Below are 116,131 nucleotides of genomic sequence, written 5' to 3' on the forward strand. Positions count from 1 at the left end.
ATTGGATATCAGAGAGACGTCACCAGCACAACCAGCACTACGACCAAGAATACAACTTTTCCAAAGCGGATCCTTTGTCTGTACCTCCCAGGGCATTTGAACTGATTCCAGAGGTCAACCCAAAACAATGCCGTCGGAGGAGAGGATGCCAGAGCGGTCTTCTAGTGAGGCTTTGGATGCGCGCACACCACCCACCCTTACCGAGTATATTACTCGCTAATGTCCAGGCCCAAGTTTACAAAGTCAACAAAATTAGGACAAGAGTTGCTTTCCAAAGAGATATCCGGGATTGTAACATACTCTGTTTCACATAGACATGGCTAGCTGGGGACATGCAGTCAGAGTCCAGACAGCCAACAGGATTTTCAGTGCATCGCGCGGACAGGAACAAACATCTCTCTGGTAAGAAGAATGGCAGGGGTGCATGTTTCATGATTAACGACTCATGGTGTAATTGTAACAACATACAAGAACTCAAGTTATTTTGATAACCTGACCAAGAATTCCTCACAATCAAATGCCCATCTCCTCGGTTATCGACACAGCCGTGTATATCCCCTCACAAACAGATACCAAGACGGCCATCAAGGAACTTCACTGGACTTTATGCAAACTGGAAACCATATATCCTGAGGTTGCATTTATTGTAGCTGGGGATTTTAACAAAGCTAATCTGAGTAAAAAGCAACCTAAATTTTATCAGCATATTGATTGCAGTACACGAGCGAGTAACACACTCGACCACTGCTACTCTAACTTCCGCGATGCATACAAGGCCCTCCACCGCCCTCCTTTTGGCAAATCTGACCATGACTCCATCTTGTTGCTTCCCTCCTATAGGCAGAAACTTAAACAGGAAGCACCCGTGCTTAAGTCTATCCAGCTCTGGTCTGACCAATCGGATTCCACGCTTCAAGATTGCTTCGATCACGTGGACTGGGATATGTTCCGGGTAGCCTCTGTGATAAGGTGCATCTCGGTGAGAGGTGTAGGAGTCAGGCGCAGGAGAGCAGGGATTTCTGAGAAGCGTGTTTAATATAGATATATGTATACATAGTCCACCAATACAAAATTGGCCCAGATGAATATCCAAACTACGCTCTCGAAGGAACGGAAACTCGTGTCAATACACGGAGGAACAACCACAATTCCGACACTACATACACATACGTAAATGCGAAAACAATAAACAGCATAGAATACCGAACGCAAATACCCACAAACTTAATCCTGCACGAATTAAGGCAGGTAACAGGTGCCCTATATACACACAGAAATAAAAGCAATTGAAACCAGGTGTGAAAAGGAACACAGACAAAACAACCAGAAAAGGAAAAAGGGATCGGTAGCCTATTAAACCGGCGACGCCGAGCGCCGCCCGAACAGGGAAAGGAGTTACCTTCGGTAGAAGTCGTGACAGCCTCAGACAATAACATTGACATATACGCTGTCTCGGTGAGCGAGTTTATAAGGAGGTGTATAGGAGATGTTGTACCCACTGTAACTATTAACACCTTCCCTAACCAGAAACCTGTGGATTTATGGCAGCATTTGCGCAAAACTGACAGCACGTACCACCGCATTTAATCATGGCAAGGTGACTGGAAACATGACCGAATACAAACAGTGTAGTTATTCCCTCCATAAGGCAATCAAACAAGCAAAGACTCAGTATAGAGACAAAGTGGAGTAACAATTTTGGTGACAAGCCAAATTTCTTCAGCCTCTTGAGGTTGAATAAGCAATGTTGCACCTTCTTCACCACGCTGTCTGTGTGGGTGGGCCAGTTTGTCTGTGATGTGTACGCCGAGGAACTTAAAACTTTCCACCTTCTCCACTACTGTCCCGTCGATGTGGATAAGGGGGTGCTCCCTCTGCTGTTTCCTGAAGTCCACGATCATCTCCTTTGTTTTGTTGACATTGAGTGTGAGGTTATTTCCCTGACACCACACTCTGAGGGCCCTCACCCCCTCCCTTTAGGCCGTCTCGTCGTTGTTGTTAATCAAGCCTGCCACTGTAGTGTCGTCTGCAAACTTGATGATTGAGTTGGAGGCATGCATGGCCATGCAGTCATGGGTGAATAGGGAGCACAGGAGAGGGCTGAGAACGCACCCTTGTGGGGCCCCAGTGTAGAGGATCAGTGGGGTGGAGATGTTGTTTCCTACCCTCACCACCTGGGGGATAGCCCATCAGTCAGGAAGCCCAGGACCCAGTTGCACAGGGCGGGGTCGAGACCCAGGGTCACAAATGACAGCTCCAATATTCTCATGACTCTTTCGAGTTTTCAGTTCCTTGTTCCATCACTAGCTCAAGTGAAGCAAAAGTACCACAGCTTGCTGGTGCTGGTTCTTCTTCTTCGATAATTTGGCAGTCCGCAAACAAACGTTACAGCTGCATGCCGCCACCTACCGTACGGGAGTGTGTTAATCACAGTTCACAGACTAAATTAATAAAGAACCAAACAGAATCACACTACTACACCGGCAGCTACTATTGGCAACAGTTCAACAGAGTATACTGAGAGTTCATCTGTTAGTCTTTGACATATCTCCATATCAAATTGAGGAATGTAAACGCCTGCTTCTGTATTACCACTATCGGTTGCTGGTTCCATACAACTTCCTGGTAAAAAGGCGGCTAATAGCCTACACAGATTTAAATTTGATTCAGGAGTAATAGCCTATGTATGCTGACAGACAACTAATTGAAATCAAACGTGTTAAAAATGTATTGCGATTCAATTGAGAGTTCTATTGTTGGCTACAACTACAATCATATGTTACAATTAAGATGACTATAATAAGAATGTATAGGACTGCTGGTTGCTATGCAGTTCAACTCGACCATCCAGCGGCAAGAAAAACAAACGAAATACAGAATAGTATCCAATGGTGAGAAATGTAACAGTACATCACCACAAGGTGGCAGCCTTGTATAAGGGACTGTTGACAACATTCACAGACAAGTGGACATTTTTGTCCTCAAGGTGTCGTGTACATTATGTATGGTAGATATGATTTTATGTCCAAGTCATAGTATTGCAGTCTGGTAGATTTCCAGTAAAAAATGTTTAGCAAATATACCCATTGGTTCAAGAAGTATTATAAATTGGGTGGTTCAAGATCTGAATGCTGATTGACTGACAGCCGTGGCATATCAGACATTATATACAACTAATGTAGCCTATGACAACAACTGTTTCACCTTATCAGAAGCAAACATGCTCTTACAGACCGTGGCTTTAATTGATAGGCAAAGTGAGCTAACCACAGCTTCCTCTATCAGTGGGATTGACCTGTGGTTTGACCTCAGTGATGGGCCCTTAAGTGACTAAGACTTTAGTATTGTGGGACTGGAATATGGTGTGGTGGTGTCACTATTCTCTCTCCCATTTTGTATTCATTTGATATCCCCCTGATAAATGATGTTGTTGAGTCGCTTCATTTGTCCGTCTAATGCACTGATAGCTGTTGTGTCCGCTTCTTCATCTACAAGACCTTCGGACTTACTCACGTTGACCTAAAAACAAACCACCCTCTAACGTTAACATGACTTTATTTTACGCTTGTACAGTTTTTCAGAGATGCTGGTGATGCAGTTTATCAGTATATGTGTAGATACATATCTAATAGTTAGTCTTCAAAATGCCATGTATGAAAGTGTAGTTTAATAATAAAGAGACAGAAGCTCTTTGGTTATTAAGAGTTTTTTTAAAGGTGCATTCAATACAGTGTTCTTCCATACTTCTACATATGAAGGCTCAAGCATATTTACACAACGTATATAGTACTTAAGAAAAAAACTAATACAAATAATCAGCTTTTTTATAGCAGCAAAATAAACTAAAATAATATTTACAACTTTCATGACAAGGTATATAGTACACTGCAAATACTCTGTTTTCCCCATTACTAAATCTAAAGTAACATCCATGATTAATTTCATTAACAGAAAAAAATACGTATATGCAACTCACATTGTCCTAAAATCAGATGATCTTATAAAAGGTATCTTTAACATAATGAGAGATGAATAATAGCATTTTCCAATCAAAAGCAACAACAGGGAAATTGATCTTAAGAACTAGGCCTATACGTATTCAAAGATATTTCTGTGTAAAAATATGTACAATTAAATGTTGGTAATGCAGCGCGACCTCAAGCTTTGAAAGTAAAGTGAATTGTAAACCAGATGATTGTGGAGACGTAGGAACAGGAAAAACTGAGGTGAGATTGAAATCTAACACGCACACACACACTCATTCGCACACACTCATGTGTTTCAAACACATTCCAGTCCTCTGATTACTGTAACATGCCTCTCTTGCATTTGTTACAACTGTAAATGTCTCTCTTTATTTGTATATCTTTAAATAAAGTGAAAGTGTCAATTTAACGAGAAAATATCTAAAAATAAATATCCACAGTTTAGATTTTTTTTTCTTTTGCAAGATTATTCTTTTTTTTCTTCAAACTTTGTATGTGCAAGTTCTGTGCAATGTCAGACCCTCTACCCATCACAAAACAACAAAGATTTTACATTCATTACTTTTTCATTGTCACCTGATGGAATCAAGGAAACTCCAACTCCCAGCAGGCCTTTCAATGTAGGCCACTATCTTAACATTCCAGAGTCAACGGCAAGAGGATCAGGAAAACTTTCATACACTTCCTTGTATCTTAGAAACACTCAAGTTGCACTTCAACTATTCAACAAGGTGTGGTTCTCTTAAAAACCAAACCAATACTATGCTTCTTTAGCTACGAGTACATGGTTGTTGTTTTTCTTTTTCATATAACTATGATACACATAGGCTACATCCACCCAGACAGTCTAAAAGTTCACCTGACCCCAATCTTAACACTTCCACCCTTGCTTACTGAGGCAGAAAACATTATTGCAACGATTGACAGATTTGTCAAAAAACTTGATGCTCCGTTTGTTTTCACTTCAAGTTTGGTATAAATCTCCTCGACACTGAAAAGATGTCAGCTTATTGTTTTTCAGTTTTACACTTATTAATAAAGGTTCAATTACACTTGCACAAATCTACCTCTATGGATTAACATGTATCCTAAACAAGAGACGACAGAGCGATGTACTCTAACTGTCTAATATAATAAACACGTAGTAGAAGGAAGCCATATCTCGTATACGGTAAGTATTCCTGTAGAAACACAGCCAACCTGGATAGTTTTTGGGTCGTCCCAGCTCTAGAGAGCCCTAAGAAGGCTCTGGTTAAACCTCCTGGGACCTGTCACAGCAGAGACACGTGGACCTGTAAAGCCATAACCAGCATATAAGCTCAACGCAACAGACACACCAGCTGGACATTTAACCTCAATGAGTATTACAGTGGAGCTCTACTTCCCCCACTTGCTTCCACCCTCAGCCCACCATGTCTTCTATACAAGAATGAAACTGAGCCCCCATTCCAGCTCATTGTATACAGTGCATTTGGAAAGTATTCTGACCCCTTGACTTTTTCTACATTTTGTTGTTACATTCATCAATCTACACACAATACCCAACAATGACAAAGCATTTTTGCAAATGTATAAACCCCCCCTGGAAATATCACGTTTACATAAGTATTCAGAACTTTTACTCAGTACTTTGTTGAAGCACCTTTGATAGCGATTACAGCCTCAAATCTTCTTGTGTATGACGCTACAAGCTTGGCACACCTGTATTTTGGGAGTTTCTCCCATTCTTCTCTACAGATCCTCTCAAGCTCTGTCAGGTTGGATTGGAAGCTTTGCTGCACAGCTATTTTCAGGTCTCTCCGGGGGTGTTCAATCGGGTTCAAGTCCGGGCTCTGGCTACTTAAGGACATTCAGAGACTTGTCCCAAAGCCACTCCTGCATTGTCTTGGCTGTGTGCTTAGGGTCGTTGTCCTGTTGGAAGGTGAACCTTCGCCCCAGTCTGAGGTCCTGAGCGCTCTGGAGCAGATTTTCATCAAGGATCTGGCTGTACTTTGCTCCGCTCATCTTTCCCTCGATCCTGACTATTCTCGCAGTCCCTGCCTCTAAAAAACATCCCCACAGCATAATGCTGCAACCATAATTCTTCACTGTAGGGATGGTGCCAGGCTTCTACCAGGCGTGAGATTTGGCATTCAGGCCAAAGAAGTCAATCTTGGTTTCATCAGACCAGAGAATCTTGTTTCTCATGGGCTGAGAATCCTTTAAGTGCCTTTTAGCAAACTCCAAGCAGGCTGTCATGTGCCTTTTAGTGAGGAGTGGCTTCCATCTGGCCACTCTACCATAAAGGCCTGATTGGTGGAGTGCTGCAGAGATGGTTGTCCTTCTGGAAGGTTCTCCCATCTCCACAGAGGAACTCTGTCAGAATGACCATAGGGTCACTGCCCTTCTCCCCCAATTGCTAAGTTTGGCTGGGCGACCAGCTCTGGGAAGAGTCTTGGTGGTTACAGACTCCTTCCATTTTAAGAGTGATGGAGGCCACTGTGTTCTTGGGGACCTTCAATGCTGCAGACATATTTTGGTACCCTTCCCCAGATAAGTGCCTCGACACAATCCTGTCTCGGAGCTCTACGGACAATTCGTTCAACCTAATGGCTTGGTTTTTGCTCTGACATGCACTGTCATCTGTAGGACCTTATATAGACAATTTGAAAGGCACACACTTATGTCCAATCAATTGAATTTACCACAGGTGGACTCCAATCAAGTTGTAGAAACATCTCAAGGATGATCAATGGAAACAGGATGCACCGGAGCTCAATTTTGAGTTTCATAGCAAAGGGTCTGAATACTTATGTAAATAATGTATTTCTGTTTTTTATTTTTAATACATTTTCAAAAATGTGTAAACCTGTTTTCAGCTTTGTCATTATGGGCTATTTTATTTAGATTGATAAGGAAAAAAATTCAATTGAATCAATTTTAGAATAAAGCTGTAATGTAACAAAATGTGGAAAAATTCAAGGGGTCTGAATACTTTCCTAATGCACTGTATGTAGGCCATGCAGAGCCAACATGGCGGGTTAGCATTTAGCTAGGGCTGCTTCCGAGCACAGCACAACTCGCCACATGGCCCAAACCATGCAGCAACCAGGTTTCTAAAATGTAAACAGACTACAAAAGTGAGAGGATATTACTCTTCTTTTAAGACCCATTACTTAATTTTCAATCAGTTAGAAACTGAAAATAGAAGACCTATGTGGTAGGAAAAGAACCAACTTCAATTCCTGCACAGTTTAAGTTCTGCCTAGGGGCTCCTCCCCCAACCCTCCATCTAACCGCACTCCCACATTTGACAAACATCTAGCTAGTTTTAGTAACATCCTCAAAAAAAGGACAACAGCTGAAATTGTGCAGCGAGTGACACAATCCATTAACATTGCTTTTGAAACAAGAAAAAGTAGTAGTAGTAAGGGAAATTAAGCGCAAAATCTGTTTCTTCTCACTGAGACAGAAAAGCGCTCCTCAGCTTCTCTCCTTTGTTTGGTATGCACTCCTTCGTAACTCCAACGCAGCACTGAGATTCTTTCTCTTGAGCATTTTCTTAAAGTGTTTCTGTTCTCCGTCAATGGTAATGCCCTTGAGGACGTGATCTCCGAAGGATTTATACTGAAAGGTGGAAAATAGGATCCTTAGTATAAATGACTAAAGAGGATAAAGATATCTATGTGTAGATATAGTGTAACTGGTCTTAGTATGTGACAACTTAGTATGTGCTAAAATAAAATAAATAAGAGAACTATTTACCAAACAATGCCTTCTTTCGCTCCTCACTTTGGAGATGCTCTCCTAAAGAAGAAATCTCCTCCTTATACCTGTGCCGTTTCCTCTTAAAGCCACTAAAAACCTTTAAAGTCCAAAAAGTAAAACATCAACCCTGTAAATTATACCGGGCCTGGCCACATTTGGTGATTACAATGTCCTTCTGCAATATCATGTCAAAAATATATATAGTAAAATAAACTAAATAAAATGTTCAATCAAAAGGAAGAGCAATTTTAAGTATTTTCAAATGATTCACTTACTAGAAGAATAAAATATCTCTTAAACTATTTTTGTCTTGACCCATGAATGGAAGTGCAAGAGTGAAGTGCATGTCTTTTCGAGAGAACCCAGTTCAGCGTGTGAACGACGGTCGGTCGCGTGTGTATCCATTGTCCCCTGATCTGTCCTATCCAGTCGGACCACCTTGATGGCGGCTCCTGGTGGCCCTGAGAGGGAGAGATGATTGTCCTCTCCTCGCCACACCACAGTCCTGAGACCGCGACACATATTAAAGTAAAAAAGTAAAAATGAAACTTTAAAACATCGTGGCCCATGTGTCTCAGAGAAAGAGCAGGTCGGTCAAGCCCATGCCATGCAGCACAGTCTTCCGTGGCAGAAAAGGGAATGTCAGTTTTTATTTATATTTTTTTGTTGATGTCGTTTGCATTGCTATGGTAACAGTAACCCCCTCCATCACAGAGTGGATTCACACTCCACTTTACACGTAGTGGTGGCGGCGCCTTTCTTGGTCAGTTTTAGAACACTGGGTTTCTCTGTGCCGCTGTTATCAGAGGAGGGCCCTGTTAAAGCTTTCTGCTCACCCTTGGCCTCCGCATCGCCGTGGCTCGGGTAGATGACCAGGAACCAGGCGGTGAGGAAACCCAGGAAGGAGCCGCCGGACGCCACCATAGGGATGACCCGCACGCTACCTGTGGCGTCCACCGCCGCGCCCAGTGCCGATGCCACTAGGATCTGGGAGATGTACACCTGGCATGACAGGATGGCACAGTCGATGCCGAAGCCCCGCTTGGAGTTCCCTGGGCTGTGGTGGATGTACTGGGAGAGGAGGAAAGGGGGGAAAGGAGGGAAGAGAGAGGGGAAAGGAGGGAAGAGATAGGAGGAAAGGGGGGAAGAGAGAGGGGAAAGGAGGGAAGAGAGAGGGGAAAGGGGGGAAGAGAGCAGGAGAGAAGAGACATGGTATCAAATAATTGCCAAGTTGTCATTGTAAAATACAAGTTTTTTTTAACTGACTGACTTGTACCTGGTTAAATAAATTATAAAACATTCTTCAGAGATTTGTATATAATGGAGCTATGATATTAACCTGTATAACCTGTTCCGGCATGTTCTGATGGAATCTGGCCTTTAAATGCTCTATTAGTCTTGGCATAGTGACATAAAGGTTTACGTTTCTGGATCTTTTTATGGCTTGACACCACAGCATACAGCCTGGAGGTTATCATAACAGTCAGCAGATGAAACATTACCACTGTCTGTTGGCATCTTCAAATCTGTCCTCTTGGATATGGGCCTGCAATAACGTCCTTCAGCAGATGTTACCTCTAATGTCTAGTGTATGTGATTTAAAGTGTATCTAATGAAACATCAACTACGTACCCTATGTATACTAAACATCTTGGAACATGTGGTTTTAAAAAATCTTGACGCCAAATGTTGTATGGATTGCTGCCAATGATTTAATTAACCTGATTTTAATTCACACTGTGTGAAAAGTGAATAGCATTTCTTCTGAACATCATCTGTTATATAATTGATCCAGTCTACTAACTAACCTGTTATCAGCATGTTACTAACTAACTAACCTGTTATAGTGTGTAACTAACTAAGTAACCTGTTATATCAGTGTGTTACTAACTAACCTGTTATAGCAGTGTGTTAGTAACTAACCTGTTATCAGTGTGTTACTAACTAACCTGTTATATCAGTGTGTTGCTAACTAACTAACCTGTTATATCAGTGTGTAACTAACTAGTTATATCAGTGTGCAACTAACTAACCTGTTATATCAGTGTGTAACTAACTAGTTATATCAGTGTGCAACTAACTAACCTGTTATATCAGTGTGTTACTAACTAACTAACCTGTTATATCAGTGTGTAACTAACTAACTAGTTATATCAGTGTGCAACTAACTAACTAGTTATATCAGTGTGCAACTAACTAACCTGTTATATCAGTGTGTAACTAACTAACCTGTTATATCAGTGTGTAACTAACTAACTAACCTGTTATATCAGTGTGTAATTAACTAACTAACCTGTTATATCAGAGTGTAATTAACCTGTTATATCAGTATGTTACTAACTAATTAACTAACCTGTTATATCAGTGTGTAACTAGCTAACCTGTTATCTCAGTGTGTTACTAACTAACTAACCTGTTATATCAGTGTGTAACTAACTAACTAGTTATATCAGTGTGCAACTAACTAACCTGTTATATCAGTGTGTAACTAACTAACCTGTTATATCAGTGTGTAACTAACTAACTAACCTGTTATATCAGTGTGTAATTAACTAACTAACCTGTTATATCAGAGTGTAATTAACCTGTTATATCAGTATGTTACTAACTAATTAACTAACCTGTTATATCAGTGTGTAACTAGCTAACCTGTTATCTCAGTGTGTTACTAACTAACTAACCTGTTATATCAGTGTGTAACTAACTAACTAGTTATATCAGTGTGCAACTAACTAACTAGTTATATCAGTGTGCAAATAACTAACCTGTTATATCAGTGTGTCACTAACTAACTAACCTGTTATCGCAGTGTGTTACTAACTAACTAACCTGTTATATCAGTGTGCAACTAACTAACCTGTTATATCAGTGTGTAACTAACTAACTAACTTGTTATATCAGAGTGTAATTAACCTGTTATATCAGTGTGTTACTAACTAATTAACTAACCTGTTATATCAGTGTTTAACTAGCTAACCTGTTAACTCAGTGTGTTACTAACTAACTAACCTGTTATATCAGTCTGTAACTAACTAGTTATATCAGTGTGCAACTAACTAACCTGTTATATCAGTGTGTCACTTTCATCTCATGGTATTGTCCCAGGAGTACTATCTAGTATAGATCCTTACCTCTTTCATCTCATGGTATTGTCCCAGTAGGGCATAAGGGCAGTAGGAGATGCTCATGGAGATGATGCCCATGCTGCTGATCATCACCATGGAGACATAGACGTTGGGGAAGATGGCCATGACGGCCGTACCGATGGAGAAGCCCAGCGTACCCAGGACGTAGATAACCTTGATGCTCAGGTCAAAGTTGTCCAGGTACTTCTGCAGTAAGGCTGAAATAATACAATATAATAGTTTATAAACAAGGGGAGGCCAAATCATTTTATAAAGCCCTTTTTACATCAGCAGGTGTCACAAAGTGCTTTAAAGATACTTAGCCTAAACCCACAAAGAGCAAGCAATGCAGATCAGAAGCACAGTGGCCAAGGCCTGAACCTACAAAGACACCTAGATTTCATATGGCCTCGTATAAAAGTTGGTTTAGTTACAAGAGAGGCGACTCCTGTAAGTCTTATCCACACTGTGGTTCAACTAGACGACATTCACCATGATTAAGTGACCAGTAATTAGTAAAGATTTCCTCTTGTGACTTACGCTGGGTGTTTAGGTGCTGGGTTGCTGTACAGTTCTTTGTGAATAGTCCAATTATAAAAAGCACTACAATTTATTTTGACTAATTGAGTGACTGTATCACTTGCACAGATCATCTCAGCTCACTGGCTTGTCATAGTCTAACCGTCCAGCATGCGAACAGAGCGACAGATAGCACATCGGCTGCAGACTGAGCACATTGTTTAGAAAGGACTTTATGGCTGCCTCAGAGCACACAGACCTGCACAAGCCTGTGTCTGGGCCCTGTGCGCTCAGCCTGGTCTCATAGACTAGACGCAACATAGTAAATGTTCATCCAAGACACTCAACATAGTATGATATGTTACGTTTGGTATGGTTACATAAGACAGATGGTTACTTAAAGGAAAAAAAAGTAGCGTGGGTGGGCGTATAACGCGAACGTCTAGCAACCCAAAGGTTGCAAGTTCGAATCTCATCACGGACAACTTTAGCATTTGCGCTAATTAGCTACTTTGCAACTACTTACCGTGTTTTAGCTAACCCTTCCCCTAACCTTAACCTTTCAACCTAACTCCTAAACTTAACCCTAACCCTAACCCTAGCCTAGCTAACGTTAACCAGCTAGCTAACGTTAGCCACCTAGCTCAAATTCCTAACATACTGTCGTTTTTGCAAATTTGTAACATATTGTACATTTTGCAAATTTGTAACGCTTACCATACGAAATGTAACATATCATAGTAAATGGAGTGTCTCAGATTTACATACAGAATAAAACGAAATGCTCTGAGACCAGGTTGGTGCACTCCTTCATTGGTCACTTAATTCATTTGTTAGTTTATTAGTTAGTTAGTTCATTCGTCCATCCTTCCATTCATCCATCCATTTATTCTACTCAATGACTGGTCAGTGACCTGAGCAGGAGGCAGCGGTCAAGGCATAGATGACCAGCCCCCAGCAGCCCATCTGAACTCCTTTGTGGTAGTTCTGCAGTTCCGTGGAGTTAGCGGCAGCCTGGAGAGAGGAGGGAAAACAACAGCTTTAGTTAGGGATAGAGAACGGGAGGCCGGTATCCCAGAGGTTAGAGAGAGGCGGGCCAGCAACCAGAGGGTATCCGGTTCAAATCCCAGGTCGGCAACAAAAATCTGGTGGGGAGTGAACTGGCAACCGGAGATTGAGTTTGTGTGATTAATAGTTTTTTATTTGCAGAAGACATCAAAAAAAGACATGTACATTTATGTCCAAATAAATACTTTGCCCACATAAATACAACAGGCTATATAATAACGTGGCATATTGGTCCTTGGCGTTCCAGTAGCCTTACCGTGGGGTTGCCGTGATAGATGACCTGGCCCATGAAGTCAGTGTAGAAGACTGCCTCAGCGATGATGGAGAACCAGGTGAGGAGATGACAGACACAGAGCCTCATCAGCTCTGGAGGCATCTTCAGCATGGACAGCCACAGCAGCCTGACCGTGGTCTCCGTCTCCCCCTCCTCACTCTCTGTGTCCCCGCTGGAGTTGGTGTTGCCTGACTGGTGTCGCGCTCTGGGGTTCTGCTGTCTCCTCTTCTGTCTCCGCTGCACCTCGTAGATGTCGTTCAAGCTGCGCGAGGGCTTGATGAGAAGCGCGGCGTTGGCTCGCCGGTAGCGGTAGCGGTGGGAGCCCACGCGGCCGTAGTAGGAGAAGGTGCAGGACGGCTGGCGGTAGAAGATGTGTCGGCGGTGCCGCATGGAAGCGTTTGTGCTGGCCGAGTTCTTCATGACCATGTGGGCATGCCCGTTGGCGCCCTGGCCCAAGCCGTTGGCATGCGCCCGGCCGTTTGGCGTCTTCTGCTCATTGAGCTGGTTGTTGAGAAGCGCCTCTTCCCCGTCGCGGTCCTGCTCCTGCAGGAACTGGGACAGCCGGCAGATCTTTTTGGAGGTTTTGAGGAGGTCCTGGCTGCCTGTGCTGCTGCTGCGGCGTGGTGGAGAACCGTGGTAGGACGACAGGCGGTCAGCAAAGATGGAGGGCTCGATGTGAAGCAGGGACAGAGCGTCGTGGTCCAGGTGATCCAGTGTGGCGTCGGCCATTTGCAGCACTGAGTCCGACTTGGACCTCACCATCTCTACATCCAGGAAGTCCATGTCCATGTCGTGCAATGAGCGCCCATCCTCTTCCCCATCACCATCCCTGTAGAACTCATAACGGTCGTAACGATCACAAGGGTCGTAGATGTCGTCCTCTCCGATGAGCTCCATGTGGGGGGTGTTGTGGCCATGAAGCTTCCCTGGGGAGCTGTTGTCCTTGTGGGCCGTGGAAGAAGCGGCGTCGGCCTCCTCGTCCAGCCGGTCCTGCTGGGGGCTGTACCGCTGCTCTTCAATGCTGAACAGATGCAGCGCCACAGAGATAGTGAACAAGATGGCGGCAAAGAAGAAGAGGATCTGCTCCTGGGACTTGAAGATTGAGCCCAGGAATGTGTGGGTCCAGTCCAGACCGCCTAGCGCGTAGCCCACTGCTCCCCCACAACCTGGCCCAGGCACACACATGCAAAATACACAAACACACAATTAGCATCTCTAATAACACAACATAGCATGGATCTCCGTTTCAGCTGAATTTCCTGTTTGAGAATATTCAATTTCTTAAAACTTTCACAGACATCACAGACAAAGGTATGGGCATGGAAACATCCTGAAATACAAGGTGAGTGCTACTAAGACAGTGTGCTGTACCAGAGGAGAAGGCGTGGATGTTGAGGGCCATGTCTTGTTCTTCAGTGTCTGCCACATCTAGTAGGTAGGCCCTTATGGGACCCTCTGTTGCGTCTGCACTGAAGTCCAGCACTACTACACCGAGCACCGTCAGAACAATCCCTATGGGCTGGTTATTTGGCACGTCGCCGACGGCAAGTCCTGGAACACAACCAGAGACAGAGTTAGTATCCTAGCTGGTACAACACCTTCAGAAAACCATAGGCCTAATTCACAGACAGAAAGTTCGCCACAGAGACCACCACATCCTGCCAATCCAGTATACATATTGATAAGCTATATCCATCCTAGTTACTTTGCAGCTCTGCAACTATGAGAACACAGCTGTATTGAAAGCAGTAACCCCCTCAACATTTCATGACTAGAACCAAGAAAATGTTTTCAAAATAGCTTCTGAACTTTTGAAAATGGTATGTTCGTTAACGGTAAAATATGGCAAGTTTTTTTTCTTAATTTCCTGAAAAGTTTCTGTTTTGTAAATAAGAGGTTTTCATCCAACAGCGACAATAGGATACCTCGTCAGGGTATACTATTTAAAGAGACTCCTACCCTGGTTGACTCCAATGCAGAGTTATCAGTACAAGCGACACGCGTGAATCTAATTGATCAAAATATCCTCTAAAAATAAACACTAGCCAGAAACGTTGTGCTTCACTGGTGTAAAACATCGTCCCTGTAATGTAAGTGTCTTTAGTGTCATTGCAAATCTGGCCTACTGTGAATTATTTCACTGGGAATCTAAACTCTTAGTTGTAAACTCCCATTTACTACTTCCATCATAACATTGAGCCCAGAGGAACTCCCCATTGCCAGGACACAACAACAAACAAGTCATTATTCCAACTTTCTCATTAAAGGGACAACGCTCTTTGGAAAATATTTAGCCAATTAACAACGACCACAGAGGAAGAGAAGTGTAAAAGTTGAAGGGAAAAAAGAGGTGTAGTACTGAAGTCTGTACTGTCTGAGTCTGTGTGTAGTCAGTCAGTGTGTATGTAGTAAGCAAAGACTTTCTTCCTGACAATGGAGTGGCTGACGGACCGACGAGCAGCGTGCTAGCGCTGGAGACAGGAAGCGGCTCCAGATAGGCAATGAAAGGTAAGAAAGGGGGCACAACAGGAAACGTTTCCCTGTGAACTGGTTCCTAGTCCTTTCCCATGTCACAGAGACTGACAGGGTTCACACACACCGTTCGGCCCAGCAGGTCAGCGTACACCGGAGTCTGTAGCCTATGACCCACAGCACTGAGACCTGAGCTGGGGGTGATGACGCACAAATAGCCGCTCTGGTAGGGCTATAGTGAGGGCACTTCTCCCTTCCACTACTACCAGACTCTTCAGTACTAATTGGTTGATTATCCTGAAGCCGGCAGCAAATCAACTCTACGGGATATCTATTGATCTTCCCCTCTGCTGTGCCTTTCAAGCACGGAGCAAACTGGAGCCCTTCTCTCCCCCTCTTCCGCCTGCACAGATAGTGGCACTTAGGATCACTTCCACTGATAATGACAATGAGGAGCCAGTAGGTTAATGTAGGACGTGAAACTCCTGATAGAAGTGGAACTTGATGTGTGTGTGTTGCATTAGAACACTTGACGTTATAGAAGCAGGCTCTCTTTTTACTCTGGTTTCTACTCAGGAGAACCACATTAGTGAGACACAGCCAGAGATCATTTTCAATTCAATATGCTTCATATCACAACTCACACTTCAGAAGACTGCTTATTAGGTGAGGCTAAAAGATTGACTGACTGGCTGACTGATTGACCGTCTGGCTGCCTGGCCGGCTGACTGGATGACATCATGGATAACAACAGAGGATGTCATTAGCCTATTCTGTGAACTCACTTTCCTGTCACACACACAGGCAACAAGGGTTTAAACTGCCAGATAGGACTTGACGGTTAATTTGAGATGGTTTTAGAAGGTATTGTATTGTATCTCAGTTGGTGTGTATGTGTGGGTGGGTGTGTGCCTGTCATGTTTTTCAACTCCCGAAGTCTATAGGGTTAGTGTGAATTCCTGTCCCGAATAGAGGATGTGGCTGTGTAGCGGGGTCTCAGATGACGTCGCGTCCTCTGCTCCAGCAGGTGACTTCCAGTGCTCCTGTAAAGTGAGGCCTTTCATCTCAAAAAAAATAAAAACATTTCAACACAATTGGGTAAAAACAGCAAATGCAGCTGAGGATGGTTGAATCTAATAACCTAACTTCTCTAAACTGGCAAGCTGCCCAACTGAATAGATTTGATCAATCATTTATGTTTTAACGATCAATTGGTTAAACTTTTGACCTTAACCTATAGTGACAATGTAACAATGTAGTAACAATGTCGGTTATTGAATTCCCGGTGGAGTACACAGCAGCTCTTTCTACAGGCCTAGTCTCACCTTTCTCCTGCCGCCCCCCAACTCCCAGTCTCACCTATGAGTGACCCGTTGAGGAAGAGTGCTACTCCAAACAACACCCCCACACACAGGGCCAGGATGAAAGGGCGTCGCCGGCCCCATTTCAGGGTGCAGCGATCGCTGGCTGAGCCAATCAGAGGTGTGAAGATCAGACCCAGAATGGGGCTCAGGAACCACGTCAGACTGTAATACTGTTCTGGAAGACCTGGAGATAGACAGGAAGGAAACAAGGGGTATAAGGTTATGGTTTATCATAATCATCATCATCCAAACAGGCAGCACTTTGGAACTGTGTGGAGCATAGATGCATATAGGATCACTGTTCTGGAGACGTGTAGTACACAGGATCAAAAGAATAGAACATGTACTTTACAGGCTAGTATCCCAGACTAAAACCACACCCGATGGAGATTCTCTACTGGACTGCACGTACACTATATTCACATGAAAGTATGTGGACACCCCTTCAAAATAGTGGATTTGGCTATTGCACCCACACCCGTTGCTGACAGGTGTATAAAATCGAGCACACAGCCATGCAATCTCCATAGACAAACATTGGCAGTAGAATGGCCTTACTGAAGAACTCAGTGACTTTCAACGTGGCACCGTCATAAGATGCCACCTTTCCAACAAGTCACTTCGTCAAATTTCTGCCCTACTAGAGCAGCCCCGGTCAACTGTAAGTGCTGTTATTGTGAAGTGGAAATGTCTAGGAGCAACAACGGCTCAGCCCCGAAGTGGTAGGCCACACAAGCTCACAGAACGGGACCGCCGAGTGCTTAAAGCACGTAGCACGTAAAAATCTGGCCTTGGTTGCAACACTAACTACCGAATTCCAAACTGCTTCTGGAAGCAAAGTCAGTACAAAAACTGTTTCTTCGGGAGCTTCATGAAATGGGTTTCCATCGCCGAGCAGCTGCACACAAGCTTAAGATCACCATGCACAATGCCAAGCGTAGGCTGGAGTGGTGAAAAGCTCGCCGCCATTGGACTCTGGAGCAGTGGAAAATGCGTTCTCTGGAGTGATGAATCACGCTTCACAATCTAGCAATCCGACGGATGAATCTGGGTTTGGCGGATGCCAGGAGAACGCTACCTGCCTCAATGCATAGTGCCAACAAACAGTTTGATGGAGGAGGGCTGTTTTTTCATGGTTCATGCTAGGCCCCTTAGTTCCAATTAAGGGAAATCTTAATGCTACAGCATACAATTCGATTCTGTGCTTCCAATTTTGTGGCAACAGTTTGGGGAAGGCCCTTTCATGTTTCAGCATGACAATGCCCCCATGCACAAAGCAAGGTCCATAAAGAAATTGTTTTTCAAGATGGTTGTGAAAGAACTTGACTGGCCTGCACTGAGCCCTGACCTCAACCCCATCTAACACCTTTGGGATGAATTGGAACTCAGACTGCGAGCCAGGCCTAATCGCCCAACATCAGTACCCAACCTCACTAATGCTCTTGTTGCTGAATGGAAGCAAGTTGCCACAGCAATGTTCCATCATCTAGTGCAGTGGTTCTCAATCCTGGTCCTGGGGACCCAAAGGGGTGCACATTTTTGTTTTTGCCCTAGCACTACACACCTGATTCAAATCAGCAAAGCCTTTTGATGAGTTGATCATTTTAATCAGCCGTGTAGTATTAGGGCAAAAACAAAAAACGTGCACCCCTTTGGGTTGCCAGGACCAGGATTGAGAACCAGTGATCTAGTGGAAAGCCTTCCCAGAAAAGTGGAGGCGGTTCTAGCAGCAAATGGGGGACCAACTCCATATTAATGGGATGTTCAACGAGTAGGTGCCCACATACCTTTGGTCATGTAGTGCATTTTTTAGTCCAGGACTAGGCTCAGTCTGTGTTGGGAAACAGGCCCTAGATGAACTTGTGACAGTGTGAACTGTTTGTGACCATATTGACCTAGACTAGGTGATCTAGGCTATGGTCTAGCCAGAAGAGAGAAGGAGAAACCCAAACAGGTGTAATATTTGGCACTGTGTGGACACACATGAGTGGGGACAACATCAGGCTGGTATAGCCTTACCTCAGACCAGGAAGGATTGAAGCAAGCTTGGCCTTTATACCCAGACTGATTTGATTCCCTTTTCTGAATTCCAATAGGCTCCAATAAGAAGCTAACAGTAAATAAAGCTATTTGGTACACAGTCCAGTGCAGCCCAGTTGTACTTGTAGTAATCCTGATCCTCTCTGTGTGGCTGGCTATGCTGGCAGACTTCCCTCCGGCTGGCTCTGACCAGCCCAGCCACAATACACCTTTCATTGTTAGGGGGGGAACAGTGTGTGTTTGTTTCCTGCTGCTCTGAGAGAGGTGACCTATATAGGAGAGAGGGCAGGCCTCTGACATGTGCCCACGTCTGGCTCTGGGAAGCAGCCAATACACAGTACAGTACTATACAGTAAACTGATAGAATCAGCTGAGCAGGGTTGTGAGAGAAACATGGCGGAATGAGATCAGCAGTTTTACATGAATGTGTGTGTGAAATAAGTGTTGTGTGTGTGTCTTCGATCACAGCAGTGTGTATACTTATGAACCCAGTCATTAGCCTTATATGGAGCTCAGGTCATGATAATAAATCCACACAAACATAGATACTGGTGAGAGGCTGTCTCTAGGTGAAATGAGGTAGAGGTCATATGATAATAAGGATCATCAGGGCTGTGAAGCTCTCATCCCTCGATTATACACGCATGTTAAATGCACATACACACAGGCACGCACACACAGTATAGGCCTAATGATAATATCACAATTGTAAAAGACAATAACATAATAATAAATTAATACAACCACAGGAAAATGATCAAATAAGGAAATAGGCTTTTTAACATTATCCTCAAGATACCTAAAAGGGATACTTCAGGATTTAGGAAATGAATCAGATGAACTCATGGATACCATCTTTATGTCTCTGCATCCAGTATTAAGGAAGTTAGAGGTAGTTCCACAAGCCAATGCTAACTTGTGTTTGCAGAACTAGCATGCTAGCAGTTATAATAGACTTCCAGTCATTGTACTAACGCTGGTTAACCAGTTGGATTTAGGGGGCGCTATTTACATTTTTTGATGAAAAACGTTCCCGCTTTAAACAAGATATTTTGTCGCGAAAAGATGCTCGACTATGCATATAATTGACAGCTTTGGAAAGAAGACACTCTGACATTTCCAAAACTGCAAAGATATTGTCTGTGAGTGCCACAGAACTGATGTTACAGGCGAAACCCAGATAAAAATCCAACCAGGAAGTGAAGCATTTTTTGACACCACCTCATGCCAATGACTCCTTATATGGCTATGAATGAGCTACGAATGAGCTTACGTTTTCCACGTTTTCCCCAAGGTGTCTACAGCATTGTGACGTCTTTTTAGGCATTTCCCTTGAAGAATGGCTGTAAGGGACCATATATGGCATGTGGTCACATGGTGTCTCCCGCAGAAAACCTTGCGTAAAATACTGAGGTAGCCATTTTTCCAATCGCTTCTTATGAGAAACCAACTGCCTCGACGGATATATTATCGAATATATTTGTTAAAAACACCTTGAGGATGGATCCTAAACAACGTTTGCCGTGTTTCTGACGATATTATGGAGAAAATTTTGAAAAATGTTTGGCGTTATAGTTGTAGCATTTTAGGGTCGATTTCTCAGCCAAGCATGATGAACAAACGGGAGCTATTTCGCCTACAAAAATAATATTTTTGGAAAAAAGGAACATTTGCTATCTAACTGGGAGTCTCCTGAGTGAAAGCATCTGAAGTTCTTCAAAGGTAAATGATTTAATTTGGTTGTGTCACGAATATTACCGAAGGTGACTCCCCTTCTTGTTCGGGTGGCGCTCGGCGGTCGTCGTCGCCGGTCTACTAGCTATCGCCGATCCGTTGTTCTGTGTTCCTTTGGTTTTGTCTGATTGGTATCACCTGTTTCTTGTTTGGTTGTTAGGGGAGGGTTATATATAGTTTGTTCAGCCCGCTTCTGTTTCGTGCGGGCTTGTTAGTCTGTTTGTTGTTTGAGTGTATTTTGTTTGTATTTGGGTTTCACGCTGTCCGTTTATATTTCTGATCATTTGTTTTTTCTACTTTTGGTTCATGTTATGTTTCCAGGACATTAAAGCGTGTTTTTTCCCACATCTTTTGCTCTCTGCGCCTGACTCCACACCTCCTCACTCATTTCCCGTAACAGGTTGCTTTTCTTATTTTTTTGTGAAAATGTTGCCTGCTGCCAGCAGAGCCTAGCATAGCATTATGCCATGATAAACTTACACAAATGCTTGTCTAGCGTTGGCTGTAACGCATATTTAGAAAATCTGAGATGACAGTGTTGTTAACAAAAGGCTAAGTTTGTGTTTGAATATATTTATTTCACTTAATTTGCGATTTTCATGAATAGGAAAAGTTTATAGGGGTATTTATGTCCGTTGCGTTATGCTAATGCATTTGAGGCTATGATTACGCTCCCGGATACGGGTTTGCTCGTCGCAAAAGGTTAAAAACTTCCTATCAAACTGCACGTAGAGACATACAAATGGTATCCATGAGTTCATCCGACTCTGGGGCAGTAGATAAAGGGCTTCATTGACAAAATCCTTATGTATCACTTTAAGATACCCAATATTACCCTCTCTTTTCACAACTAGCCCAGGGACTACAGATAAAAAGCTGGTGCAATGGCATTGTGTAAATGGTCCCTTACAAATAAACAAATCAAATACAAATACAGGGGATTACAGGTTATAGCTCCAAATGATTCCACACTTCGAAATTCCTCAAGTCCTGTCACCTCAGTCCAGAAACACAAACACATATTACGTAACCCCTAAACAGCACGTAGCTGGTGATTAAGGTTATGTAAAAGGGGAGGAGATTGGGGGCATCTTAAAAGGAGGTAAAGTCAGACTGATGGACACAACCCAAGAACCTGAGATCCACATTCAAATAACACACCGTCAGTAACACTGAATCTGAACGGACTAAACCTCAGCAAAGCCAATTATACCCAATAGACACTGTCATATGTATAGACACCTTTCAGACACCTTTCACCTTCAGTCTTGCAGGCATCTTTTTGCACAATTCACACACCCCTAGTCAGGCTATGCATGCCATACTCATAGTCAATTTCCTTCACATACTCTTTTCATTGGTCACACCATTGTAATTATCCAATAAAACAACAGGTAAATAAATGAAGACAGAAAAAAGCCTAGCCTCAGGCCATATTTCCATAGGAAACCAATGAACTGAATGGAGGGGCCATCCAGAGGTGTGTAGTGCACTGACTGTTGAGGGTGTAAGACATGAGATCAACACCCTCTATATATAGATGCTGATTAGGCTCAGGGGGGGGACCAGGGTGGAGGTTGTTGAGAGGAAGGACAGGGACAGGGAGCCTGGCCAGAGAATCAGTCCACAGGCTGGACGACACAGAGCCACGTTGCTCTTTAATCCTCCCATCGGTCTGGTCATAACAGAATTGAGGCGCGGGACAGGACAGGGATGGCACGAACGCATGCACACACACACACACACACTCTCTCTCATCTTCTCTGGGCTATTAAAGGCTAACTGTCATCTCACTGACTGACATTGGCCAAAGTATCCCTGTTACGTAGTGTGATTGCTGAATGACAAGGCAGCTTTGGTGATGTGGGCCAAATCATTAGTTACTGGCCAGGCACAGAATGGAGTCCTGGTGTATACAAATGGTAGTATGCTAGTAATATGCATGCAATAACATATGTTGATGGCCACGGCATGATTTTCATTCATCCATCATCTTATCCAAAAAATTGATATTTGGAAACATTTTGTCACACTGAATTATACCAGCTATCCATTCTTAGTTTAGGTTCCGCAAAACAATGTAAACAAAGTTAGACGAGGCCACGCCCCCTCGTCGTGTTAGACGAGGCCACGCCCCCTCATCGTGTAAGACGAGGCCACAACCCCTCATCATGCCCTCTCCACAGATAGGCTGTTTTGCAAGTGTGTATTCCTGTGCAGTGACCCATGTTTTGGGCACTGGAATGCTACAATAGCAGATGAACACTTTAGACAATAGGGTAGTTAAAGGTTCTGATCATTCTAATGACAGATGGATTGACTAGAGAGAAACAGTAAGAGTAGGGTGTTTTCACATTTGGACCCATTCAGCAAATTCTTGGAAGTGCGGTGCGCTTAATTTTTGGTGCAGTATGAACACTCCACAGGAACTTCGACCCCTCAAAAGAGCCCCCAAAGTGAACCGAACTGAGACCATCTCGAGAAGTGGTCGGAGTTCGGTTCGCTTGAATTCCAGGATCCGGTTCCCTTTTTTAGGGCAATGTGAAAACCATGCTACCCAGGTTCGCTTGACATTATTCCCGCACCATACTCTACTGCAACACCGTTCCCCCTGACATAACCTCTCACATTTGTGCCACAAGAGAGATGATGTGCAGGTTTGCATAAAAATAACTTTTTGGATGTTGATTAGCGATTGTCAAGGACACACAGAAATGACAAAATGTGTGATTTTACTTCAGATTATTTGTTTGCAACATCTGATCTATAGGCTAAGATAGCTTCATGAACTGTATATTCGATTGAAGGGTTTGAATAGTGTGAGAGGACAACCTATTTGTTGAGAAATCTATTCTAGCTCTTAAAGAGGCAGTAGCCTACATTGGGTGTACAATTTTCAATTAGAGCATTATTTAATCTTCAGTTATTCTTCTGCTATTTGTTCTGCTACCAATAATATTTGCATGTTAATAGAATATTCTGATTACAATTATTATGTCTAATATTTTAACAAAATGCAAGTAGGTATATCCAGCTGTCCAATAACAAGTTATGATGAAATGGCTTGTCCCAGAATGCATTGAATGTTAGAAAAAGATCTTGGTTCCTTTCTAAATATAGCAATGTGAATGGGTGAGGTGAACTGACAAAAGAGTTGAGTCTTCACTCAAAGGCAAGGGCCGTATGAATAAAAAGAGAAGGTATTTAGCTCTTTTTTTTTTTTACCCCAGAGTTCACTTTAAAGAGGACTGAGATTGGCCCTTCTGAAAGACTACGCAGAAAGAGAGAGAAAAAGAGAGAGATTGATAGAGAAAAGAGATTCCAGTTTCACACCTTGGCTCTGAATGTGCAGTATTAACATGAACCAGACCTGCAACAACGTCAGTTCTGCAAAGTACTCATGTTCTCTCACGACAAGGTCGTGAGGCTAAGTCGCAGGCAACCCTGTCCCAAAACCTCAGGGACAGGCTCGTAAAGGCTTTAACCTCACCATGGTGCAGGCCTGCCCTGTGCCACAGGCCCACAGAGGGAGAACCAGCTAGCCAAGTCTGTGCAAGGCTCAAGGCTAGGCAGTACTTTTCCATTCATCTGCCCTGCTTTGCTATGTGGGTTAGAGAGTCAGGCTGCAGGGTGCACTTACAAACGACAGTCACTCTATGGAGTGAACGGAGTGAAACGTTTCAAGTGTAAAAAAAAATAACTCTGACAATGTTTAATAGAAAATTACCAACGAATTGACAAAGGGGGCATTTATAATACAGTGCCTTGCAAAAGTATTCAGACCCCTTGGATTTCTTCACATTTTGTGTTACAAAGTGGGATTAAAATTAATTTAATTGTCATTGTTTTGTCAACAATCTACACAAAATACACAAAAAAATATAAATACAAATTAAATAACTAAAATATAGTCGTTGCATAAGTTTTCAGCTCCCTGGTGAATACATGTTAGAAACATCTTTGGCAGAGTCTTCTTGGGTAAGTCTCTAAAAGCTCACTTTTACACGCCTGGCAACTAGCAATATTTGCCCATTAGTCTGTCAAAATGTTGGGGGTCAAGGCTAAACAGCCATTTGCAAGTCTTGTCATAGATTTTAAAGCAGATTTAAGTCAAAACTGTAACTTGGCCACTCAGGAACATTCACTGTCTTCTTGGTATGAAACTCCAGTGTAGATTTGGCCTTGTATTGTAGGTTATTGTCCTGCTGAAAGATAAATTCCTCTCCCAGTGTCGTTTGTAAAGCAGACTGAAGCAGGATCTCCTCTGGGATTTTGCCTGTGCTTAACTCACCCCGTTTTTTTTATCCTGAAAAACTACCCAATATTTGCAGATGTCAAGCATACCAATACCATGATGCAGCCACCACCATGCTTGAAAATAAGGAGGAAGTTACTCAGTGATACATTTTGTTGGATTTGCCCGAAACATAACGCTTTGCATTTAGGCCAAAAGTTATATTCCTTTGCCTTGTTTTGTTGCAGTATTACTTTAATGACTTGTTGCATACAAGATGCATGTTTTGGAATATTCTGTATATTTGTATTATTCTACAATGTTTTGATCCAGCCTCAGTTCTCACAGCCATTGAACTCTGTAGCTGTTTTAAAATCACCAATGGCCTCATAGTAACATCCCTGACCAGTTTCCTTCCTGTCCTGCAGCTCAAGACGACTATATTTGATGTGTCTGGGTGGTTTAATACATAATCCACAGCATAATTATTAACTTGGCCATGCTTAACATATTCAATGTCTGATTTTTATTGTTACCCATATAACAAACACTGTCCTTCATGAGGCTTTTGAAAAGCTCATTGGTCTTTGTAGTTGAATCTGTGCTTGAAATACAATACTTGACTGAGGGACCTTACATATGTTGTATGTATGGGGGACAGAGGAAGGGTTAGTCCTACAAAAATCATGTCAACCCTATTATTTCAAACCCTAGTTATTACATTTTTATTCACCTTTAGAGAATGTATTTTTCTTCCACTTTGAAAGAGTATTTTGTTGACAGAAAATTACAATTAAATCCATTTGAATCCCACTTTGTAACACAATAAAACGTGAAGAAATCCATGGGGTCTGAGTACTTTTGCAAGGCACTGTATAAAGTGTTGCTTTGCCAGTGGGAACGAGTGACCCGTCTCACATTCTATTCTAAAAACTCTGGAACCAGGTTAAATCAATAAAATAGTAGACTTATACCAGCTCAGAACATAAATGGTATAACCTTGTTTAGAAAAACATCTCTCCGGTATGGAGATGTAACTGCTCAGTCCAACCAGCGTGGGAGGTGTGTGTGGGAGGTGTGAGAAGAGAAGACCCCAGTGGTTCCATGGTCTTATCAGTCCTAGAGTGTACACTAGACAGGATCACACAGTGACTGAAGCCCTGGTCACATTCTGGTTCACATGAACCTGATCATTGCTGATGGCCATGACCCGGGTGGCTTGGGAACCCAGAGCTCCACAGTGACCCAAACCCAACTACTTCCTGTTGCCTGTAGACTGTCTTCCTGTAGACATGTCCAAATGACCACTCAATGACCAATCAATGAGTCAACTTCTTCCTGCAGGTTTTTGTCGAGGTTACTCACAGGGCCCCAAAAAAGTGTTTTTGATCATTTATCTATCACTGGTTGTTCTGTTCGCGACCTGCAGTCTGTCAGACACACAAACACAAAATGTCGCAAACAGATTTAAATCTGTCGGTAAGCAGTTTGTTTCTTTGGGAAAGCGGCCGGGGTAATCATCCAAACAGGACGTCAGATTATAGTAAATAAAGACCCGTTTTTTTCTTCACCGGTTCAAAAATGGCGAACAATAGGCCCACTGAGAGCAAAGTGACTCGTGCCACTTCAGGAAATAGTTGTATTAGTGGTATAGCGAGATTGAGAAGAGGGGTTTACACCAGGTCAGAAAGAGCACTCACAAAACTAGTGAGTTGCAAAACTAAACAGAGGGAAGAGGAATAGACAGAGACAGAGAGAGAGCAAGAAAGAAAGAGGGAGAGAGAGCAAGCGGGAGAGAGAGCTAGAGAGAGACTGAAGACAACCCACAGTGGGTAATAACGACGTGGCAAGGGGGCAACTCATAATCAACGAGGTTGATTTATACACATCATTACCGTTTGACACACAATGGCTTCCCATGTGTAAGAGTGCAGATGTCTCATTAGTCTATTCTGTATACATATAGTCCTTGCTAGGGCTGTAACCAACAACAAAAACATCTTAGTCAACCGAGTCGTCTGTTCTTTTGACCAACCGATTGGTTGAAATGTTGAAACATGTATTTTCCATATATAGACACATCCTATGTTTGAGCTTGTCTGATGCATTAAGCACTGTGATTAAAAATGAAGACACTCAAATGACCAAAGAGGGAACCAGATATCAATATAGCCTAACCAGAAGAAAAAAACCTGTTCAACACCGCTCCTCCCGCTGGTCTTCACAGATTCTGACATTATGCTCCTGAGGTTGCTGGTAATAGGCTACACCAGCGGTCGGCAACCTTTTCCATTTGGAGTGCCAAGATCCGCGTGCCAGTTATGATTTTCATATGCACATTGTCGTGGAACAGCTTCATTTCATTTATGTAAAGTCATCATCTCAAAATCAATGTCATCGGGTTAATCAAAACTTTATCTAAATGAAAATTATGCAAATCTAAAAGTAACTTCTATTGCCATTGCCAATATGTAAACATAGCCTACATAAACCAACAAATAAAAACATTGTAGCCTGCATGTAGAAAATATCCTGACAATAATAAATATCCTATGAATCACATGGGCATCGCATGGCCTGTCTGCAAGAAACTTGTAACATTGTATAAAATATTCTGGGCCCTCAGAGTTTCCCACACCAGTGAGCTCCAGACAGACAGACACAGCTGTAGACAAGGGATAAGAGGTAAATCAGGTAGGTCTATTTTATGACGTTTCCACTGGATCAGAGCATGACATTTTTTCCCCCTTTCATGCTGAGTGGTTATTAGGGTTGCAAAGGGTCAGAAACCTTCCCAGATATTTTCCATGGGAAGTTAAGCCTGGGAATTTGGGATATTTAACATCAATTCATTAAAAAAGTTAGTTTATAACAGTGAACCTTTTTTGTGTGATACACATTGTAATTCTAGGTATTGTGGCATATTTTGGTTACACTATCCCCAATTCAATGGAATTGCATGCACAGTGCATTCTTCCATCACATGCACAGCTGATTCCCAAGATCTTACACACTAATGAGATGTTATTGAGCCCACACTACTATTCTGTCTCAGCCAAGGACTACATGCTTTCTGGTAAGTTTTGATTACAATACTGTGTGGGGTGAATATATTGTATATGACATACATGATTTTTTGTTAACTAGCAAATAGTATACAGCAAAGTGTGTTTAAATCATTTCTGACTTGTTAGCAAAAAATAACTAGCAGAAATTGTTAACATGTGGGTTTTAGCTTGCTTGAGCCTGCTAACTGAGGACTATTAATTCACCTGTTTCCATACATGTTTCATTTTAAAACATTTATCTTACAAAGGAGTAGTTTAATCTAACTTCTTAACTCGTTATCTGTACATGGAATTGTATGTTTTTGTTTTACTCATTTTTTTCTGATCTTTACAGGAAAATGCCACGGGAACGATTTGATGTGTAGAGACATTTCACTGCAGCTAAAGTAGAAGGAAAAGCTGTGTACATTTGCAAATACTGTGCCAAATCATATGTGAAGAATGCAACAAAGATGCAGAATCATCTGGCCAAGTGCATAAAGTTCCCTCAACGCTCACAACAAGCAACCTCTTGTCAGAGTCCCTCTACTTCTATTTAAGGTGAAAATGATGAATTAGACACCTTATCGATAGCAACAGCTCATGGTCCTCCTGGAATCAGTAGTTTTTTTTGACTCAATGGAGGAACGTAGTCAGAAATGCTGATGAATGTCTTGCTCAAGCTGTGTATACAACTGGTTCACCTCTGATGCTCACAGGCAATGTGTATTAGAAGAGATTTCTGAATGTTCTTCACCCAGCATACACCCCTCCAACCAGACATGCTTTATCTACTAATTTGCTGGATGCAGAGTTCAACAGAGTTCAAGTGAAGGTCAAGAAAATCATAGAGAAAGCAAACTGTATTGCAATCATCTCTGATGGGTGGTCAAATGTTCGTGGGCAAGGAATAATTAACTAGATAATCTACACCCCTCAACCAGTATTCTACAAGAGCACAGAAACAAGGTACACCAGACACAGCAGTCTCTACATTGCAGATGAGCTGAAGGCAGTAATCAATGACCTTTGACCACAGAAGGTATTTGCACTGGTGACAGACAATGCTGCGACCATGAAGGCTGCTTGGTCTAAAGTGGAGGAGTCCTACCCTCACATCACACCCATTGGCTGTGCTGCTCATGCATTGAATCGGCTCCTCAAGGACAACATGGCACTGAAAACAATGGATACACTCTACAAGATAGCCAAGGAAATGGTTAGGTATGTGAAGGGTCATAAAGTTATAGCAGCAATCTACCTCATCAAGCAAAGTGAGAAGAATAAGAGCACCACATTGAAGCTGCCCAGTAACACCCGTTGGGGTGGTGTTGTCAATCATGTTTGACAGTCTCCTGGAGGGGAAGGAGTCTCTCCAAGAAATGGGCATATCACAGTCTGCCGATATGGACAGCCCCACCAAGAGGATCCTCCTGGATGATGTATTTTGGGAGAGAGTGGTAAGCAGCCTGAAACTCCTGAAACCTATAGCAGTCGCCATTGCACGGATTGAGGGAGACAATGCCATCCTGTCTGATGTTCAGACTCTGCTTGTAGATGTAAGAGAAGGAATCCGTACTGCCCTGCACACTTCCCTGTTGCTCCAAAGAGAGGAAACTGCAGTTCAAAATGCATCAAAAAGCATGAAGACTTCTGGCTGAAGCCCAAACACGCCGCAGCGTACATGTTGGACCCCAAGAATGCTGGCAAGAGCATCCTGTCTGGTACAGAGATCAATGGTGTCATTACTACCGTGTCTCGTCACCTCCGCCTGGATGAGGGCAAGGTTCTTGGAAGTCTGGCGAAGTACACTTCCAAGCAAGGGCTTTGGGATGGTGATGCAATATGACAGTTGTGCCAACATATCTCATCAGCCACATGGTGGAAGGGACTTTGTGCATCTGAGGTTCTGTCCCCTGTTGCCTCCATCATCCTCCAAATCCCACCTAAAATCAGCCGCCTCAGCACACAACTGGTCCTTGTTTGGGAACACACACACACCAAAGCAACAGGCTGACCAATGTAAGGGTTGAAAAATTGGTGGCCATCCGGGCAAATTTTTGGCTTTTTGAGCCTAACAATGAGCGATCCTCATCAAGGTTGGAAAGTGACATTGAAGATGAGGCCTCAGAGTCTGATGCTCAAGAGCTGGACATTGAAGAGGTCCAAGGAGAAGACATGGAAGCTTTAGAGGAGACAACCAAAGCTTTAGTTTCTAGACTATAATTTTACAGATGTTGAAAACGTTTTAGGGAGATGCGATGGATCATTGTGATCATTCAATATTCCCTTTCTTTTGTTGTTCAGTGACATCATCCCATGTAAAGAGTCAACTCATTTAATTAAAGTTTAAATTCGTAACTAAATAGTTTGTTTTATTTCTATTGGAAGGATTTAATCATTTGCAATTATGTCTACTTGAGAAGGTAAAAGTTTTATGTTTCTGTCTCCATATGATGTGGTAAATATATCCAATGCAAAAAAACATCTACATTTAAACAGTATTAATATTAATTTGCATATATTTCCATTCATTCCCATATATTCCCAAGGCAAGTTTCCACCTCTGAATATTCCCCAAAATGCGCAACCCTAGTGGTTATCAAAAGGGAGAGAGCTGGAAAGACTTTTCAAATAGGCTACATTGAGGAACTATTGTCATTCTCAATGGATGTAAAAACAGACTTAGTTTACTTGCTGTTTGAGACTTAGAAAAAAAATGACTTTGAGGAGCTACACAGTGATGGTGAGTTAAGGCAATCAGAAATACTATCCGATCCCCAAATGTGCACATTTATAAGCCTACATTTGCACGCAGACCAGGTAGACTAGAGGCCTACCTCTATGCATAATCAGGTGTGTGTCCTTACTTAAGATTGTCTTTTGTTTGGAGCGCTCCTGTCAATGAATATATCGACAACGTGTAAATGGAATGAAATAAACCAAAACGTTTTTCTCACAAGTCAAATCAAAACACATGTCAATTCAAGTCACATGCGCCGAATACAACAGGTGTAGTAGACCTTACCGTGAAATGCTTACTTACAAGCATTTAACCAACAATGCAGTTCAAGAAATAGAGTTACGAAAATATTTACTAAATAAACTAAAGTAAAAAATGTAATAAAAAGTACTACAATAAAATAACAGGCTATATACAGGGGTACCAGTACCGACTCAATGTGTTGGGGGGAACAGGTTAGTCGAGGTCATGTGTACATGTAGGTAGGTGAGTGTAGCATAGGTAGCTCTGCAAACAAAGTGTCCACTCCTACAATGACAACTCTAATAATAATAATAATAATAATAATAATAATAATATATTGAATGCATTAACAGAAATGACCAAACATTCTAGATTAGAAATGATGGGAATGAACAGTAAATGTACCACTGGTGATACTGGTGTGCCATCCCTGCGGCCTCTGTAATGTTGAGTCCACTGAGACAGGCGTGAATCAGACAGGTGTCTCGTGTGCCATAAATCTTCATATATATGCCACTGCTTGACAAAAAAAAAATATTGGTCGACAAGCAGCCTATCGACCAAACAGTCGACCAGTCAACTAAATGGGGACAGCCGTAGTCCTTGCTATCCGGGATCCTTGGGACATCCATACCCCCCCATTGAAGTTGACATTTAAAATGGTCAAGGTACGGGTTATGGTAAGGGTTAAGCTTAGGGACCGTCGTGAGGTTCCGGATAGCACAAACCATACATAGCGGATCCCGGATAGCACTAACTAGTCCAGGCCTTACAGTGCGTTTAGTCAGTCTAGGTTATGGTTGCAACATTCCTAAAATCCCAGTTGGACAATTTCCTGTGTATTCCCTCCTGATTCCGGGAATCTTCCAAAAAGGTACAAATAAAAAAGTTATTGAAGTTATTAACTAGACTTTGGATGGTGTATCAATACGCCCAGTTACTACAAACATACAGGTGTCCATTCTAACTCAGTTGCCGGAGAGGAAGGAAACAGCTCAGGGATTTCACCATGAGGCCAATGGTGACTTTAAAACAGTTAGAGTTGAATGGCTGTGATGGAAGAAAACAACACCATTGTAGTAACTCCACAATACTAATCTAAATGACAGTGACAAGAAGGAAGCCTGTACAGAATAAAATACTCCAAAACATGCATCCTGTTTGCATTAAGGAACTAAAGTAAAACTGCAAAAAATGTGGCAATGACAAACTTTATTTCCTGAATAAATATGTTATGCGTTATGTTAGGGGCAAATTCAATACAACACATCACGGAGTACCACTCTTCATATTTTCAAGCATGGTGGTGGCTGCATCATGTTATAGGTATGCCCGTCATCGGCAAGGACTAAGTCGTTTTTTTTTAGGATAAACAGAAACTGAATAGAGCTAAGCACAGGCAAAATCCTAGAGGAAAACCTGGTTCAGTCCGCTTTCCAACAGACACTGGGAGACAAATTCCCCTTTCAGCAGGGCAATAACCTAAAACACAAGGTAAAATCTACACTGGAGTTGCTCACCAAGACGACATTGAAATGTTCCTGAGTGGCCTAGCTACAGTTTTGACTTAAATCAGCTTGAACATCTATGGCAAGTCTTGAAAATGGCTGTCTAGCAATGATCAACAACCAATTTGACAAAGATGGAAGAATTTGTAAAATAATAATGTGCAAATATTGTACAATCCAGGTGTGCAAAGCTCTTAGAGAAAGACTAATAACTGTAAATCGCTGCCAAAGGTGATTCTAGCATGTATTGACTCAGGGGATTAAATACTTATGTAATCAAGGTGTTATTTAATTATTATTATTATTATTTTTGACAAATGTTCAATCTTTTTCTTCCACTATAACATTTTAGTATTTGGTGTCGATCGTCGACAAGAAGTTACAATTAAATACATTTTAATCCCACCTTTTAATACAACAACATGGAAAAACATTGGAAAAAGTCAAGGGGTGTGAATATGTTCTGAAGGCACTGTTCCACAATGGAGTCATTAGACATAAGTGCTTTCATTGCATCTTGGGTAAGCAATGTGCCTGGTCAGTTTACCCTCCTCAACCCAGTAAAGTAACCATTAGGCTCCAGTCAATAATAATGACATTTACACCTGGCTGAGACACTTAGAGGTGATTTAACTATGGTTCATGTCTGGAAGTGGATGGAACATGAAGAAGAACAAAGGTTTTTATAACTTCTTCGAAGATGTTCTGAGGAATGGAGTGCTTAAGTGTCTAGAGGCTAGCACGTCTCGTGTCATAACACCTTATATAGAAATGCCATGGGCTGCGTTAGCTGTTCAGGTATGTACTGAAATGCACATTGAATGCACCCGGCAATCAAAACGAGTGTCAAGGCCTAAGCATGTACATATGCACGCTATGCACACACAAACAAATAAAACACACAAAACAAAAACACACACACACACACACACACACACACACACACACACACACACACACACAAAATGACTCACGCAGGCCAATCGAACTACCTATACATAACTTTAGGATCCCATGACTCAGCTTTCTGCCTGACTCATTTCTCCCTCCTTCCATTTCGCATAAAACAATGTCATCCGCTCCTCACCGCTCCCATCCAACCAATTTAACTTCAGGGCTTTCATGTGAAAATTTAACTGCCAAGAAACTGTGTTCCGGTCCTGATGGTTGGTGTGAAAAGTGAAAGCAGGTCAGGGAGTGTAGGAAAGAGGGAGAGGGGAGGGGAAGGGAAGGGCTTTGGGGTTAAGTGAAGTAGCCACAGGCTGCAGGCTGGATGATAGAGGAACCACAGGAAACAGGTGCTTTCTGGGGCTGTGCTGCTGCCAGACAGACTTGGTCAGGTGCATAACAGTGTGCCTGGCCTCAACATGGCGAGACTGGCCTCAGACTAGGTTTACAATACAAATCATTGGCCACGTCCCAAATGGCACCCTATTCCCTAGTAGGGCACTGTATAGGGTATAAGTTGTCATTTGGGATGTAACCATTAACAACTGCTAACAAAGCCCAAAAGAAAAACACCTCGACAACGAGCAATGTATAGCCTAGTTGGGATGGCAGTTTAAAATCCTTTGCAACAGGGACAGAGAGAAGGGTCGATCTTGGCTAGCAGATTAATGTTCTGGATGAAAAATGTTCATGATCATTTCACAACATTCACTGTGTCTCCAACAATAGGCACAGCTGCTCTGCAAGCAGTGGTCTCAGCCAATGAATAATTCAGTGATGCTCAACAAAGAAAAATATTGAGTGAAGATGTAGAAGATAGAGAAGCAGAGAGAGAGAAGCAGGCAGAGAGAGAGAGAAGCAGAGAGAGAGAAGCAGAGAGAGAGAAGCAGAGAGAGAGAGAGAGAGAAGCAGAGAGAGAGAGAGAGAGAGAGAGAGAGAAGCAGAGAGAGAGAGAGAGAAGCAGAGAGAGAGAGAAGCAGAGAGAGAGAAGCAGGCAGAGAGAGAAGCAGAGAGAGAGAAGCAGGCAGAGAGAGAGAGAAGCAGAGAGAGAGAAGCAGGCAGAGAGAGAGAGAAGCAGAGAGAAGCAGAGAGAGAGAAGCAGGCAGAGAGAGAGAAGCAGAGAGAGAGAGAGAGAGAGAGATGACAATTCTCTAGCAGAGTCCCTGAGAGGTGAGAGCGGTGGAAGAGAGGAGTGGCGGAGGGGGAGGAGAGTGGCCTACAGGGTCGTGGGATGTGAGTCATAGTGTTTGCTGCTTCCCAGCAGTGTGAGGGGAGGTGTGAGTGAGGAAACTATTTTATGAAAATGCCTTCTCATCCGAAAAGAGATGGGTTCCCACTACAACACAACATTTGATGGATGGTGGCAACAGAGCACTCGTTTCCCAGACTGCAGAGCGGTATGGAGCAGTGGTTAGAGCCACCGCTTCTGACAAACAATTAGAACGTTACCAACCTCAGCTTCCCCGAGGAGAGAAAACGTAACTTATGCCGTAGCTTAGCTAGATCACTATCAGCAACAGACAACTGCATATCCTGTCCTCCAAAAAAACTCTACAGAAAATGGAAGAATCTAATCAAACTGTATCAACTAAATTTGATTTGGTTAAGGAGTGAAACGGTGAAATATGACGACAGGAGGAGAAGACTGCTCCTGCCAATAAAGCCATCAGTGGCACATCTGCCTGCCTGGACTCAGCATTACATGATTTCATTACTTAGGACGGTTTAAAGTGCACCCCGTGATTAAGAGCTTTGTCAGGCTCCGCCGACTGAGCGGAGGATCTGACTCTCAATGAAGAGGACCAGAGTCAGACGGATAGAGCACCCACACGGCAGCTCGTTTGTTTGCCACGCTAAGTGTATGTGCATGTCTGTGTGTGTGTGTGTGTGTGTGTGTGAGTGTGTGAGAGAGAGAGAAATAAAGAGTGAGAGAGAAAAAGTAATATGGGGGGGTTGGGTTTATGATTTGCGTGGTAGAGAAACATTATGATGATCATTTGTGTTGGTGCAATCATTATGAAGACAAAGGAGATGTTCAGGATTCAGGACAGGTGGGTACTGCCCAGGATAGAATACAGCCAGAACAAGAGTTAGCTCCGCAGTACCGCAGTGCGTGCAGAAAACAAACACACACACAGCAGTCTGTTCCCTTTCTCAGGACACACATAGAACAGTAGTGCTGTCAAGGTCATTTGCTCTGTGCCAGCTAAGATGCAGTACGGTGTGTTAGCAGTGTGTGCGCCTAGGAGAGAGGGGGCAGTCCTCAGTTCTGATTGTTGGATTCTGAGCTGACTTCTAATATAACAGGATATTCTTTTTACGCGGCATCCACCCGGCTAATTTTCCACCTCCTGAAGGGGACAATTAAAACTGCATGAATCTCACACACACCCACCTGCTAGTCGGCAGTGTTACATAACACTGCAGTAGTCAGTAACCAGCCACCTAGTCCTGGGACAGTGCAGGATCATAGCGGTAGAGAGGATTCTACCTCCAACCACACAGCACAAAGACATGGGTGACTTTAACACAACGTCAGCTTATTAACATAGTTAAAACAAAAATCTGAAGATGTAAATAAAAATGATACATTTCCTATAGTAGTGTCTTTTTTTTTCTTCTTTTTTTTACAACTGGCAGTAAACCACAGCAGTAGCAACGTTCTGCGCCAACACAACAACCCTGCACAGAGCCATGATCGTCGAGACACTACACCTCATTACCCATTGTCTATTAAATCCCATTCAGACAATTTAGGATCCCAACGGGCTGAACCCAACGAGCTGTTCTCGACGGCCTCCTGGAACGAAATGGGTCACAGTGTGGGGGTTTCCTGCTTTTGTAGACACAGATGGTTCAAGGTTTGGAGAGAGATGACGATTGCTATACTGAAATAATACAAACCCAAAATGAATAGGTCTCTCTCTAGCCAAAGGGTCTGGGTTCACCCGGCACCGATTGTTTTGGGGAAACTGAAGAAAAGCCTCACAGACCACGAAACAATGCTAAACGCACTGGGGGATAAGCAGAGGGAGAAAAGGTTGATTGTAAAGAGCATGGTAATGTTTATGATATTAAAAACAAGAGGGCAACATGGACCATGTACCACATAACGGTTCCCATCCCTTGTTTCATTTCTACTTGGTCTGTTATAGTTAATCTATTTAACTTCTAGGAACAAGACGTAAGTATAGAGTCGAGCTCACATTAACGTGCATGCCCCACTCACCTGAGGCTGTGTCTTTTCAGCCATCTGTTTCCTGTGTTTGAAGGGTGAAAAATCCACGTCACTTAAATCTCGCTGGATTAATTACTTTAATTTTACTCGTGCAACTCCTTCATACTCTTGCTTGTGCCTGTCGTTTCTTGACATTAACGTTACGACTGTGGAAATGTTTGTAATCTGTCAAACACACCCTGGTAATGGCTGAAATGGGCTCAATGGAATACATTGTCTTTCTGTTGCATCTATAAGAACACTCCATCTGGTATTTAATGCATCATCTAGACACTTACATCACAAGAAAGAACTTTATTTTGATGGGTGTTCATTTTTTGTGGACATTAAAAGTTATAATTTAATACAGTTGAAATGTTTACAAATTAGATGCTCTGATATGAAAGCAACTTTCAAAAATGAACACTCAGAATATAGTATTATGTCTGATCTCACAAGCAATGTAAAGCCTGTTGATTTTTAATCTGAGAGTATCCTGCTATTGGCACACTTGTTGAATTATACAACAGAACGTAACAGTAATTAATTAATGAGGAAGTCTAGACAGAGCAGGTGAGTACAGGTAGACCATCATGTTATAGGTATGCTCATCATCAGCAAAGACTAAGTAGTTTTTTTTAGGATAAACAGAAACTGAATAGAGTTAAGCACAGGCAAAAGCCTAGAGGAAAACCTGGTTCAGTCTGCTTTCCAACAGACACTGGGAGACAAATTCCCCTTTCAGCAGGTCAATAACCTAAAACAAGGTCAAATCTACACTGGAGTTGCTTACCAAGACGACATTGAAATGTTCCTGAGTGGCCTAGACAGAGCAGGTGAGTACAGGTAGACCTAGACAGAGCAGGTGAGTACAGGTAGACCTAGACAGAGCAGGTGAGTACAGGTAGACCTAGACAGAGCAGGTGAGTACAGGTAGACCTAGACAGAGCAGGTGAGTACAGGTAGACCTAGACAGAGCAGGTGAGTACAGGTAGACCTAGACAGAGCAGGTGAGTACAGGTAGACCTAGACAGAGCAGGTGAGTACAGGTAGACCTAGACAGAGCAGGTGAGTACAGGTAGACCTAGACAGAGCAGGTGAGTACAGGTAGACCTAGACAGAGCAGGTGAGTACAGGTAGACCTAGACAGAGCAGGTGAGTACAGGTAGACCTAGACAGAGCAGGTGAGTACAGGTAGACCTAGACAGAGCAGGTAAGTATAGGTAGACCTAGATAGAGCAGGTAAGTATAGGTAGACCTAGATAGAGCAGGTGAGTACAGGTAGACCTAGACAGAGCAGGTGAGTACAGGTAGACCTAGACAGAGCAGGTGAGTACAGGTAGACCTAGACAGAGCAGGTGAGTACAGGTAGACCTAGACAGAGCAAGTTTTTCGTGGTTGCAGCCCTGTTCCAACCATTCATGTTGTAACGGTTCTCTTGTGGTGAAGGAGAGTCGGACCAAAATGCGGCGTGTAGATTGCGATCCATGTTCAATAAACAAACGTAAACCACGAATCAATACAAACACTACAAACCGTAACGAAAACCGAAACAGCCCTATCTGGTGCAAACACAGAGACAGGAACAAACACACAGTGAAACCCAGGCTACCTAAATATGGTTCCCAATCAGAGACAATGACTAACACCTGCCTCTGATTGAGAACCATATCAGGCCAGACATAGAAATAGACGAACTAGACATGTAACATAGAATGCCCACTCAGCTCACACCCTGACCAACCAAAACATAGAAATATACAAAGTAAACTATGGTCAGGGTGTGACACATGTTAATTTATTCATATATGCAAACTAACCCAGTGTATTTATGCAAATATTACACTTACAATTCTTTATTTTAACACAAACTATTAAAACTGTACCTGTTACCGTTAGAAAGTGTACGAGATTTTTTTCATTATTATTTGTAAACATTTGACGATACATTTAATACCTGAATTCCCACCAACATCCCTGAACTCCATTAATTATTTGTTTGTGCCCGTAAAATGTTGTGCACTATAATTCAATCAATATCTGATGGATAAAAAAAAAAAAAAAATTGGAGTATCTTTATCCATTGTACGACTATTGCATTTATTAGAAATGTTTTTAAAACCATTTAACAATTTTAATGACTGTTGCTACTCACATTGCCAATCATTAAAGCTATTATGAAAGACAGTGTATGTGTGTGTGTCTCAGCGCCATCTAATGTGTGAGATATGACGTACCCAAGACACAGTGATTGATGGCTGGGGGCTGGCAGCAGGCTGTGAGCTGCGTTGGAGCAGTCTCTCAAAGCCTCTATTAGTTAGCGCACACGCACACACACACACACATTAAAGAAAGGAGAACCACCCAGCTTAATATGAACTAAAGCAAGTGACAGAACTGATCTGAAGGTGATGAGATGAGTCTAGCACAAACCCTCCCTCGCTTTACCTGAGCTGCACAGAGAGAACAGCAGTTAGAGAAATGACACAATATCTCCTTGCTGTCTAACTAACTGGGAGAGGGAAAGGCAAGCAGACAAAAGGCCAACTATCTAGTCTACCCATAGATGCCATAGACACCATTACCTCATTTCATTTATCCACAGAGTACCCTAATGGAAAAGGATCTTAACCTTCTAGACACTGCATGTATTGACAGAGGGGGGCAGAGAGCTGGCAGTAATGGATTCCCTGAGGGGGCTGTATGTGGTGTGTGTGTGTGTGTGTGTGTATGTGGTGTGTGTGTGTGTGTGTGTGTGTGTGTGAGTGAGTGAGTGTGTGTAGCATAGCAGTATAGATTCCTGAGATCTATTGCCATTGCATGCTGTTTCTTTGGTCTGTGGCTACCATGACTTTGCTGAGATTGTACATTGGTACAGTGCCTTGCGAAAGTATTCGGCCCCCTTGAACTTTGCGACTTTTTGCCACATTTCATAGTTTTAAAGATATTAGACTGTATTTTTTTGTGAAGAATCAACAACAAGTGGGACACAATCATGAAGTGGAATGACATTTATTGGATATTTCAAACTTTTTTAACAAATCAAAAACTGAAAAATTGGGCGTGCAAAATTATTCAGCCCCTTTACTTTCAGTGCAGCAAACTCTCTCCAGAAGTTCAGTGAGGATCTCTGAATGATCCAATGTTGACCTAAATGACTAATGATGATAAATACAATCCACCTGTGTGCAAGTCTCCGTATAAATGCACCTGCACTGTGATAGTCTCAGAGGTCCGTTAAAAGTGCAGAGAGCATCATGAAGAACAAGGAACACACCAGGCAGGTCCGAGATACTGTTGTGAAGAAGTTTAAAGCCGGATTTGGATACAAAAAGATTTCCCAAGCTTTAAACATCCCAAGGAGCACTGTGCAAGCGATAATATTGAAATGGAAGGAGTATCAGACCACTGCAAATCTACCAAGACCTGGCCGTCCCTCTAAACGTCCCACTTTCAGCTCATACAAGGAGAAGACTGATCAGAGATGCAGCCAAGAGGCCCATGATCACTCTGTATGAACTGCAGAGATCTACAGCAGAGGTGGGAGACTCTGTCCATAGGACAACAATCAGTCGTATATTGCACAAATCTGGCCATTATGGAAGACTGGCAAGAAGAAAGCCATTTCTTAAAGATATCCATAAAAAGTGTCGTTTAAAGTTTGCCACAAGCCACCTGGGAGACACACCAAACATGTGGAAGAAGGTGCTCTGGTCAGATGAAACCAAAATTGAACTTTTTGGCAACAATGCAAAACATTATGTTTGGCGTAAAAGCAACACAGCTCATCACCCTGAACACACCATCCCCACTGTCAAACATGGTGGTGGCAGCATCATGGTTTGGGCCTGCTTTTCTTCAGCAGGGACAGGGAAGATGGTTAAAATTGATAGGAAGATGGATGGAGCCAAATACAGGACCATTCTGGAAGAAAACCTGATGGAGTCTGCAAAAGACCTGAGACTGGGACGGAGATTTGTCTTCCAACAAGACAATGATCCAAAACATAAAGCAAAATCTAAAATGGAATGGTTCAAAAATAAACATATCCAGGTGTTAGAATGGCCAAGTCAAAGTCCAGACCTGAATCCAATCGAGAATCTGTGGAAGGAACTGAAAACTGCTGTTCACAAATGCTCTCCATCCAACCTCACTGAGCTCAAGCTGTTTTGCAAGGAGGAATTGGAAAAAATGTCAGTCTCTTGATGTGCAAAACTGATAGAGACATACCCCAAGCGACTTACAGCTGTAATCGCAGCAAAAGGTGGCGCTACAAAGTATAAACTTAAGGGGGCTGAATAATTTTGCACGCCCAATTTTTCAGTTTTTGATTTGTTAAAAAAGTTTCAAATACCCATAAATAATATCATAAATGTCGTTCCACTTCATGATTGTGTCCCACTTGTTGTTGATTCTTCACAAAAAAATACAGTTTTATATCTTTATGTTTGAAGCCTGAAATGTGGCAAAAGGTCGCAAAGTTCAAGGGGGCCGAATACTTTCGCAAGGCACTGTATGTATGTATTGTTCAGCGAGATCATCTAAAAACATATTGGCCATCTAGGCTATACTACACTCACTGGTACAATGTCCAACCAGTGTTGTGGAAGCTACTCTGAAATCATAGTTTACCAAACACTTCACACTAGAAGAAATTATGTTTCTTGTCATATAAAAAATGTGAAATATCATAGATTACACATTGCAAGATCCCTCTGGGGTCAGGCGTTACTAGAAGCAAAAGCACAAGCATTCTGCTACACTCGCATTAACATCTGTTAACCATGTGTATGTGACCAATACAATTTGATTAAAATGTGTGATTTTGCCTATTAATAAAGACAAGGCTCATCTGATCCTGAAAAAGAAAGGAAATTGTCTATTTCACCCATATTTTTTAAATCTTTTTCCTAAAAAAGTAGTAAAGGGGGAGACCTAGTCAGTTGTCCAACTGAATGTATTCAACTGAAATGTGTCTTCTGCATTTTACCCAACCCCTCTGAATCAGAGAGGTGCGGGGGGCGGCCTTAATCAACATCCACGTCTTCGGTGCCCAGGGAAGAGGGGGTTAACTGCCTTGTTCAGGGGCAGAAAGACAGATTTTTACCTTGTCAGCTCGGGGATTTGATCCAGCAACCCTTTGGTTACTGGCCCAATGCTCTAACCACTAGGCTACCTGCCATAGAGTGTAGTTCCAGTAGTTAGATACACCACCACATGGCAAAAAAGTAATTAACTAGTGGAAACACTACCTAGATTTGAATTTACTTCAACTATGACCAAGCTACTGCAAAATGTAGTTTAATTACTAGTTGCACTACATGTAGTTCACTACTCCCCAACACTGTGTCCAACTCATTATTTTTCCTAGAATTCAATGTCCAACTAACTATGTCCTACGAACCTAATTCCAGTGGTGGAAAAAGTACCCAATTGTCATACTTGAGTAAAAGTGAAGATACCTTAATAGAAAATGACTCAAGTAAAAGTCACCCAGTAAAATTCTACTTGAGAAAAAGTATAAAAGTATTTGGTGTTAAACCAAATATACTTAAGTATCAAAAGTAAATGTAATTGCTAAAATATACTTAAGTATCAAAAGATGAATAATTTCAAATTCCTTATATTAAGCAAACCTGACGGCACCATTTTCTTGTTTTTTTATTTACGGATAGCCAGGGGCAAACGCCAACACTCAAATATCATTACAAATTAAGCATGTGTGTTCAGTGAGTCTGCCAGATCAGAGGTAGTAGGGATGACCAGGGATGTTCTCTTGATAAGTGTGAATTGGACCATTTTCCTGTCCTGCTGAGCATTCAAAATGTAATGAGTACTTTGGGTGTCAGGTAAAATGTATGGAGTAAAAAGTACATACTTTTCATCAGGAATGTAGTGAAGCAAAAGTAGTAAAAAATATAAATAGTAAAGTAGAGTACAGATACCCCAAAAAAAGTAAAAATCATTTTAAAGTACTTTACACCACTGCCTAATACTTTCCCAGAATACGATCTGCATGGTATGCAGGAATGTTGGATGGGGATTGTGGAAAGAAAACTGGTGGAAACTATATTGACATAGAACCACATCAACATAGCCTTGCAATTCCACAAATTCCAGCCTCATTAGAAACAGCACCTGTCCCCCCACCCCCCCTCCCATCATCAGCTGAGAGTTTGGGGTTTGTCAGTAACCTCACCCCCAAAAATTATTCTGCAGAGAAAAACAGGGGAGGGGGTGAAAGAAAAATGTGCCAGCTCACACATTCCCACCATACCTAGCAAACCTCCCAGTCTCCATCTCTTTGTTGTGATTCTTCTTATTCAGCATAGGGAGGTAAACACGGATGGAAACATAGAAGCCTCCTTGCTGCCATTGCAAATAGTTGGCATTTCTGGACAACATGCCATAGGGCAGGGATACCAGGGATTAGCCAATGGCGTGGTGTTATAACCGATCATACGATATGCCTACTGTTCATTCAAACCTGCGAGGTACTCATTTCACACTGGATGTGGAAAATATCACAGACACGCAAATGTGCGGTTTTTTGTTGTTGTTGGGGTATATCAAATATTCTGCCTCAATTGAAGTATACACAAGGTGACTTTTTGCATACTATGCAGCATGATGGTTGTATTAATAAATCACAAGTTCTGCTGCAGCTATTACGCAATAATAAAAACCTATAAATAGGCACGTTTGACTGTCCACAGAGTTCATGCTGGCAATCTAAAATGCCTGCTGTTTTATGGACTGCTCACACACTCACACCGACACCATTCCATGGCACTGCACTGAGGAGGGAGAGTTCAGACGTAAACAGAGCAATTTTCTAGTGCTGGGTTCCATAGAGAGGTACATGGACATATAGCAGATATTGAAGCACCCATTATAAATAGCTAGTCTGGATGCCTCTTAGGCAACAAACACCTGTCCAACAACGTAACAACACGACAGATGGCCCACCACTCGTTATGACATAGTACAAACTGTGAGACAGAGAACACTGATGAATTAAAACACATTCTATCAGATAACAGAGATCCTGAATAATTCATTGATATGGACTGTATACTTCATATTAGGTCAAGACAAAAAACATTGGACCGTTTTTCAGGATACGTTTGAAACACTCCATGTGCTGAAAATGTGTACGTTTGAATGATTGAAACGAAAACATACAACAGTCTTAACCCGAGGCACAAGGCAAAATTGGTTGTAATGACATCATCTCAACCCGACTTTGCCTGCAGGAAAAACTGGGATTGGAAAAGGAAGAAAGTTTCGTCTGGACAACCCAGGATGCACCCCAAATGTCACCCTATTCCCTGTAGTGCACAATATTTTATTTGTTTTGCTCTTGTCAAATGTTTTTCACTATAAAGGGAATAGAGTGACATTTAGGACACAGTCCTCGTCACGTGATTTGAACTAAGAGACGCTTCCTCCCTGTGTTAACACTGAAAGCTGCAATTTGTGCCTCACCACCTGGATTCGGTCTTATGTAGCAACATCTGAAATTGTGTTTTTTTACATTGGATAAAAGTAGAGACTCAGAGCTACAAAATGGTATATCATACACTACATTTGAGGAACAATGGGAAAGTAATTATTCTTTGAAAGTTGATCAACTTGTAAACTCACTTTCGATAAAATGTTCTTTGAATGTTTTGGTATCTAGTGAAGAGCTCTTCTTTGTCTACACCCATTCAGCATCGTTCACACCCTCTTAAACTTTAGCCCCACCCATCTCGTTTCGCTCTCTGAGCGATGATTTGTTTACCTATAGATAACAAGAAAACAGCCTAACCTGCTCTGCTGCAACAATTTCATTACGCTCTTTTGCAGACGTTTACTGACACCGGCCATATTCAATGGGTGCTGTACACACGAGCCAGCCAGCTAACGTTAGCTAGTCAAACAACAATGAACAGTGCCACAGCACTGGGAGCTAACCAACCAGGTTCAATGTTATCTAGCTAACATTAGGCTCTAACTAGGAAAGCAAACGGCTCTGGGATACGAATAATAACATCAGCTAGGGAGCCAGGCAGCTAACGTTAGCTAGCTAGCTAACAGTACACGTTAGCTTGAAATGAAACCACTTTGTCAAAATTAGAAACGTGTAATATCTGAAAATGATCATCATGCATCATGAACGCGTCTCCCTGTCAGGAATGCCATACCACGGTTGCCCTTTGACGATATAATCCGGAGACAGGTGTTTTCTCCATCTCTTTAGCTATCATACTCTAATTCCACTGATCCTCCAGAAAGTGGAGAGCAACCATTTTGCAGCTCCACTACACAATACATTTTTTTTAAAGCCGCGCTCAACAGGATAACCAACACAGATTGACGAGCTCAAATAGACAGACACCTTCTATATAGCAGACCTGAACTCATCTCTCGGCATGTCCAGCCCAGTCATTATCTCAGCCAATCATGGCTAGTGGGAAGGTTGCTGACTTTTTCCTGTGGCTTAACCAACAAGGTTCGTAACTTAACATTTTATTCGTATTTACAGATGGCATACAAGTTTGCCATTAAGGCACATGAAAGTTCACATGTTCGAGAAGGCATTTCTTCCAAAAATCGCATTTTGATCAACATTTTTTTTAACCTTCAAACGGCTCTCCTGTGAAGTCATGACTTGCGACATACGTGACCCGATTCAGGAAACTAGGTGTAACTTTAGGCAACCCAACCAAATTCACATAGAAATGTGTGTTATACTGTAGATCTGTCATTCTCATTGAAGGCACATCTAAGTGGTAGGTAGATCTGTTCTATGTGCACAATTTCTAAGCTTCCCGTTCTTAAGTTTCGTTTTTGTGTCTTTTACTTCCGTTTTTGTACACCAGTTTCAAAGAGCTGAAAACACAATATTTTTGCTTATGGATAATATATATGTCACAGTGGTTTAGATGGTACAATGATTCTCTACACTATACTTGCTTGTTTTGTCAAACTGAAATTAGGAAATTAATATTTTAGCAACCAGGAAATTGCAGAGTCATTTTGGCATAGTGCATCTTTAAGTCACATAATCTTGATCCATCTAAACTAACACTCAGCATCCCAACATCCCAACATACTGTCAAGAAAGCCTGGCTTCATGCAGATTAGAGCACAAATCCACAACCTTAAGCCATTCTTTTATATAACAGAACAAGATTAAATTGAGGACGGATGTCATGCATGCTGGTATTATTAATACACATTGAGTGGACAAAACATTAGGAACACCTTTCTAATATTGTGTTGCACCCCATATAATCCTCAGAACAGCCTCTATTTGTCAGGGCATGGACTCTACAAGGAGTCAAAAGCCTTCCACAGGGATGATGGGCCCATGTTGACTCCAATGATTCTCATAGTTGTGCCAAGTTGGCTGGATGTCTTTTTTGGACATTTCTTGATACACACGGGAAACTGTTGAGCATGAAAAACCCAGCAGCGTTGCAGTTTTTGACACAAACCAGTGTGCCTGAGACCTACTACCATACCCTGTTCAAAGGCACTTAAATATTTTGTCTTGCCCATTCACCCTCTGAATGGCACACAGACAATCCATGTCTCAATTGTCAAGACTTAAAAATCATTTTTTAACCTCTCCCACCCCTTTCATCTACACTGATTGTAGTGGATTTAACAAGTGACGTCAATAAGGAATCAGAGCTTCACCTGGTCAGTCTATGTAATGGAAACAGCAGTGTTCTTAATCTTTGGTACACTTGGTGTATGTATGTAGATTATAAATAAGATTAAATGTATAGACTAATGTTAATACTTCTATTTCCAAACATTGTCTGGTGCTGGTACATGTTATAAGCTCAAGGGCTTATTCAGGTAGACTGTAATACTAGCTATATTCTCATGTACTGTGTAGTTCTCATATATTGTCTGGTTCAGTTGTGAGCTAGGCTTAGTCATATAAACAAATGTCACTGTGGTCATTAACCTTCTGTGAAGAAAATAATAAACAATGAATGTGGTAAAAAATTAAAAATAAACTAGTGAAAAGCCCTGAAACAGGGTTATTATTCTCCTGTGATTGTCCTGTTCCCACGTTTAGGAGCCATGAGTAGGTTCCTGTTGGGAAAAGCCGCAGCTCTGTTGAGTAGCCAGCCAAACATTCACAGGAGACTCAGACCACAAACACTTATCAAAGGTATTACCAACATTACGAAGCAGTGGAACTGCCATTTTCCTTTTGAATTCTGTACCTTTTAGAAGCTAAAAAAACTAAATTCCCAACCTTGTTAACTAGAGTATTATTCCAACATCCCCAGACATCTTGTAAAGGCAGATCTCCTCTTCGTCTGAAGAGGAGTAAGGATCGGACCAAGATGCAGCGTGGTTAAGTGTTCATAATGATTTATTACGAAAACAACTGAACACTCGAACAAAACAAAAATAACGTGCATCAACAAAACAGTTCCCTGTGGTGACAAACATTGACTCGGAAAACAAACACCCACAAACCAACAGTGAAACCCAGGCTACCTAAGTATGATTCTCAATCAGAGACAACTAACGACACCTGCCTCTGATTGAGAACCATACTAGGCCGAAACAGAAACCAAACATAGAAAAACAGACTGCCCATCCCAACTCACGCCCTGAACACACTAAATAAAGACAAAATAAAGGAAATAAAAGGTCAGAACGTGACATCTTTGCTGAGGTAGTTCCCTGTGTTAAGAGATTACAATGGGTGGGGGACTGTGGGAAAGGGGCACACACACAAACACAACCACACACCTTTGCGTACTGAGGGAATCAACAGCCTGCGCATACATTTAAAAAATGCTGATTTGTTCCATAAACCTTGCGTGTGTCCTACCCTCCCTCTCCCCTTCTTCCTACCTCTTGTTATCACTATCCCCCTCTCTTCTCCCCCCCCCCTCTCTCCCTTGCATTCCTCCTTCCCTTACTCTATAGTGCTATAATGTCTCTGAAATGGCATGAAGGTCCTGACAGGGAAAGTCCCCTGATGAAAAATTCAGGCCTACTGTACATCTTACTGTATAAAGTATTGTTAAAAACAAGTCTAGGTTGGAACTGTTGCTGTTAAAATACATCTATGAATGATTAATTCGTTTATTCTGACCTGGAATAAACTGATTGATCAAATCACACAGGTTGAATTTTTCAACAAGCATGTCTATTCTGGACTCTGTTTTTAACACTGCAACACTGAGGTCATACTCAGCATTGCAACGGTTTCTGTACTTGTTTTTTAAGTATGTCAGAGTTGAGAACCCTGACTTGCATAGATATGTGGTGCCAAACTGGACCAGAACATCTACTGTCAGTCAGGAGACCACTTCCTGCTGTAGATGAACAACCCAGAACTGTGTGAGTGTGTTTGCCTCAAAAAGCATCTTGCTTCAATCAGTTTATTCCAGTTGAGAATAAACAATGATTACTTGTATTTTAACAGCAACAGTTCCAATCTAGATTTGTTTTCAACAATCATTTATACAGTAAGATGCACAGTAGGTCTGATAATTTTGAATCTTCATCTGTATTTACTGTTACACTATCAGTAGCTAGCTAGCTTGCTTTGGCTAACTTTAGCTATTAGCTGTGTACAAGGCCAGGGGATTGTTTGAAAGAGAAACTCACATCTACTACTATGAGAGATAGTACTCCCTTATTTCTGCATGTTCTAAAATTACAACAATGCCTTGCTAGCTGACTTTTCCACTGTTTCCTGAAGCATTCTGCCCTGTTCTGAAAGAACTCCCTGGGTTTACCGTCATGCTGGGGATTTTTGGTCAGGACCTGTCGTTATATTAATTTGTTAGTTTTGAGAGACTCATTACTAAGCACTTCCCCGCACAAAACACATTGTGGGGGCTCCTTGTTATTTCTCAAAGTTTGTATGAAACCAAGTGAGAGAAACTCATCGCTGTATTTGCGTTTCATGACGATTGAGCTCAGTCAGAACTGTGGTTAGCTTGAGTCCATTCAATTACAATTCGGAGTGATGGCGAGTGGGAATGACAAGTCAGTGGCTGACAGCGCATCATCTGCTGCTGAATGACAGCGCTGCATCGTGTGGGTCGCGGAATGATCTTCAAGAAAACTGACGGGGGAAAAAAGATCCGGTAAACTGCGAAGCACACCGCCAAACAGCTGTGTGAAACTGCTGCTGCTAAGAGAGCGCACTGAACAGTGAGAGCAGTTGCACATAGCCAAATCTATTACAGTAATCAATTAAATAATGATACATTTACTCTGACACGTTGCGACCCACCATTAACAGGTCTGCGACCCATGCTTTAACAGGTCTGCGACCCACCATTAACAGGTCTGCGACCCATGCTTTAACAGGTCTGCGACCCATGCTTTAACAGGTCTGCGACCCACCATTAACAGGTCTGCGACCCACCATTAACAGGTCTGCGACCCACCATTCACAGGTCTGCGACCCACCATTCACAGGTCTGCGACCCACCATTCACAGGTCTGCGACCCACCATTCACAGGTCTGCGACCCATACTTTAACAGGTCTGCGACCCATACTTTAACAGGTCTGCGACCCATACTTTAACAGGTCTGCGACCCATACTTTAACAGGTCTGCGACCCATACTTTAACAGGTCTGCGACCCATACTTTAAGGCTGATGTAGAACCATCAGTGAAAAAAAAGGTGCTAAGGCGAGACCTCAATCAAACAGTGACATTATTAGAAGGCTGAACAGCAATCAAAACTACCAGAGACTAAGGAGTTGAGGTGTCTTAAATTGTATCAGTTCAATTGAATCTGACTCTCACCATCCTACAGTGATGTTTGTTGACATATGAATAAGTGTATTTGAACCATCATAGTGGAACATCCCATTTCCCTTCACTACAGTGGGTTGTGTCAACATCACCTATGAGACCTGCCTGTTGATGGCTGAACAGCGGAGGTGCAGTTACACAGGAGTTACATCAGGAGGCCATCCTGACCTCCACATCAACAACAATACAACTCCTCTGTTTCTCTTCATGGTCAGAATGCAGGGGACAGGGTAGTCGGGCACCTAGGTTATTCCCTGGGGGGGCCCATCTAGTTGGACAAGTGCCTATGTCTGCATATTGCTATGGAGAAGAGTAACTGAGTCTGCATCTTAAACAGCACCCATAGGGGTCTGATCAAAAGTAGTGTACTATATTAGGCACTATATAGGGAATAGGGTGCCATTTGAGATGCACCTGATAATGTACAATGGTATTTATTGAATTTAAACAAGGGTAGGATATTGGGTTGTCATGTGGCCAACCAAACAAAAAAAACACATAAATCAGTGTGATATTGTCTGACTGCGTATTCTACAAGAGAGAATGAAGGGACATTTTAACAAATCGTAATGACGGATGACAAGGCATCGTCTCACCCTATGATGAACACTACCAGACATTACTCAAGTCAAACACTAATTCACTTAGACAGGGGTGTTTCCCTGGACTGGACTCAGCTCCAGTACCATGGCCGATTTACGTAACCCAGAATAATATGTCACTTCTCCACACCATCATTGAAACGCAGTATGTCTGAGTGAGGATGTCTGGTAAAAGGTAGTGCCTTATATAGGAAATAGGGTGCCATTTGAGACGTAGCGTGAGAGCGGCTGCCAGGGAACACATACGGCTCCAGGATTGCTGAAGATGTGACTTTGTTAGAGTTGTAAACAAGGTTAGCGCCCAGTCAGAGCTTTGGCCAGAGAATGCTGAGCCCTCTCTCTCTCTCCCTCTTTCCACTTCACCCTTTATATCTCTCTTCATCTCTTCCTTCACACCCCTCCCGTGAGGTAGGTAGGGCGTCTTTCTGAGGCTACGGACAGGAAGGATTGTGGTGTTGCAGAGAGCTGTAATCCCCAAGCAGACGTAACAGCGAGCTTAGAGGAGAGGACAGAACAGCCAGCTAGTTACACCTTCAAAACACTGGCATCAACACTGACGTCAGCCATGAGGGAATACAGCTCGGCCTAATGTAAGAGGGGGCTCAGAGGGGTCCTCTGCCTTCTCCCCACTTACCTGATGTTCTAACACTTGATAATAGCACGGTATGATTTCCTTTCAAGTTACTTCATGCTTGCAATTGAAAATATTGAATGAAGTAGAATGCACAATACTTAAAAACAACTAACACACCGACACGGTTAGGTCCCAAGAAGTAGGCTTGTTTCGTCAACTGAGTGGCATCAATCACAGATTATTTATTTGATCTGTATAGACTCAATGGCATTAATAATAGAGAATGGAAGCTAGACGAATGGAAACACAGCCCCTCCCCCTCGCTAGATCAGAAAAAGTATTTATCATTTGGAGATCTCCTTTATCTACAGCTGTAGCTCACTGTCATTAGTCAAGAACATCGCTGGTGTATCACTGCATCCCCCGCGTGGTTATTCTAATCCTCTGCTAAATCACACATCCATTGTCTATACACTGCTGCCCAAACAGATGCCCCTTGGCCAGTCAAACAGTATGATTTACTGTTTACAGCACTGATAGCATCTAATCTGAAAGTCTACTCAGCTGTAAAAGGACCTCAGCTAGGGCTGTTGCAGTGACCATATTACCGCCACACCAGCAGTCATGAGTCATGGCCGCAGTAAAATGTCACGTGACCGGTGAGTCACTGTAATGTCCTTTTATGCACTCTGGACATGCTTTGGTAGTACCTAACTGCTAACGACCATCAGGTCCTGATGGCCTGGAATTTAAACAAGGGTAGGATATTGGGTTGTCATGTGGCCAACCAAACAAAAAAAAAACATAAATCAGTGTGATATTGTCTGACTGCATATTCTACAAGAGAGAATGAAGGGACATTTTAACAAATCGTAATGACGGATGACAAGGCATCGTCTCACTTCTACAGATGCACAATCGAGAGCATCCTGTCGGGCTGTATCACCGCCTGGTACGGCAACTGCTCCGCCCACAACCGTAAGGCTCTCCAGAGGGTAGTGAGGTCTGCACAACGCATCACCGGGGGCAAACTACCTGCCCTCCAGGACACCTACACCACCCGATGTTACAGGAAGGCCATAAAGATCATTAAGGACAACAACCACCCGAGCCACTGCCGGTTCACCCCGCTATCATCCAGAAGGCGAAGTCAGTACAGGTGCATCAAAGCTGGGACCGAGAGACTGAAAAACAGCTTCTATCTCAAGGCCATCAGACTGTTAAACAGCCACCACTAACATTGAGTGGCTGCTGCCAACACACTGACTCAACTCCAGCCACTTTAATAATGGGAATTGATGGGAAATGTAAAATATATCACTAGCCACTAAACAATGCTACCTAATATAATGTTTACATACCCTACATTATTCATCTCATATGTATACGTATATACTGTACTCTATATCATCTACTGCATCCTTATGTAATACATGTATCACTAGCCACTTTAACTATGCCACTTTGTTTACATTCTCATCTCATATGTATATACTGTACTCGATACCATCTACTGTATCTTGCCTATGCTGCTCTGTACCATCACTCATTCACATATCTTTATGTACATATTCTTTATCCCCTTACACTGTGTATAAGACAGTAGTTTTTTGGAATTGTTAGTTAGATTACTTGTTCGTTATTACTGCATTGTCGGAACTAGAAGCACAAGCATTTCGCTACACTCGCATTAACATCTGCTAACCATGTGTATGTGACAAATTTGATTTGATACTCAGGTGTCTATTGTCCCTCTAACCACTGACAGCAATGCAAATACATTCAAAAATCACATCAAAACAGTATAGTGCTTTTTTTCTTTTAACACCTCACTCTGGTGATCAATTTGAAGACAGCAGGTTGTTAAACATGGTCGTTGTGGATGTTATTTCAAAGCCTAACAATGAAACGGACAGAGGATTCTAAGGGGATGATTAATTCAAAACACCCATACTCATATTAGAGCTAATGAATACGTATAGACTTATGAGCCCAAACCCCAAAATACCCTGAATTCAAATGTATTGTGCCGTTACACAATACATAGACCGAAATAAGTGTTGTTATATTTATTTCTCAGCAGCTCATATTAAGCACAGCTCCGCTGTAAAACCGAAGTAGCCTACCAGGCATCGTTGAAAAACGGACCGACGGGAAAGCGCGCAGCCTCCATTCGCTATTCGAGTGAAAACAGATGTCCTTTTCCCCCTGCCCATGTTCCTGCCCATTTGATAATAGGGCATTCTAAATCGAAACCAATTTGACATATTACTAAAGACAAGATCAAATTGAGAATACTACGATGGCTGAAAATATGACGACTTGATGAGAGAACAGCTGTGCAGCCTGAGGCAAGGAACAGAGTGCGAGCTTTGCAACTTTCTCAAATCATTACAGCCTATAGTCGCATCATGCAGCCCAAATATGTTTTGATTTCTAAGACATTCTAAGGTTTGTATCATTCACAACTAATGTTGCCAAATAACTCTATCTAGCATATAGGACATGTTTCAAATGAACACTTTTATGCTCAATATAACCACTTCATATTTGTACCCGTTCCTCAATGGGAAAACTATCCTTTCTATTTTATTCAGCTAAGTACAATTATATTCTTGTTACTATAAAATCATATAATGTCATGGGACTTATCCTGTCTGCTAAAATGAAAAAGCCTACAGCCTATGGCATGGAGCCTAGCCAGATAACATACAGTAGGCCAACTCATATTCTGTTCATCTGAAATACATTTTCTTCATATCATAATGTTTCTTTAGACCTGACTAAAATAAATAATGGATGTATTGGGATGGTTTATATTCAATTGATTTATTAGACTTTTTTAAATGTAGATGTTCCAAAGGGGAGCATCAGATGCTAAACGTGTTTATGTTAATTAACGGTCAATTACTGCAAGACCGGCAGTCTTTTGCATGACAATAACCGGCTGACAAAATGTCATGTTCGCCACAGCCCTAACCTCAGCCTTCTCTGTCCTAGGCAGGCCTGTTATTAGGGCTGTGGATGTGACAGGGACACAGGAAGGGAGCAGGAATGATGACGACAAGCCTTGAATTGTTATCCAGTGTTTACGATGGTTGGGATGTGCTGTCTTTACAGCTTCAGCAACATGTGTACAGTATGGGAATTCACCTACCTGTCACGCGGGTCGTCCCTATAATTCATGATTCTGTGTGTGTGTGTGTGTGTGCATGTTTTTCCATGTGTTTACAATGTTCATGCTTCTGCACAGTGCCGTCTCACATCTCTCTCACCTATTTGCAGCAGTACAGGCGTAACCAAGGCCGTTTCCATGGCGTAGCAGAACTCTCGTCCGAACATGACGGCTCCGTGCATCACCCACTGCTGCAGGGGGATCCGGTCTATAGACCCCTCGCTCACCGACTCCTCCTGGCATGACTCCAGCACCACACCTCCTCCTCCTCTATCCCCTGTGGCAGCAGAGTCTGTGGTGGTTTTCTTAGCAGTAGGGACCACCATCACCCCCTGCACTTGCATAGCATCCGCCTCAGAGTTCTGGGGAGCCATTTTCTTCTTCTTCGGCATGCACACAGCCAAACGCACAGCACTTCAGGCTCCAGAGAAAAACAATATATATATATATTTTTTTTATGTAAAAAAGAATCTGTATGCTCACACTGGTGGCTTGGTGGCGCCTGGTGTGAGAGCTGGTCCTCAAAGTATAGCTCCCTCTGCCGTCGATGTCCTCAAACGAGGTAATCAGGTAGGAAGAAGAATCTCTCAAAGCGTACGATACATTCCTCGTGTTTTCCAGAGAGGTGTTGTTTTCAGGGAGGGCCTGTGCAGGCAGCCTAGAACAGCACCCCACAGGCAGGTTTATTTGGTTTAAAGAAGGACGTGTGAAAATGAGATATGGCTTTTCCTCCCTTTTTGTGTTTTTGTTGCTTCACAGTCTACTGGAATCAGTAAAAATCCATATCAATTGCCATTCAGTTAATACCAGTTTCATGATGTGTGTGGAGGAGGTGCAGAAGAGGGAGGGCAGGCGGCGGGGCGGAGGGCAGGAGGCGACACAGGTGAGAGCTCCTCGGTGAATCCCCATCGAGTGGCTGATCATTCTGCAGTACCCAGGGTGCAGAGGGAAGCCAGGGCCATCCAGCGAGAGAGAGAGAGAGAGAGAGAGAGAGAGAGAGAGAGAGAGATACAGAGATACAGAGAGAGATGGGGACAGAGAGACAGTTATTAAAATGGCGGCCGGCAGAGTGTGTGGACAGTAATACTTTTAAAACGTCCAGTAAGGCAGTGGAAAACTGAACCACACTAGCCTAATACAGAAGAATATGGGTCAGCTTGCGCTGATTGTGGAAAAAGTGCAAACAGTATCTCAATATTTTTACAACTCTGAGGTGAATAAAATATTTGAAAATGGACCATGTATAGGCCAATCTGGCTCCTAGGAATGCTTCCACCCCAGGCCAGAGACGTGTGCATACAGGGTAAATTAGGCCTATGTAAAGGGAGAGGGCCCACGTTTCACTCACACACCTCCCGGAGGCATTCCATTCCTCTCCTTTATCCTCTAAGTCAAGGCATGAATAAAGCACCTGAGGGGCCATTACTGCACAGTTGGGTAGGGCTTGCAAGTTTAGCATTTCCCTGTACTTGTGCATGTGACAAACAAAACAGAACTTGAAAAAACAACCCCTCGTGTGTGTATGTGTGTCCACATGTGCTCTTCTGCTATGAACAAACAGCTAGGCATTAGCATGACTCAGAGGATTGGGGCTGGGACCCCTCGAGAGATTAAGACGGGGAAACAGCAGGCTACAGAGGCAGGACTACAACACCCTGTAAAGACTGGACACGTGAAACTTTATAATACCACACAAACAATAGGCCTACTATTACAGGTAAAGCTCTTTCTGTGAGACTTAGAGGTAATTGACAGACAGAAAACAGACCACATGGGTTTGGGTGGGAGGGGGCTGATGAGAGCCAATATTGAGATTCCTGAGGCAAAAGAGAAAGAAAGAACTCTGATTAACTTTCAATTAACGCGATGCTGTATGGTAATGAGAGATGTGTTAGTCTTTTTATGTGTTATGCTTTATCTTTCCTTTTTTCTGCTGAATCATGAGAAGGAATCCCTTCAAAACGCAATTATCAACATTAGTCCGTCTCACTCAGCTCACTGAACTAGCCAGGAGCTAGGCCTAATCGATCCAGTAAGGCACTGACTCTGACACCAACATTCCCATGCTCCTCAAACAAGCTCCCCCAGACGACAAATCAATCAGCTAATTTATCACATTGTCATCCATTCCCCAGAACCATTCAGAACATTGATTACACGCTTCAGGACATTTTTACAGTTATAGGGGTTACAGCTGCCTTGGGGATTACAGTACCACTGCTATACAAGTGAGCCTTGCTATTCAACCATACAGTGATTCCCTTGGCCTCCTCATGCTGCCCTGGCTGCTTTCTTCGTCTCCTTATACACTCTCTGGCATCCTCTACTGCAGTGATTTTCAAACTCCGGTCCTCCAGTACCCCCAACAATACATATTTTTGTTGTGGCCCCAGACAAACTCACCTCATTCTACTTGTCAACTAATCATCAAGCTCTTGACAAGTTGAATCAAGTGTTTTTGTCCAGGGCTACAACATAAATGTGTGCTGTTGGGGATACTGGAGGACTGGAGTTGGTCTGTTGAGGGTACTGGAGGACAGGAGTTGGTCTGTTGGGGGTACTGGAGGACAGGAGTTGGTCTGTTGGGGGTACTGGAGGACAGGAGATGGTCTGTTGGGGGTACTGGAGGACTGGAGTTAGTCTGTTGAGGGTACTGGAGGACAGGAGTTGGTCTGTTGGGGGTACTGGAGGACAGGAGTTGGTCTGTTGGGGGTACTGGAGGACAGGAGTTGATCTGTTGGGGGTACTGGAGGACAGGAGTTGGTCTGTTGGGGGTACTGGAGGACAGGAGTTGGTCTGTTTGGGGTACTGGAGGATTGGAGTTGGTCTGTTGGGGATACTGGAGGACAGGAGTTGGTCTGTTGGGGATACTGGAGGACTGGTGTTGGTCTGTTGGGGGTACTGGAGGACTGGTGTTGGTCTGTTGGGGGTACTGGAGGACTGGTGTTGGTCTGTTGGGGGTACTGGAGGACTGGAGATGGTCTGTTGGGGGTACTGGAGGACTGGAGTTGGTGTAACTCCATGTGTAACTCTGTGTCGTTGTATGTGTCGAACTGCTTTGCTTTATCTTGGCCAGGTCGCAATTGTAAATGAGAACTTGTTCTCAACTTGCCTACCTGGTTAAATAAAGGTGAAATATATTTTTTTAAATGTAGGCCTAAGTAATGCATGCAAAACACTGGATCTTCTGTGACCGGTTACTGAACCCTTACACCACTTATGCCTTTGTAAGTTTTAATCAATAATCACCATTTTAACACTACACTAGCTAAGCATCCAGAAGATGCATAAAAAATGTTTTGACCGTAAGTGACAGTTACAAGGGGGCAGAATAGGGGCTTCGCAACCAGTCAATCAAGACCTGTTAGCACTTGGAGGGCCATGGGGGTTCACTGCATGCTGAGTGGGGATCTGAATGTGCCGGAGAGGCTCTCTCTGGGTTAGGCCTAGCGCTCACACTGCCTGTCAGTCAGTAGTTTTGAGAGAGAGAGGAGAGGAGACATGCTGACGAGAGGCTGAGAGGCGTGACTACAGGAGGGGTCATGGTTTCATAAGGACACGTCTATAGGCTTCATATGAATGATTGAGTCTTGGAACTGCTCGTTTAATGCATGTGCCATCTGAGAATCCACTAGTCATTTCCCACACTAACATTAAACCGTCTCTCTCTCTGGTGCTTTTCATTTATATACAGAGGAGACCTGAGAAGGAGCCCGGTGAGAGATTGTAGTGCATTATAGGCTTTCATCTTATGAGTCTTTGGAGTTTCCTCACTTGATGCAATAAGATAACACAAGCTGGGAGGAAGAGAGTTTGTTAGAAGGGTATTTAGCTTTGGGCAATTGGTGTTGCCTTTATTCTCTGAATGATGTCTGCTATGTGAGTGGTCTGCAATGTGAGTGGTCTGCTATGTGAGTGGTCTGCTATGTGAGTGGGTTAACCACTAACAGTACTTCAACTCAGATGTATAACCCATATAAAAAGGAACTTATACCATATCCATTTAGCTAACCTAGTCACATGAAAAGGTAAGGCAATCCAATAGTTTCCCACTGTAACATTCCAACCACTGTAGCATTTCCACTAGTGCCTATGCTGCAATGGCAAAGAAGAACAGCAGATGTGAGGAATAGGCTTTTAGTCCTTTTCAATACAGCTGTTGCCAGGCAGAATAACAACCTAGTCTAGGTAGTTCAGTTGAACAGTTTTGCTTCTTTGCTGCACTAAGCAGGATCAGGGCTGTTACTCTCCCCCTCCTTGTGTCCTGTCCAATCGACAGTGAGCAGAAGTGTATTGTGAATTTGACCCGTTTGGTCAGGGGAGGGCTGGTTTCAGTGAACCACACAGGCAGGCTACGGCTCTACGATTTCATTCAGGGTAGGAATGAGTCTCTCGCTCTCTTGCTCTCTCTCTCTCCCCAAAGCACGGTCGACGGGGCTGTAGTGGAGCAGGTTGAGAGCGTCAAGTTCCTTAGTGTCCACATCAACAACAAACTAACATGGTCCAAACACACCAACACAGCCGTGAAGAGGGCACAACAAAACCTATTCCCCTTCAGGAGACTGAAAAGATTTGGCATGGGTCCTCAGATCCTCAAAAGGTTCTACAGCTGCACCATCGAGAGCATCCTGACTGGTTGCATCACTGCCTCGTATGGCAACTGCTCGGCCTCTGACCACAAGGCACTACAGAGGATAGTGCGTACGGCCCAGGACGTCACTGGGGCCAAGCTTCCTGCCATCCAGGACCTATATAGTAGGCGGTGTCAGAGGAAGGCCCTAAAAATTGTCAAAGACTCTAGCCACCCTAGTCATAGACTGTTCTCTCTGCTACCGCATGGCAAGCGGTACCAGAGCACCAAGTCTAGGTCCAAGAGGCTTCTAAACAGCTGCTACCACCAAGCCATAAGAATCCTGAACATCTAATCAAATGGCTACCCAGACTATTTGCATTGCCCCCCTCCCCCTTTATACTTCTGCTACTCTGCATAGTCACTTTAATAAACCTACCTACATGTACATATTACCTCAATTACTTCGACTAACCAGTGCCCCCCCCCCCACTATGACTCTACTGGTACCCCTGTATATAGCCCTGCTATTGTTATTTTACTGCTGCTCTTTAATTATTTGTTACTTTTATTTGTTATTCTTATAAAAAAAATTGTTGGTTAAGGGCTTGTTCACGGTAAGGTCTACCTACACCTGTTGTATTCGGCGCATGTGACAAATATAATTTTATCTGGAATGGTAAAAAAAACTCTTAGAATAAAAATACACTCTTAGAATAAAAATACACTCTTAGAACCTTTTAATTATATCTAGAACCTAAAAGGGTTAACCCTGAAAGGGAGAACCCTTTGAAGAACCTTTTCCACAGAGGGTTCTACATGGACACAAAAAGAAGCCTTTTTTTCTAAGAGTGTATCAGATGAGTGTCAATAGAAACATTTAGCATTAGCCCACAACCGCCCCGTTCTGTGGTAACCTGACCACTGAATGCCTCTGCTCCTTACCAAATTACATATTTATCTACCCAGGTGACACTCGCAAAGAAAATAGACCATTATTTTTGTATACTCACGTGAGAGTCTGTCAAAAAGGGATTGAGAGAACGAGTGAGTGAGGGGTATGAGAAAATGAGTGGTATAAAGGGAAGGAAAGATATGTAGATGCCTGTAAAGTTCAAGGTTGGGAACAAATGATGATGTTGCAGTCTGTCGCCTCCTGTGACTAGCTTTAGCACTCCCTATGCTCAATGTATAGGGCAGCTAGGGAGACTATTTTGATGGTTGCTTATTTACAGTACATGGCTGAAATTGGATTACCTATGCAACTCCACTCATCCCAAACATGGATAGAAAAATCTATGCTTTTCCAAGGAGATAATCAGTACTGTATAATCCGTACCGTTCTGAAAAGAGATTCATTGTCTGTACATCACTATCAATTATGACACTCATAAAATATATTCATTATGACTCAATGTGACTATGCTTCCAATCAAATCAATGTTCACAGTTGTGAAAGGTCAGAGTCCTCAAGGTCAAAACTGAAGCGTTTGGTTGTGTAAGACAAAAGCTAATGACAAATCTTTTGGTTATATAGCCTAGGTCTAGTGACATCAAAGGGCCAAGATAAAACTACATTGTGACTAGGGCTTTTACAGTGACCATATTAATGAATCTGCCAGTTGAGGACTTGTGAGGCGTCTGTTTCTCAAACTAGACACTCTAATGTACTTGTCCTCTTGCTCAGTTGTGCACACCTACTATTTCTATTCTGGTTAGAGCCAGTTTGCACTGTTCTGTGAAGGGAGTAGCAAACAGTGTTGTACGAGATCTTCAGTTTCTGTCAGGTTGGGCACTACTGCTAGGAAGTCAGGTGCAGGAGAGCGGAGAGTTGTGATCAGGCGCACACTTTAATTGGCAGAAGTAACAGACGGACGCAACTGCATCAAAAACCTCCAGCCAAATGGCAAGTGCAAAGCGCGACAACAGTCACAATAATGCATAAGTTAAACAATTAAACACACTCGGGTTCAACACGGTACCCGGGGAAAAACCAGCCTGGCGCGTAACACAAAACATGTAACAAAACAATTCCACACAAAGACATGGGGTAAACAGAGGGAATATATATATGTATATATATATGTAGTGTGATTAGGGAATGTAAACCAGGTGTGCGGGGAAACAAGACAAATTAAATGGAACAATGACAAGTGGTGCGGCCATGGCTAGAAGACCGGTGACGTCGACCGTCGAACGCCGCCCGAACAAGGAGAGGAGCCGACTTCGGAAGTCGTGACAGTTTCTTGGCAATTTCTCGAATGGAATGGCTTTCATTTCTCAGAACAAGAATAGACTGACGAGTTTCAGAAGACAGGTCTTCTGACCATTTTGAGCCTGTAATCGAACCCACAAGTATTGCTTCTTTAATCAGTAAAACAGTTTCAGCTGTGCTAGCATAATTGCAAAAGGGTTTTCTAATGATCAATTAGCCTTTTAAAATGATAAACTTGGATTAGCTAACACAACGTGTCATTGGAACACGGGAGTGATGGTTGCTGATAGTGGGCCTCTGTACGCCTATTGTGACGACCCTCCCACTCTGTCTGCCGTATTCTCTCTCATTGCTCTTGTTTCCTTATTAGGATGCTGGTGGGCGGAGGTGGGAGGGTCGTCAGCTACAAGGGAAACACCTGGGCCCGGGTTTGTCCCAGGATAAATAGACCCCTTCCAGATTCATTGGGGAGACTCTCTCCATGCAGACACCTTCATAGATTTTGTTGTGGTATTTTTGTGGCCTTTTGGTTGTTTGCTTTGGCACCTTTCAACACCCCGCATTATCACATTTATGCAAAACACTCACTTACACACACCATTGTTAATTGCATTTAGGTTACCTTAGTTAATAAATATATTTTGTTATTCCTTATCTCCACGTTGTCTCCCTTCTGTTACGGGCTTCGAGCCGGTTCGTGACACTATGTAGATATTCCATTTTTTTTTAAATCTGCCGTTTCCAGCTACAATAGTCATTTACAACATTAACAAAGTCTACACTGTATTTCTGATCAATTTGATGTTATTTTAATGGCCACAAAAAAAAAAAAAAAATCAAAAACATAGACGTTTCTAAGTGACCCCCAACTTTTGAACGGTAGTGTAGATGTTCCAAAAGGTCTGCATTAGTGGCGTGTGGAAGCCAGGAGATGCTAAATGTGCCTGTTAATTAACAGTCAAATACCGTGAGACCAACAGTTATTTGCTTGACAATCACCAGCTGACAACATTTCATGACAGTCAGAGCCCCAATTGTGACCAAACGTGATATTTTGTCAAGTTCACAGTCTTGAGTGACAAAATGGGTCTGGAGAAGGGACCTTCAGTTTTAGGATACTAGAAGAGATAGCTTTCACTGTCAGGCCACCCAACATCAGCAATCATAGAAGTTCTAATATAATAACCATATAACCGTCTATGTTACCCAACTCAAAACAACACGTCTAAGGATAAACTGTTGTTCTCATGCAGCTACAAAACAGAAGTTGTAACATGTTCTCTCAGGAAGGGAAATAAGATCAGTGTGATGATAATGTCTTTAGAACAGACCGACACTATATATAGTTGAAGTCAAAAGTTTACATACACCTTAGTCATATACATTTAAACTCAGTTTTTCCACAATTCCTGACATTAAATTATAGTAAAAATCCCTGTCTTAGGTCAGCTAGGATCCCCACTTTATTTTAAGGATGTGAAATGTCAGAATAATAGTAGAGAGAATGATTTATTTCAGCTTTAATTTCTTTCATCACATTCTCAGTGGGTCAGAAGTTTACATACACTCAATTAGCATTTGGTGGCATTACCTTTAAATTGTTTAACTTGGGTCAAACATTTCGGGTAGCCTTCCTCAAGCTTCCCACAATAAGTTGGGTGAATTTTGTCCCATTCCACCTGACAGAGCTGGTGTAACTGAGTCAGGTTTGTAGGCCTCCTTGCTCGCAAACACGTTTTCAGTTCTGCCCACAAATTTTCTATAGAAATGAGGTCAGGGCTTTGTGATGGCTACTCCAATACCTTGACCTTGTTGTCCTTAAGCCATTTTGCCACAACTTTGGAAGTATGCTTGTGGCTTGTCCATTTGGAAGACCCATTTGCGACCAAGCTTTAACTTCCTGACTGATGTCTTGAGATGTTGCTTCAATATATCCACATAATTTTCCTTACTCGTGATGCCATCTATTTTGTGAAGTGCACCCGTCCCTCCTGCAGCAAAAGCACACCCACAACATGAAGCTGTGCTTCACAACATGAAGCACCCCCGTGCTTCACAGTTGGGATGGTGTTCTTCGTCTTGCAAGCCTCCCCCTTTTCCCTCCAAACATAACAATGTTCATTATGGCCAAAATGTTATCTTTTTGTTTCATCAGACCAGAGGACATTTCTCCAAAAAGTATGATCTTTGTCCCCATGTGCAGCTGCAAACCGTAGTCTGGCTTTTTTATGGTGGTTTTGGAACAGTAGCTTCTTCCTTGCTGAGTGGCATTTCGATATAGAACTCATTTAACTGTGGATATAGATAATTTTGTAGCGTTTTTTTCCAGCATCTTCACAAGGTCATTTGCTGTTGTTCTGGGATTGATTTGCACTTTTTGCACCAAAGTACGTTAATCTCTAGGAAACAGAACGCGTCTCCTTCCTGAGCGGTATGACGGCTGCATGGTCCAATGGTGTTTATACTTGCGTACTATTATTTGTACAGATGAACATGGTACCTTCAGGCATTTGGAAATTGCTCCCAAGGATGAACCAGACTTCTGGAGGTCTACAATTTCTTTTCTGAGGTCTTGGGTGATTTCTTTTGATTTTCACATTATGTCAAGCAGAGTTTGAAGGTAGGCCTTGGCATACATCCACAGGTACACCTCCAATTGACTCAAATTATGTCAATTAGCCTATCAGAAGCTTCTAAAGCCATCACACCATTTTCTGGAATTTTCCAAGCTGTTTAAAATGCACATTCAACTTAGTGTATGTAAACTTCTGACCCACTGGAATTGTGATACAGTGAATTATAAGTGAAATAATCTGTTTGTAAACAATTGTTGGAAAAATTACTTGTGTCATGCACAAAGTAGATGTCCTAACCGACTTGCCAAAACTATAGTTTGTTAACAAGAAATTTGTGGAGTGGTTGAAAAATGAGTTTTAATGATCCCAACCTAAGTGTATGTAAACTTCCAACTTCCAACTGTTGGCCTACCTGACCTAACGTCAACTCCACCCTCTCTGGATGTTGTTTGTGATTGTGAGTATGTAGGCTATATGTGAGTGTGTGTATATGTGAATGTGTATACACTGTGTACTGCTTGGCTAACCGAAATAGAGGCCCAGATATGGATTACATTGGTGGTGTTGGGAGGCCAGCTGACTGAGTGAGGGCGACAGGCTATCAGGTTTCAATTTGTGCCAACCATGCAGGCACATAAACAACCGCTACCGACAACAGCCTGGGAGAGCTGGGCTGTGTGCACGGTGGCGCCTTAAGCCAGTGGTCACCAACCTTTTATGAGCCGAGATCACTTTTTTTCCTTTAAAAAATATTACTACAAAAAACAAAACAAAAAAAACATTAATCTCAATACATGATCACTGCATATTGGGTATTCTTAAATAGCCCCACCAATGGTTGTTCTTCTCAGACCATTTTAAAATGATATTTAAAAATGAGAGTTATATGATCACATTGGTAATACATAGTATTACTGGTGAGTCACAGATTTAAATCATTAGCTTTTTTTTTACTGGGCTGATGGTGACTGCATCTGATGGTCAGTCCCAGCAGATGGAGGGAGGGAGAGGGCGAGCGAGAGAGAGGTTGCCTCTCACCATCCCTCAGCTCTTCCTCCCTCTGCAGACTGACCAAAAAGGGAACACTGTCTTCCAGCTGATGGTGACAACATCTGATGGTCAGTCCCAGCAGATGGAGGGAGGGAGAGGGCGAGCGAGAGAGAGGTTGCCTCTCACCATCCCTCAGCTCTTCCTCCCTCTGCAGACTGACCAAAAAGGGAACACTGTCTTCCAGCTGATGGTGACTACATCTGATGGTCAGTCCCAGCAGATGGAGGGAGGGAGAGGGCGAGCGAGAGAGAGGTTGCCTCTCACCATCCCTCAGCTCTTCCTCCCTCTGCAGACTGACCAAAAAGGGAACACTGTCTTCCAGCTGATGGCAAAACACAAGCCGCACTTCATTGTTTCTGACTCATGCACCAATTCATGTTGTTACTCGTATGACCAGAACGTTAAATACTCCTCGATATTAGAAAGACAAGCCATAATAACAATGCAAGCATATCAATAAACTTTGTAGCGCGAGTGATTAGCGAGAGGGAGTTAAGGATTATAAAAGTTGAATAAAGTGTTGACAGTGCTGAATAAAATCCTAAACATGAACTCGTAAAAAAAACAGCTATTTTCTGTATTCTCTCTAGTCATGGTTTTTAAAAAGTTGTGAAATATCACAGTTGAATATCAACTTCACTGTGGGATTGTGGAAGCTGCAGACAGTGATCTGAGCTATCGGATTGGCCAGCGGTAGGCCTATAGGTGAACTTGATTTTCTCTCTGGGCCTGCAGGGTAGGCAGAGTTAGTATTTTCAGACGCAAGGAATAGTTATATATGGGGAAACTTTGAATACACGGTGCGCAGGACATCTGAATCAAGTGCACATGCTGCAAACAGCATGAAGCAAGGACTAGAAAACCTTGGAGATGGACGGATCGGTTGGTGACCACTGCCTGAAGCACTCATAAAAGTACCCAAAAATGTAGGTCTACATGTCCGCACAGTAGTGGTTTAGAATATTGGACTGTTGGCTTTAAGAACTTCTGGAATTCTCAGCGCGGCTCAAGCAATTTTGCCTTTGAACTCACATACACGCCAATGGCATTGATTAGTGCAGTCTGCCTACCTATTGATCGCTTCACCCATCATGGAGTCTGAGCGATCCTGCTCCATGCCATGGCCCATCTGACCTATTGTTGCATGGCGGCCATTTTATAGACTGGATGACTCACTGACCGTCCATTTAAATTGTGTTTGTCGAGCTACCAAGGTTAGATGGTTGGCTTAGGTGGTTGACCTGCTGTAACGTTCTGGTCACAGGTTCAGTTACAACTCACTGCACCGCATACCACATCTCTAGGTCAGGGATACAAGTCCTGATCATATACAGTTCTTTTGGAAAGTATTCAGACCTTTTTCTACATTTTCTTACGTTACAGCCTTGTTCTAAAATTGATTCAATATTTTTTTCCCTCATCAATCTACACACAAAACGTTTATAAATGTTTCTAAATGTATACTTATTTACATAAGTATTCATCCTGTTTTCATTGATCATCATTGAGTTTATTTCTACAAGTCCACCTGTGGAAAATGAAATTGATTGGACATGATTTGGAAAGGCACACACCTGTCTATATAAGGTCCCGCAGTTGACAGTGCATGTCAGAGCAAAAACCAAGCCATGAGGTCAAAGGAATTTTCCTAAGAGCTCCAAGACAGGTTTGTGTTGAGGTACAGATCTGGGGAAGTATACTAAAAAAATTCTGCAGCATTGGAGGTCCCCAAGAACACAGGGGTCTCCATCACTCTCAAAATGGAAGAAGTTTGGAACCACCAAGACTCATCCTAGAGCTGGCTGCCTGGCCAAACTGAGCAATTGGGGGAGAAGGGCCTTGGTCAGGGAGGTGACCAAGAACCCGATGGTCACTCTGACAGAGCTCCAGAGTTCCTCTATGGAGGTGGGGGATCCTTCCAGAAGGACAACCGTCTCTGCAGCACTCCACCAATCGGGTCTTTATAGTTTCCCCAAAAGGCACCTAAAGGACTCTCAGACCATGAGAAACCAGATTCTCTGGTCTGATGAAACCGAGACTCAGACTCGGGCAAAGAAGGTTCACCTTCCAACAAGACAACGACCCAAAGCACACATCCAAGACAACGCAAGAGTGGCTTCGGGACAAGTCTTTGAATGTCCTTGAGTGGCCCAGACAGAGCCCGGAATTTAACATGTCTGGAGAAATCTGAAAATAGCTACGCTCCCCATCCAACCTGATAGTGCTTGAGAGGATCTGCAGAGAAGAATGTAAGAACCAAGCTTGTAGCGTCATACCCAAGAAGACTCGAGGCTGTAATCGCTAGCAAAGGTGCTGCAACAAAGTACTGTATAAAGGGTCTGAATAAATTAGCAAAAATCTACCTGTTTTTGCTTTGTCATTTTGGTGTATTGTGTGTAGATTGATGAGGTAAAAAATTGTATTTAATCCATTTTAGAATAAGGCTGTAATGTAACAAAATGTGGAACAAGTCAAGGGGTCTGAATACTTTCCGAATACACCGTATATTATTTTTTTAATCATTAAATGATTTCCTCGTCCTATTCCCTCGATTGCTAGGTATCTCAAAGCCCTGAGAAGGGAGAATCCCAGGGCAGTGTGTAGCTGTGTGTGTACATCATTCATAACAGTATCCATTTCATTTCGAGCTCAGACAGACAGATCAGATCCTGCCCTGCTTAGAGAAGTGGCAGATCAGAAGAAACATTTATGGATTTGTTGAGACTCATTGCCCCACTGCAGCCTGATAATACAATAGGACAAAGTGGCAGGGATGATGATTGTGTGTGTGTGTGTATGTGTATAGCACTTCTGCAGCAGAGGGAGAGTGTGTAAGGCCGGGACAGAATGCATATGTGAACAGGGTGTATGACAAATCCCCCTCACACACACACACACTCACCTGAACACACTTTCTCTCAATCCCACATATATGGCCATACACACACCCATGTGCGGAGACTCTGCACGCACGCACACAGCCACAATGTGCTATGTAGATCACCACATCAGCAGGTTTACCAGCTTGAGGTCTGACCACAGCAACAACCCTGCCTTGTGATGTATAATGGTGGAATTACCTTACAGAAAGCAGTGGAAGAAACTGCTGCGTCAACAATCCAGACATTTTGAGCTGTAAACAAGGGAGGCCAGTTCATTTGTAAGACAACAAAAAAATGAAGCACATTTCCAAGTCAAGTGTTAGTAATTTATGCAGGTATGCCGGTGCTACCAAAGAGCGCTGTGGGAATGGAGTGCTTGTCTGAGTAAATGGACAGGCTACTAGAAGTCTTGAAAAAGAGGGCAGAAGTCAGCAACACCCAATAATGGACTGCAACTATGATATTTGTCAGAGGTCCATTTTTGGGACTTGTGTCTTTCTCCAAATGTTTTTGGTAAACACAACATTCTCTGCTTTGAGTGGCATATTTTGAGTAACTTGCGTAACAGAGCATGCTTTTCTAGATAGGGAGGTGGTGACAGGATGAAATGTCAAAACTTACAAAACTATGGTTAAAGCAGGTAAACAACACATGCTCCAGGGCATTTTGGCTGTTCAATGTCAAATGTGTGAGGTCATGCTATGCAAAGTCATCAGCTGTAAGGGTTAGAGTGGACCTATGACCTATCTTGGATACTAACCATACTGTTCCACTCTGTGTTGTAGGCCTATGTAGCCAACAACATGGCTGAGACGGCATGGAGCCTGACTGCCAAGTCAATTACCTATTCTCTTCTTGTGGCAAGGTACGAGGCAGCTTACAGGACAACTATTATAAGGCTATCATCCCTAGCTTTATATTTAGCAGACGGACGCTGGCCACCCTAATTCCATGTGGGCCTCCTCTGCCTGCCCGTCCTTCTTCTAGCTTGTCAGCACCTCACTAAGCACAGCTAGCTAGGCCTATACAATCATGAGGGTCATATAGTGGCCTTTCCTAGAAGGCCTTTCGTCTTTGGAAAATAGGTAGTGTTACCATGTATTTCCGAGTCTTACTTTAAGAAGGAAGACTACATTATTTCAGTGGATGATACAGCATTGCTGAATGCCTCCCTGGGGTGTTGGTCAGGGCAGCTCGTTGAGTCCCTCATCAAAATGGTTCACAAATCATCCTCTAGCCTTATTCTCAGTTTCCCCTCGAAGGAAACCAAGTCATAAACATTAGTCTTGCAATGTCAGCCTACATCTTGTAATGCACAAATCAATTGAAGGAAAATAGGAATTTAGGCCTGGTCAAGGTATTTGATACCCTTAGGGGTGTGTACCTAAGTGTGATCAACCACAGCTGAAAGAAAGGCCCTGAAGCAAAATGAGAGATTTTCAAAGACCACAGAAATAACAAGCGGGAAAACATCCAAGAAAATACATTTCATATATCCCTCTCATTGGTGCAATGTCAGTTATCTTGATTAAGACCACAGTAGATTCTCACACCACCGCAACAATTAACTCAAAACAATCCAACGGCAAACCTGCTACACCACAGTCTTTTGGTTCGGAAAGGAAACAGCCCTGACCTTCACGTTACACATACATGCAGTGATCAATTGCACTGAAACGTAAAAACAAGCAGGCGTGCCAGGCTCATTCAAGGAGATGCAGCAGTCTTTCCATGACAACGTAACAACCACATCCCCCCAAAAACACCACGAGTTAGGCTTAGGCCTCGCCCAGCCTAACGAGGACAGAATATTCTGGACAGCGTGCATGAACAGCACCCCATGGTCTGCTCTGATAGCTATTGATACACACACCTGCACTTCTGATAAAGGTCAAACCAAAACCACCAGCTCAGCATTGGCTTGACCTAACGGACACACATGCATGAACACACACTAGCATCTGCCGAGTCCCCAATGACCAGATGTTTTGGTTGAGGGGAACTGGAAAGAGCCTGTAGCTAGGTTTCCATCCAATTGGTGACAGAATGTATGCGAATATTCTAGAAATATGCACATTTTCCCACCCGTGGTATGTTGATACACACACCTGGACTTGTTTCAGATAAAAATCAGTGCGTAATGAAGTTGTGCACACAAAATATAACTTTCCACTTAAGCTTTCAAGAACCAAATAAAAATGTAAGTTCAATGTGTTTCCATCGCATTTGCAACTCTACCGATAGTTTTGTCACAAAAACAGTTGGGTTAAATAGCTAAATGTGCCTACTCTGGCCTTGGCAGCTGTGCTCTAGCTAACAGCTCGCAGATACAGTGCGGGTAGGCTGTGCGGGTTGTCTAGTCCAGTGGTTCCCAAACTGTGGGGCGGCAGCCCAGCTTTGAACTTACTCTTGAAAGTTGTAATAGTAGAATGCACAAGGTGCAACTTCGACATTGGGTGGTGCATCAGTTCCTCTTGTCATGTTAGTCATTGCAGACCTGTGTTCGAATACTCATAACCGTACTATTTGTGATGTGAATTGAGTATGTAGTATGCTTATTGGTCATAGTATGGATATAGTTAGTATGCCAAAAGTTCCCGGATGTCATACTAAATTCACCAAAATACAAAGTATACATGCAGTGGACACTATTTCCCTGCTTTTATGGCCCATAATGCAATTCTTCAGAAAATGGGCGTGGCTTCGTAACTTTTCAGATTTGAAGAAAATGGCAGAAAATATGCAGCCGAAGTCCGACGAGAGAGGATACAAATTCATTGCTTTAACTAACTATGATAAATGTTAAGAAAATGTTGAGCAAAGTATTAAAGTAATAACTTTTCAAATAAGTTACATTACACGTTATGTTGGCTGACAATTTGTTAGCTACACTATCCCTACGAACCACATAGCTTTACAGCAGTAGGTACTTTACTGGTACGTTAGCTAGTTACCTATGCATCGAACTTGCCAGGCAAGATATTAACTAACTACCCAACATTTATTGACTTGATTATTCACATCCTTCTTAGCTAAGTGGTATAGTTGTTGTGCGTTTCAAATGGACATTGTTAATTATGTATCTACTCAGATTTCAAAGCACCCGTTGAATATGGCCAGTGTCAGTAAACATTAGCAAATTATTTTTTAAAAGTGTGATATAAATTGTTGCCAGCAGGACAGATACCAACGCTCTGGATAACATGAAAACAGCCTAACCAGCATGAGTAAAATGGTCAGAGTTAAGTGTTCTATAATTTGTGTCCGGAAGTAGCTCGCCAACGTTAGTCAGTTAGCTTGGGTGCTTGACTGCCGTTGAACGCTCGGCTCAACCCTACTCCTCTGCCAGAGCGTCCAGTGTGCGCTCTGAATGCTCCGAGAGCGAAATGCTCTGGATTTACGAATGGACAAACTGACAACGCTCTGAATTTACGAATGGACAAACTGACAACGCTCTGAATTTACGAATGGACAAACTGACAACGCTCTGAATTTACGAATGGACAATCTGACAACGCTCTGAATTCACGAATGGACAATCTGACAACGCTCTGAATTTACGAATGGACAATCTGACAACGCTCTGGATTTACGAATGGACAACCTGACAAAGCTCTGGATTTACGAATGGACAATCTGACAAAGCTCTGGATTTACGAATGGACAATCTGACAAAGCTCTGGATTTACGAATGGACAATCTGACAACGCTCTGAATTTACAAACGCCCATAGCGCAGATTGAATTTACAAACACCTGAAATTAGAAAAAGTTTAGCTAGTAATTTGTTATGCTAACAAACTAGCAAGAGGTTGCATAGCAACAGCATCAACATCCAGTAGACAGGAGAAGCTCTAGTATGCTCAACTGAAAGGTTACCATTCGTTTACAGTATACTAAAATGAACTAATAGTATGTAGTATATACACTCATAAGTATGTAGTAGTCAGTATGGGTATTCAAACACAGCTTTAGTTTTTTTAGCCCATAGATTTTTTTTGTCACTCAAATATCACATGAATACAAATTAGACATGGCAAAATGTATAAAATGAGCTTTAAAACTGCTAAATGTTCTTTGCAACTGTCACGACTCCGACCGACGGTGGCTCCCCTCCCCGTTCGGGTGGCGCTCAGCGGTCGTCGTCGACCGGCCTACTAGCTGATTCTTTCCTCCCCCTCCTTATGTGTTTATTGAGTACACCTGTTTTGAGTTGGGTATAATTAGTGAGGCTTTATTAGTCAGCCGGCCCGCCTGGTTCTTTGTGCGGGATTGATTATTGTGACCTTCTGTTTTGTATGTAGAGGAGCGTGTTTGTTCCTGGTCGTATATTTTGGTTGTGAACACCCTGTGTTGAGTTTTTTGGACATTAAATAGCACAGCCTCGCACTCTCTGTTTCCTGCGTCTGACTCCACACCCACAACACCCGGAGCGTTACAGCACCCCATGACAAAATGTGTAGAATTGCAGGAAATGAGCTTTAAAACCTGTAGAATTAGACAAGAGGGGTGGGAACAGTTTGTGTCAGGAACAGTGCATGTGCCCATAGAAATAGACGTGGTGTGTGTGCACTCGTACAAAGTGGAAGGGGGGCCCTGAATGAAAAAGTTTGGGAACCCCTGGTCTAATATACATGAGATTATTATGGATAAGAGCGAGAATATTTTAATTTGTCAAGCATCTACCATCATCATCATCACCAGAATAAGACCCTCGATATTTATTGGAAAGGAACATCAAGCTCATCACCGTGCACTTTCACCACCCTGCAAAGTTCATCATAACTTATTTCATCTGTAGCCTAATAAACTTCATGGTTTCCCCAAGTCGTAGTGGGAGGACCACATACTATATCATCGCATGACTCCAAATTTACTCTGATATGTTGTTTATTATATAAATATTTGCGCATAAAGGCGTTTCCACCGCCATTTCCCACATAACAAATTTTACCGACACAAAAAGATACCACCATGTTGAACGAATAAATTATTTGTATTGCAGGCTAACATACAGCCACCTGCAAGCAATACAGGAACAGCTTGGAGTGAAAACGAAAAGGCTTAAGCAAGACGTTTCCACCAGATGGAATAGTACTTTAAATGATGGAGATCCTGCTGGAACAGAAACGAGTGCTTGGCGTGTACGCAGCAGACTAGGAGTTACCTGCTACAATCAGTACAAACCAGTGGATTCTCATTGAAAACATGAGCACACTCCATTGAACAACTCGAGAAATAAGCTCATCAACTGCGTCTGCAGCAGACATGATACCCTCTGTCATGGCATTGAAACGCCTGCTCAACAAAACTGCCGACAGACCGTGGGGTTAAAACTTACAGCCTCCCGGGTGGCGCAGTGGTTAAGGGCGCTGTACTGCAGCGCCAGCTGTGCCATCAGAGTCCCTGGGTTCGTGCCCAGGCTCTGTCGTAACCGGCAGCGACCGGGAGGTCCGTGGGACGACGCACAATTGGCCTAGCGTCGCCCGGGTTAGGGAAGGCTTGGTCGGTAGGGGTGTCCTTGTCTCATCGCGCACCAGCGACTCCTGTGGCGGGCTGGGCGCAGTGTGCGCTAACCAAGGTGGCCAGGTGCACGGTGTTTCCTCCGGCGCATTGGTGCGGCTGGCTTCCGGGTTGGATGCGCGCTGTGTTAAGAAGCAGTGCGGCTTGGTTGGGTTGTGTATCGGAGGACGCATGACTTTCAACCTTCGTCTCTCCCGAGCCCGTACGGGAGTTGTAGCGATGAGACAAGATAATAGCTACTACAACAATTGGATACCATGAAATTGGGGAGAAAAAGGGGTCAAATTCAACAACAAAAAAACTTACAAAAGTACACTAGAGAGAATTCCACCGAATCGCTTGTTCACAGTGTCTAGTAAAGTACTTTGCAAGTTAACCCCACGGTCTGTGTCGGCAGTTTTGTTGAGCAGGCGTTTCAATGCCATGACAGAGGGTATCATGTCTGCTGCAGACGCTAGGTACAAGGACCGCTACTTCGATGCAGACAAGAAACAGGGTTTACGTGAAATGTTACAGAGACAGCTGGACAAGATGGAAACGGACACAGTGACAGTGCGCACCGGGGAAGAGAGGCCACGGACAGATAGAGCTGAAACACTTCTTGACATGTATGATGAAATCCTGTTTGAGAATGAAACAACTGAACAACGAAACAGCACAGTAAGTGAAATAAATAGGTTTTGATTATGTTTTACTGGTAATGGGGCCATACATAAATGCCAACAAAATACATTTTTTGTGTGTGTGTGTGTGTGTGTGTGTGTGTGTGTGTGTGTGTGTGTGTGTGTGTGTGAGAGAGAGAGAGAAGAGTTGTATTTTTAATTTTCTGTTACTACATCGGCCAACATTTGCCAATGTTGATCTATGCCTAATGATAATTTGTAATGCAAGAATAACGCAATATGTTGTATCCCCCCAGCCCTTATTTGCAGATCCTAGGATACCTGACAGAACCTACCAGGAATGAAGATGCACTTGGATACTGGATAAGTAACAAGCACCGTTTCCCCATCCTAGCTAAAGCTGTGCACAAGTATCTTGGTGCTCCCTGTACTAGTGTGGACAGTTAGCACTTTTTCAGTGCAGCTTCACACATTGTAGACGAAAAAAGAAACACTCTCGTGACAAAGCTGAGCAGGTCCTCTTTGTGAAGAAAAACCTCCTCCAAATGTTAAAATTGTAAATGGGCAGTCATTTTGTAACCCAGCCATCTAATGGCACTGGAAAAAATTGACTAGGCCCAGTTGCTTTTCTGTTGTTCATTCATGGCTGGTATAATAAGTCAAGATTTTCATTTCATTTAAAACAAGCAGTTGTGTTTTTTTATTTGTTTATTTCCTAAATGAAAGATGAGATGTGTTGTAAATTTCTCTCATTTTACTTGTTGAGCACATTTGAAAAGTTGAAGCCATTTATAGCAGTTTATGACAGCCTAGAGACAGTTTATGACAGCCTAGAGACAGTTTATGACAGCCTAGAGACAGTTTATGACAGCCTAGAGACAGTTTATGACAGCCTAGAGACAGTTTATGACAGCCTAGAGACAGTTTATGACAGCCTAGAGACAGTTTATGACAGCCTAGAGACAGTTTATGACAGCCTAGAGACAGTTTATGACAGCCTAGAGACAGTACTTTTATCAAGCAGTTAAAGCTAAAATTATTAACTGCATTTTAGTTTCAACCAATATTTCTTTCAAAACATTTTGAAGTTTCTCCATCCAGTCAAGATTGGATAGTAAGAAGAGCCACCAACAACTTAACCATCTTTGTAATGCGGGGCAGCTAAAATATGTGTCTGTTGTGCAATAAAATACATTCATGGATATGTCATTTTTCTAATTTACAAGTTTTTAAACAATCTGTTCCTAACTGAACAAATGACACTTTGTTTCAACTTTTTAACTGCACTAGAACGCTTAAAAGGCTGCTAAAATGTCAAATAACGGTATCTGGGTTTTTTTGGCAAGGAAAATATCAGAATCGGCCAAAAATGTAATATCGGTGCATCCCTACTCCATATTAACTCCTCCTCCATTAAACAGTGCAGAAGAGAATCTCACGACAGTTTTGTTTCTTCTCGTTAAGACCAGTATGTAATGGACCTACTTTCAGGCGTTTATTTTACTCCTGCTACGTTAGGTTATGCATACACAGACGTGGGAATCAACTGCAGCCTGTGTGTTGAAACAGCTACTTGCAACAACAAATAAAACAGCCCGGCAGGAGTCTCACATAGCCTGCCTTCAAAATCAACATGTCATTGACATAGTGGGACTATAGATTCTTCAAATCAAAATATTTTATATACACAGTATATAAAAGTATACCAAACATCAGGAACACCTTCCTAATATGGAGTTGTACACCCCCCTTTTGCCCTCAGAACAACCTCAATTTGTTGGGCGTGGACACTACAACGTGTTGAAAGCGTTCCATAGGTATGCTGGCCCATTTTGACTCCAATGCTTCCCACAGTTGTGTCAAGTTGGCTGGATGTCCTTTGAATGATGGACCATTCTTGATACACACAGGAAACTGTTGAGTGTGAAAAAACCAGCAGCGTTGCAGTTCTTGGCACAAACCAGTGCGCCTGGCACCTACTACCAGATCCCGTTGAAAGGCACTTAAATATTTTGTCTTGCCCATTCACCATCTGTATGGCACACATACACAATCCATGTCTCAAGGCTTAAATATCCTTCTTTAACCTGTCTCCTCCCCTTCATCTACACTGATGTGAAGTGTATTTACCAGGTGACATCAATAAGGGATCATAGCTTTCACCTGGAGTCACCTGGTTAGTCTATGTCATGGAAAGAGCAGGTGTTCCTAATGTTTTATATTCTCAGCGTAGAGTAAGACTATAAAGATTAACACTAAAGTGGTGTTACTGCATGCAACTTCCCATCTCAATGCAACTTCCCATCTCATGCTGGCTATTTGGTATGGTGAAAGGTACCTTAACTGGTTTTCCCAGAGCCTGGTGGTGACAACAACTCCAGGAACTTCAGCTACAGATAACCCTTTTCCCCTATGCTAATTTGATTTGATTTGATTTGTCCAGACATGCTCTACACAGGACAACACCTATCCAATTCTAGCCTGTTGAAGTCCAGAGTGTTACATAATGGCTGACAAACAGACAAGGTACACTGTAATACGTACAGTAGGTGCAACCAGGAAACAAGATAGATACAGAGCTCTTGAAGTTAGATTCATAGATTGTGACTATTTGTCTGAGGAGGTTGAAATAACAGCATATTTAAACCAATACCAATACCAATATCATAATATCATACTCCCTCTGAACAAGAATATGTAAAAAAATATATATATATCATGCAGCTAATATATATGGCGACAGGTGGTTAGTGGTTAGAGCTTTGGGTCAGTAACCGGAAGGTTGCTGGATTGAATCCCCGAGCTGACAAGGTAAAAATCTGTCATTCTGCCCCTGAGCAAGGCAGTTAACCCCCTGTTCCCCGGGCGCCGAAGACGTGGATGTTGATTAAGGCCGCCACCCGCACCTCTCTGATTCAGAGGGGTTGGGTTAAATGCGGAAGACACATTTCAGTTGAATACATTTAGTTGGACAACTGACTAGGTCTCCCCCTTTCCCTTATATAACATACATGTATATGGCAATTATTAGACACCCCTATATAAAGCAACCTAAAAACACTCCTATATAAAGCAACCTAAAGTCGTATGGGTGGTCATGAGGATTGAACCCACTATCCTGCCATTTATTTTATTATTTAAGAACAAGTGATAGGCAACAATAGAGATAAAAACAAATAAAAACCAAAAACGGTGTGCAGGTGTGGTTGGAAGCCCATGGGCTTATAGGATAACCACACCACAAAAAAACGGTATACAATACATGCTCTCCCAACTGAGTTACAGTAAATCTAATGCTCTCCCAACTGAGTTACAGTAAATCTAATGCTCTCCCAACTGAGTTACAGTAAATCTAATGCTCTCCCAACTGAGTTACAGTAAATCTAATGCTCTCCCAACTGAGTTACAGTAAATCTAATGCTCTCCCAACTGAGTTACAGTAAATCTAATGCTCTCCCAACTGAGTTACAGTAAATCTAATGCTCTCCCAACTGAGTTACAGTAAATCTAATGCTCTCCCAACTGAGTTACAGTAAATCTAATGCTCTCCCAACTGAGTTACAGTAAATCTAATGCTCTCCCAACTGAGTTACAGTAAATCTAATGCTCTACCAACTGAGTTACAGTAAATCTAATGCTCTACCAACTGAGTTACAGTAAATCTAATGCTCTACCAACTGAGTTACAGTAAATCTAATGCTCTCCCAACTGAGTTACAGTAAATCTAATGCTCTCCCAACTGAGTTACAGTAAATCTAATGCTCTCCCAACTGAGTTACAGTAAATCTAATGCTCTCCCAACTGAGTTACAGTAAATCTAATGCTCTCCCAACTGAGTTACAGTAAATCTAATGCTCTACCAACTGAGTTACAGTAAATCTAATGCTCTACCAACTGAGTTACAGTAAATCTAATGCTCTACCAACTGAGTTACAGTAAATCTAATGCTCTCCCAACTGAGTTACAGTAAATCTAATGCTCTCCCAACTGAGTTACAGAAAATCTAATGCTCTCCCAACTGAGTTACAGTAAATCTAATGCTCTCCCAACTGAGTTACAGTAAATCTAATGCTCTACCAACTGAGTTACAGTAAATCTAATGCTCTCCCAACTGAGTTACAGTAAATCTAATGCTCTACCAACTGAGTTACAGTAAATCTAATGCTCTACCAACTGAGTTACAGTAAATCTAATGCTCTCCCAACTGAGTTACAGTAAATCTAATGCTCTCCCAACTGAGTTACAGTAAATCTAATGCTCTCCCAACTGAGTTACAGTAAATCTAATGCTCTCCCAACTGAGTTACAGTAAATCTAATGCTCTACCAACTGAGTTACAGTAAATCTAATGCTCTCCCAACTGAGTTACAGTAAATCTAATGCTCTACCAACTGAGTTACAGTAAATCTAATGCTCTCCCAACTGAGTTACAGTAAATCTAATGCTCTACCAACTGAGTTACAGTAAATCTAATGCTCTCCCAACTGAGTTACAGTAAATCTAATGCTCTCCCAACTGAGTTACAGTAAATCTAATGCTCTCCCAACTGAGTTACAGTAAATCTAATGCTCTCCCAACTGAGTTACAGTAAATCTAATGCTCTCCCAACTGAGTTACAGTAAATCTAATGCTCTCCCAACTGAGTTACAGTAAATCTAATGCTCTACCAACTGAGTTACAGTAAATCTAATGCTCTCCCAACTGAGTTACAGTAAATCTAATGCTCTACCAACTGAGTTACAGTAAATCTAATGCTCTACCAACTGAGTTACAGTAAATCTAATGCTCTCCCAACTGAGTTACAGTAAATCTAATGCTCTCCCAACTGAGTTACAGTAAATCTAATGCTCTCCCAACTGAGTTACAGTAAATCTAATGCTCTCCCAACTGAGTTACAGTAAATCTAATGCTCTCCCAACTGAGTTACAGTAAATCTAATGCTCTACCAACTGAGTTACAGTAAATCTAATGCTCTCCCAACTGAGTTACAGTAAATCTAATGCTCTCCCAACTGAGTTACAGTAAATCTAATGCTCTACCAACTGAGTTACAGTAAATCTAATGCTCTACCAACTGAGTTACAGTAAATCTAATGCTCTACCAACTGAGTTACAGTAAATCTAATGCTCTACCAACTGAGTTACAGTAAATCTAATGCTCTCCCAACTGAGTTACAGTAAATCTAATGCTCTCCCAACTGAGTTACAGTAAATCTAATGCTCTACCAACTGAGTTACAGTAAATCTAATGCTCTACCAACTGAGTTACAGTAAATCTAATGCTCTACCAACTGAGTTACAGTAAATCTTAAGACCAGAAGAGAAATGCAACCGAGGTCAGGTTATTAGAAAACCAAGCCCACGGGTCACTAAATAAACACAAATGTTGACTTCCATCCTCAGTTGACATAGCAGGAGACAGCTGGCAAAGCTGTGAGTGGTAAGGCGGGAAAGAGATTAGTAAAATCCATATTTAATTTCTTAAAATCAGTCCTCAGAGTATGCTGCCCTGGTGCTCCCCGTGACAATGTTCCATGACAGATCCATGTCAAACCTGGCAGACATCACACTCAGGTGCATGGAAATAGATTATATCTCCATGCTCAGATGTCTGTGTGAAAACTGTCATCTTCACATCCTATCTATTCCTCTAAACCATGGACAGTTGACAATGCTCAACACAAAAATAATTATGGTTATCCTATCTCACTAACAATTGCACATTCAACTGAATTACAAAGCAAAACCAGTATCTTGCAAATCATCCATTCATCACTAAATGAACAGTGACCCACCTGTGTGGAAAGATGGTGACAGCACGTCTCATCTCAACCGCATCCAAACAGATCTGGCTCAGTCATTTCCAAACACTACAAGGGAGCCTTTCTGCCAACCAAACCAGCCACAGTGCATGTGTGTTGTCTGAGAGGAGAAGTCCGTCCTCAGTCCCTAGCTGGCTGCTGCCTTAATGTTGTTCTACTACTGCCAAGTCCTGTCACCCAAGCTTCTGAGAGAGCTACCTGGGTTGGAGAAACTGTTTATGGGAGGGAGGGAATGGAAAGGAGGGGATACTGGAGAGGAGGGGGCAAAACCTCCCACTTCTCTCATTACAAAAGGGGCATGAGAGAAGAAAAGCTGCCAGTATCTGAATGGTTTATCATCAACAATACTCAGGTATCACCAGACACAACAAAGAAAACCAGCTGGGCCCTGTAGATAGTTTCTTGTTTGGAGGTGCCTCCCTAGCTACTCAGTGTGAAGAGAGGGCCTATACCTATTGTACAGTTCTGTAGTACACAGCACAGGTAGCATCATACTTGGGGAGGCCAGCCTCACAGTAATGGATAGAATTAAATGGTTTCAAACACATTGTTTCCATGTGTTTGATACCAGTCCATTCCAAACAGTATTATGAGCCGTCTTCCCCTCAGCAGCCTCCTGTGGTACAGGTAGACGGACGGCTCAAACATGAGTGAAATAGCTGAAAAACATCTCAGCCCTGAGTACCAGAGAACATGAATCAAGGTTGAGCTCAGATAGGGACAATGCAAAATGCACTCTCTCCTCTCAGACTTTCACACTCTGTTGAGGCAGAATCCTCCTGCTGAAGGGCAGGCTCCATAGAAGGAGCTGGACTGGCTGAGTTTGTGTTGTGATGCAGTAACATAACTACAGCTTTGGCCATCTTATGAGCAGGCAGCAGCAGTGTGAAGGGGTGGAGAGAGGGAAAAGCGAGCACATCGAGAGAGAGAGAGAGAGAGAGAGGAAAGGAGAAAAGATGGTGAAACTGAGGCTCGTCCTGAAAGGGCTCCTTCACTGTGACCTAGTCTATTATTAGCAGGCGTTGTGCATTATTGAGAGGTCCTTTAAATATCATTAGAGGAGCACCCAGCCAGGAAGGCAGCCCAGGGATCAGGCAGAGCCTCTGCTCTGTAGAGACGCCTGCTAACTTGTCATATGCAGAGGAAAGGAGAAAGCAATGTCATTTATCACGTGCACACAATGTGGAATAAACAAAACACACCAACACAATTGTGAAGAGGGCACAGCAACGCCTCTTCCCCCCCAGGAGGCTGAAAATATTTGGCATGGGCCCTCAGATCCTCAAAAAGTTCTACAGCTGCACCATAGAGAGCATGTAGACGGACTGAATCAAGGCTTGGTATGGCAACTGCTCGGCATCTGGGGAGTGCGTACGGCCCAGTACATCACTGGGGCTAAGCTCCCTGTCATCCAGGACTTCAATACCACACGGTGTCAGAGGAAGGCCCTAAAAATTGTCAAAGAATCCAGCCACCCTAGTCATAGACTGTTCTCTCTGCTACGAAAAGGGCAAGCGGTGGCGGAGAACCAAGTCTGGGACCAAGAGGCTCCTGAACAGCTTCTACCCCAAAACCATAAGACTGCTAAACAGTTAATCAAATGGCTACCTGGATTTTCTGCTTTTCACCCCCTAGCTACATGTACATAGCACTTCAATCAATCACCTACCCAAACCTACATGTACATATTACCGCAATCAATCACCCCAACTACCTCATACCCCAGTACACTGACTTGGAACTGGTACTCCTTGTATATAGCCTATATATAGCCTCGTTATTGTTATTTTGTTATGTAACTATTTTCTTACCTGGTTTGATTCCAGGCTGTATCACAACCGGCCGTGATTGGGAGTCCCATAGGGCAGCGCACAATTGGCCCAGCGTCGTCCGGGTTTGGCCGGTGTAGGCCGTCATTGTAAATAAGAATTTGTTCTTAACTGACTTGCCTAGTTAAATAAAGGCTCAATTTAAAAAAAAAATTGGTGCCTGTGACCAATAAAATGTGATTTGATCTCTGTGGCAATGCCTCAACTCATGTTGAATTTGAATACTTGTTCATCTGTCAAACTCATCAAAACTGACTATGGTGTATAAACGTTTATCTGGACCTCGAAGCCAGTTCCACTGCTTTTTATTATTATCTCCCTCTAATCAGGGAGTGATTTAGACCTGGGAGACCAGGTGGGTGCAATTATGCATTTTCATCAGGTAGAACAGAAAACCAGCAGTAGTCTGGACATCGTAGGGTAAGATTTGAATACCCCTGGTCTATAACATGGTCTATAATAACTATACCTAGTTTTATAATAACTATTACAGACCAAGGTCTATAACTACTGTGTGACAATACCACTTGCAAACAGTACAAAGCATGACACTCAATGAAGCAGTTGCCATGGCAGACAGGACAGAGCAGGAGCATAGTGTAGCTGCCCTCTGCATTAGAACCAGGGCTATTATTAAACCTCAGTGGCATCATACTGCATGCATGTTATCTGATATCGATTTAGATATTGAATGTGCTCGAGCTCCAACAATGTGGCTGCCTGGCCGGAGTCAGATCTGCTCTCTCTCAGCCGTCACTGTGACATGAACAGTAAACAAAATGATTTTTTTTTTGCCTGACTTTAATCCAATATTCTATTGTGGTTGAACAACATCCCATATAAGGCCTACTGAGCCTAGAGTGGACTAGAATGACGTCACACAACTTCACAAGAGAAAGCCGACAAGGATAAAAGAAGACTGTTGAGAAGAACTCAGACCACACTGCACAAATAGACTGTGTAATTCAAGACACACAGTGTCCTGTACTTGGAAGCTCTGTCGGGATCTCAGTGAGGAGGGTGGGGTTATCTGTGGTGCACCACCATATCTTTGTTAATGACAAAGCTGGGATTCACACTGAAGTGTGTGTTATGATGTCAGGATGACACGCACAACAACACTGACCTGATACTGTCATAATTATGATTCTTATAATAATTATAATATTGTAATCATCTGGACGACATGCCTGTAATATCTGATGTCGTTCCACATCAAACAAGTAGTCAAATATTCCAAATATAGGCCTAGGGCTACTTTTCCTAAACTCACTGTCAATGTATGAATCTGATCAAATTATATAGTCACACCCTTAAATCAAAGGAATTAGGCCTTGTCTGAAGCAAACTACCAAAGACAACATAAGATAGCCAAAACTGAAATGTAGAATTGTTTTTAAGAGCTGTGTTTCACCCATTTAAGGTGATTTCACAAGCCTCGGCATGGAGCAGTCAGCCAGAAAGTTTTAATCAGCAGTTGTAAGCTGCAATAAGAACCACAGAGCCGGAGGGACAAGTTGTGTGTGAGTGCAGTCCAGTGATCTTTGGGGTTATGAAAGGAAGAACATTTCAACTTTAGTACTCTATGCTAATGCTCCAATGTAACCTTTCTGTCTTGTGTCGTAGTTTGCTTCATTCAGGGGTGTTGACGCAATATAGACAGTCTGCAACTAATAAGAACAAGGGTCTGTGGTTCCCCGTCTCTCTGCTGTGTTTTGAGACCGACTGCTGAGCCAGTGGGAGTGTTTAGTGATCAATACCATTAATGGGAAGTAAAGGTTTCTCTTCATGACTAGCGTCCACACAGTCACGAGCTGAAACCAGGTCGGACCAGATTAGCGCTCAGGAGAGTGTCTGAAAGGGTGTTTGTAGGTGTGTAGGTGTGTGTGTATCTACATGGTCAACATCTTGTATCTAACCTGAATCATCTAAAAATGAATGAATTATAAAAACATCCAGACAGACTCACCAAAAAGGCCTTAAAAGCTTCATACAGTAACCTCTGCAGATGACTGCATGCAACAGCAGTTGTTCCAAAGATGTTGTGCGCCTCGTCCTTTTGGAAAAGAGGAGCAGCTATCTTCTTGGCACCTGCAAAAGACAAATTATCCACAGTGGCAAGGTTAGCTAACACACATTTCAGGAAAGCAAAGTGAAAAGCAAAGAGCACCTGGTGCACCACCACCCTTGGGGCACTTGGGTAATCCTCATAAGAGATAAACATACCACAGGCCCTCTCTACCCTTCTGGTTTGCATCTCACTCAGCAAAGAGCGATTTACATCAGATTTGAATATCAACCACTTCCCTGACATGAACCTGGTCTCTGCAGTAAATACAGAGACACATGATATCAACTCACATTCAGTTACGCTGAAGAGTAAAAGCTAGCGATACCACTGTATTTCGACAAACTGGTCGACAAAACACACTTGGTTGCTATTACTGTATTATTAACTATGAACATGGCTATGTACTTTGCTAATAAATTGCTTCAAACCTCCTGACACATGCATCATGCTAAATTGATTGATTGCATAACATAATTTCAACCAAAATAATGGCCAGCAAACCATTTTTTCTGGTGCATCTTTGTATTAATTTCAAGCCAAAACATTACTCTCCATTTCAAATTATATTCTTAATGTATGAAAAAAACTTTTGCAAATTAAAGACATTGCCTTTACGTTTCACAGGCGCACCGGACCTGTACAGTTGAAATAGATGCTACGGTAGAAAAGAGTAACAGGTCTCGTGGAATAATGAACAAGTGCTTTTGAAATAATTACATCAAAAGGTTAACATGACAATTTGTAATTGCAACTGCCCAATTATGCAACCTACCCTCTAGTGCGACTGTCAAGAGCATCCATCGTCAACAGTTGCACGAGCACTCAAATGTGGGATCGCTGTGTTAAGCCCGCTGTCTATTCAATATTATCAACAAACTTGAGGTCGTCAGTTCATTCTAGTACAGTGTAGTAATAATACTACTACATATGGAAACGCGTTTATTATAGCCTACCACGGAACTCGCAGGCATTTCGATGTTGCTTTTTACACAAGTGCATAACATAGCTGACGGTTAGTCGAGCGAAACCTTCTGATGCAGCAAGCAAACTGAGATGCTTAGTAACTTGAGCTGGTAAATTATAATAATGTCATCTGTTAAAACATGCACTATGCTTACCCAGTTATCGGTTTCTCTTTCCTTCGTTCGTTACTGTTGTGATATAATGTTTACGTCCACTCGAAAGGTATTTTTGTATTGGTGCATCGACTGGATCCTCTGGGACGTCTTGCAGTCAAGCCACAGCTTTAAAGGAATATCTGTCGGAAATAAGCCTACAGCCAGCTTCCGCTGACGGGATGAGTGATTTGCATAAAGGGCTGGGGTTTTCGATTTAAAGGAGAAAATAAAAACATAGTGGGCGTTATCGCACGTTATTTGCATATGCATGAATGTACTCTGTACTCTGTACTTGCATTAACAGTCTAAATACTATAACATTCTTAATAACACTTTTAGTAATTTGTTATGAACATCATTTTTTTTACCCCTATTTTACCAGGTAAATTGACCGAGACACATTCTCATTTATGGCAATGAACTGGGGAATGGTTACAGGGGAGAAGATGATTAGGTGGCCATGATGGTACGATGGCCAGATTGGGAATTTAGCCAGAACAACAGGTTAACAGCCCTAGTCTTTAGTGACCACAGAGAGTCTGAACACCTGTTTATATTGACATCTAAAAGACTGCACTTTACACAGGGCAATGTCCCCAATCCATGCAATATTTTTTAAGACCAGAGGAAAGAGTGCCTCCTACTGGCCCTCCAACACCACTTCTAGCAGCATCTGGTCTCCCTTCCAGGTACAACACTGCTTAGCTTCAAGGGCAATCCAGCAGTGAGATGCAGGGTAGTATGCTGCTGTTTATTCATTCTGAAATTATTTGAATAATTAATAAACATTATTTCAAAAAACCTGCGGTGTTTCTATGTCAAACAGTTTCTATTATATTTCAGTCTTCTGTGATGTATATAAAGTGTAATATTGGGATGCAAACTCAAAATGTAATACATTGCAACTCTATATCTGACATGGTACAGGTGTCTTCATTTTTCTAAGTCCATAACCATGTGTGTGAGGTGTACACTTTTGTTTCAAATAGATTGTTTTAAGACTACCAAGAAATTCTCTGTGTGACCCTGATTTAGCCCACTGAAGTAAAAGGTTTGTAAATATCTGTCTTATGTAACCATACTAAACGTAACATATCATACTAATTTGAGTGTTTACATTTACTATGTTACATCTAGTCTATGAGACCAGGCTGGTATTCTGTACTAATGACCATACACATAGTTCTTCTTTACTGAGAGCAATATACAACACAGCGAACTTAGCAAAACGAGAAATGTGTGTTAAGTGCATGGGGGTGGCACTTCCGCTATTGTTTCATCCATAGTAGAGCAGCAGGTCCCAGTCATGCCAAGGATCAATAGCGGTCAGCATGGAATGCTGGGTTGTATTTTTCTAGTGGCGCAAACATAAACTAGGTCAATTAGTTGTTACAATAGCCTGCTACTAATGACACAAAAGCCTAATTATGGAATTGTGTTGCAAAATACTTCATATGTTATGCACCGGGCTCCACTGGGCTCTAAATCATTTGTACAATATCTTTTTGATTTTCAAAAATCCTGTCTTGGGGTGAAGGACCTAGTCCTACCACAGGCCTACTACACAGGGGGTGAAGACGAGGTGGAGGTGCTCTTTGTGTAATGAAATTGAAAATGTTATGGTCGAGAATCAAATAGTGTAACCTGGAGGTGAAAGGGGAAGGGGAAGGGGGAAATAAAATAAAATAACACACACACACACACACACACACACACACACACACACACACACACACACACACACACACACACACACACACACACACCAGAGAGTGTGAGGACAGGAAGGCCACAGCGCTCCTGGAGACCCTTGATTGGCTGTTTTACAGAATCCTATTGTTCCTCTCTGTCAAGTAGACAACTATCTCCAGTGTCCATTTCTTCTCAGTCACTTTCACACCCAGCGGAACAATAAAGCTGCCCACTGAGAAGACAAGAGCCAAACAGGAAATTCTAACTATCTGCTTCTCTCTCCCTCTCTGCTTCTCTCTCTCTCTTCTTCTCTCTCTCTCTCTCTGCTTCTCTCTCTTTCTGCTTCTCTCTGTCTCTGCTTTTCTCTCTCTGCTTCTCTCTCTCTTTCTGCTTCGCTGCCTTTACGCTTCTCTCCCCTCAGTCTTTATCTCAGTTTGTCTGTCCGTCCGTCCGTCCGTCCGTTCAATTCAATTCAAGGGGCTTTATAGGCACGAGAAACATATATTAACATTGCCAAAGTAAGTAAAGTAGATAATATACAAAACTGAAATAAACAATCAAAATGAATAAAAATGAAATGGTATGTACAATGGTGTTTGTTCTTCACTGGTTGCCCTTTTCTTGTGGCAACAGGTCACAAATCTTGCTGCTGTGATATTTCACACTGTGGTATTTCACCCAGTAGATATGGGAGAATTTCAAAATTGGGTTGTTTTTTAATTCTATGTGGACCTGTGTAATGTGAGGGAAGTATGTGTCTCTAATATGGTCATACATTTGGCAGGAGGTTAGGAAGTGCAGCTCAATTTCCACCTCATTTTGTGGGCAGTGTGTACATCGACTGTTTTCTCTTGAGAGCCAGGTCTGCCTACGGCGGCCTTTCTCAATAGCAAGGCTATGCTCACTGAGTCTGTACATTGTCAAAGCTTTCCTTACGTTTGGGTCAGTCACAGTGGTCAGTTATTCTGCTACTGTGTACTCTCTGTTTAGGGCCAAATATCATTCTAGCATTCAAATAGCACACTGTTTTTTGTTAATTCTTTCCAATGTGTCAAGTAATCATCTTTTTGTTTTCTCATGATTTGCTTGGGTCTAATTGTGTTGCTGTAATGGGGCTCTGTGGGGTCTGTTTGTGTTTGTGAACAGAGCCCCAGGACCAGCTTGCTTCGGGGACTCTTCTCCAGGTTCATCTCTCTGTAGGTGATGGCTTTGTTATGGAAGGTTTGGAAATTGGATCGTCTCTTTTCTTCATTTCGATAATTAGCGGCTATCGGCCTAATTCTGCTCTGCATGCGTTATTTGGTGTTTTACGTTGTACATGGAGGATATTTTTGCAGAGTCTCAATTTGGTGTTTGTCCCATTTTGTGAATTCTTGGTTGGTGAGCGGAACCCAGACCTCACAACCATAAAGGGCAGTGGGTTCTATACATTTATTCTATAAGTATTTTTAGCCAGATCCTAATTGGTATGTCAAAATGTATGTTCCTTTTGATGGCATAGAATGCCCTTCTTGCCTTATCTCTCAGATCGTTCAAAGCTTAGAGTTGAAGTCGGAAGTTTACATACACTTAGGTTGCAGTCATTAAAACTTGTTTTTCAACCACTCCACAAATTTCTTGTTAACAAACTATAGTTTTGGCAAGTCGGTTAGGACATCTACTTTGTGCATGACACAAGTCATTTTTCCAACAATTGTTTACAGACAGATTATTTCACTTATAATTCACTGTATCACAGTTCCAGTGGGTTAGAAGTTTACATACACTAAGCTGAATGTGCCTTTAAACAGCTTGGAAAATTCCAGAAAATGATGTCATGGCTTTAGAATCTTCTGATAGGCTAATTGACATAATTTGAGTCAATTGGAAGTGTACCTGTGGATGTATTCCAAGGCAAATCAATCCCAGAACAACAGCAAAGGACCTTGTGAAGATGCTGGAGGAAACAGGTACAAAACTATTTAAATCCACAGTTAAACAAGTCCTATATCAACATAACCTGAAAGGCCGCACAGCAAGGAAGAAGCCACTGCTCCAAATCTGACAGAAAAAGCCAGGCTACGGTTTGCAACTGCACATGGGGATAAAGATCGTACTTTTTGGACAAATGTCCTCTGGTCTGATGAAACAAAAATATAAAATTTTGGCCATAACGACCATCGTTGTGTTTGGAGGAAAAAGGGGGTGGCTTGCAAGATGAAGAACACCATCCCGTCCGTGAATCACGAGGCTGGCAGCATCATGTTATAAAAAATAGATGGCTTCATGAGGAAGGAAAAGTATGTGGATATATTGAAGCAACATCTCAAGACATCAGTCAGGAAGCTAAAGCTTGGTCGCAAATGGGTCTTCCAAATGGACAATGACCCCAAGCATACTTCCAAAGTTGTGGCAAAATGGCTTAAGGACAACAAAGTCAAGGTATTGGAGTGGATATCACAAAGCCTTGACCACATTCCTATAGAATATTTGTGGGCAGAACTGAAAAAGTGTGTGCGATTAAGGAGGCCTACAAACCTGACTCAGTTACACCAGCTCTGTCAGGAGGAATGGGCCAAAATTCACCCAACGTATTGTGGGAAGCTTGTGGAAGGCTACCTGAAATGTTTGAACCAAGTTAAACAATTTAAAGGCAATGCTACCAAATACTAATTGAGTGTATGTAAACTTCTGACCCACTGGGAATGTGATGTAAGAAATAAAAGCTGAAATAAATCTCTACTAATATTCTGACATTTCACATTCTTAAAATAAAGTAGTGATCCTAACTGACCTAAAACAGAGATTTTTTACTAGGATTAAATGTCAGGAATTGTGAAAAACTGAGTTTAAATGTATTTTGCTGAGGTGTATGTAAACTTTTGACTTCAACTGTACCTATGGTGCTGATGTTTAGGCCAAGCTATGTATAGTTTTTTGTGTGATCTTGGGCAACGGTGTCTAGATGGAATTTGTATTTCTGGTCCTGGCGACTGGACCTTTTTTGGAACACCATTATCTTTTGTCTTACTGAGATTTACTGTCAGGGCCCAGGTCTAGTAAAATCTGTGCAGAAGATCTAGGTGCTGTTGTATGCGCTCCTTGGTTATTGACAGAAGCACCAGATCATCAGCAAACAGTATACATTTGACTTCAGATTCTAGTAGGGTGAGGCCAAGTGCTGCAGACTGTTCTAGTGCCCTCGCCAATTCGTTGAAATATATGTTGAAGAGGGTGGGGCTTAAGCTGCATCCCTGTCTCACCCCATGTCCATGTGGGAAGAAATGTGTTTTTGCCTATTTTAACCCCACACTTGTTGTTTGTGTACATGGATTTTATCATGTTGTATCTTTCCACCCAACACCACTTTCCATCAATTTGTATAGCAGACCCTCATGCCAAATTGAGTCTAAGGGTTTTTTGAAATCAACAAAGCATGAGAAGACTTTACCTTTGTTTTGGTTTGTCTGTTTGTATATTAGGGTGTGCAGGGTGAATACCTTGAATACCTTGGTACGACAGGTACGATCATTTGGTAAACATCCAATAAGACATTTGCTCAGTACATTGTTTTCACTGAGGAAATGTACGAGTCTGCTGTTAATGATAATGCGGAGGATTTTCCCAAGGTTGCTGTTCACGCATATACCACGGTAGTTAAATTTGTCTCCACTTTTGTGGATTGGGGTGGTTTTAGTTCCAAATATTGGGGAAGATGCCAGAGCTAAGGATGATGTTAAAGAGTTTCAGTTTAGCCCATTGGAATTTGTTGTCTGTATATTTTAACATTTCAATGAGGATACCATCAACACCACAGGGCTTTTTGGGTTGGAGGGTTTGTATTTTGTCCTGTAGTTCATTCAATGTAACTGGAGAATCCAGTGGGTTCTGGTAGTCTCTAATAGCTGATTCTAAGATTTATATTTGATCATGTATATGTTTTTGCTGTTTGTTCTTTGTTATAGAGCCAAAAAGATTAGAGAAGTGTTTTACCCATTAAATTACATTTTGGATAGATAATTCTTCGTGTTGTTGTTTGTTTAGTGTTTTCCAAGTGGTTAGAGGCTATGGATTCTTCAGTTACATTGAGCTGATTTCTGACGTGCTGTGAAGGCGTAGACTCAGGTTTATGTTTTTGTTTGGATAAGGTTTCTCAATTTCCTCTTAGGCTTTTGCATTCTTCATCAAACCATTTGTCATTGTTGTTCATTTTCTTTGGTTTTCTGGTTGGAATTTTTAGATTTGATAGGGAAGCCGAGAGGTCAAATATACTGTTAAGATCACACCTTCACTATTACAGTGAAATGTTTTGTCCAGGAAGTTGTCACGAAAGTGATTGAATTTGTTGTTGCCTAATAGTTTTTTTGGTAGGTTTGCAAGGTAGGTTTTCACTACATTCCTTCCATCTATAGGATTTCCTAATATTACTCAGTTCCTTTGGCTTTGATGCTTCAGGTTTGAGTATCGCTCTGCTCAAGTAAACTGTGATTTTGCTGTGATCTGATGGGGGTGTCATTGGGCTGACTGTGAACGCTCTGAGAGACTCTGGGTTGAGGTCAGTGATAAATTAGTCTACAGTACTACTGCCAAGAGATGAGCTGTAGGTGTACCTACCATAGGAGTCCCCTTGAAGCCTACCATTGACTATGTACATACCCAGTGTGCGACAGAGCTGCAGGACTTGTGACCCGTTTTTGTTGTTTATGTTGTCATAGTTGTGCCTAGGGGGGCATATGGGGGAGGAAATGCTGTCACATCCAGGCAGGTATTTGTCCCCCTGTGTGCTGAGGGTGTCGGGTTCTTGTCCGGTTCTGGCATTTAGGTCGCCACAGACTATTACATGTCCCTGGGCCTGGAAATGATTGATTTCCCCCTCCAGGATGGAGAAGCTGTCTTCATTGAAGTATGGGAATTCTAGTGGGGGGTTATAGGTAGCACACAGGAGGACTTTTTTCTCTGTTAAGCTCATTTCCTTTTGAATGTCTAGCCAAATGTAAAATGTTCCTGTTTTGATTCATTTAATGGAGTGAGTTAAGTCTGTTCTATACCAAATTAGCATACCCCCTGAGCCCCTTCCCTGTTTCACACCTAGTAGTTTGGTGGATGGGACTACCAGCTCTTTGTAACATAGAGGGCAACCAGTGGGTCCATCTCCTCTATACCATGTTTCTTGTCAGATGACAATGTCTGTATTTCCAATTAATTTTTCCTTTATTTAACTAGGCAAGTCAGTTAAGAACAAAATCTTAATTTTGATGACAGCCTAGGAACAGTGGGTTAACTGCCTTGTTCATGGGCAGAACGACAGCTTTTTACCTTGTCTGCTCAGGGATTTGATCTTGCAACCTATGCTACCTGCCACCCTTTCTCATCAAGTCCAGGTTCCTGCTCTTTAGGCCAAAGGCAGATGACCTCAGGCCTTGGATATTCCAGGATGAGATAGTGAAGGCTTTGTGTTCCATAAAGTGTCCAATGTTGTTGGTCATGTGGTTTGGCCTCTTGCCAGGAAGTGTGAGCAGAGCCCGCTGAGCATCTGGTACATGCCATTGGCTCGGGCTAGTGTAGAGTGGGGGTTGGGCCTGTTTTCCTGCTCACGGCCTGGGCGTATGTGTGACTTCCATGTTAAGGCCTTCTTTGCTGGGGTGGGGTACATGGGGTGGGCAGGAGAGCATAGGTCTGATTTGAGGGGGCCTAAATGGGGTGTGGGAATGGTTGACTTGGGGGGGGGTGTAGGTCCTCTCGGGGTGGGTCCTCTATGTGTAGGTCCGGGGGGGGGGGGGGGTTCCAGCAGGTATGGGATAGTGTCTAGCTGGTCTGGGCGGGGTGTCTATTGATCTGTTGCTCCTGTGTGAAGTGTTGGGGCTGTGTTTGAGAGCGATGTCCTTTAGGATCCGGGCGAAGGTGGGCACTGCTGCCTTGTATAGGTGGACCTGGTTATAAAGGCTGTTCAAGTCCAGGGTGGAGTGGTGGGCCAGGTAAACATTTAGTTTTGAGGCACAGTCACGGGAAATACTTGCATTTACCTGCTGTATGGTAGCAGAGTGGAAGTCTTTTCGTGGTAGCAGGGTGGAAGTAACCACTTGTGCGTTGGGGAAAGTAGAAGAAGCTTTTTCAATCACTCCCTTGAGTACTGTGGCCACCCTTTCCTGCTGTGCTCTCAGGTCGTTTGTGCCTGTGTGGATTATTATGTGGCTAGGAGAACCTAGTTGGTCCTCAAACAGAAGGTCTAGGGCACGCTGGGTGTTTGGACACCGGAGATTAGACACACTGTGTTTGGGGAAACGTTTTGTTAATTGTATATATTTCCTGTTCGAGTCCATAAGGAGTACAATCTGTGTCTTGTGTATGTCCACAATGGGAGTGGAGGGGTTGTCAGGAGGGCTATCAGGGTGGCTCACAGGGGGGGGGGTGCTCAGAGGGGGTGAGATCCCCTGGGCTTGGGGTTCTTCATTTGTCTATCCCACTGTGGTCTGGGTCTGGGGTGGACTGTTCTGCTGTGGTGTCGAGACTTTTGTTGGGAGCTGAGGTGAGCTGTTCTGCTGGCTTCTCTGTGAGAGTGGCCACCTCTCTATTGGGTTGTTCTCTGTCACATACCATCCCCCTCACCCTCTCCTCCAGCAGTCTGATCCTCTCCTCTAGTGCTCTGTTCTTCTCCTGCTCCTGCTTTTTCTCCTGTTGAAGTTGTCTCACCACAGTCCAGAGTGCAGATATGTCTCTCTCCACCTCTAGCTCTCCGGGTCTGGTTAAGGGGGTGTTGTTGTGCTGGACTGTTGTCTGGGTCTGTGCTGACTGGAACCTGCTGTTCCAGCTCTACCTACCTTACCTCCAGCTGGATAAATGTATCCTTAATTTCAATGACGGAGTAGTACTGTATGCTGGGAGGTTGACTTTCCGCTTGGGGTTGCTCATTTGTGGCGTTATATAATGAAGAGGTCTGTACTGATCCGCTCGGGGTGGGGGTATCTTTCTCAAGGGAGAGCTTCTCCTGCTGAGCAAATTATTATTATTATTTTATTTTTTTTAACCTTTATTTTACTAGGCAAGTCAGTTAAGAACAAATTCTTATTTTCAATGACGGCCTAGGAACAGTGGGTTAACTGCCTGTTCAGGGGCAGAACGACAGATTTTGTACCTTGTCAGCTCGGGGATTTGAACTTGCAACCTTTCGGTTACTAGTCCAATGCTCTAACCACTAGGCTACACTGCCGCCCCTAATTCTTTGATTAGGTGAAAGTCCAGCTGAAACTGTTTGGGGTTGCCCTGTACCAATACTGTTCCAGACTTATATAGATTTATACTAGCTGACTCAGGGTACTCGTTGTCTAGTATCCTGAGTTTCCACCCCTTGGTAACACCCCCCCCCCTCTTAACAGAGGTGTAATGTGCTAATATAGCATGTGTGTCATGCCAGGGGATGGACTATGTGGAAGATAAGGTTGCTGATGTTCCCATTTGTATAATAGTCAGCAAAAAAGTGTATTTTGAAAGAAAAATCATAGGGAGCTTCATTTTGTGCCCTTTTCGTGTGTTATCATTCTTTACATAAACAGGTTACTGTATTTTAATTACCTCTGAACAGCGGGAGGCAGCTTCTAAGGCCTCTACATTTGTTTGGAGTAGACTGTGCGAATCTCCTGCCATTATTGGGCTAAAAGGCTTTGACACCTATCACTTGACACATCAGTGCTAATTGAGGTTGTATCAAGCTTGGCAGCCTTAATTTAGCATTCAGTCCTTATAAAGTAATGTAATGTATTTTTCTTCTTGGCTTTTGGAAATCAAATATATCTTCAGACTAAGCATTACTCCCTCAATTCCAGGTTGGATGGTGTTTTCAGGTTTCTGTTGTTTTCCAGAACATTTGCTGTATAGCTTTGGAATAATAATATTTGGTAGTAAATCTTCCAGGTGATTCTGTAATTCCATCTAAAATCAGGTTGTAGGTTTTGAGTTTTGATTTGGAGTGAAGGTTATGTTGTACAGGGTAACATCCTGTATATGTCCCTGACAAAAAAAATCCAAGTTTATCTAATATTAAATCTATATTTTTTTAAGAACATGCTGAAAAATGCAGGAGCTCATCTGCTTATGACCTCTCCTCTCTCTCCTACCTCAGTTCTCTCTCTCTCTCTCTCTCTCTCTCTCTCTCTCTCATCAATGTCAGTAGAAGTGTTTATGTTGTGTTTACAATTCCACACTCCTTTAGATGACTACTGGACTGTATGTGTACCCAACACAGAGGGGAAGTGAACAGTTGGAGTCATATTTCATGCCAGTACAGTATGCTAGCTCTCTAGTAAAAATAAATGGCCTAACCTTGACTCCGTTCATAGCAGAAACGTAATTTGCTTTTTAACTAATAGACGATTGATGTCCTGAGATTGCTCATGAACACACCTCTTGCTTCCTGCCACATGGTCAGCTTAAAGAAAGATAAGATATTTGGGATTTGGAGCCAAATAACAAATAATGCCTGCTTTTGTGACTCTCTTAGTTTCCTAAGTCTACAAATACCTTAGTCTTTGGAATTAATGCATGCGACCACATTAAATGTGTCTGTAATGGTGAAAAGTAGTGCACTGTGTAGGGAATGGGGTGCCATTTGGGACGTTCTCATTAACAAACAATGAGACGACAAAGAAAACTTCAAACAAAAAAGGCATGAACAGGCTTGCATTCAGAAGATTATCTGCCAGCCTACTTATGCATTTACATTCACACAACAATGTCTGCTCAAAGCTCTTGCATAGTGGCTGTTACCTCATTTGGCTTCCTATATTGACCCTGTTGAACCATGTGTAGCTAACTGAAGTCAACGAAGCAGGAGCAATGAGTGTTCTTTTTAAACAGTGATGTTTATTTGATTGTTTGTGTTGTGTAAGCCTCGGCGAGTGTGTGTGTGTGTGTGTGTGTGTGTGTGTGTGTGTGTGTGTGTGTGTGTGTGTGTGTGTGTGTGTGTATGTGTGTGTGTGTGTGTGTGTGTGTGTGTGTGTAGTGGTGGAAAAAGTACCCAGATGTCATACTTGAGTAAAAGTGAAGATAATAGAAAATAACTTAAGTGAAAGTGAAAGTCACCCAGTAAAATATTCCTTGAGTGAAAGTCTAAAAGTATTTGGTTTAAAATATATTTAAGTATCAAAAGTAAAAGTATAATAATTTCAAATTCCTTATATTAAGCAAACAAGACGGCACCATTTTAAAATTTATTTTTAATTTACGGATAGCCAGGGGCACGCTCCAACACTCAAACATCATTGCAAATGAAGCAGGTGTGTTTGGTGAGTCTGCCAGATCAGAGGCCGTAGGGATGACCAGGGATGTTTTCCTGATAAGTGCGCGAATTGGACCCTTTCCTGCTGTATCGTCTGCTTCCAACTCACACCCTCAAACACATAGATCACCTGAACGCAGCCCACTTTCCAGCTCACACTCTCAAACACCTAGATCCCCTGAACGCAGCCACTCTCCAGATCCCAATCACCTGAATTCTGATCACCTGTTCACACACATGTATGTCATTATCACACACTATTTAGTTCAGTTCTTTGCACCCCATCACTGTGCGGTATTGTTTGATTTGTGACACACATCTTTCAGCGCTCTGGGTTGCCCTGTGATTTATGCCTCCTGTGTATGATAGCTTTTGCCTGCCTCACTAATGATGCCTTTTTGCCTATTCCCTGCCTGTACTTTAGCCTTTTGGATTTCCTGTTATCTAGCTATTGCCTGATCTCCCGGACTACGTTACTAGCCTTTTCCCTGCCTGTATTGTTGCCTTTGGACCCCCTGTGTATGACCTTCTGCCTGCCGCTGAACCCAACTACCTGCCTCCTCCTGTGTATGACCTTCTGCCTGCCGCTGAACCCAACTACCTGCCTCCTCCTGTGGTCCTTTACAATAAACACCTGCTGCTCCCTGCGCTTGAAACCAGCTCTCTGTCTCCCCTCATGTTCATTACACCTGCTTAGCCATCAAAATGTAACAAGTACTTTTTATTGTCAGGGAAAATGCATGGATTGTCTTATTGAAATGTCTTATTAGTAGTGTAAAAGTAGTCAAGTACAGTAATCCCCCAAAATGACTCAAGTATTTTTACTTAAGTACTATACACCCGTGTGTGTGCATGTGTGAGTGAATCTCACAGATTTTAAATTTTTAATTTCACCTTTATTTAACCAGATAGGCTAGTTGAGAACAAGTTCTCATTTGCAACTGCGACCTGGCCAAGTTAATAAAGCATAGAAATTCGACACATACAACAACACAGAGTTACACATGGAATAAACAAAACATAGTCAATAATATAGTAGAACAAAAGAAAACAAAAAGTCTATGTACAGTGAGTGCAAATGAGGTAAGATAAGGGAGTTAAGGCAATAAATAGGCCATGGTGGCGAAGTGATTACAATATAGCAATTAAACACTGGAATGGTAAATGTCCAGAAGATGAATGTGCAAGTAGAGATACTGGGGTGCAAAAGAGCAAGATAAATAAATAAATACAGTATGGGGATGAGGTAGTTGCATGGGCTGTTTACAGATGGGCTATGTACAGGTGCAATGATCTGTGAGCTGCTCTGACAGCTGGTGCTTAAAGCTAGTGAGGGAGATATGAGTCTCCAGATTTTTGCAGTTTGTTCCAGCTGCAGAGAACTGGAAGGAAAGACGACCAAAGGAGGAATTGGCTTTGGGGGTGACCAGGGAAATATACCTGCTGGAGCGCGTGCTACGAGTGGGTGCTGCTATGGTGACCAGTGAGCTGAGATAAGGCGGGGCTTTACCTAGCAAAGACTTGTAGATGACCTGGAGCCAGTGGGTTTGGCGACGAGTATGAAGCGAGGGCCAACCAACGAGAGCGTACAGGTCGCAATAGTGGGTAGTGTATGGGGGTTTGGTGACAAAACAGATGGCACTGTGATAGACTGCATCCAGTTTGTTGAGTAGAGTGTTGGAGGTTATTTTATAGATGACATCACCGAAGTCAAGGATCGGTAGGATGGTCAGTTTTACGAGGGTATGTTTGGCAGCATGAGTGAAGGATGCTTTGTTGCGATATAGGAAGCCAATTCTAGATTTAATTTTGGATTGGAGATGCTTAATGTGAGTCTGGAAGGAGAGTTTACAGTCTAATCAGACAACTAGGTATTTGTAGTCGTCCACATATTCTAAGTCAGAACCGTCCAGAGTAGTGATGCTGGACGGGCGAGCAGGTGCGGGCAGAGATCAGTTGAAGAGCATGCATTTGGTTTTACTTGCGTTTAAGAGCAGTTGGAGGCCACGGAAGGAGAGTTGTATGGCATTGAAGCTCGTCTGGAGGTTAGTTAACACAGTATCCAAAGAAGGGCCAGAAGTATACAGAATGGTGTTGTGATCTACTGCAGCTTTGTAAATAAACTTGAGTAAAATAATTGACTTCCTCTCTGTTAGAAACTGTCAGCTTCAATTGAAGTGTGTGATTCTGATTGACACTCCTCAGGGGGATGAAAAACAATCAAATTCGTTTTTAACGACCCTGAAGTTAATTACTCATTAAGGTAATGCTGTCTAATTAGAGGAGGCACTAATCTTCAGAAATTTTCCCTTCAAGGCAGCTGTAGGCCATAGGCTGAGGAAACAAGATTGAGACACTTCCAGAGACCGTTCTCATTCATGGTAACTTTACTATGTTCTTGCATACTAGAAGGTACTTAATACCTTTTACAGTTTTAAAGCAATTTAAGAGGGGAAAATAATGGAGTTTTTTTTGTTGCAAAATTGAATATTTACAGTAAAACCATACTAGTATTTATGCTACTCTTAATTTAGTAGTGTAGGTAACAGTCTCTCAAATCTTGTCATTAGGCCTATAGGTGTATTCCTGAGGCTCAAACCCTGAGCAGGTCTCATCAGGAATCATTCAACTTCATTTAATCTCATAACCTTTCATATCTAATAACGTCTCAATATATTTCTTCATGAAATCCATAAAGGACCATGTGATCATACATCATAGGGATGAATGTCCCTGATCTGAATTGTAATCACAATGGCCATAGGTCCAGCAAATAGCCTATGGTAGACTTACTTTACGATGATGGTTTAGAAGGAGTCAAACATTGGCTTTACACATAAATAAGATATGCTGAATGGTTCCTTCCTTGGAAATCTAAGGAATAATCTGGCCCAGTAGGTCAGATCACATAAAAGAGGTACTGATATGGCCTGCTGAGATTAATACTAGTGTGTCATAATGGTGGGAACACTGCAATATACTGCAGAGCCTCTGCACTGCATAGCCTGCAGTCAACACTGTTTGCTATCTTTCACTTGAGTCAGATACCAACAACTGAGCAATAAACCCTGCAGCTTTTTACTTCCCCCACACACACACGTTCCAGATCCCAACCTGTACCATGACTGGCTGCACCACCACTTGGTATGGCAACTCCTCGGCATCCGACCCCAAGGCGCTACAGAGGGTAGTGTGTACGACCCAGTTCATCACAGGGACCGAGATCCTGTCATACAGGACCTCAATACCAGGCGGTGTCAGTGGAAGCATCTAACAATTGTCAAAGACTCCAGCCATCCAAGTCCCACTCTGTTCTTTCTGCTACCGCATGGCAAGCGGTACCGGAGCGCCAAGTCTGGGACCAAAAGGCTCCTGAACTGCTTCTACCCCAAAGCCATAAGACTGCTGAACAGTTCATTAAACGGCTACCCGGACTTTCTGCTTTTCACCTACATGTACAGTACATACCACTTCAATCAATCACCTAACCAAACCTAAATGTTCATATTACCTCCATCAATCACCCCAACTACCTCATACCCCAGTACACTGACTCAGAACTGGTACTCCTTGTATATAGCCTATATGTAGCCTCCTTGTATATAGCCTATATGTAGCCTCCTTGTATATAGCCTATATGTAGCCTCCTTGTATATAGCCTATATGTAGCCTCCTTGTATATAGCCTATATGTAGCCTCCTTGTATATAGCCTATATGTAGCCTCCTTGTATATAGCCTATATGTAGCCTCCTTGTATATAGCCTATATGTAGCCTCCTTGTATATAGCCTATATGTAGCCTCCTTGTATATAGCCTATATGTAGCCTCGCTATTATTTGATTGTGTTGCTATTTTTATTTGTATCTATTTGTAAATGTTCTTACTTTTAACTGTATTGTTGGTTAAGGGCTCGTAAGTAAGCATTTCACGGTAAAGTCTACAGTTGTTGTATTTGGCGCATATGACAAATAACATTTGATTTGACTCACTAATCCTGTTTCACAAGTTCAGTTGCACTCCTTGGGAAGAGAAAGGCTCTTTCTAGAGATACCAGTCTGAAGAAAGATAAACTGTCAGAAGATAATGAACAGTACACAATACAGCGCCACACAGAGTTCACATTATACCACAGGAGGTTGGTGCCACCTTAATTGGGTAGGATGAGCTCATGGTAATGGCTGGAGAGGAATTTGTGGAATGGTTTCCATGTGTTTGATGCCATTCCATTGACTCCGTTCCGGTATGGCTCATTACATGAAAGCTCATCACTGCACAATGAACACAGTATGCTGTTACTCAGTTGGCCCCTGAAACTGCTTTAGCTGGTTTCACGAGAGTGCTATAAAATAACATTGTAACGATTTAGTGAGGTCAGTAGGATAGCTGTCGAACACCTGAATAAAATAAGACTGGTGCACAGGAAGTGCATGTCAGAGGAGGATGGTGGGAGGAGCTATAGGAGGATGAGCTCATTGTAATGGCTGGAGAGGAATTAATGAAACGGTATCAGACACGTCAAACATGGAAACCACACGTTTTACTCAATTCCATTCATTTCATTCCAGCCAATACAATGATACCGTCCTCCCATAGCTCCTCCCACCAGCTTCTACTGGTGTGTGAGTGTGTGTGTGTGTGCATGTTGATTTACACACAGTAAAGTAACTCAGACCTGTAGTGAAGGGTAAGGAAACCTTGAAGAAGCGTTCAAATGCATTCCTCTTCTTAGAAAACTTCCCCATCAATACATGCCGAGCAGTTGTCATACCAAGTGTTGATGCAGCCAGTCATAGTACAGGTTCAATCACACTCCACACTGCCCGTTCCCACCTGGACAAAATGAACAACTATGTGAGAATGCTGTTCATTGACTACAGCTCAGCGTTCAGCACCATAGTGCCCACAAAGCTGGGAGTGTGGTGCCAGGACAACAACCTCTCCCTCAATGTGAGCAAGACAAATGAGCTGATCATGGACTACAAGAAAAGGCTGGCCGAGCAGGCCCCCATTAACATCGACGGGGCTGTAGTGGAGCGGGTTGAGAGTTTCCACATCACCAACGAACTATCATGGTCCAAATTATCACACCTTTACCGCCATGAAGAGGGCACGACAACACCTTTACCGCCTCAAGAGACTCCAGGTAGCCTTAGGGCCTAACCTCCTCTGTTCTGAATGCAGAGAATTTTTGAAGGACTTCAATTAGAATTGACCGCAACCATGTTGTCCAGGCCTTTGTGTCAGGCCCCCAGTCACCCCAGCCAAACCACCTGGCCACGGGCCACAGCCAGGGGAGGGGTGGTAACTCACACTGTAGGACCTAGGTGTGAACAACGCCAAAGCCCAGACTGAGCCTTGTTCACATCCTGTAGAAGAATGTCACAAATACAAACCTGACCAGCACACACAGACTGAATGATATAAGTCTGCGTGTTCCAGATAGTAGAGGATGATTGGGAATGTAACATGATAATTCTTTACAGGAAAGCATTATACTGTAGGATTTAGTGGAACATTAGATATGTGTGGAAGTGTGTGTTAAGGAATAAAATAGTACTACTATGAATGTTCAAATGCAGAGACGTGACCAAAGGTTATTCTCACAATGACAAGCCACAGGAAGAAACCATCCAAGTCTCATGCTACCCCCTTGTGGCAAAATAAATACAAACAAATCATTCAAAAAGACAATCTGCTGGCCTACAGCCTTTTCCCTTAAACCAGGGATGTCAATGTCATTCCATGGAGGGCCTAGTGGCTGCTGGTTTTTATTCTTTATTTTCAATTAAGACCTAGACAACCAGGTGAGGAGAGTTCCTTACCAATCAGTGGCCTTAATCAATCAAGGACTGGGGAGGAGCGAAAACCCGCAGACATTCGGCCCTCTGTGGAATGAGTTTAACACTTGCCCTAAATGGAGAAATGCCCCAAACACATCCTGAAAGCGTTTACCTTTAGAATACCACATTACATTTTCTGACTCAGTGACAGTTAAAGTGGCAATCTGGGATTGGAATATCCATTTTTATACTTGAATTACATACCCATTGATTATTGAAGAATATAAAGTATAAATCACAAGTTTTGTTTGTCAGTATCCCAAAGTATAAGCTTGCTTGTAAACAAAGTGTATAGCCTCAAAACCGTTATAACTATAATTTTGATATCATGGATGGTCAGTCCTTGCATCTATAACTCTGTGGTTGCATTTATCCAGTCCCATCTCTCAACTGTTTACCAAAACAGTGGCTGGGCTGCCATTGTGTTGTTTTCCAATCCCAGACTCTAGCCTTAAGGGAGATGTTATTCAAGGAGAACATTAACGTTGTTTGTGGTGGGCATGCCCTTGTAAGGCAAGTTTTTTAAAGATCATTCAACATTATGCCTATCATGAAACTGCATGGGGATGGTGACATCATGGTTTGAGAATAGTTCATATTTTGTCAAATGCTGTATTTTGGGGATAGAACAGATAGAACAGAAGTGACCAATAATAATGTAAAAACCTTTTGAAACTCAAAGTAAAAAGTAAAAATGTAGCATTTGACACCGGCATGAAAATACACAGCTGATAATGTTCTGGAAAAAGTTCTGCTACTGTTCAATTCCAATCCTTTTAGTCCCTATTAGTGATTCAGATCAATCACATATCCTGTCCAGGTTCATTTTCGCTGCACAAAGTACTGTGTGAGACTTCATCAGTGGAGGCTGCTAATGGCTGGAACGGAGCAAATGGAAAAGCAACAGCATATTTTATGTATTTGACACCATTCCACCTTTTCCGCTCCAGCCATTACCACGAGCCCGTCCTCCCCAATTAAATCAAATCAAATCAAATCAAACGTATTTATATAGCCCTTCGTACATCAGCTGAAATCTCAAAGTGCTGTACAGAAACCCAGCCTAAAACCCCAAACAGCAAGCAATGCAGGTGTAGAAGCACGGTGGCTAGGAAAAACTCCCTAGAAAGGCCAATACCTAGGAAGAAACCTAGAGAGGAACCAGGCTATGTGGGGTGGCCAGTCCTCTTCTGGCTGTGCCGGGTGGAGATTATAACAGAACATGGCCAAGATGTTCAAATGTTCATAAATGACCAGCATGGTCGAATAATAATAAGGCAGAACAGTTGAAACTGGAGCAGCAGCACAGTCAGGTGGAAGTTGAAACTGGAGCAGCAGCATGGCCAGGTGGACTGGGGACAGCAAGGAGTCATCATGTCAGGTAGTCCTGGGGCATGGTCCTAGGGCTCAGGTCCTCCGAGAGAGAGAAAGAAAGAGAGAAGGAGAGAATTAGAGAACGCACACTTAGATTCACACAGGACACCGAATAGGACAGGAGAAGTACTCCAGATATAACAAACTGACCCCAGCCCCCCGACACATAAACTACTGCAGCATAAATACTGGAGGCTGAGACAGGAGGGGTCAGGAGACACTGTGGCCCCATCCGAGGACACCCCCGGACAGGGCCAAACAGGAAGGATATAACCCCACCCACTTTGTCAAAGCACAGCCCCCACACCACTAGAGGGATATCTTCAACCACCAACTTACCATCCTGAGACAAGGCTGAGTATAGCCCACAAAGATCTCCGCCACGGCACAACCCAAGGGGGGGGCGCCAACCCAGACAGGATGACCACAACAGTGAATCAACCCACTCAGGTGACGCACCCCCTCCAGGGACGGCATGAGAGCAAGCCAGTGACTCAGCCCCTGTAATAGGGTTAGAGGCAGAGAATCCCAGTGGAAAGAGGGGAACCGGCCAGGCAGAGACAGCAAGGGCGGTTTGTTGCTCCAGAGCCTTTCCGTTCACCTTCCCAATTAAGGTGCCATCAACCTCCTGTGGTCTTCATAGCCCAGGCACAAGGGTGTATATTTTAGGTTTCATAAGCTCAACTGCTTAGAAGTCCAACTGCAGTGTTCAATACCCTCTCGCCTGGCCATTATTGTAAAAAACACACTCTTTCTCCCCTTCTTTCTGTTTACCTACCTCCATCTCACACCTCTCTTTATGCAGACATCTCCATCTGTTGCAAGGTGCAGGGGGTGAGAGTCAGTGTGGCCACACTGTGATCAAATAGCCATTGCTGTCCCTGATCCTTTCAAACTCCTTAGTCCACTGGCCACATCCCCTCCTCTGGTCCCATCCATCTCCACTACATCCCCTGCCATCTTCCAGCAGGTCAGGCGCATGGCCGAGCGGAAGCTGTCCATTACAAAGCAGTAGACCACGGGGTCCAGGCAGCTGTTGAGACTACTGAAGGTCACGTGGCGTGGTACGCCACCTCCTGCTGTGCCCCCCTGCCCGGAAGTACACCAGTGCCTGGTGCATGTGGAAAGGCGTAACGCAGATGGCGAACACCACCAACACTGCCAGCAGGAGCCTGACCGCTCTTACCGGCAGCCCCGGCCCCAGGGCATCTGCCAGAGGACGGCCAGGGCGCACGCCACCCTGAGGGTGAAGGTCACAATGACCACCAGGAGGAGCAGGAACTCCAGGAACGTGATGATGACGATGACAGGTCACATAATATTATTGAGCAAACCAAGTTTCTTGATGAGTATGCATTGATGGTTAAGGGCTTGTAAGTTAGCATTTCCTGGTATGGTCTACACCTGTTGTATTCGGCGCATGTGACAAATAAAATTTGATTTGCTCCATAGAAATATAATTACAAGAAATGGCTAAGGCCCTCAGATCACTGAAATTGACTGGACATTTGTGTAATCCCATGTCTATGGCATGCTCAATGGTGACATTTCTGCTTTATACTGAAGATGATGACCTAAGGGCCGGAGATATGGCCCAATGACCAGAGATATTTTCTCCCTTAGATACACATTGGAAGAACGTTAGAGCACCGTATGTGTCTTTATCTTGGCCCTACATGAAGATGATGTACAGGGATGGTACTGTGTGTCCCCAATCACACACTGTAGATAAACACACTAAATTAACTAAAATAGAGTCAGGATGAAAAGTGGTCAACACTAGTTTTAGATGAACTCTGTTGGTTTGTATTATAAATCCCACTTTATACAGCCTGTAATCATACTGGGGTTATTGTTAATAATAAATGAATGTAGTTAATACATTTTTGATGGCAGAGACTGTGCCCTTAATGTTACCTGATACCATTTTTTTCTGTGTTGTGTGGAATTAGTGAGGTGTGATGTGGAAAGATAATTGCATATTAAACTTATTAACACAGCACTATGTTCTACAATGTGATACATGTTTTAGTTACATGAGCATGACCTTAATATACCAGACACTTGAGTCACCAGTGCAAGTGCTCATAGCTTCCATTGGCTATAATACAAATCCTAATGGTCTGCTGTCATACCTCCCACATGTATTATTCTTAACACTTTACACAGTATTTGTATTGGAATATTCTAGAATCATGATACATTGAAATTGTGTTTAAAAGTTCTGCCAAGCTCCTTATCACTGCAATGTTATAGAAGAGTTATCAGCAACACTTATAGAGCTTAGAGGAAAGCTTACTTCATTGGCAGTTTACAAATTGCACTTAATCCTTACCAAAAAGTCTTGTTTCTCAAACCATCTTTGTAAAGACACACTGCCCCCCTGTATGGTCTGTGGAGTAAGAGTTCATAGTACGAGATTAAATAGACTATTATTCAAAGCCTTCCTAAAAATGGTAAGTGCGGATAGCCAATCTGTTTTGTGAGAAAGTCTGTGATATCATTATTCTATCCTTTCTCTGTCTTTCTTTCCACCTGGGATGTTTCTACAACTTCACATACAGTCCAAGAAAGAACTTTCCCGGAGCACTGATCAGAAAAACATGCGTAGTAAAAAAGAACAATAAAAGATCTATCTAGCTACATTCTATAATATTTTTGAACATTCTGATGCACCTACATCACCATGAGCCACATTCAAACAGTATCAATATGATGCAGCATCATTGACTTTCGGACAACAGAAAACTCTTCCCAACTTACCTATTTCAAGGATAGAATCATGTGACAACCTGTCAGGTCTTGGACGAAAAACTGACTTGGGGAAAGTGTGTTTGTGAAAACAAAAGAGCAATAAAAAACAATTCAAATCTAATTTTATTGGTCACATACACATGGTTAGCAGATGTTATTGGTCACATACACATGGTTAGCAGATGTTATTGGTCACATACACATGGTTAGCAGATGTTATTGGTCACATACACATGGTTAGCAGATGTTATTGGTCACATACACATGGTTAGCAGATGTTATTGGTCACATACACATGGTTAGCAGATGTTATTGGTCACATGGTTAGCAGATGTTATTGGTCACACACACATGGTTAGCAGATGTTATTGGTCACACACACATGGTTAGCAGATGTTATTGGTCACACACACATGGTTAGCAGATTTTATTGGTCACATACACATGGTTAGCAGATGTTATTGGTCACATGGTTAGCAGATGTTATTGGTCACACACACATGGTTAGCAGATGTTATTGGTCACACACACATGGTTAGCAGATGTTATTGGTCACATACACATGGTTAGCAGATGTTATTGGTCACATGGTTAGCAGATGTTATTGGTCACACACACATGGTTAGCAGATGTTATTGGTCACACACACATGGTTAGCAGATGTTATTGGTCACACACACATGGTTAGCAGATTTTATTGGTCACATACACATGGTTAGCAGATGTTATTGGTCACATGGTTAGCAGATGTTATTGGTCACACACACATGGTTAGCAGATGTTATTGGTCACACACACATGGTTAGCAGATGTTATTGGTCACATACACATGGTTAGCAGATGTTATTGGTCACATACACATGGTTAGCAGATGTTATTGGTCACATGGTTAGCAGATGTTATTGGTCACACACACATGGTTAGCAGATGTTATTGGTCACACACACATGGTTAGCAGATGTTATTTGTCACACACACATGGTTAGCAGATTTTATTGGTCACATACACATGGTTAGCAGATGTTATTGGTCACATGGTTAGCAGATGTTATTGGTCACACACACATGGTTAGCAGATGTTATTGGTCACACACACATGGTTAGCAGATGTTATTGGTCACACACACATGGTTAGCAGATGTTATTGGTCACATACCCATGGTTAGCAGATGTTATTGGTCACATACCCATGGTTAGCAGATGTTATTGGTCACATACCCATGGTTAGCAGATGTTATTGGTCACATACCCATGGTTAGCAGATGTTATTGGTCACATACACATGGTTAGCAGATGTTATTGGTCACATACACATGGTTAGCAGATGTTACTGGTCACATACACATGGTTAGCAGATGTTACTGGTCACATACACATGGTTAGCAGATGTTATTGGTCACATACACATGGTTAGCAGATGTTATTGGTCACATACACATGGTTAGCAGATGTTATTGGTCACATACACATGGTTAGCAGATGTTATTGGTCACATACACATGGTTAGCAGATGTTATTGGTCACATACACATGGTTAGCAGATGTTATTGGTCACATACACATGGTTAGCAGATGTTATTGGTCACATACACATGGTTAGCAGATGTTATTGGTCACATACACATGGTTAGCAGATGTTATTGGTCACATACACATGGTTAGCAGATGTTATTGGTCACATACACATGGTTAGCAGATGTTATTGGTCACATACACATGGTTAGCAGATGTTATTGGTCACATACACATGGTTAGCAGATGTTATTGGTCACATACACATGGTTAGCAGATGTTATTGGTCACATACACATGGTTAGCAGATGTTATTGGTCACATATACATGGTTAGCAGTCATTGTGAGTGTAGTGAAATGCTTGTGTTTTTAGATCCGACAGTGCAGCAGTATCTATCAGGTAATATCTAACAATTCCACAACAAAACCTAATATCTAACAAATTCCACAACAAAACCTAATTACACACAATCTAGTAAAGGAATGGGATGACAATATATAAGTGTAAAATGTATGGATGAGCAGTGATAGAGCGGCTAAGATGCAATAGATAGTAAAGAATGGAGGGTGAAGGACACAGTACATATGTATGAGATGAGTAATGCGAGATATGTAAACATTCTTAAAATGGCATTATTAAAGTGACAAGTGTTCCATTTATTAAAGTGGCCAATGATATTCAGTCTGTATGTAGGCAGCCACCTCTCTGTGCTAGTGGTGGCTGTTAACCAGCTAATGGCCTTGATATAGAAGCTGTTTTTCAATCTCTCTGTTCCAGGTTATCGAGCTTAATGACAAGTTTGGAGGGTTCTATGGTATTAAATGCTGAGCTGTAGTCAATGAACAGCATTCTTACATAGGTATTCCTCTTGTCCAGGAGGGATAGGGCAGTGTGCAGTGTGATGGCAATTGCATCATCAGTAGACCTATTGGGGCGGTAAGCAAATTAGAGTGGTGGGGTACGAGGTAATTGAGGTAGATACAGTATGTACATATAGGGATAAAGGTAGGGATAAAGTGATAGATAATTAACAGTAGCAGCAACGTATGTGATGAGTCAAAGGAGTTAGTGCAAAAAGGGTCAATGCAGATAGTCTGGGTAGCTATTTGGTTAACTATTTAACTAACTATTTAGCAGTGTTATGGCTTGGGGTAAAAGATCCTATACCTGTACCCTCTGTAGCGCATTGAGGTCAGTGCCAAGACATTACCATTCCAAGCAGTGATGCAGCCAATCAAGATGCTCTCAATGATGCAGCTGTATGTTTTACTTATCTGAGTTACAGTCTTGTCCCATTGCTGCAACTCCCTTACAGACTCGGGAGAGGTGAAGGTCGAGAGTCCTCCAAAAACACAACCCCGCCAAGATGCACTGCTTCTTGCCACAATGCACACTTAACCCAGAAGCCAGCCACGCCAATGTGTCAGAGGAAACACCATACACCTGGTGACCGTGTCAGTGTGCACTGCGCCCAGCCCGCCACAGGAGTTGCTAGAGCACGATGGGACAAGGACAACCCGGCCTGCCAAACCCGGACGACGCTGGGCCAATTGTGCGCCACCTCATGGGTCTACTAGTCGCGGCCGGCTACAACATAGCCTGGGATCGAACATACAGACAATGGTTAGTCAGGCTGACTGAGGTAGTATGTACATGTAGATATGGTTAAAGTGACTATGCATATATGACGAACAGAGAGTAGCAGTAGCGTAAAAGAGGGGTTGGCGGGTGGGACACAATGCAGATAGCCCGGTTAGCCAATGTGCGGGAGCACTGGTTGGTCGGCCCAATTGAAGTAGTATGTACATGAATGTATAGGTAAAGTGACTATGCATATACAGTATGATAAACAGAGAGTAGCAGCAGCGTAAAAAGAGGGTTTGGGGGGGTGGGGGGGGGGAACACAATGCAAATAGAGCAATTACCGTACCATGCAGTGATGCAACCAGGATGCTCTCAATGTTGCAGCTGTAGAACCTTATGAGGATCTCAGGACCCATGCCAAATCTTTTAAGTTTCCTGAGGGGGAATAGGCTTTGTCGTGCCCTCTTCACGATGGTCTTGGTGTGTTTGGACCATTCTAGTTTGTCGTTGATGTGGACACCAAGGAACTTGAAGCTCTCAACCTGCTCCACTACAGCCCCATCGATGAGAATGGGGACGTGCTCGGTCCTCCTTTTCTTGTAGTCCACAAACATCTCCTTAGTCTTGGTTACGTTGAAGGATAGGTTGTTATTCTGGCACCACCAGGCCAGGTCTCTGACCTACTCCCTATAGGCTATCTCATCTATGTTGGTGATCAGGCCTACCACTGTTGTGTCGTCTGCAAACTTATGGTGTTGGATGGTGTTGGAGTCGTGCCTAGCCATGCAGTCGTGGGTGAACAGGGAGTACAGGAGGGGACTGAGCACGCACACCTGTTGAGCTCCAGTGTTGAGGATCAGCGTGGCAGATGTGTTGCTATCTACCCTCACCACCTGGGGGCGGCCCAGTCAGGAAGTCCAGGATCCAGTTGCAGAGGGAGGTGTTTAGTCCCAGGATCCTTAACTTAGTGATGAGCTTTGAGGGTACTATGGTGTTGAACGCTGAGCTGTAGTCAATGAATAGCATTCTCACACAAGTGTTCCTTTTGTCCAGGTTGGAAAGGGCAGTGTGGACAGCAATAGAGATTGCATCATCGGTGGATCTGTTTGGGCGGTATGCAAATTGGAGTGGGTCTAGGGTTTCTGGGATAATGATGTTGTCAGCCATTACCAACCTTTCAAAGCACTTCATGGCTACGGACGTGAGTGCTACGGGTCTGTAGTCATTTAGGCAGGTTGCCTTTGTGTTCTTGGGCACAGGGACTATGGTGGTCTGCTTGAAGCATGTTGGTATTACAGACTCAATCAGGGACATGTTGAAAATGTCAGTGAAGACACCTGCCAGTTGGTCAGCACATGCCCGGAGCACACATCCAGGTAATCCGTCTGGCCCCTCAGCTTTGTGTATGTTGACCTGTTTAAAGGTCTTACTCATGTTGGCTACGAAGAGCGTGATCACACAGTCATCCAGAACAGGTGATGCTCTCATGCATGCCTCAGTGTTGCTTGCCTCGAGCATAGAAGTGATTTAGCTTGTCTGGTAGGCTTGTGTCACTGGGCAGCTCCCAGCTCTGCTTCCCTTTGTAGTCTGTAATAGTTTGCAAGCCCTGCCACATAAGATGAGCGTCGGAGCCGGTGTAGTACGATTCAATCTTAGCCCTGTGTTGACGCTTTGCCTGTTTGATGGTTTGTCACAGGGCATAGCAGGATTTCTTGTAAGCTTCCGGGTTAGAGTCCCGCACCTTGAAAGCGGAAGCTCTACCTTTTAGCACAGTGTGAATGTTGCCTGTAATCCATGGCTTCTGGTTGGGGTATGTGCGTACAGTCACTGTGGGGACGATGTCCTCAATGCACTTATTGATAAAGCCAGTGACTGATGTGGTGTACTCCTCAATGCCGTCGGAAGAATCAAATCAAATAAAATAAAATGTATTTATATAGCCCTTCGTACATCAGCTGATATCTCAAAGTGCTGTACAGAAACCCAGCCTAAAACCCCAAACAGCAAGCAATGCAGGTGTAGAAGCACGGTGGCTAGGAAAAACTCCCTAGAAAGGCCAAAACCTAGGAAGAAACCTAGAGAGGAACCAGGCTATGAGGGATGGCCAGTCCTCTTCTGGCTGTGCCGGGTGGAGATTATAACAGAACATGGCCAAGATGTTCAAATGTTCATAAATGACCAGCATGGTCGTATAATAATAAGGCAGAACAGTTGAAACTGGAGCAGCAGCACGGTCAGATGGACTGGGGACAGCAAGGAGTCATCATGTCAGGTAGTCCTGGGGCATGGTCCTAGGGCTCAGGTCCTCCGAGAGAGAGAAAAAAAGAGAGAATTAGAGAGAGCATATGTGGGGTGGCCAGAAGAATCACGGAACATGTTCCAGTCTGTGCTAGCAAAACAGTCCTGTAGTTTAGCATCTGCTTCATCTGACCACTTTTTTATAGTCCGAGTAACTGGCGTTTCCTGCTTTCATTTTAGCTTGTAAGCAGGAATCAGGAGGATACAGTTGTGGTCGGATTTACCAAATGGAGGGCGAGGGAAAGCTTTGTACGTGTCTCTGTGTGTGGAGTAAAGGTGATCTAGAATGTTTTTCCCTCTGGTTGCACATCTAACATGTTGATGGAAATTTGGTAGAACTGATGTAAGTTTCCCTGCATTAAAGTCTCCGGCCACTAGGAGCGCCGCCTCTGGGTGAGTGGTTTCCTGTTTGCTTATTTCCTTATACAGCTGACTGAGTGCGGGCTCAGTGATGAATAAACAGCCACTAAAAGTATAGCTGAAAACCCTCTAGGCAAGTAGTGTGGCCTGCAATTTATTACAATACACTCTACTTCTACTTCTAGACTTCCTTAGATTTTGTGCACCAGTTGTTGTTTACAAATAATCACAGACCGCCCCACCTCGTTAAGGCTAGCTTTTTCAAGCAGAAATTTGCATCCTGTAGTACAAACTCAAAAAAGTTCTGGGACACTGTAAAGTTCCATGGAGAATAAGGGCACTTCCTCCCAGCTGCCCACTGCCCTGAGGCTTGGAAACACTGTCACCACCGATAAAACCAATATAATTGAGAATTTCCACCTGGCTACCCCTACCCCGGTCAACAGCCCTGCACTCCCCACAGCAACTCACCCAAGCCTCCCCCATTTCTCCTTCACCCAAATCCAGATAGCTGATGTTCTTAAAGAACTGCAAAACCTGGACCCCTACAAATCAGCGGGGCTAGACAATCTGGACCCTCTCTTTTTAAAATGATCTGCCAAAATTGTTGCAACCTCTATTACTAGCCTGTTCAACCTCTCTTTCGTATCGTCTGAGATTCCCAAAGATTGGAAAGCTGTTGCGGTCATCCCCCTCTTCAAAGGAGGAGACACTCTAGAATCCCACCGTACCTTTCGAATCCCACCGTACCTTCTCCACTATGCAATCAGGTTTCAGAGCTGGTCATGGGTGCACCTCAGCCACGCTCAAGGTCCTAAACAATATCATAACCGCCATTTACAAGAGACATTACTGTGCAGCCATATTCATCGACCTGGCCAAGGCTTTCGACTCTCTCAATCACCACATTCTTATTGGCAGACTCAACAGCCTTGGTCTCTCAAATGATTGCCTCGGCTGGTATACCAACTTCATATCTGATAGAGTTCAGTGTGTCAAATCGCTTGAGGCTGGCTCCAGGGTGGTCTAGTGTCCTGCTCTGTTCCTCATTTCATAAACCTCTCTCTCATACTGTACTGGCCCCTGGCCTCCGAGTGCAACACCATTGCTGCTGAGCATTCAGGGAGGTATACCTTCATCTTAGCCAGTCTAGATAAATTAATATACAGATAAATACCATCTGTTTCAAATAAATGTAGGCCTATAAATCATGGACAATTTTTGCAGCATTGTCTCATTAAAATCTATTGTAGCAACCCCTCCAGCAGTGTTACTGTACTTTTAGAGATTTGAGATGGACCAAAACTATCCAGTCATGGTCCAGGGGATGAAAAGAAGCCTAAACATGTGTCACAGTGATAAAGCTAAACCTTAACTAATTTAGACCGCTATGCCAACATTACGTTTTCTTCAGCCGGGTCGAATGTCCACTTCCTATAAATACATGCCGTTTAGCAGATGCTTTTATCCAAAGCGACTTACAGCCATGCCTTTTCTTATAGCTGGCCCCAGTGGGAATCAAACGTCGAAGGCTGCTGAGGGGAGGATGACTCATATTAATGGCTGGAATGTGATCAAATGTGGTTGATACCATTCGATTGACTCCAATACTATGAGCCGTCCTCCCCTCAGCAGCCTCCGCTGGAATCAAACCCATGACCCTGTCGTTAAAAACCACAAACTCTACCAACTGAGCCACACAGGAGCCGCCATGTCCTCACAGCAAGTCTTTCTCTTCACGTAGAGGAATGACCTCAGACAGAGGTTTAGACTTGGTCCTGGTGTTGGTCTCCATTGCACATTACAGACCTCCCCCAGTGTCATTATGGGAGTCACAGACACCTTCAGTCTCTATACCAGGAAAGAGGAACACATTCATATATCTGTCTATCTCTCCATCTGTCCATCCATGCATCTGTCCATCCATCCAGACATTATCCATCCATCTTGATGTTCATTCATAGGGTGGCAGGTAGTCTAGCGGTTAAGATCATTGGGCCAGTAACTGAAAGGCCGCTGCTTTGCATCCCTGAGCTGGCAAGGTAGAACAATCTGCTGTTCTGCCCTTGAGAAAGGCAGTCCAACCCGCAACAGCTGAAGACATGGGCCTTGATTAAGGCAGCCCCTCTCACCTCACCTCTCTGATTCAGAGGGCTTGGGTTAAATGTAGAAGCTGCATTTTGGTTGAATGCCTTCAGTTGTGAAACAGACTAGGTAACCCCTTTCACATACAAATTTGTCTACCTTACCACTAAACAAGTGTCTTTCCTTCCAAGAAGCTCAGGCATGTCTCTAAATGGTAGCGATATGTCTAACCCTTAACAGTGGGCTGTGCTGGACAATGGCAATGACCAGTATGGCCTGCAGTGCGGCTTGGTTGGGTTGTGTTTTGGAGGACGCACGGCTCTCGACCATCGCCTCTCCCGAGTCCGTACAGGAGTTGCTGCAATGAAACAGGACTGTAACTACCAATTGGATGCCACGGAATTGGGGAGGAAAAGGGGTAAAAAAAACAAAAAAAAAATTGAGGAGAAGAGTTCGCCTTTCATGGTGAAAAATAGCTAAGATTGTTATTAAAAATGTATGTAGGCAAAGGAAAATTCCACTATTAATGGAAAATTCCACTATTAATGGACATGAAGTGCCATTTTCCTTACTCAAAAAAAAAAAATCTGTGCAAAATGCAGAACTGTGAAACACAGTTAAACTCGCAATACAATGTAGCGTGATTAAGGCTGTAAATGTTTTGCTCATTGCGGTTGGCTGCCCTGGGTAGGGCCAATGTCACCCAATGCAGTGTGATGAATGAGGTAGACTCACCATGATTAACATTGGAGAGACCACCAACCAGCAGTGCCTTAAAGAAGAAATGTGGAAGTTTTTCCAGGATCCTTTTCACCATGATAGCGAGACGCTGTCCTCTAACAAATCAGCAGGAGGTATATTGTCATGGACTAAAAGTGTATAAGAAATGATAAGAATGAGATCTGCAAAGGTCATTATCTGCTGTATATTGATGGGGTCAACTTGCGGTCATGATAGGGGCTGCACCAAATGTTTGATGTACCAAATATTAAGTTCTGCTTTTCTGATGTATCAAATACTTATGTCATGCAATAAAATGCAAATTAATTACTTAAAAAATCATACAATGTGATAAAAAGTACAGACCTCTACATGCTTTGTAAGTAAGAAAACCTGCAAAATTGGCTATGTATCAAATACTTGTTCTCCCCACTGTATATTCATTATAAGGTTTAACATTGTTCCACAGTCTTTTATAGTCTCTGCCTCGTATAAAGAAACGGTCTGAGAGATGTGTGAGTTATTGCAGTCAAAACAGGAGGTCTGTGAGAAAGCGCCTCAAAGATAAAAGAGATTCATAGACACAGAACCCTGCAGAGAGTGAAAGAGATAAGAGACTAGTCAGACATACCACTATAAATCAACTTCTGGATTGGACATTTACTGCTGAGCCTTTAGATAACGCTGAAACTATTGTTTGTATATCTTGGTCTTGGTCTTATGAGTAGAAGGTAATGACGTAGGCAGTGACATCACTGGGGTTGACTGCAAACATAATAAAATAATTTGGACCCTTTCCTATTTTGCAGAGAGACATCAGTTGTACAGTATGTTTGATGTTTGACCTTTCACTTCTGTCTACAGCTGTATTTCGATTAAAATTGTTATGATTTATAAGTGCACATTTTGAGTATTCCTTATTTGTTAAGTAAAAAAATGGAGCACAGAAAAATGGAACCAACAATATAAAATAAATCTTTAGAAAATAAAGATCACAAGACATTTCCATTGAAGACATGTTCAGCATTGCCAGATAATGAGGCAGATAGCCTATTGGTTAGAGCGTTGGGCCAGTAACCGAAAGGTTGATATATCGAATCTCCGAGCTGACCAGGTAAAAATCTGTCGTTCTGCTCTTGAACAAGGCAGTTAACCCACTGTTCCTAGGCCGTCATTGTAAATAAGACATTTTTCTTAACTGACTTGCCTAGTAAAAAAAAAAAATATATATATATATATATTTCTTGGGAGTAAGAGGAGTTGTTTTGGAGAGAAAAACCAATGAATAATATCCTACAACAGGGCATAATCATTCAAGGCCAGAAGAAGCAAACAGATACAGCATCATTCTGAAAAAGAGCTCACATTGGAACACTTAGGGCAACAACATCAGATAAAGAAGTGAACATCAGTGTTATAACCACAGCATGGTCTTACAATTGGAAGATTTAGACCCTGCCCTGTAAAGACCAAGGCCCAAGGGGATAATATGATATTATTTGTTTGAATAGGATAACAGCACCAATATTACACCTCTTGAAACCAGATACACATATGCATGCATGCACACACACACAAAGAGAAATAGAAACATGCATGGACACGCGCACACACACAGGTACACACACAGGTACACACACAGGTACACACACGCACACACCTTAGTAATGCAGTAAAGGCCAAGCAGGAAGGCCAAGAAGTCGACAAAGTAATAGGGTCACCACCTTTTTATACACCAGCCTGAGGAGACTCTTTGGAACAGAGCTGTCATAATACAGTCCCCACAACCCCACAAGACAAAACCCACATCAAACTATACACAAGACAAAACACACAAACTATAGAGAAGACACACATCAAACTACGGACCTGACAAAACACACATCAATCTATAGATGAGACAAAACAAACATCCAACGACAGACAAGACACACATCAAATTATAAACAAGATACAAATCAAACTATCGACAAGACAAAACACACAAACTAAATACAAGACTAAACACATCAAACTATAGACAAATCAAAACACACCAAATTATAGACACGACACATCAAAATATAGACAAAACAAAACACACATCACACTATAGACAAGACACACATCAAACTATAGACAAGACAAAACACACCAAACTATAGACAAGACAAAACAAAAACACATCCAACGATAGACAAAACAAAACAAATGATAGACAGGACAAGAAACATATAATTATACACAATACAAAACACACATCAAAACTATAGACAAGACACACATCAAACTATATACAAGACTAAACATACATCAAACTATAGACAAATCAAAACACACCAAATTATAGACACGACAAAACACACATCATACTATAGAAAATACACATCAAACTATAGACAAGACAAAACACACATTAAACTATAGAAAAGACACATCAAAATATAGACAAAACAAAACACACATCACACTATAGACAAGACACACATCAAACTATTGACAAGACACACATCAAACTATAGACAAGACAAACAAACTATAGACAAGACAAAACACACCAAACTATAGACAAGACAAAACAAACATCAAACTATATACAAGACAAAACAAAAACACATCCAACGATAGACAAAACAAAACAAATCAAATGATAGACAGGACATGAAACATATAATTATACACAATACAAAACACACATCAAAACTATAGAGAAGACACACATCAAACTATAGACAAGACAAAACACACATCAAACTATAGACAATACAAAACCACACATCAAACTATAGACAAGACAAAACACACATCAAACTATAGACAAGACACACATAAAACTATATACGAGACAAAACACACATCAAACTATAGACAAGACAAAACACACATCTAACTATAGACAAGAAAAAAAACATCAAAACTATAAACAAGACAAAACACAAATCAGACTATAGACAAAACAAAACACATCAAACTATAGACAG

General features: G+C 42.6%; 1 protein-coding gene across 2 annotated transcripts; it reads right to left on the reverse strand.

Moving 5' to 3' along the window:
* Positions 1-3,690: 3,690 nt before the first annotated feature.
* On the reverse strand, positions 3,691-83,823 carry LOC109903420 (solute carrier family 45 member 4). Of its 2 annotated transcripts, XR_002257038.2 has the most exons (10): positions 83,700-83,823; positions 82,480-82,601; positions 53,524-54,348; positions 16,551-16,739; positions 14,091-14,270; positions 12,702-13,885; positions 12,292-12,391; positions 10,865-11,076; positions 7,731-8,804; positions 3,691-7,592 (listed from the first exon to the last, which is right to left on the reverse strand). XR_002257038.2 is itself a non-coding variant. In XM_020500106.2 (9 exons), exons 3-9 carry the CDS (start codon positions 53,813-53,815, stop codon positions 8,442-8,444), a joined length of 2,520 nt encoding a protein of 839 aa, XP_020355695.1. In that variant the 5' UTR covers positions 53,816-54,348; positions 82,480-82,601; positions 83,700-83,823; the 3' UTR covers positions 3,691-8,441. The 2 variants fall into 2 exon arrangements, 1 of the variants encoding a protein (XP_020355695.1); XM_020500106.2 differs by having other exon boundaries at positions 3,691-8,804.
* Positions 83,824-116,131: the final 32,308 nt, after the last annotated feature.

The sequence above is a fragment of the Oncorhynchus kisutch genome, linkage group LG14 (assembly GCF_002021735.2).
Source record: "Oncorhynchus kisutch isolate 150728-3 linkage group LG14, Okis_V2, whole genome shotgun sequence".
NCBI classification, from domain to species: Eukaryota; Metazoa; Chordata; class Actinopteri; order Salmoniformes; family Salmonidae; genus Oncorhynchus; species Oncorhynchus kisutch.

What these genes read in the sequence shown, in the direction of transcription:
- LOC109903420 (XM_020500106.2), bottom strand. Translation starts at nt 53,815, where the DNA reads ATGCCGAAGAAGAAGAAAATGGCTCCCCAGAACTCTGAGGCGGATGCT. An exon ending in TCTATCACGGCAACCCCACG is followed by an intron (nt 12,392 to 12,701) that starts GTAAGGCTACTG and finishes TCCTCTCTCCAG; the next exon opens with GCTGCCGCTAACTCCACGGA. An exon ending in GACCGCTGCCTCCTGCTCAG is followed by an intron (nt 11,077 to 12,291) that starts GTCACTGACCAG and finishes GTATTATTTCAG; the next exon opens with CCTTACTGCAGAAGTACCTG.